The 144179-nt window shown below is 38.2% G+C and overlaps 1 protein-coding gene across 1 annotated transcript; it reads left to right on the top strand.

The window, feature by feature from the left end:
* The first annotated feature begins 52766 nt into the window (after positions 1-52766).
* On the top strand, positions 52767-138788 carry LGR5 (leucine rich repeat containing G protein-coupled receptor 5). Its single transcript, XM_065743302.1, has 18 exons — positions 52767-52981; positions 85526-85597; positions 99475-99546; positions 101155-101226; positions 110644-110859; positions 113620-113691; positions 115773-115841; positions 118596-118667; positions 119442-119513; positions 119614-119682; positions 119815-119886; positions 121734-121799; positions 122005-122076; positions 123499-123570; positions 125103-125228; positions 130675-130820; positions 131822-131905; positions 134371-138788. The coding sequence occupies exons 1-18, from the start codon at positions 52767-52769 to the stop codon at positions 135459-135461; spliced, it is 2730 nt and encodes a 909-aa protein (XP_065599374.1). The 3' UTR covers positions 135462-138788.
* Positions 138789-144179: the final 5391 nt, after the last annotated feature.

Genomic DNA, 144179 nt, shown 5'->3' with positions numbered 1-144179 from the left:
AGTGTAAAACAATTCACAAAGGAGAAAGTACCTTATTGTTTATTCATTGATTAATTCATTTGGAATCACTCCATTCATCTGGAGTGACAGTGAGTAGCAACATACAAAAATAATTCAATGCTCAGTAATGATCAAAAAGACTGTTATGCTAGAATGTTAGGAATTAATAGAAAGAACAAGTTCTTAAGAATAATATATATCAATATGTGTTTGAAGCAATATGTTGTTCTGGTTCCTGGAAGGTACCATATGAAATAGAGAAATTAGTGAGAAAGATATGATTAGATAGCAGAAGCTACCATGCATGGGCAGATTAGGAACAGTAGGGCATTCTTAATCCTTGACAAGAATCCCAAAGCTTCAGAGGAAAGTATTGTGGAGAGGTTTATTGAAGTACACTGAGTTACTGGCCCAGACAAAAGCACATAATTAATAGCTACAATAAGCAATGGTCCACGAAGAAATCTCTCACTCATGAAGACTGTAATCTACTGACTGTAAGAGGCTGGGAAAGTATAATAGGGAAAGAAAACAATACTTGCCTTGTTCTTGGATATTTCTGTAAGTATGTTGTCTCAGGCATCAGTTGTTGGTGATGGTCCGGGCTAATGTGGTACTTATCTATTCTTAGGATCTCCTAAGAAAATCTCTTCATCTCCCTTTGGATAAGGGTTTCTACAGTGCAGTAAACTATATCTGAAGTTGTCACCAGAGGCTTTCACTATGTAGAGAATTAGGCATTTTTACAACATGATTCACCCAAACTAGTTTAGACACCTACCTTGGAATGAGGTGAGTCATACTCCACAAATGTTTGTTTCTCTCAGTTGACTACAAAGGGAGTCAAGAGTGATTATTTTTATTGTAGATGTTTTTATTTAGTCAGAGGATTTCATCTACTATATTGATTTTTCTTTTCTATGAATGAAATAAAAATGGTCAGGAATGCAGCAGAACAGCAGCAAGCCCAATTAGTTCTGCAGACATACATTCACAATGAGTACCCAAAATATATTCTGTAGTATGATTTCCAAGGATTCGGAAGCAAAGCAGATGGGCTCCTGTGGTGAATCAAATCTGAATATGGAAAAATTCCAGAAGATAATCTGTAATTACTGCCTCTACTATGCAATAGAGAATTTTTTGCGGTTCTTCTGGTCAGAAGATCTGTACAATGAAACAGCTCCCAGCTATCACGGAAAACATGACAGCAATTCATTTTGGCAAAGGTCACCAGATAGCACCTATTATAAGTTTTACTGAGTTTTATTTGCATGTTAAGCCTAAAATGTAGTGATGTCGGAAGACTGTGTTGCTGTCAGTATATGCAGTGTCTCCCAGGATTTCTTTTTCCCACACTAACAAGAGGTAGCATTACCTGTAGGTATATTGACAACATACAAGCTGTTGCTAAATTTTACAGTGCAAGCAAGCAAAGCATCCCAAATGGAAGCCTGACCTCTGTTTTAACACAAACTTTCACCATAAAATCATTGGGGCTCTGCTTAAAACCAGAACAATAAGATCAGGTTCACAGAATTTCCACATTCATTAGTGGTGCATATTTCTCTCATGCCTGAGTTAAAGGGAAAAAGGGCATCACTCTCAGTTTAAAAGAGGGTAGGTTTAGATATTATGAAGAAATTCTTTACTACGGAGGTGGTAAGGCACTGGAACAGGCTGCCCAGAGTAGCTGTGAATGCCCCATCCCTGGAAGCATTCGAAGCCAGGCTGTATGGGACTCTGAGTAGCCTGGTCTTAGAGGGGTGTGTCCTTACTCACTGCAAGGTGATGGAACTAGATGATCTTTCAGATCCCTTCCAACTCAAGCCATTTTGTAATTACATGTTCTATTTCTTCTGGATAGTCTTAAAAATTGGAAAACTGAATAATTTTCATAGGCTCTTGCAAAGTTTTTGGCCTTCTGGAATCACACTCTGGAATTCTTTACTCTTTTGTTTGGGTAAGAGACCCAAGTGGAACTAGCTACCACAGGCTTTGGCATCCCTGAAGCTTTGGCAGTCTAGGCTAAATAGATCAACAGGGTGGAGATAGCCCTTACAGCTTCAAATTGTTCTTCAAAGTTAAAACATCACCAGCTATTTCTATCAGCACGTATCAACAAAATCTGATCTGCCAATGTCCAAAGAGGTCAGTGACACCGAAATGGAGAAAGATTGAGAAAGATTTTGTCTGTTGCTGCCCCAAAACAAACCTTAAAAGGAGGAATTAGCAATGATAAGAAGAGTGTTCTGGACTATTGTGTTGGCTGCTCCACCAGTTGCAGGGAGTCTGAGGCACATGCAGAAGAGGTGTGGCTGAGCCTTGTAGACATGTATGATGTGACTCCAATGTTTATGGAAAGAGTACTGCAGCCAGACATTTGGAATTTGGTGAGCATACTCAGCTGCAAATAGCAGTTCTTTCAACAGGAAAATAGGTTTCATACTAGACATTCTGGACCTTAACTTTCTCCTTAGGCTTCTCTGTGCTCTGTCTTTCTAATTCAGACTCTTCTTCCACCACTTTGTAAAACACATGCCACAAATGCTTTCAATATATGAAAACTAAGAAATTGCCAGATGCAGTAGGAAGCACACCAGATAACTTATTTCATTATCCATCCATAATATGGTTCTTGAGTTAATCTTATTAGAAAAACATATATTTATGCGCATTACAACTCCATTACTTACGCAGTACAAAGTAATGATAACTCACTTGAGGATAAATTGCATCAAAGTAGTTTTGGTCATCTATCCCAAATGCCTTCTCATATCTTTTCAAGTTTTAATAAATAGGATGAGGACTGTAAGTTCACTCTCCAAGTTTATTCTAACCCAATTGTGTCATATAAGTGATATCACAAGCATTCTTCACACATAAGCCCACAGTCTTTGTTCATCAGATATCAGATGTGGCTACATGTTCTGTTTTGTTAAGTTTCTTAATAACGACAACATTCATATATTCAAAGTAGCTAATACTTTTTACTAACAAGTCAGACAGATCACAGATACTCATCTAAATATACAGATTTTGTTTGAGAACACATATCAAAGTTTAAAGGAAGACTTACAGAAGGGTTAGTTTGTTTAAAAATGGGACAAGTTGGGATATTAATAGGGACTGTGGAAAGACCACGGTGACTGTGGAATAGAGAAACTGACATTCCTGCTACTTTTATATACTTTCAAGGCCATCCAACACAAACATTCCCATTTCTATTTTAAAGTCTCTGTCGAGTTCTGTCTAGAATCCTGCTGAGCTTATAGAATATGAGACTTTGTTCGTCCAAGTTGGTTCATTCATGATTTCAGCACTGAAACATAAAAAAAAAATATATAATAAAATATGTATTGGCTGCACATGTCTGTATAAATAGATTTACATTCTGAACCTAGCAGTAAGAGCTCACATACCCCTGAATTATGTAAGAAATCCTGTCACACAAATAGCTGTCTGAGTGTATTCATCTAAAAGACCCAAAGCAGTGTGCAGACTGGTTAACCTACCAATATGCAGGCACATACTAATTTTGCGTACCAATTTCTAAAAGTTATATTTTCCACTCTAGCAGGTCTATATTTGAGATAATGGAAAGACTGAAAAAAAAGACACCCTAACGCACCAACAAAACCAAACAATGAAACCATTGGTCTGACCTTCTTAATCCCAGGAAAGCAGTATTTAGAAACAGGTCTTTTTATTTTCCAACTGAATGAAGATGCTCAGCAAGCAGTGTCAGCCTGCTCCATTGACCCTTGCCCCACTCATTGTCCTCAAAGAAGTCTAGTTTCTTTCAAGAACAGAAATGTGACCAATGCACAAGGTACATCCCTCATTCATGATCTCTCAGGACGTATGCAGGTAATTAAACTGCTGCAAGAAAATCTGTTGGTCATTTTAAATTCACTGGTCATTCACATTCACAGGTAATGACTAGTTAAAGATTTAAGTTCTCTGCTTATTTTATATTTATTTTACTTCATATAGCAGTCAGAAGTATTTTACCCAAACCAGTTCCAGGTAAAGAATTCCATACATTTGAAAAAGTCAACCCGGATGTATATTCCAATACGAAGACCTCTCTCATCTTTCTTACAATTTTTTCAAGTCTTATAAAAATGCTAGTATATCTCTATTGTAATTCTGTATTTAAGGGCTTGGTCAACATTTCTATTTATAAATGTTGGTTTTCAGAGGTTTAAAGCTCAGCCAGAAAAATTCACCAAGTATGGCATAATTGTCTGGCATAACTGAATGTTAGGAGGAGAATAACTTACAAGTTGATAACATTTGCAAGTAATGAAACCATAATAAGATTTTTTAAATGGAGGTTGTATGAACTCAGACTCAATACAGACAGAAAGGGTTGGTTAATCCAAATGTGTACTACAATCATTGGCCACAACTCTTAAAAATGTCAGTTGGATATTTGCCTCATTGATGGCTGAAAGAACATTTCAAAAAGCAGAGCAAAGTCAGGTTAGACGTTATGAGGAGAGCCAGAGCCAGATGCTCAAGTGGCATAGACCACTCCAAAAGCTACGCTCATTTAAATTACCAGATGATCTGATATTTTGTCTACTAAAAAAATTCTTAAGCATAATCCAGTCAATCTTAGTACAATTTGTTGTGACTAGACTTTTTTAAAAAGTGCAGTCCAGGGGTGTGCCTGGCATTGGCAATTATATGAGCAGACATAGCTCTTGCTTTTAACCACACACAAGGCAGAGATGATAAGTCATGTTGCTCAGCAGGAGAGGTGCCTGCTGCCAGCCACAGGATTCAACGAAGGCTTTCAGATGGTGTGCCTGTTTCACAGTCTTCCACTACAACACTGGAAAAGAGTTCATTTCCTGAGTGGAAGAGAAAGGGAAAAACATTACCTTGATGAAAATGCAAGACAAATGAGTATTCAAAAGATAAGCAAACAAAGAGGCAAAGTCCTTTTGTTGGGAGCATCCAGACCAATCTTTATTAGGATATCAAGACCTGTATCAATACTATCATAGGTTCTTTAACCGTTTTAGAATTACACAACAGTTACACTTTTTCCTAGCTATAGGAAGGTGCACCTGAAAATCAGAAGAGAATTGTCAGGAGCAGCTGGAGTGGGCCTGCTCACTTTGGAACACGATAGACCAAGCAGTGGCTTTCTGTCAGGCACAGTTTTGCAGCTCCCAAGCAGGACCACAGTACTGACAGTGACAGACCTGCCAACCTCCTAGCCATCACCGGAGATAGAAAGAGAAGGCTGTAGGTTCTGTCCAGGCAGACCCATTTAACCCAGTGAACATGGGCTGGGCTCAGGGCTGACACTGACATAGCTGTCACGAGGCTTAGGGTACAGTCTGAGCTCGTGGACATGCGGGTAGGATGCAGTCCTGGCCAGGCTGCTTGGGAACACACACTGCTACTTGATCTGAACACATGGTGATCTGAACCATGACATTTCCTTTCAGTCTTCTTCTAGAGAATTAATTTTAAAATCTCTCACAACATTGTCTCTGATCCTGCATGAATCAAACTGTTCTCCTCTGTACCACTGCAACAAACATTTCCAAATACAGGTGAACACAGCTGTTCAGTGAGTGCCAAGGATGGCCTCCCTGTCTCAGAAATAATAGCTCACCTGACCCATCACATCATCACCCGTGTCTTCTTAAACTTTTGCAATATCACAGAATCACAGAATCGTAATATGTTTTTAGTTGGAAGGGATCCATAAGATCACCTAGTCTGAGCTCCCCTGCTATAGGCAGGGACACGTCCCTTTAGACCAGGTTGCTCAAAGCCCCATCCAGCCTGGCCTTGAATTCTTCCAGGAAGGAGGCATCCACAACCTTACTAGGCAACCTGTTCCAGTGTCTTACCACTCCCACAGTAAAATTTTCTTCCTAATATCTTGTTTAAACCTACCGTCTTCCAGTTTAAAGCTGTTTTCCCTTGTCCTAAAACTACATGCCATTCTAAAAAGCCCCTCCCCAGCTTTTCTGTAAACCTTCTTCAGGTAGCAGAAGTCTGCTATAAGGTCTCCTCAGAGCCTTCTCCTCTCCAGGCTGAAGAGCCCCAGATCTCTTGGCCTGTCCTTGTAGGGGAGGTGCTCCAGCCCTCTGATCATCTTCGTGGCCCTCCTCTGGACCTGTTCCAACAACTGCATGTTTATTCTTGTGTTGGGGGCTACAGAACTGGGCGCAGCACTCCGGGGGGGATCTTATGAGAGCAGAGTAGCGGGGCAGAATTACCTCCCTCAACCCAATGGTCACATTCTCTTGATGGAAACCAGGATACAGTTGTGTTATAGTTATGTGATGTTCCTGTGATCAGCCAGTCTTTCTGCATCTGCTTAGCCATAGGTAGGCACATATGCATCTTTCAATGACTCTGTTGTCTCCAGCCACTGAATTCCTAGTTTTTAAAATTCATCTATTTCCCTCTAGCAGTAATTCTCAAAGTAATCCTATACATCCTGACTCCAGTCCTGCTGGATATTGGCAATACCTTTCAATTGTATGGCACCATTTGTGATCAACTTCCAGATTTTTGTACCAGTTTCAAGTACTAAAAATCTGTCCCTAAGCATTGTTTTCAGCATTGTGGACTACTGAGGGCAGTCTGCCACATTTGTAAATGCCTTAGTCAATAACATTTGCTTAATCAATAACATTTGCTCTGTGAATGTATCAGGGTAATAAATCTCTCTAATCCATTGCCTAGTAAAATTATTTCAGCATCCTCAACGTCTTTCAACACTGAGGGATCACACTCATTGTGTAAATATGATCCTCAAGATCTTTTCGCAGAATAGCATCTCTATAATTTCTTCCCCAGCTTGAATATTTTTACTTAAATCTACTCTCTTCTAGTCATATTACTTTTTATTTTACATCATTTTTAATCTAAACACATTCATTTATCTTTTTTCCCCTTCAACATGTATTTCTCAGTGCATTTGGCTCCTTGATTATGCCTCTTTTTTCCCCTGTAATAAATAAAACCGTGTAATGCACCATTTGTTCATATTCCTTCATTGTCTTTTTGAGGTTCTTTATCTTATATATTTCGGTTTTTACCCATTTTGTTTCTTCCAGACTTCATCCAATTCCCAAGCAAGATTATGTGTAATATCCTTTTAACTTTTTAACTGAGTCCTCCACTTGACTGTGAGTCGATTCAATATTAATACTTTCTCTTTTTTTGTTGTTGTTTGTTTGTTTGTTTTACAATAACTTTCTACAATTTAACTTCAGTTTTGCTACTCTTTACCAAATTTCACTGTTGTGAAACTAAACCCAACACGAGATAACATGAGTGTCTCTCAATCTTCCCTCTGCATGTATTTGTTATTTGTCTCTTTGTTAATTTACAGTTTGGTTCCATAAACTGGAAGCTACAGACCTTCAGGGTAGCCTGGTATTTTACGTTATCTTAAACTGTCCTTATTTCACTAGAAAAGACACCAGTTCTACTGAGGTCCTCTGCTTTGCTTCTATAAGCTAAGATAGAAGTATAGCTGGGGTAGCAGCAACATAGCAATGCCTTTTTGGTTTTTCCCACCATCGAGTCTTTTTGTCAATTCATCTCTACTTCTCTCTGTCTCAGAACTTAAGAAACAGCATGTCTTCTAGTCCCCTTGGCCTGTTCTGGTACAAGTCTATGGATTCTTCTTAGTGAAGAATGCCAGTCACATAAAACAGTTTATTTTCCATGAAGGTGTTTCTTCATTTTTTTAATTTTTTTTTTTTGAAACCCTTTTTCTCTCCTCCATATTTCTTTTTCAAGTCACAACTATTGTCTACTATAGACAACTATTGTCTATTGTCTAACTCTGGCTCTAAATGCATCTATTCTTAATATCTATACCTTATTTTCTTGTACCATAACTGTCTTCCTCTCTTTCTCCTTCTTCTTCCTTCTATCTGTTTTCTTTTGGATTGCATCCCTCTTATGTTATCCTAATGTTCTTCTGATACGTGGTCCCTCTTGTTCTTGGATGTTATTCATCCTTTCCATCCAGCTCTGTCTTCCCCATCTGCATCAAAATTTGTTTGTAACTCCTCAGTTGTGTCATCTTTTTTTCCACCACATCCCAACATCTATCCATGATATTGGACTTGCCCTGTGTGGACCTGCCCAAAAAATCTCCATTTTTTGTTCTAGAAGTGTTAGCAACATCTCAGCCCAAAGAATCTTCAATTATAAATGCTCTAGAGGATAATACTCTTCCCATAAATTGTGTAGTCAGTAATTTTTGCCTCCTCCCTTCCTCAGGGCAATAATATCTGCAATTCCCAATCTGTAGCATTAACAAAAAATCTGGGCAAAACTCAAACTCTACACAAAACTTTTCTGTATCTTCCTCAAATCCTTTTATATATTGATCCATTCTATTAACTAGTAGAGAGAGGAAAAATAATGGTCTGTTTGCATAAGTGTATAAATAATGTTTTTCAAAAACTGTTCTCAATTTTCTTACCCTAGTGAAGTAAAAGTTGTAACTGTGATTTGTTAGCTTTTGTTGGCATCACATCCAAGCAGCACAACATTTTTTCTCACCTGCTCTGTAGAATAGCAAGCATCACAGAGTTAAAGAATTTTAAGAGTTGGAAGGGACCTCAGTCCAATGTCCTGCTAAAGCAGATTCCCTACAGTAGGTTACACAGGAATGTGTTTTGGTGGGTTTTGAGTACCTCCAGAGAAAGAAAACTATGCAAACTCCCTGGGCAGCCTGTCCCATTGCTCTGTCACATCCAAAGAAGTTTTTCCTCATGTTCATATGGAAATTCCTATGTTCCAGTTGATGTACATTGCCCCCTTATTCTGTCATCAGGCACCACTGAAAAGAGCCTGGCCTCATCCATTTGCCTGCTGACTTATATATTTGCAAGCATTGATAAGTTCGCCCTTCATTCTTCCTTTCTCCAGACTCTGCAGTCCTTCTCTTTCATTGTAAGAGAGATGTGCCAGGCCCCTAATCATCCCTATCATGCTCCAGTGGACTGTCTCTAGAATTTCCTGTCTTTCTTGAACTGAGGAGTCCAGAACTGGGCACAATACTACAGATGTACCCTCACCAGGGCAGAGTAGAGGGGGAGGATCACCTCCCTTGACCTGCTGGCCATGCTCTTTTTAATGCATCCCAAGATACCATTGGCCTTCTTGACCACAAGGGCACACTGCTGTTATGTACCAGGACAACTTAGGTCTTAATGATCTGCTAATTAATAATAATCTACTAAGAAATAGATACTAGAGATATTTAGAGTAGTCTGGGACACTCTTTACTGCCAATACTGAGGGATGAGCAGCTATGCAGAATGAAAAGAAATGAAGAAAGGTCTATATAAGTGTAAGAATCAATCTAATTTGTTTTTCCTCATCTTCAGCTCAGAGGAGTTATTAATTGATTCTTGACTTCTACTGTAAGCAGAATACTCCAATCTAAAGTTTATATTCTAGTGGAATGAGCCATAGACAAATAAAATAAAATTATTTTAGAAAATGGCAAAAAGTTAGTATAAAGTGTCTTCTTGTCTTTGCTTGCAAGCCTTTATGCCTTTTTCTGTTAATGCATCCAGAATCAATTCTTTTCAAATTTTGAGAAATTAGTAAACAATGCTACTTAACAAGGAAGGCATGAAGACTTTTTCTTCTCTCAGAAGTAGCTTGTTTTGAATATAGCACAGTAATATTAATGTGTCCATCAGCCTGCTGTGTAACTAGAATAACTGCACAATTATAACTCTTGTCACAGGAACTGACACAGGAAATGAGCAAATAGTTTACTAAAAAGAGTGTCAGAAAGAAACTGCCTTGTTCGTTAGGGAAATTGTTCCCATTTTAAATCCTTGTATTGAACATTTATTGAAAAACTGCGTTAGATGGTATTGATCAAGGAAAACCTTCATTGCAAAATTGAATATGCAAACCTCCTATTAAAAATAATCGAATTAATCATAACAAGGGGCCTGTGTAAATCAGAAACTGGTTGTTCACATATTAACACTCTCTTGCCATGTAAATATATAAACAGCTATATTAATTACTAGGATGTGGGGACTCAGACTCAGAATTTAAATAGGGGGACTGTGGGAGGATATGTGTAATCTGAAATGTCTTAATATTTTCTACCATTTAATAAATTCAGATAATTATGGAATCGGGGAAAGTATCAGTCTGTTTTGTATGAGAAAGAGAATTGCATCAAGAAGACACACTTGCAGTCCCGTGCTGAGTAATAAACCACCCATACAGTTTCCATTTTTGACTGCTTTGCTTTTGGGGGATGTGTGAAATAAGCTGCAGATGACAGTAAAACGCACAGACTTTGGTAGCTTCTTTCCAATGAATACATTTTCCTGGACACTTGCTGCTTTGAAATTTTACAGACTGAAAATAAAAAGAAACAGTTGTGCAGTTTAACTGAGGTTTCGTTTGAAAGAATTGCATGATGGATTCATTACAGAAATGGCAAGTACAGCTCAATCTAGTCAATATGGAATTTTCTTTTTCCATTCTCTAGATATAACAGGATACAACAGGCAGAGAAATAGGCACTTAGTCACTGGATTTTTACAAATCGTTTTAATTCTCTTATTGCCCAATCTTGCAGTTCTGAACTTGCCAAAATTTCTGTTGCCATAATTCCTGTAAGAGTAGGCCCTTACATGGGAAACAATGAAAATGACCTTTAGCTGCTTTCAACAGATTGCCATCCATGAAACTTGAAATCAAGAATAATATTAACAAAAATAATATGAAATTTGTTTAAAGACACTATCTAGTGGCTAACTACATGTGTTAATGATTGGTCTGACTCACAATACCATTGCGTCATTTTATTTTCCAAAACAGTTACCACAGCACAGAAATTGCCACTAACAGAATAGACTCTCCTATATATAACAATTGCCTTCAGGAACTACATTCTGAGTACTTTTCTGAATGGTTCTGTGTTCAAGTCTAAGCTCCCAACAAAACATAGAATGAGATATGCAGCAAAAGGCTTACCTCTGGATTTGGAGCCTTAGAGTTATCTTTTTAGCAACTGAAATTTTTTTCTATAGAGTCTGGTCCATGCACCTGTGCTCTAGGAGTATCTGCCTCATCTTTTCCCCACTGTGAAGGAATCCCATCATTTTCTCTATGGATTGTTTCTTTATGTTGCTCAATGAGACTTTCATGGATGCCCAGAATGTCCTCTAAACTTATACCTTTCCCCCAGGAGAGTTTCCATACCATTCCAGAATCATGCTCTTTTGTTCACATCCATCTTCAGTACCAAGACTACAGAGGTTTTTGTTTTACAAAAGCCTAATTTATGTGAACATATATTTGGATGAACTCCAAGTACTCTTATGCAATAATACACACTGATGATGAATAACAGGATGAACAAGAAATATAAGCACTTACAAAAAGAATGTAAAATGACTATTGAGAAACTTTCTATTGGTCATCTTGCACCCTTTTCAAATACAGCAGAAACAGGACCAAAGCCAACTATATAAAAATAAAGCTACTTTTCCCAAATAAAACAAACAGAATTTGACTGGTAACATTCAAAACTTGAGCAATATCAGTGCTGTTGTACATATTAAATAAAATCTTCACCCTTCCACAAAGACCCAGCTCTTGAAGTCACTGAGAAATATTACTGGTTGATCCACAGTGGAATATAATCACAAAAGCATCAGGCAATATATTTTTATTAGTGATGTCAGAGGTATAAAGTATCTCAAGATCCTGACTTTCTAATTAATCTTCCATTAAAAAAAAAATCAGTTTTGTTCCTTACCAAGGCTTTCCTCTTTGATCATTTGACTTCTAAAACCCCACAACTCCTCTGTAAATGATAGAATCATAGAATAGTTAAGGTTACAAAAGATCACTAAGATTATCAGGTCCCATCGTCAACCCAGCACCACCACACCCACTGAATCATGTTTCTCAGTACCACATCTACACATTTCCTGAACACCTCCAGGGACGATGACTCCACCACTCTTTGCACAGCCTGTTCCAACATCTCACCACTCTCTGAGAAGAAACTTTCCTAATATCCAACCTGAACCTCCCCTGGTGCAACATAAAGCCATTACCTCTTGTCCTATCACTGTTACCTGGGAAAAGAGATCAACACTCACCTCGACACAGCCTCTTTTCAGATCATTGTAGAGATCAATAAAGTTTCCCCTGAGCCTCCGGTTCTCCAAACTAAACAATCCTATTTCCCTCAGCCACTCCCTGTAAGATCTGTGCTCCAGTCACCTCACCTCACCAGCTTTGTTGCCCTTCTCTGAACATGCTCCAGACTCAGTATCTTTCTTGTAGTGGGGAGCCCAAAACTGAACAAAGTACTCAAGGCATCACCAGAGCCAAGTATAGAGGGATGATCACCTCCCTGTTCCTTCTGTCAACACTATTTCTGATACAACACAGGATGCCATTGTCCTTCTTGGCCACCTGAGCACACTGCTGGCTCGTATTTAGATGTCTGTCAACTTGCACCACCAGATCGCTTTTGCTGTGCATCTTTCCAGTCACTCTGCCCCAAGCCTGTAGCGTTAAATAGGATTGTTATGACCAAAGTTCAGGACACAGCACTTGGTTTCATTGAACATTGTATAGTTGTTCTCATCCTCTTCCTCCAGAAATAGGGAAAAGAATCATAGAGTCATAGGGGTTGGAAGGGACCTCAAGAGATCATCGAGTCCAACCCCCTGCCAAAGCAGGTTCATTACACCAGGTCGCACAGGTAGGCGTCCAGGCGGGTCTTGAATATCTCCAGAGAAGGAGACTCCACCACCTCTCTGTGCAGCTGTGCCACTGCTCCATCACCCTCACCATAAAGAAGTTCTTGCGCACATTTGTATGGAACCTCCTGTGCTGCAGCTTCTGGCCGTTCCCCCTTGTCCTGTCTCCACACACTGCTGAAAAGAGTCTGAAGAATCACATACAAAAACAACAACAACAACAACAACAACAAAAAACGATTGTCTCTGTCTCTGGTTCTCTTAGATTTCTTTGCTCAACTGGGAACTGTCCTCAGGAACTGTTAGTGCACTTCATAGAAAATTAAAATCTGTACATTAAAAACAGTACACTTTTTTCAGTATTCATTTCTCTCACATCAATGATAATGACCACTAAACCTTGAAAGCCTTGCAAGTCTTTCATCAGGCTTGCAGAAGTATTGATCCATTCTCTAAATCAAAACACTCTCTTCACCTTTTTCTATACTTTTGAGAGCATGAGCGTTATTTTTCCTAAAAGCAAGCTGTCATATGTTTGATTTTAAAGACCTGCAACCCACGCAAGGGGTTGGATGTGTTTTGCACACTCCAAATACATTCTGAAAAACTTGGCTGCTGCTTCTCCTTCTCAATCTCTTGCCTTCATACATTTTTTATTAGTGTTGTAATCTAAATATAAAATGAGTATACCATTCACCTAGGCTAATCAGATCTGACTACATCTAAATGATATTTGGGATTTTGCCCTGCATGAGGACATTGGCTGCCTCCCTGAGGACATAATTTTACTGTTGAGGTTTATGATCAGGAAGACTAATCAGTCCTGTGATGCACACTTCAGTATTTCATTATTATGAGATTATTTTTTTTTTCTAACTGCTGAAAGGAACTGGAAATACAGCCCAGTGTTTTATAAACATGTGATGGATAATTTCAAGTATTTCCCTTTCCTCATTTTACTTTAGGGACCAGGCCTGTATCCTATGCAAAGAAGAAAAATAAATGTTATTTTATGAAGTGTATAGAATGCTCCAGGCACTTTAATTGAATGTGCAACACCAATCAGGTGAGAGCACAAGCTCACAATATTTCATGATGGTAGCCTAGGAAAAATCTTTAGCAATACATGAAGTGTTATGGTCACCTGCCTCACTCCTTTCTCAGGTGATCTATACTGAGAAAAATCTATGGAATCAAATTGTTTTCAAGATCTCTGAAGTACAGAGAGTTCAACCACACAGCACTCTCAGTTTCTGAAAGAGTGAGAAAACTGTCTACACTTTTTATTCATGTTCTATAGACTCTAGAAAAAGAAAAGAGTTATACAGCGATTTGATCTTACTTTCCTTTGTTACCCAAAAGTCAACGTTGTTCTCATCCATCATGACCAATGAAAAATATACCTGCACAGAACATATTGCAAAAGATCTTTTGAGTAAAGGGCCTGAATCAACAGCACACGTTTACATTCTGGGATTTTTATATATTTTAAGAGCAGAAAGAACACAGGGCAGATAATCGTTAAGTTCATCCATAATTTTAACCAAAGATCTGTTATCACTGCTTAGCACAGTACATAACTATGCTCTGAAGCCTCATATTGGACTGGCTCCTAACAGTGATACGGTTTGAATGTTTGAAGTTGAGTCTGTTTATGTACTTCGCAGAATCTCAGTTACTTATCTTTTGGGAAAATAAATTATTATTTCAGTGCACCACCTGAAGCATCACTGGCAAAGAAAAATAAGAAATACAGCATATGTGAAAAGAGAAGTATTTACTGAGGGAACGATCTGTATAGAAAGGCTGAAAGACTATTATTAATTCACTCACATTTGCTTTGCAAGTCAGACTTCACCATGGGATATGGCTGTGGACAACAGAGCAGAAAGGTAGTCTCTCCTCCAAAAAACTTACTCCAAAGGAATGATAAAAAGTTAAAGATGGAAAAAGGCTAGATAGTATTTCAGAACTGATAAAAGTGAAACCTCTGCTCAGCAGTTACAGTCTCAGCAGACGAGCATCCATTTTTTGCAGACTTCCGCAAATGCAATTTGCGAAGAGAAAGTTGAAAGATTTTTGAAGTTTTACAAGGGAGCTCTTCCCAATTTGATGGGCCAACTTCACCTGACAAACATTCATTAAAAACATTAACAACTGTAAAAGTACTTTGCGGTCAAATAATGTTGGATGACCACCAAAGACTGTGGCTCCTCCTTTCCTTGGCTAATGTAAAATGTTGATAGCTAGTGCTATATAAGGCTTATATAAATCCTTTGCAATCATTTGGGAAACCATCAGAGAGGAAGACATCATTTATAATATCCACTTACTGAATAGATTTTCTTCTTCTCCAGTATATTTCAATAATTTCCTCAATATTTTCATCATTTGACTATTTTTATTTAAGTTTCTTTTATTCTGTAGTCTAGAGTGAAAAATCCAGTATTCTACTTTACTGCATAAGTAAAATAGCATACTTTTGCTTTCGGTATTTTTAAGTGTAAGTCAGGATCAGGTTTTTTGTATTAGAATTTGCAAAAGTTGTATATAAAACCTATGCTCTTCGCTATTCAAATAATTCAACTGGAAAAAGATTTTGCTGCTGGGCCTGCTCATACAGTTTGAAGTCAGTGGTGGAAACCAAACAGATAGAGTTGATTTCTTCAATATTTCAAATGAAATATTTTCAGTAAAAAAAATCGCACACTATTAGTTCCAGGAATAATAAGAACAGGGTTTTTTTTTCAGACACATTTGAAAAACTGGAATCTCACTCTTAAAAAACTTCACATATTTAAAAACTGCAGTCGTACTTCATTAAACGATCTCTGTGGTCATACTATTGACAGCTCAACAGGTATTCTTTGATACATACAATTTACAAACAGTGCCCATCAGCTCAGTGCTCCGTGGATTTGTTTTTATTTTATTTTATTTCTTTACAGTCTCGACTTTAAAAGTTGTGCCAGGAGAAGTGAGTTCTGCCAAAGCTCTTCACCATCTCAGGTCTTAGTGTAAAAATCACGTGAAGACAAAATTGCTTCACAGTTCTTTTAGCCTCCTTCCTTGCTTTTTTTTTTTTTTTTTTTTTTTTTGAGGCATTGAAAAATCACAAATATGTTGTTGTATAAAATTTTTTAATAGAAATTCAGTTCAGCATTTTTCCAGGTCTGACCCTCAGTCAGCCGTGAGCAGTTTGTGCTGTTGTGTCCAGCTGCTCTATTTGATACACTGTGATTTGTGTGTGTTTAAACATGAAGTCTGAAACTGCCAGAACTTATTCTGAAGTGCTCAGTTGTATTTGGCTTCAATTCGAAAAATGGTGGAAAAAAAAAATCAGGAATATCAAGAGCTGGCACAAGAAGAAGTGCATATGCAAAATTACAAGTATAATTTAAAAGACGGATTTAAGCTCTTTAGAGCAGCAAAGCGGTTTAATCTGTTAGTCTTGATCACATAATGGCAACTAACCCAAAATACTCTCACTCCTAAGGATTATAATAGAGGAAGTGATTCCTGGCCCAGGGATCTTAGAGTGGGTGAGATTTTATCATCATTAGTGCACATTATCCTCAGTAAGAACAGCAGAACCTAGCCAAATACAAAGAATCTACCCAGAAGAATTTACCCAATGTTTTTTGTTCTATTTTTTTAGCAAAATGTGGTATTTCTTAAAGAAAACAATAATAATAATAAACAAAAAGGAAGCTCTATATACCCAGGTGGTTTTGGTGATACTAATCCCCATTCCAACCTCAACTTTTAAAGTGCATGGAAAGATGGAACACAGCAGCTGAAAGAAAAGACTTACAAGCTCAAACAGGAAACTGAGAGAAGTGGTGCAAGAAAAGCAAGGCAATTTCCATTGACTTGATCACTGTAGTCTAATTAAAGCAACAGCATTGTGTCCACTTTCCTCACCCAGCAGCCGCTGAGCAGTAACTGACATAAAAGAAATCATCAAGAGAGTAGGAAAGCAATGTACAGTGGAAAGTTCTCAATGCAGATTTTTACAGGTTCTAAAATGCTCAGAAATGATCATTTCAAATGTATTTTGCCATAAGTACATCCCTCAGGAGATTTACATTAGACTCAATGATGTCTGTGTTGAATGACAGTAAAAAAAAGCTCAGAGATTTTATATACCATCATGGCAAATAATTTTCAAAGAATTTTTTGGGCAGCATTGTAGGTTTTGAAGTGCTGACTAATGCATAACCCTCACAGTGTATAATGTCAGTAAACCTGTTACTGTGGAGTAAAGTCTTTGTTGTGTTTTACTTTAATTGCTCAGAAAGTTTGTATTGTTTTTCCAGAATCATTGCTTGGAATCAAAGACTTTCCAGAGGAGGGACACAAAAATGACCCAAGGGATAGCCTCTTCTCCTCTGAGAAGAGGCTGAGAGAGCTGGGACTCTTAAGCCTGGAGAGGAGAAGGCTCCAGGGAGACCTGACAGTGGCCTTCCAATATCTAAGGGAGGCTGCTAGAAGGAAGGGGACACACTCTTTAGCAGGGTCTGCTGTGATAGAACAAGGCAAAATGTTTTCAAACTAACAGATGGGAGATTTAGACTGGATATAAGGAAGAAGCTTTTTATAATAAGGTTGGAGCACTGGCACAGGTTGCCCAGAGGTGATGGATGACCCATCTGTGGAGACATCCAAGGTCAGGCTGGAACAGAATCTGAGCAACCTGTTCGAGCTGTAGATGTACCTGTTCATTGCAGTGGAGTTGGACTAGATGAGCTTTAGAAGTCCCTTCCAAATCAAATGAATCTATGACTTGATTGAGTCTATGATTGAGTCCCTCAATCATTCATCACATTCCTGCAAGTGAAGTGACTAACCCATGCCTCATAGCCCCTGTTTGGTGCCCTTAGGGAAGCCATATTTTATTTATCTAACTATTTCACTGTTTTTCCATGATAATAGGAATTTACAGAGAAATACACTGATGCTAAACCACAAAGAATGCAGTGGCACTTGGCTGTCAGTAAGCTGGTGGATTAGTAACTCCGCTTTGTCCAGTGTGGAATATAAGCTCCCTTCTGATTTTTCATCGACAGTCTTCTTTTCATATGACCTTTTCCATATGACCTTGGTTATTCTCTCTATTTTTGTGTAAATCATCATGTTTTTCTTTCTTCGTTTGTTTGTTTGTTTTTCAGATAATACTACTTGCCTAGAAAAAGCATTGGTTTTATGCACAGATAAAGCAAACTGCTACTTTCCATCACTTGCAGGGAATGTTAGGATAGCCCCAACTTTATTGTTTATATTCTCTTTGTAAGGAGATGGGGTAGTGGCAAACATATGGGCAGAGAATATCTCTTTGTTTCTTCAATCAGCAAGGAGACCCATACACTATCCATTATTGAGTCTTATCACACATACTATTAGGCATCCACTAATAAGCAAGATCAAATTCTCTTATTTTTCATGCATTATTCTGGGATAACTATATGAAGATTTACACAGTTCAATACTGATTTTTTAAATGGGGATGCATAAAATATATGAGGACCTAGCCATATATGCCCTAGAGAGAGAGACACACACACGCATACAGAAGACATTTATAAATATAGATATATTTATTTTGATTGCTACATAAATAAACATTTTCTTATTTAATTGCTAGTTAAACAAACAAACAAAAAGAAAAACAACACAGCAAGCTCTGTAAAGAGGAATCATCACTTTGTTAATTTTAGGGTCATTTTCTAACAAAGACAAGAAAAACCTCTCTGCATCGAAGGTGGTATTTTATTTATCATATCTACTGTCAGATAGGTTTTTACTAATTAAGAGAATAACGTGGCAGTAAGCTCAAGTCCGCCTATACAGACTGATTGTTACTGCTTGGTAAATCATCAAGTCTTTTAACATGGCCAAACATGAGGCTAGAGATACTTAGGAATCATAGAATGGTTCAGGTTGGAAGTGATCCATAAGATCACCACGTTTGAGCTCCCCTGCTACTGGTAGGGACACCTCCCCCTACACTAGGTTGCTCAAAGCCCCATGCAGCCTGGCCTTGAATTCTTTCAGGGAGGGGGCATCCACAGCCTCATTTGGCAACCTGTTCCAGTGTCTTACCACCCTCACAGTAAAGAATTTCTTCCTAATATCTAGTCTAAACCTACCCTCTTCCAGTTGAAAGCCATTTACCCCTATCTTGTCCCTACATGCCCTTTTAAAAAGTCCCTCCCAACTTTTCTGTAAGCCTTCTTCAGGTACAGGAAGGCCACTATAACATCCCCTCGTAGCTTTCTCTATGCTGAAAAGCCCCAGCCCTCTCAGACCATCAAGACCATAAGCCAAATTGAGAAGGGGAATAGTATTCTACAACACAGTGTGACTGGAAAACTTTTGAAAATCATAATTATTAACTAACATCTGTTTCCAATATGGTACTAGCAGGAGAACATTATCCTTGAATAGAAGGATGTACAACAATGTTAGGAGTGGTAATTACTTAGTATTATGGTATTAATGAGATCATTGCTGAAACTCTCTGCTGTCTGCACTTCCAAAGGGGTATGGATAGCAGGAACTCAGAAAGAAGCCACAAAAATATTGTTCTGGAAATAATTATTTTGTAGTGAATGAGGGTGAAAATTCTATTCATTTAGTTAATAAATAGTGAATGGAACATATTCTACTAGTAGCCATGTGGGAAAAAAGATATTTTTGATAAAAAATTGATATTTAGCATAGCAGAGTAAGATATAATAAGACCCAAAAAGACATATTTAAAACAGCAAATTGAGTTTCTTGGTTCTCCTGTGTATTGATAGGCAGAAATCAGACCTTCTGTAATGTGTATTTCCAGCTAATGAGTTCTCAACTCATGACAAGAATTAACATTTCTCTATTACACCTTGTAGTAATATTCTGCAGTTCATGCTGCTGAATCTCATGTCTAATTCCCCAATCCTTGAAGTGATGTGGCTCTTTTAATTTGATATCCTGAGTTTTCTCTATTTTCTGTTTTCCAATATTATCAACAAATTCAAATTTAATTTCCTTTAATGCTATCAGTGATTTCTCCTAATACAGCTTCTTAAGAATTATCTCAAGTACCTTCCCTCCAGCTTAATCATTTCTTTTTCATTATTGCCCTAAATTCTTTACTTTGATCACCCTACAGTTGCACTTTAAACTCCACTTTCTCCAAGCAACTTATTTTCCTTTCAACAGCATAATGACTTCATTGTAGAAAGACAGATGCAATGTATCTCCTTCATTTCCTTTCTCTAGAACATGAAGTCATGCTTTTTAAAGAAAAAAGTCAGAATCAAGTCAGTTTGGCACATCCTGCTTTGGTAAACCAATCTTTCACTTCCCTTTTATCTGCAGCCTTAGTGGTCTTTCCCTTCAAAACCTGTTTTAAAGCTGCATGTACAACTGAGCCAGACTCACAATCCACAGTTGCCTAGACTGATTTCCTCTTCTAACATAAATATATGCAAGATGCTTGTGTTCAAATCTAATACAATCACTAACACAGTGGGTTTGATTTGAAATAGTTGCTTTTGGACCTATATTTTAGTGGTAATTCTAAAAGAGATTAGTCACTGTTGAGTCTGTTGCACCTTGGCAGAATCAGCTCTAATTTTGTTTTTACTTCTCTTATAGTTATTTTCCATTATCTTATTCTAATTTATGCTTCAGTTTTCTGCTAAATCTTCAACTGACCAGATAGCACAACAAACTATTATTTTCTTTTGTGCTAATAGCTACAGTTTGTTTAACCTCTTTACCATTCACCTTTCCATTTTACTTCTTCAGCCTCTGTCTTCATTCCTAGGTATCCCTTGTGTTTATTTCATCTACACAGTGATGAATTGCTGTAGAGGAATCATTATCTTAACCAGTAGTTTGTCAGCTGTTCCGCTGTGGCTGCCTGTGCTCATTCTGTGGTTCAATGCAAGGCAGCTGACTGCTTTCAGGGAGTTCTGAGCTAATGTGTTTTTTGATAATTTCTGCACCTCAGCTTCTAGCCAGTCACTGGTAAATCTGTTACTGTTTATCGAATGGTAAGTATCTATATGCCTAAACTAGTAATGTCCAGCCTTTAGAAATCCAAAATCCACTTACAGACCTATGCCTATACATCCTTCTGCTTAATTCTAATCGAACTTTCAATTGCCAAGTCCAAGGTTACTTTCTATACCTTCCTTAAATACAGTCTGTCCTAAATTCTTGTCAGCTAGCAGCCTTTCTAATGTCCTCAGAATTTCTATCAAATTGTTGGTGAAGAAATGAGTGACTTAATTCTATATTCAGAATTGTGTTTCCCGAAATAATTCTTAAAAAAAAAAATCATGACACGTTCACATCAGTATTTCTTTCTCTCATATAAGCAATGGACCAGATGACTTCAATAAGCAATTACATTTTATTTTCTGCAAGTAAGAAAAAGTTCCTTTCACTTTTATTTAAAAGTGTGGGAAATATGAAAATAATCTAGGTTGTTGGGGAGATGGACTTTCCTTCAGCTATTAATGCTTTTTTATTCCAGTGGCGTCCAGGAAATATCAAATTGCAGGAAATTAAGAGGTATGTGCCCTAACCCATGCCCCAGCTTAGAAGCTGCCTCCTGTCAGCAATCAGACTCTTTAGCTGCCTTTGCATGCTTATATGTGAGGTTATAGGTTTTATGGAACCTCACACTTACAGAATTCGGACAAAGATTCCTGTCTACAATGTGATCTCTCTTTTCCTTTCACTTAATGGAAGCAATTTCAGCCTAAGAATTGAATTTACTTTCTCCACTTCTGTTTGAGTGTGGAAGGTGAAACACGTTTGAGGCCATAATGACTAAGTGCAACCTTGATTCTGACTTCTAGGCACTTTTCATAGCTACAAGGGCTTTAAAATTTTTTAAAAAAGAATGAAAAATTTTTAACACTTGATTCTCAGTTATTAACTAATATTCTCCACAGGAATATGTTTTATTGTACTTTGACAGAACTACCTACCTGAGTGAAACCACAGTAGTTTTTTTTATCCTTTTCATAGTAGGTACATTGTCAATAACAGCAGCCACTCTCATTTAAGTACTTGTGGTGCATTTAACATAGAGTGGTGAGTATTAAACATTTAGAATGTATTTTTCTCTTTTATACTTCATAATACTCAAAAAAATTAACCAGAACGTGCATATTATATTAACAGAATATTTGTTTTGGCCATCATATTGTTTCTATAATGTGAATTTTTCTTGAGGATAAGTTATTTCTTTACACCATTGATAAAAGCACTCTTGATTAGCTAGGATAGAGACCCATAGTTACAAAAAATTCCTACTGGCTTGGCTTACCAAGATGATGGAATGTAAAAACATTTCCCAACATATTAAAGAGGTAGTAAGACAAAGAATATTCAAAATGACAGTTAAATGAAATTAAGAAGGGAAAAAATATGTGGTTTAGCACAAAAGTCCAGTTCTCTTTCCCTGGTCTTTTTTTTTAATAGAATCCTCTATTTAGTAACATCTATACATACTTTATGAAATAATACATTTATAATAATAATATGGCTATATTTTCATACATATAAGCTGAGTCACAGGAAACTGCCTCTTTCAGAAAATAATTGAACTTTTTACTAAGATAGCCTAAACCCTCTCTAAATTGGAGAAGACACAATGGAACACTCTGCAGATAAAGAATTGTATGGAAAGTCAAACTCAAAAAATTGTGATCAATGACATTCAGTTGTTGAATGGTCTTCCTCAGGAGTTGGTATGGGAACCAGCACCATTTCATATTTTTATTGGTGACACGGAGAGTGGGATTGAGCGTACTCTGTATTTGCAGATGACACCAAGCTCCATGGTGCGGTTGACATACTGGAGGGAAGGGTTGCGATTCTGAGGGACCTTGACAATCTTGAGAGGTGGGCCCATGAAAATTTCATTCAGTTCAGCAAGGCCAAGTGCAAGGTCCTGCACCTGGATCAGGGCAATCCCAAACACGGCTACAGGTCAGGCAGAGAATGGACTGAGAGTAGTCCTGAAGAGAAGGACTTAGTGATTTTGTTTGATTAAAAAAAAAAACAACTCAACATGACCCAGCAATGTATACTTGAAGCTCAGAAAGCCAGCCATATCCTGGACTCCCTCAAAAGAAGTATGGCCAGCAGGGTGAGGGAAGGGATTCTCCCCCTCTGCTCTCAAGAGACTCTACCTGAAGAACTGAGCTCAGTTCTGGGGTCCGCAAGGATCAGAAGGACATAGAGACCAGGGAAAGGCCATGAGGATGCTCGGAGGGCTGAAGCACATCTTCTGGGAAGATAGGCTGAGAGAGTTTGAATTGTTCAGTCTGGAGAAGAGAGAGCTCTGGAGAGGCCATATAGAGGCCTTCAAACACCTAAAGGAGGCCTACAGGAAAGCTGAAGAGGAATTTTTTAGCAGGGAGTGTGGGAATAGGACAAAGAGTAATGGCTTTACTCTGAAAGAGGGTAAGTTTAGATCAGACATAAAGAATAAATTCTTCACTATGTGAGGCACTGGGAGTTGCCCAGAGAAGCCATGGATGTCCTAGCCTTGGAAGTGTTCAAGGCTACGTTAGGTGGGGCTCTAGGCAACTTGAAAAGGTATAAATGTGTCCCTGCCCATAGCAGGGGTGTCAGAGCTGGACGTCTTTAAGGTCCCTTACAACCCACTCCATTCTATGATTCTATGAAAATTATCTGTTTTTCTACAGCAAACAAACAAAAATCACATATGGGATTTAAATGGATGTTTTCCATGAGTTGGCTGCTCATATATTCCTCCTCACTCTGCATACAGTTATACTGCACAATATGCAGAGAACTGTCATACATTACATTTGCTTTCATTTGGTAGACAACCCATGCCAAATCTCCTTGATTAAACACAATGCAACAGTCACACAAAATCCTATTACACAGAAAAGAAAAACAACTTTGCTATCAACACTTAAACTTACTAATATTATCTTCTGACTCAACTAATCTACATCCTCTCTGATTATTAGCCTTGTATCTACCGACTTTCTTGATAATTTGCTTAAACTTTATATGCCCAATAGAATCACTACTAAAAAAAGCGGCTATGACTAGATTTATTCCTATTTGTGCAAAACTGTTGAGTTGATTGCTAATTCTAATCAAAATTATTTTTCAACTCAACTGAAGAAAACACAGTTACACTGAAATCACCAAGAGCATCGCTTACCCTCCACAAACTTTTGTAACTGGTGGAAAAATGTAGTCTCGGTTTCATTAGTTGCTCTCAGGAGCAAAAAATGCAGCAGTTTATACAAGTATTTTCTCTATAAACTGAACTCTCTCATAGTTTTTGATTGTTGAGGCTCAGGTGAACCTTGTGATATCAGATTTATTCCCTTGTCAGATGAAAACTAAGCTTTAACTATTCTTGAAAATCTTTTCCCAATTCCATGGTTTGTGAAGCACAAACTGCCCCACCATGAAAGCTGCACTTTCCTGTACACCTGACCTACTACAGTTTCCTGCCCTGCCTTCACAGCTCGATGAGAATGACTAAAGATAAGTTCTGATACAGCCGAGTGGCTACAGAATACTGAAAGCAACATTAAATAAATGAACTATTGTTAGCTATCAGTCTGACTCTCTGCCAAGCAGCTAAATGAATCACTTTGAAAAATTAAACAAAAAGAGTTTAATTTGACATGACTGTTGTTTGACTTTCCACCTCTTTGTTTTAGTGTGGACCCAATGCTTATTCTATGCAATGCCAGCCAGAGAATAAAGCAGCACATATCTGTACTCTGCCAATGCATAACCAGTGCATTAAACCTTTTTATTCTTCACTTGCATTGTTTACTATTACAAATGCGTAGTGCAGACCCATAGGTCTACAATAAATCTCCTGATATTTCACAGATAAAACTTCTCTATCCTCTTAAAATCTGTAGCTGTTTTTCTTTGTTTGTTTGTTTGTTTTCTGGTCTTTATGTAGTAAATAAGCCTGGATGGATACTGAATACAGATAGCTAAACAATTTCAGTTTATTTAGCAGTTCATATGTGCCTTTCAATCTGTTAGAAAAGGCAAAGGGTTGGGTAGGCAGGGCCAGTGCAATAAAATATTTTATACAGTGAATTTGGCTTGGTTGTATAAAGCATTAATGTAGAAGAAAATCAGTTCGGCAAGTAAATTTAGCAAGAGTCTTGTCACCTGTCCATTTACAGTTTTGTGCTTCTCCTCTTCAATAGGTTTTGTTTCTTTATAACGTTGTTAGTAAACATTCTGGAACAATTTTTCCACCCTGTTACAGCATGCAACCACGTTGGCACTTACTTGGTGACACTAGTTTCACCAAGGCAAAAGAATTTGCCCTTCACATTTATAGGCCACCGCTCATCCAACGATATCAAAGGACAAGTTTGACCAAAATCAAGGTCCAAGATCTAAATGCTCCCAAACTTTGCAAAAGTACATAACTAGCCCTTGCATCTAGCTGCATTTCTGATCCACGTTAAAGGCACTTTTGCCTTGAATCAAGACATGCAAATTAGTAACAACACACCCTACCCTGAACATCAACCTAACAGGAACAATGAGAATGATTGCAAATTGTGGTTTGTTTCAAAATCAATTTCTAGTTTGGAGGTATAATTATGATTCTAGAGGGCATAAACCCAAATCTGTTCTGATTATTTTAGTTTTTGCTTAGAGGGAACCCGGTTGCATTGGTAGTTTTTCAGGACAGAAAAAAAATGATCAGCGCAGGAACTTGAAAACTGTGTTCAAGTACAGAAAGAGTTAAACAAAATAAAGAGCTACTGTCATACATTAACGTTTTGTATGTTCTAGTCACAACAGCAGAAATCCTACTCAGTTTCTTAAGTCAGACAATCAATTTAGTCAGTGTGGTATATATTCTGCAGCATCCATAAAGCAAAAATAAGAAATTGTTCATCACTACAGAAATGAGGAAAAAAATCACTGTTTGAAAAGAACTCATGGTATTGACCAGCTGCATTGAGGCCATGTGGCTTCCATTACAAGTCTCTTCAAAGCATACCCTTACTTGCTTATGGACCCCAGCTCTGTTAGATACTCTAGCTGGGCAGAGCTCCTGCAGTGGCACCACAGCCTGCTTCAGCTTGTGGTGATGGAAATAACATTCTGCTCTTCCAAACTCCTGATACAGGAAGTAAGGGGAGGCCAGTGAAGCTTCTTTTGACCTTGTTCATGAATAGACATGAAAAACATTGATCTTCAAGTTACTAGTAATAGTATTTATTTTTAAAAAGGAAAGTAGTAGAGATGAACACAGGCTTGGCAATGGCTTGGTAGAAGTGAATCTGGAACTGAATTTATTGCCTATACTTTAACTTTTTAATTTATTATGGTGGGGAGGGGGAGAAATAATGATTAAATAAAAAATACACAGCTGGGAATTGAAATACCCCAGCCTTGGCATCAAACATCACCCCCCCACACACATACACAGAGCTCAGCTGTGGGGCAGATTTAGATGTGAGCAAAACATTTCTTAAAGCTCTAAGTCTGCTTATGTTGTCCTAAAGTATGACCAGAATGCTAATGGAGCAAAGTCAGACTCTTGTTTCATGGACCTCCCACTGAGTTCATGCTTCACTCACTGCACAAAAAGAAATGTTTTGTACGTTAGGCTAAAATTAACTCTTCCTGTACTTCCCTCAAAGTGAAGAAAGGGGGCACTCTGCATGATGTTGCTGTGGGCCTAGGAGTCCAACTCCCTCAGCTCCTGCCAACACCAGTGGCCAGACTGTGAGGAACAGCACCATTCACCAGCAGCAGCTCTGCCATCAGCATCACCAGCCAAGCAGCTCTGCCAGTAGGACTGTCAGCCACAGAGGTTCCTTCTCTCTAGACTGCCATCCCATCCACAAGCTGTTGGAAAGCTGCATCAGAGCTGGCTTCTCTGGCACATGGTTTTATGGATTTTCATCTGAAGGATCCTTTTGAGAGACTGAGCTCCATACTGAAGTGAATTTTAACTTAGTGATAGAAATGAGTGGATGGTGAGCAGTGTAAACATCAGACATGCTCAAACTGAACCACTGAAAACAAGACACACTATCTCTTCTCTGACTCAGAGAGTTACTGCCTATCACTTCTATTTTAACGGTTGAAATAATTAATTGAAAATTTACCAACTTTCTGCATCTACTTTTTTGTTTTCTATGGCCAATCATTTTAGAAAATGTATATGAGCTATAAGCTCTTAAATACACTTTGTCTCCTTTCATGTTTTCTGAAGTGTTTAGCAACTGAGAGCAAGCAAAAAAGATAAATCATAGCCCTTTAATGCTTTAATGCACTTGACAGACTAACTGTATGTTCTCTGGTTTGCAAGAAGGGAGAGATTTATGAGATGTTTTAAAAGCAAGAATAGTATTTGCAAGCTACTGAATATAATACTTTTTTCATCTTAAAATATATGCATGTAATTTTCAATAGTACTAATATAATTGTTACTTGAAGCTTTCCCAGAGAAAATATAGAACAATTGTATTCACCTTTTAGAACATTTCTTCTAACAAAAGAAATATGTGTACTCAGCTTCTAGGTCAACATTATTAAGAAGAAAGTCCCTGTGTATTTTTATAACAACTGCCCTTTCTTTCCATTGCATTCCCACTTCCCCAAATCTCAGATTAGTATGTGCTAAGAAGTGGGCATTTTGTGGTGTTTAAGATTAGATTAATAAGCTTTGCATAAGCTAGTTAACATCCACATAATCAGACATTACAAGCTAACTTCTACTTTACCTTACAGCAGCAATAACAAGACCTCAACAAAATAATTTCAAAGAAACTCAAAACCCACAAACCCTTGGTATTCTCTGAGATATAAGAGCAGAGAAGAAAAAAATTACACTTGAGATCTCAATGGGCTGTAACGAACCTATGCTTTGTTTACTAAAAAGCATACCTAACACATACCTAAATACTGGATCTGAAGAAGACTAGAGAGAATCACCTTTTCCTCTGGGGATCCATGCAAAAGCACATTTGCATTCCTTAAAATTTTTGTGCTGCATCCAGAAAGTATCCATAAATTTTGACTTTATTTTGTGAATTTATTTTATTTTTCTGGATGGTGTCACAATTTCACTAGCATGGCCGAAGTATTATTTAAAGATATTGCTGCCCGTGGATACATGGGATTCCTAAATCTCAAAAAGTACCTCTGCCACATCACATCTCTATGTGGAACAACACCCTGCTCTGAACATTCACGGTCTGGTGTTCCAAAAGAATGAAAATGAAGTGCATAGCCCAAACTTGAAGCCTTCGTGTGCTATAGTCATGACTCTGATGTGACCTTCAGGAGATGAAGACTGTTAGGTTCACTTCAGAAACCATTTGCCTGTATCCAGATTTGCCCCACAGTCCAACAGCAATGGTTCCACCACCTCTTCAAAGACCTCAGATCATTAGTGCTCAGAGAAACAGATGGCTGTCACACTGTCAGAAAATGTGGAATAAAAGCGATACAATGAGCTTTGAGCTCTGCTTAATAAAAGCTGGAGGAATATCACGTTAAGGACACAGATCAGGTATTCTGAATAGAAGGACATAAGTTTTGAAACTGCAGGCTGAATTCACTACCTCAACAGGCAACTGAGGGTCCCACCATGACCCTTAGGCCATCTCCAGGAAGTTCCCTGTACAGGCTGCAATCAGATGATTTGATTCACCCTCTGTCTCAGTGCTCAGCACAAACAGCTATAGCACTTAGAGCTAAGGACATGGGGTCCAGTCTAGGGGCATGGTACCTAATTTTAAAATAGTTTTGTGGGGATTGCACTCAGGATCTGAGCTGAACACATTTCCCAACTCTGATGAAGGTGCAAGGGTTTTGTAATTTGCTGTGTTTAAAGACAGACTCTTTAAATAACAGTCTGGGAATAAATTCTATGCTTTTCTCTTCTAGGCTCAAACCTGGTAGTGTCTACAGTACTTTGTGAGGCTCCTGTTACAAAAAGCACTGTAAACATTGCTATTTCAGGTCAGTCAGAAACTAACATTGAAATGAAGGGATTAATATCCTCACAAAATGTAAACTGAAGGGTTTTTTTTGTTTGTTTTTTCCAAAATGTTAAGTTAAATGAATGCAACCTACCCATGCAAATCCCAGGGCATGTTGCCCTGCATTTATTCTGCATTTGCAGCCTCCTCCAAAGGGAGCACAAGGCATAAGTTCACAGGAGTGAGAACGCTGCATTCCATATAACTTTGAACCAACTTGCAAAAAAGCCAACCTGCATTGCTTACTATTGCTTACCATTTTGGCTATGAGGATAGAACAAACTGTTCCTTCAAATACTCTCATTTCTCCAGATTCTTATTCCACTGGAGCAATGTGCATGCTCAAGCTTGGTGCAATATTTGTATTTCACCTATAAAAATTTCTCATGGTACCAGCAGCAGATCTACCAGGAGATCCAGCACCAGTACATCCCTTATGATAAGCTCTAAGAGAAGATTGCTTGGTTTATTGCTCTCCCTAAGAAAATCTTTCCACTTAAAGCCAGAACATGCCAGAGAATACAAACAAACTTGACTATTTCTTATAGCTTCTGAATAACGAAGAGTAAGGTTACTGTATAAGGATAAATAAGGTAGATTTGGCAAAAGTTGCCTCTCCTCTTCTATGTGTCACTAGTTATTTGTGCTTGCATGAGCTGAAATCCAGTTTTTAAGAAAGATGAATGTTTAGGAATGAAAAGTTTGGTGGTTCTCTAACTAAAATGTAACTCATGTTTCATGTTTGGAATTGAAAGACTTTCATGAAACCTCTCCTCTGGCCTTGTATGATTCTGAGGTATTTTTGTTGGGCCTCAAACCCTATAAACTAGCCACCACTAACAGCTTGCTTTTGTGAAAGTCTGTTTAAAACTATAGCAAAACACAAAGATTAAGTCCAAAATAAATTTTTCTTGTAAAAATAAATAGATAAATAGCTCCCCTGTAATCACATAATTAGTGGTATAATGTGTTAACCGCTTTTGTAAAAGCAATTTAAATAAGAACCATTTGCAATGTCAAAAACATCACTGACCCAGTTACTTAAAAGCAATTGCTGCAATGAATGTTGGTGTTTATCATAGTACTAATGTTGGGGCAGATCTTGATATGCGCAGACAGAACCAGGCCCTTCATCAATGCACATCCCCCAGAACAATTTTTTTACTCTTTCCCGAGAAAATGAGATTGGGGCAGGATGGCAAGGATCCATTCTAGCCTAATCACTTGTTCACTAGCCAGACTTGCAACATTCTGAGCATCAATAGCCATTAAGAAAAATTGTATCTCAATGAATTCAAAACATTTGGCACCTAAAGCTTTAGAAATACACTCATACTTTGCAGAACAGAAATGCCCACCATTGAGTGATTCACTCATTTTCACATCAGAGAACTGAAGAAATTATGGAGCTAGACTCTCGTGTTTGCAAACCAAATAAGATGCAGGGTAACAAAAGGGGTTTTTAGGAAATTTTCCACCCTTCATTGGGAAACAGAGATCAAGATGATTAGATCTAAGGATGATTAGGTCTAATTTGATGTGGGAATTCAAACAATAGAAGCAAATACTTTCATTCTAATTTAATCCAAGATCATCACCATTACTGCAAATCTTCTGCAGCTTGAAAAATATTTTATCTTCATAAAAGATCTAGTCTTTATGTATGAAAAGAGATTTCCACTTGCCTGCTGTTGAGTTGCTAATTATAGAATAACATTTCTCAGTAAGTAGAACATTCCTTGGGATATATAAAGGAAGAAATATGAACTAATTTTAGTGGGTAACTCTCTTACAGAAGCTTAGCTTCCATTATCAAAAACTGAAACTATTAAGCTTGTGAAGGGTGCTTGCAAAAAATGGAGCAATTGATTCAGAAGGGTCTACCTGAAGGTATAAATCTGAGGTGTGCTCCAAATCTACTAGTAATGAGAGATGCTAATGTCAGTACTGCTCACTTTTTCGCTGGTGCATATATAAAAGAAAAAGTACTTTAGTAGGAATCTTTAACCCAAGGTTTTTGAGTCTAAGCAGTAAAAGCATCGTGTCGTAAGGATAAAATAGGTGTTTGACCTTAAAAGCTAACAGAAATACAATGGGCTTGATTGATTTCATTTTGAGAGTGAGTTCAGCTTTTAAAAGACTGGGAAGTACCATTACAGGAAGTTGTAATGATTTTACAATAACAGCAGATAACAGATGGCAACAAACACCTGCACCCAAAATATCTGACTTGCTAGTAAATAGCTCTGAAGCCCATGTCTATCATTCTACATTTTCATTTTCAGTTCCTTGCCTCTTCAGTTTAAAACAAGATTTTTTTAAGTCGCTTTGGTGGCAGGGCTCAGAGGAGAACGAACAGAACTTTCAGAAATAAATGTCTACTTTATAAGTATTTATATACTTTTTATTTATAAGTAATTATATACTTATATATTTTCAGTAAAAACACAGAGCTCTCATACTTGATCACACACATAGGTACAGGTTCAGGCAAGCAATAAACTAATCAAGACAATTTCTCTACAACCTGGACTAAGAAAAATGGGGAAAAAAAATACCTGCCTGTATTGTTATAGTTAATTCTCTTTTAAAATACTTATTAAGAATTTAGATACCTCTGTGATGGGCCAGTTCCTAGATGGACTGTACAAGTAATTGTGCAAAGAATCACATTCAGGGCAATAGCATCAGGGTTTGATGTCCACACAAAGCCATCTGGCATGCACAGCTCCTGTGATAGACTTGGAAGCAAGCAAACAAATTTTCAAGGAAATAGCAAGGAAAAGTTATTAAATAATAGACATTATGTTGAAGCCAGTCATTCAGTCTACACTGGTTCAAATGTCCTGCCATGGGCTGACAGGGCTTGGAACTTGCCCAAGACACACCGAAGAATGCCATTTAGGATGAGTGGTGAAAATCATGAGCTGTAAGGGCAAACGGAAGAATGTGATGTAGGATTGGGATTATCGTGTGTTGTCTTTTTGTGGAAAATTACCTATAGGGTGAGTCTGTCTATAAAGTCAACAATACATACTTTTACCAAAAAAAAAAAAAAAAAAGAGACATCAGATCAGCAACAACCAAGAAATCTGGAATTTCAATTCAAGGAATTCAGGTCTTAGAAGATTTTCATTCTTTTTGAACAATTGCTTCTGTTCAAAAAAGCCCACTCTATTAAAAAGAACAATAACTTCAAAAGACCATCACCTGATTGTTGTGTGTGTTTCCGCCAAAGAGCATCTAGTGCAAACACAGGAATTTATTTGCAGATTAGAAAAATGCAGCTTAGCACAGAGCTAGGAGTAAATACTAAAGGCAATATCTTGTTATGTGAAGCAGATAATATTTCTGCTCACTTGCTTTCCACTCTTTTTTCTCACTTTGATTGTGCAGTTCCTTTTAGAAAAGTAGAACCAGAACCTACTCAATGTTCATATTTTTTAATTGCTACAAAAAAAAAAAAAAAGCCAATAGTTAAATCCTTCCAGCTCACTACCACATAGAACAGAGTAGGATAAAAATTCAGTGTGTTGGGGGAGGCATAGGGTGAAGGGGAGGCAACAGACTCATTGTGTTGTACTGGACAGGCAGGAAGAAAGATAAGATGCAAGGGATGTGGTTTACTTTAGCTGCAGCTTTATTAACTCAACTCCCCTGGGAACTACTATCAATAACTTGTACAGTGCAGGTCGTCATTCTTTCCATAATTATTCCCACCTGCTGGAATGCTGCAGTCCTTTCTCCCATCACTTCTCCCCTCCCCACACACACCTCCACAGCTGGTCACCAGCCTGCTACTGACCACCAGATGCCATCAAAAAGGGTAAAACAGCTTGAAGAGGGAGTTAACTTCTTGCTGTTACAGCAGTTCCTACTCCCTCTCAGTTTCCCTTTCAGCTATACCCTTCTCTATGTCCTCCTGCAGTTTCAGTTTATCAGACATTAGAGTCTTCAGGGAAGAAAAACTTGTGCTACATCTGCCACTTGGAGGAGACAGCAATTAGCTTATCTGAGCTTCTCCACCCTTCTCCCTGTTTCCCATAGTTATCAATTCACATTTACAGTTATGCATAAAGCTCTGTATATACAGACTTGAGTAAAGTGCCTCAAATAGAAATAAATGACATTTAGCCAAAATGCTGATTATCTTGACATTTAAGATTGCTGTAACTTTTACTTGGATCAATATTTAAAATTACTATTTTATAATAGTAAAGGAATTTTTTTTTATTAGTCAGAGAAAGAAGGAAGTAAAGAGCATTCCAATTCCTGTAGTTGTTATATATACATAAGATGATCTGTTGACCTCACATTCTTGACTGTGCTCTTTACCAGCTCTAGGAATGAGTATGGTACCAGCAGGAAGAGAGAGCTGAGAGCTTGGCATCAGAGGAACTATATGTTTCACAAGATCCTGAAAGGAAGCCATGGCTCCTGCATCTTGTAGAACTAGAGGAAATGGCCTCTAGTTGTGCTAGGAGAGGTTCAGGCTGGATATCTGGAAACATTTCTCCAAAAGAGCAGTCAGGAGCTGGAACGGGCTGCCCAGGGAGGTGGTTGTATCACGGGCCATGAAGGTGTTCAATAAATGTTTAGATGTTGCACTGAGGGACATGGTTTACTGGGGAAATATTTGTGCTAGGTGAATGGTTGGACCAGATGATCTTGGAGATCTTTTCCAAACTTGGTGATTCTATGAGTCTATGTTTGTATCACACATATGAGAATCAGAAGCACCTACTCTCTGCATATAAGTCAGCCCCCTGGGTTACTTAAAATTTATGAGATGCATGTGTGCATGTATTCACTGGCAAGAACATGAGCTTGTGTGAGCAGACCATGTTGGGAGGGACAGAGGGTGGGCAACGGGAAAAGGCAAGAAAAATGCAGTCAAATTAAACTCCCATTAGGAGTTTCTCTTTTAAGAAAATATCAAATAATACAGTCAAAAATATCATTTATATAAAAGCCATTTATCAGGTAAAATGCACAAAATTATCTAAGGAAGATGCCATTTAATAACCAAAATGATATAAGTATTGCATCTTAAAAAAGTAAACCACCTATTTTTATGCTTCTGATCTGCTTTTTATTTATATTGGCAACATATTTACATTTCGTATGAATTATCAGTGAATGTAGGAAAGGCTTTCTAGAATCCTCAAGGCAACACATTTGATTGAAAAAGATATGTAATTTAAAGCCATTAAATCAAGCTTGTAGGCAGTAGTTATGCTATCACTGCCATGCCATTTTAGATAGATATCTCAATTCTGCAGATAACCATTAATGCAGATAGTAAACATCTGTCATGGTTTTATGATTTTTGGTACGGGTATTCCACATCCTAGCATCATGTAGTGCATTTGGAGTTAAAGAGTTAATGCTCTAGCTGCATGGATCATTGATAGTTCTGGGTATATCTGTCTCAGAAGAGAACTACATTCCCCAGAGGACTGTGCGATGCTTTGCGTTCTTACGTGTTTATGCTCAGAGGGAAAGATAAAAACTGTCTGTGGTCACGGGACACTCTCTTTCCTTTGGGATCAACTCAGCAGTGGGTGCTCGCTGCCGTCCGCCTTCAGCGTTAGCATAAGGCCTTTGGTTTATCGGACACTCTCTCTTGCTTGTTTTATTTATTAGCTTTAATTGCAATTATATTGTATTATATTGTGTTATTTTGCTTTCCGATATCTTATTTAGTAAATTAGCTTTCCTCCTCAGATCGTTGCCGCTGTTTTGTTCCTAGGCCCATCTCCCTTCTACCTTTTTCCCCTTACCCTTTCCTGGGGTGTGGGTCCGTGGGTCCCCCACACCAATCGTCACGGAACCGGGCCGAACCTGCCCGTAAACCGTTGACAACATCCCTCCCTCTTTCCAAAATGTCTCTGTTTTTTCCTCTCCTATCACAGTAGTAACTGAATTAAAATAATTAGAAATTATACTGGTTTTAAATTCAGCATGAGCCCAGAAATGAGTACATACACATTGACTTCAGAAAAAAAGGCTCATCTGATGCTGGCTCCAGGAATGCATAAGTAGAAAGATTTTGCTTTTTTGTTTTTTGTTTTTTTTTGTTATTTATTTATTTCTTCACACCCAATTAATATATTAAAATAGTTGGATAAAAGAAAAAAATGCATTTATCAAGATAGATCACATTTTCATCTGTTTTTTATATTTTCTGAATTAATTATCTTAAAAAAAGAAGCATTGAAACACAAATTGTGTATTTATTGCTTGTAAAAATATGTCATGGGCAAGATGTTGAATGTTGAACTGCTTAGAGAAATTTACTCCTTTCCATTTTTCACAAAAAGTTCCACTATGCGAACTGATGGACCTTTTCTGGAACTGAAGACTTTTGTCTCCATTCTTGAATGCAAAAGAATGGAAATATGGTATTCTATCATTTTTCTGTAGTTGGTCCAGGTCCACTTGATTTTTTTCCTAATGTTTTGGAAATATACAGACATGAAAACCAATGTCTGGCCCAGTAGGAGATAGTAAAATACTTCACAAACACCAGATGGGATTTTAACAATGCTTGTAAAAATATAAAATGCTCAAAGCGTTCTCTGTAAACCTAAACCCGAACATGTTCCGTCTCATTATAAGCCTTTTTTTCACCTAGTGAATTCCTTTAAATTTTCTGTTTGAAGACTGATGGTGAAATAGACCTCTGCTGCTTAAAAAGAAACCTCAAAATCATCCTCTTTGGAAACTAATTGATACATATGATAAAATTATTGTGTGATGTCACCAGTGTAAATCCTGTATAATCATAATAACATGATTTCACGGTCTCAAAAAAAAAAACCCAAAACACATAATGATACTTTCTGTTCCATTATTCTACTAACTGAGGCATAATATACATTATTATATTTATGTTTTAACAATCAGATAATATTTTAGAAGCAGACTACTTATCCATTGTCTCATCAAAAGAAATAACGAGTCCCTACTCCTCCAGGATTGGGAATGCAGCAGAATGGAAAAATTAAAGAAATCTCCTTTTTCCACAAGATATACAGTGAATTAAACTGACATTGTCTGGAGGGCAATGAGCCAGTTTAATCAAATTTCTCCCTTAGAAAAAATTAAGCATTTCAAAAGTATTGCTAAGAGTTACTCAGATGACTTTTCAGTCTATTTTCTGTTTGATGAATTTTATTTTCAAAGCTTTAATCTCTAAAATTAAGGCAGTTATAGTTGAAATAATACACATTAAAATGAAATGTTACAATTAGAAATTATCAAAAAAGAACCATTCATGTCAAAACAATAGTTAAGCTCACAGTCATCTCAAATTTCAACATTCTGCATTGACAAAGGATGAACAGAATCATCAAAATCTTGTTTTTTTCAGGAAGGGAAAATAAATTGTATGAAACAATGCAGTTAATCTAAAATGCAATACAGTATAATTCCTTAGAAAGAAATCCTTTCTATATAACAGCAGCCTTATAGCCTACTCTAAATTCACTAAAATCTGAAAAGTATTAGAACTACCTGGATATTTTTTACGTATAAATTGCATTACAGAAGTATTTTACTTTTCTAGCAAACATTTTTTTTTATAGAGTGGCTTCTCTTTCCCGAGCAACAGATGCGCGCCTCTCATACAATCTGATATTTTTCTGCCTTCATGAGACAAAGAAGTTCTTTCAAGGCAAGATTTGTAGCCAGCATTAGTAGGCATAAGTGCATGTTTTACTGATCCAGGAGCCCAAGACTCCCTTATTCACTGAGTTGCAAAGTCAAACTTTCTGTTTTCCTTTTGACAGTAGACCCTCGCAGTCAGGGTTTAACACAGGGACTCTCCTAATTGTGCTCTACACTGGGAGATAACTAAACACCAGGAGAAGGGAAATACAGTGCCTGAAGATAGCTGGGAGTGTCCGCTTCATAGGCTGCCAGGGTCATGCCCATGAATCTTTGGACCGTAACAGAAGAAAGAAATGCTGGAAATTAGCTTTTCTGGAAGCCCAGTGTAGACTAATTGAATTCAGTGTGAATGTTTCCATCAATTTAATTGGTATTTTTGTTTACAACAGCACTATATTTTTATTACGCAATTAAAGATTTCTGTAGACAGGTGCATAAAACAAGCAGTAGAAGCATGGAGTCAAAAACACCACGATCTCTGCTTTGGTGTGTGAGAATCCCACACTGAAGGTTGTCAAATGAATAATTTCAGCAAAGCCAGTGCTGATACAATCTTTCTTGTTAAGTATTTTGTAAAGTTGCTTGTTCTGTAACTTTAGCAGCAGATATCGGCCACAGATACTGAAATACTGTGCATTATTAATTGATGACATTTATTCTCTTCTCCTGTGGTATATTATTAGTTCCTGAGAGTTTGATGTGAAATGTAGTTCTGGGCTTTTTGGTTAAATATTTTTAAAGCCCTAATGTCATCAAGATATAGAAAAGGAAAAGCCATAATAGATTCTACTCATGAAAATTTTATTTTGGTTAAGTAATGTATGTGCATCAACTGCACATTTGACTGCATCTACTCGCAGACAAAATCTGCCTTCACTGAAATTTATGTGCAGAAACTGGAGGCAAACTTTAAAAGTTAGAGCACTTAAGTGAAGATCTTTTTACAAGGGTCCTACAATTAGAGTTCATCAGTTCCACACAGGGCACCTCCAGGAAACCCACACTAATATTGAGTGTACAGTCACAAAAGAATCAGGTGCTATATAAATCCCTTAGTGAGAAAAATATAAGCAGTCTGCGTCCTCAGGGAATTCACAGAATAAAAGCTATTTCGCTATTCAGTTGTATATTAAATCACATTTTTGTAAAATTGCGGGCTTTTCAGTATTTTTATTTCTCTGTAATCCCATATACTTTCAGTGTTAACTGCAAAATTAAGATACACACAGGGTTCTTTTTGTGAACATCAGCCTTTCACACCACACCTGAAATGCACAAGTCAAGATTGATTTTCTCAAGTTTATATTCATCAGCATCACCAGTAAAAGTTCTGCAGCTGGATCTCCATTATCAATACTGTTGTGCAAGACTGATAATAACTGAAATCATTCTGACTATATTTCTGGCTCTAGAGAATGAAGAAAGTAGCTAAAACATACTGGCAAGAGAAACGCCACCTTTGGAAGAGCTGTGAGAACCCTGTGTTCTAGCTTTTGTCTGCCTGCTGCCCACACACATAGATACAACAAAATTGCTGAAGGACAGGCTGCAGGGTGCCTGGTGCTGCATCACTTTGGATGTGGGCCTGCACTGCCTTCCCTTTGCTTGAATTTATGCTTCATGTTTCCTTAGCCTGTGCCTGAGAGACTTTGTCAGCACTGAAGGAGATGATAGCTCTGTAGGCCATGAGCTCTGTGGTTCTCTGAATTACACGAGAGCTGCTATCATCAGACTACACTCATCCTTACGAGTCAGCACAGCAAGCCGGCAAGACCCAATGCACAACTTGCAGTAATGGCCTTCAGAGTTGCGTGCTGAAGTACGGCCTCTGAATTTTATTATCTCCCTTTCCCTCTTTTGAATATGGCTATCTGTATGTTACTTAGGCTGCTGTAATAATTAAAAAAACAACAGTCATATTGAGAAAATATTTTTCTAATTTCTTTTTGGCCATGGAACATAACTGTCAGTAATTTCTGCTGCTGCGTCTATGTGTCCAGATGCCACTTTTCAAGTAACACATCCTACCCAAACTCTACATAATGGCTCCATCCACATCTAGAGCCTTTAACTGCTCTGGGTTCCCATTCATACCTCCTCTTTCTCATCCAAGAGAGTCTATGAGGCTGAATGAGTGCTGAATTATAATCCTTTTAATGGACCCAAATACTAACTGCCCTTTGTGTGTTTGAAAATTTACATCTGGAAACAATAATAAAGCCACTTTGCCTATAAGTAACTTTATCCATTCTACTTAGAATTTACAGAGCATTTTCTTTGTATTTCTACTTAAATAATTTGGCGAAGAGGTCTCTCAGATCCTGGCTGACTCTCCTTGTCTTGGCTAAAGGATGTAGTGTACCCTTTCAACCTCCAAATGTGATCTTTCAGTCTCTTCTGAAAAGAAAGTTTCTCTTTGAAGTGCTGAGGCAAACCAGTGATGCTGGTTCACCCTCCTGCTTCCAGAAAACATATTATTCACCTACTTTACTATAAAGGACCAAGCTATGGGCTTGGATACAGCACATTTCAGCAAACATTAGCCCTTGTTATTTCAGTAGACAAACATAATATGGAATAAATGATTTTAAAAGAATTTATTCTTGTATAATAGCAGATATCCTGAATATAAAAAGAGGTTAGGAAAAATAAAACAGATTTCATAGAATATACACTGTATTTTAATGATCAGTGCATGCTTCTCATAGGATTTTTTAGGCAGCATATGGAAGTTTTTATAATTTTTTTTTTTTCTTTTATGACAGAATCAAATAGGCTAAAATCCAGATAGCAGTGAGAGTAGGATAAGTATGCCTGTATTTTTAAGTTAAATTGCATTTACTCTAATTACATAATTGGTTCTCCAGTACACTGGAAATATGCTAGAAAAATTTAAAAAGCATGCATAAATCTAACACCTAAAGCAATACTCCTTATTTTTGTTTTGGAAAGCAGTTACTGTTTAGCAGTGGCCTTGATTCTTCAAGCATACCTGTGCTGTGCAGCATCAACTAATGCAATTCCTCAGACATTCACATGAATGGAGCTAAATCTGCTACCTGAGGCATGTGGCCTGAAACAGTTGTCAGTTCTGTTAAAGCAAGATCAGGTATACTGATATACAAACACACAGGCTGGTAAACAGCCCTGCACTGTGGCACAGTACATCCCTTCTGAGTCAAAATTTCCACTAACTTCAATAAAAATTAGTGAAACAAGTCTGTGAACTGAAAGATTTCAGCTCCTATGGCTCAGGAGTCAAGATAACTGTGGAGAAGAATGGGTCCCCGAAACCATACCACACTCAATGTGATCTGATCCCTCTACCATTCCTAACTACATCCTAGCTCAGTTAATGGCTTTTTATTTATTTATTTATTTATTTATTGTTGTCGTGGAAAAAACAAGTATTGAAACATCATCACGCAAATTCAAGTATCATGTACCTCAAAGCCAGGTATAAAGCAGAGAAAAGTTTCTAATTTGAGGATGATTTCAAAGCAAGTTGTTTTCCTAAAGTTCCTAAAGTAATGCCTCCTGCTTATTTCACAGAACTGTGGGGGTTGAAAGGGACCTCTAGAAATCATTGAGTCCTGAAAAGTAGGCTCCCTATAGCAGGCTGCACAGGTAGGTGTCCATGTGATGGAAATAGAAACCACAACAGACACAAAGAGTACAATAACACAACTTGACAGAACAAATTCTCAGCTACAATACACTATTTTTTGACATAGCTAGCACCATTAGCTATGATATTTTGCCAGCAATGAACAAGATCCTGTATGCCGTTCTTGTCAAAATCTGCACCAGAGGAGGTGACCCACAGTTTCACAGCTGCTACGACAGTCATTGCTAGTCATGATGCTCAGCACCAGTAATGATACAATTCAGGAAGCTGCCACCTTCAGCCTTGTATCTGTTCAATAGGTTCTAACAAACTTTCATACCATACAGTGTTCTTTCTGTTCCTGTGTGAGAGCATTCATGGGACTCACCTGGCATAAACTTTGTGATATTCAAATGTTACCGCCAATTCCAACACATTTAAGCCAATATTCAGCTCCATACACAGTTCCCTGGTTGCAAACTACTGATTCATGTGGATGAACTGATCAAGACTTTCTTCATTTCTAGATGTGACAGCTGTGCATGACCATCTGGAACAAGACTTGTATTTCACGTCACTGTCACCACTGCTGAAATACACCACCCACCACCTCATTGTGCTTCTATCTATCCACTCTTTGGTCTCCATAAACATTCAGTAAGCATCAGTGAATGTCAACGGGTGCCATTTTTTCTGCATGAAGGAATTCAATTACACATCTTTGCTTCATATGCACTTCCCTGTCAGACTCTGTTTTGTCAGACTGCCCCTCTGCTGCCAGCTGTTATACAGCAACAAAATATAACAGTGTTTGTGGGAAGGTTCAACCTCAACTGCCATGCTATCAACATCCGCCTCTTATGTCATGGGCCAATAGAATTAAATAGAAGGCATTACTTTCAAAGCAATCTTCATAATTTAGAGTTGTAAATGATGCCTACTGACAGTCTTAATGGGCTGAAATGCAAGTGAGTTGTGAATATCCAATCTAATACATGCTGTTGATACAGGGCACTTTTGAAGGAGTCATGATATCACAGTGAGTTCTAAAAATTCCCATTTCACGAGATCTGTATGTCATACAAAAGCCTTGACTATAGATGCATTCAGTTGCCTTTCACATACCTGAAGTAATATTGCTGTTTCTATGTATTTTTACCGTGCTTATGTATGTAACAAAAGGATAAAAAAGTTACAGATGTGTTAATATAGCTAAAATCATTTTAAATATATGTACATTCTGCTACAAAGTAAATTGAAGAAGGATTGAGTCTTCTTTGTGTATAACATCTGGTAGGTGTTACAACAGAATAGACTCAATTAGGGGCACATACTGGTACTATCATTAATCCCTTAGACTGTATTGTAGGTTCAGCATTTTCAGCAAGTACCACTGATACAAAACAACCTGTAAAACATAAAGAAACTTCAAAGCCAGCTTTGTCCATGACATATTCAGTGCCGATTCTTTCTGGTAAAACAGACAGGCAACTTATGAAGGATCACAAGGCTTTTCCAGGTTACCTTTGTACCTTCTGATAATGATATTTTTCCATTTCTTTAAAATTTGTCTAGTCAATCAAGTATTTTGACCAGTGAAGGCAAACAGAAGATACAGTCTCCTCATGAGGACTGTAAAAGTGCCAGGATGTTTTGGATTCCTTCATCATCCTATTATTTACATTATAGCTGGGTTCATCACTGCTAACATGGGATTGATTTGGTCACCCTGTTTCTTAAAGATTTCAAATTGTTCCTTTAGAATCGACCTTTAGTTGCTTAAAAAAAGCAAAAACAAAAACAAAAACCTCTTGAAATAAATTGCATAATAATTCTTACAGCATATTTATGAAGACAGCTTTCCTGTATTAGTAGAAAAAGTATAGTCCTTCTTTTGAGGGTTAGCTTTAACAAGACAGACTCAAACAAACTTTTCATCTCACACATGCGTGGCAGGATGATATGGAATATGTTGTGGCAAGCTGATCTCACTAGTTTTTCATATCTAATTCAAACTCATCAGATAAGAACCAGAATCCATTTCCATCCACAGCCTGAAGAACCAAGAAAATCACATTGGAGTCCTGAGTAAAGAAAAGGAAAGAAGTACTCACAAAAGCTAAGTTTAGTCTTCAAAGAACAGACTTTTGAGGCTACCTTTATTGTTGATAGGAGAATAACTGTAATAAGGGGAAAAAAATCAAGAACACCTAGAGCATGGCTTCTGCTGCCAATCATCTTCTAAATAAGCCTCTCTCTCTTCTGAGCACTGTATATGTTTCCCTGCTTCCTTCTAGCAATATAAGCTTTCATATAACCTGTGCACTGTTGTTCAGTACTTCGAGAAAGGATGGCGAGCTCACATTCATATATTCTCTCTCTTCTGCAGTGAATGCTTGTGGAAAGCAGCTCTGTGGTAATGGCTGGTCACAACACAGGGTGTTGATAGTATCCCTTTACTTTCATACAATCGGTGCATCTTTTCCTCATTGTACAGGCATGTTGGAGACCATGAGCTGAACCCTCAGTCTAAAACACAGAGTCTAGGATTCTTTTTCAAACAAGCTGCATGTAAATTTCCACAGCTTCATTAATAGCTATTAGTTATTGCAGAAGAGGGGAAAACATTTTCAGTAGCGACTGAGAAACTCACTAATCTGCATCCTTGTACTCTGTCACCTGTATTATACTTCTCCTCTCTCCTTGCTAAGGCCTGCTGTTAAGCAAAGAGTTGAAGTACAGAAAGTGGATGCAGGCCTCTCTCTTTACACAGGCAGAATGCCATTTTCTATCTTGGAATATAAAAGATGAACACTGTGTTAAAGGCTGTATTATATAAAATCTTTTTCATAACCTTAACCTCCCTCTCACGTTTAGTATAGAAATACGCAACACTGCATGTTGGATGGAGGGGAGGCTCACAGGAGATATCTGGTTCGATCTCCAGCTCATGGCAGGACCAGTTTCAGCTCAGGTTGCTTATGGTCTTATCTAGTTGAAGAAAAATCAAAGGATCCTGACATAAATTATGCTTGAGAGTACCTGAATGGATAAAAATAATTACAGATGAGATACTCGTTTTCTGCTGAGTTTTACCCAAGTTAGGGTTGGATATACTGCATACTGTCTTCTCCACTTTTCCCATCTCTTTCAGTACCCTAGAATTGAATTGTTTAAAACAAACCAAAACTCATTTATTCTCAGTTGCATTGGCTGAAGTTGTGCTCTGGAGAAAGGCTCATAGCACCACCAGCAGCCAGCAGAGGGGGCCCGCGTTTATAACTTGGTCTGATCTCATCGAAATCCCTAAAACGAAGAGCAGTGCAAAAGGTAACGCTGAGCATTCAGCTTCTGCACAAAAACTGGAGTGTTGGTTAGAGGTGGTAGCCAAGTTACTTCTAATTTGAGTAGAAATCACTCTTGTGTGTGTGCGTGCTTTTGGCAAAAGAACAAATAAAATTCCCACCTTCCTGTAATCAGTAGTAAGAAGTTATTTGTTATGAATATACAAATGTACGGGAATCTATTCAACTTCTTCACAGATCAACTTATAGATACGGTTGGAATCTTTTAATTAACCCTTGGCCTCATATGCCTTTTTGTCTGTCACTACTTTTGAAAAAGTCAAAATAACATCTTCATCTTAATCTTCTTCACCTACCACTTGAGGCTCCAGCCTTGCAAACATACCATCACTTGGTTCACACAAGCAATCCCAAAGAAGTTTTATAGCATACAAGAAGTATATGTATAACATTTACATGTAACTTTTCCAGAGAGTAGTTTGTCACTTCGGTGTCTTCTTGTAATCTGCTTTTTTTAATAGCTCTATTATAACTTGTGTTAATTACTCTCTGTGTGAAAGTATTAATAAAAGATACCATGTTTTACATGTTAGGTAATCTTTTATTTTATTTTTTTAGGATTTTCTCTGCAATCCACCTGAAGGTAGTTCCAAGCTTTACATTTTACTCTGGTGATGTGCTGAGGTAGAAATTGAAAGAATAGCCTTGCATAATAAATGCAAGGGAACTACCACAAAAGTGTCTATTATTTTGACAGACCCCAGTAAATAATAGGATGCATCTGGGAAATATCTATGCACCTGGTAAGACATTTTCTATCTATCAGCTCAATGAAACAGTAAGAGTCAAAATAATTTATTACCAGATTATTTCAAATTTTTACACCTCAGAATAAATTAATAGTGAAATTAACCGCATGCTTTCTTTCAGATATAAAATTCCCAAGGAAACAGAAAGGAATTCTTACTGTTTGGAAAAAAAAATTCTCTTAAAAATCCATTGGGAAAAGTTTTTCTGATAGACTACTGAAGAAAATTCTAACTACTACAGCACTGAATTTTATGACCACATGTAGTCTAACATCTCAATTAGTTTTTAAGTTGCTCTCAGTTAATAACTCAATCCTCCATGATTAAGACAGCAAAAAATACTAGAGCCTCCAAAATGAGCAGCTGCATTTTGAAAATATAAATAAATGGCAATACTTCATTCTGAAGATTTTTTGATATAAATCTGATTTGACTCAAATTAATCTGTGAGTGATATGTTCCTGACCTAAAAAAAAACCCGAATGCAATGTTGAAATATACATGCATATTTGTAACAAAGTGTATAATCTGATAATTTATCCCAAAACTCTAACACTGTATGGAAGATGTAGGCTCTGCTCTCTGTCACAAAGTAATGGGCCAGGCTGCAAGTTGTTGAGAAGATGTAAAATCTGAAGCAAAAGTGGGTGTCTGGATTCAGTATGGCCACCCACCAACAACACAGCACCCTTTATGAAGCCTTCCTCTCTTCCCAAATCATTTCAATTGTATTAAGTTTCCATGTTCAAAGAAACACTCCCTAAAATCATCAGCCAACAGACCTGGTACTTGTGACTTCTTTCCATAATAACATTTGCTAAAATTCAACATTAAACATTTTTGTTCTTAATATAAAATGCATTAAGCACATATTTGTTGTACAGATGAAGATGTGTTCCCTGAAAAAGAAAATCTATCATGGAAATGAAAAAGTGGAAATAAAATGTTTTTGACTCGGTGCTTTTGAAACACGTTCCAAGTGGCCAAACTTAAAGTAATTATTTTTAAGTACAATGCATTGCTTTCTCCTTTTGTCGTTTTGTTCCACTTAGTATATTTTAGATTCCATCTGTTTTTACCATAGTTTACAGAAATATTTCAGAGAAAAATTAAACTTGACCAAAGGCTGCTTCCTATTCCACTGCTCCTTCCGACAGATTCCAAGTTGCATTAGACCAAAATTATTAGTACTGATTTTCTTTCAACCTTCAATTTCACCTGTCTCAGGGGCCCATGCTTTGAGCCAAAGGCAGACAAAAAAATGCACGTAATCAGAATACTAAGCCTGAGTTTTCATATTAGCCTTTATTTGTCAAACTTTCCTTTCTCCTGAGTATAACTTCTCAGAGTTCTGCTCTACTCTAACATTAACTCTAATTACAATCAATGCAAGGTTGCTTTTTCTTGGCAGCCTTGGTTTAACTATCCACAAATACATAAAACAATTAATATAAGTGCTTTGAACTACCTTCTGGAAGAATCTATAGCTCTTAATCAGCTTCAGAGAGATGCCTAGGAGATTAAATTTGGGTGGTATGAACACTCGCTCCTCATCTACTATCTCCATTAATTACTAAAGAAAAGTAGCCAAATGCTTAGAGGCCTGACTTATTAACAGAAATAAATGCATTGGCTTCCATGAAACCATACTAACACTGTATTGCTTAGAATCTTGCCCTTTCAGTTACTACTACAAAATGAATTTTACTCAGGATTTACAAGAACTTAACTGAGGTCTGAATCAGGTCCATAGACTATAAATTCAAACTTCTTTCAAATGTTTTTTGTTGTTGTTTTTTTTTTCTAAAGGGTCCTGCAACAGCCATGCATTTGGACATTTCAGTGCTAAAGACGGTAGTTGGAGTAATATCCAGCACTGAAAACCTTGCTAGCCTTGTAAAAGGCTCTAAGGTTCCCTGCGTGATCAGCAGACAGTGATGGAGTTCTCTCAGTTTGAATCCAGAGCCAACAAGTGCCACACAGGAATCTCTTTGGTTTCAAAAGTGACAGAGGAAGTTCAGTGATATAATAGCCCGTTCTATGCTTTTGTAGAGATGTTGCATGTCACGGGTCCATGCTGACACTCCATTAAGCAGGGTTTATAAATAGAAAGATAGTTCAAGTAAACTAATTGCCTCAAAGGGAAACACAATTCAAAGCAGCCATGCCTACCCTACAGTTAGCTCATCAGCCTTGCCAAGGAGCGGAAGAGAAGCAACCTAAGGCATGTTAAAAACATATTGATGTTACATAAGGCTCTGATTCTAACATTCGATCCAGAAATATATCTCCATCTTTCAAAAACATTTAATGGAAGCATATGGCAATTAACAGACTATTAACACTATCAGGGGCACGGTTTGTAGAAGAAAGGCCAGAAAATTAATAGTTGTGCAACAACTGCAGGTTCCAAGCCTTTTCACCTCCTTCCCTCACAAGTCCTTTGTGAGCCACCTTCCCTGCTCTTCTCTGTAAAGACCTCCCCATGATTCCCCTGCTCCGAATCTCCTCTTAGCTCTGAATGTCCCAGTGCTCTTCTTTCAAATGCAAGGGCTCCTCCAACTCATCCACTCTTTTCTCACTATAAATACCTGTGCTTCAATCACTCCTCTTCCCTTTGCTCTATGTTTCTCTCCACAAGGCTCCTTCAGTCTTCAGCTGCGGGCACACAACTCCAGTTTTCCTTCTTGCTGACTGCATTGCTGCAGTTCAGGGCCAGTCCCCTTCCTCCAGCTGCAGCAGGGGCATTGCATAGGTGTCAGCCATAAAGAAGAAACAATGCTTCTTGCCCATCTATGTAAGCACTCCATATTTCCTGCACTGGCAAGCTCTGGTGGAGTCTTTGCATATCTGTTAGGAGAACAGACCTATGTTTTAACCTTTCCCTCTCTTTGTGTCATTCTGTGTTACTGTGAACGGGACATAAAACATAAAAGAGTCAAGAGGTGCGTAATGTATCCTGCCAGTTTGTCATAATGGTGATAAACTTATCAAAGTGAAGACGAAGCATAGGGGCCACACAAAGATGGACTCTTCAACATCCGCTCTGATTAACTACATACTAAAAAGCTTTGTTGCTTACTTTCACATTGGACAAGATGCCAACAGTTTTCAAAATCTTCTTAAGAATTGAAGTCCTGTAGAGTATTTCCTGTTTTATTGTTCCAAAGACCAGGGCAAGAATGGGAAAAGCTCTGCTATCACAGTGATATAGCATGTCTGAAATATTCTGGTCTCATTTGTGACCAAAAAATACTTGGCCTCCCTTTCTGCAAAGAAATCTTTTTCTGTGCTTACAGCTCAGGAGCCAAGTACTCAGACAAAAATAAGAAATGTATAACTCCTCCTTCTAGAGAGGAATTTACAGGAACACAAGGTGTTAGACCACATCTAAAGTCTCTTGTTAATTGGTCACAATTAAGTGCTTCTTAGATACCTTTCTTTCTTTTGTACAACAGCAGATCCCCAAATGACTAAAACTATTACGACTACCACAGAAAAGGGGACGAGGGGGGGAGGGGAGAAGGAAAAAACAAAAAAAAGGAAAAAAAAGAAGAAAAAAATCCATTATTGTGACCTCCTTCAAACGACTGCAAAACAATGTATCCTCTCTTTATGCAGTATCATGCAAATACACTTCAAAAACCACAGGAACCCCAGGGTGTTTGCCACACAGACGCTGTGAAAGAAGGAAGGATGAAAAGAATTGGACAGAATTTCTGTATGAGTTGCTAAATTAAGAAATGACTCTATGCATGCACATGGTATGTATCAACTCTCATCTTTACCCAAAGAAGAATGCAGATCTCCACAGCACGTACAGGACACAGAAATACATCATACATCTCCACACACCCACATATTCAAGGGTTTTATGTTTTAAAAATGTTAGGGAAAAAACTCTGCAATTCTTTAAGAACTGGAGTTAACTTCCTCACAGATGTGGATGTATTGACTTTCCATTGAAATATGGAACTTTTGTTGCATTACGCGAGCAACACTCTGCAGAGCTTCCTCCAAGTCCCACTGACAAACACCACTGATATAGCAATTTCTGGACTCACTCTTGTGCTATAATGCAAATGATTTAGTGTTTGGCTTCAATATTTGCTGTTAAACTGAATGACTGGCTACTGATTACTCTGGTGCAGCGATAGAGTCCAGAAACTGTGCAATGGAGAGAACAGGCTCAGCAATTCATCCATCAAAACGTATCTTTCCAATGTCATGTTTTTTCAGATTTGTTCAGTCTTTTTTTGAGCAAGATTTGATACCACTTGTTATTGTGGGTTCAAATCTATCATACGCTTTCCTACACGTGTGAAAACAGAGAAAAGCATGACAGATCATCTCACTCACAGACCTGATGGAATGACTTACCGACTATTGGAAAGCGTGGTTCAGAACACCACATAAATCTGGCTAAAGGAAGGACTCAGGCAATTTGTCTTGCCTTGGTGCCATACTCCTCATGCCTCACGATTCTTAAAAAACTGTATTGTGTCTGATGATGATTCTCTAGGGCTATAGTAAGACAAACTTTTAATGGACAGTTAGATACAGCTTAAAAAAATAAATAAATGATGAGCCAAAAAGTGAGCTGAGGTTTTCAAATATTAGGTGTACAAAAAAGAGACATTACTCCTCCTGTATTATCGTACCATTCATGTACATTTACACACAGCATGCATGTTCTCTTCTTGCAGCCTTACATGGGATACAGATATATAAAGGTACAGTAGCAGACCAATTACTGCTAGAGTTGAAAAGCATCAGTGCAAGTGTTATTTAAAGCACATCTTTCCAATTTTGGTGAAATAGCCACTTAATGCTTTTGCAGCCTGGCTTTAATTCCCTAAATGATGTCACATCCACCTCAACTTAAAGTAATAGCTTTTCTTTATATAGCTTATTTCCACATCTTCACTCTAACACATGGATTTTATTTCCTATACAGAGCATTACTGTAATAATCAGCTTTCGTTCTCCCCAAACAAATATTTAGTAAATCTACCTCCTAGGTATCTACATTTCTTCCTCATTTATTTTCCCAAATCACTGCCTATTAAAACGTACCTGGAAAAACATGACTTTTCCACTTTCTGTGTGTGCTTTGCTATCTTTTTTTTTTTCAGAGTGAAAATAATGTCAGCACATCACAGCTTGCTTCAAAATTATCCTGAGTCAACCGTCACAGTACAAATTGTAATAATAATACTGTTTTTCTATTTTTGTCCCTTCTTCCCATCAGCAATTTCTCTAAAGAGGAATATTTCAGGTGAATCTGAGTAAACTTCGCTTGTCAAATGTTTCATCTTGCTTCTAGCCTAACTTCAGAACTGTTAAGGGAAGACTGCAGCTAGGTGGCAGTGTGCCAAACAAAAGAAACAACATAAAAAGACGATTTCCAAAGATTCATGACAGAGCATGCCCTAAATCACATGAAAATCTGAACAAAAACAACTTAATGACACATAATCCATAATATCGCTGCAATTGACATGTTGTGGCCATGTGGTATAAATAGGGTGAGTGTAATTAAAGCTTTGCATTTCTTCTAGGCTCTAGGAGAGACTCTGCCCTAACCATCCTCCATTTACTGCGTAAAACAAAAATGGTGCCATATGCCTTGGTCTGAAGAACACCATAAATGCATGCTTTAGCTTAAGATTCTCACTGAAACAAGAAAAGTACGTGACACAAGTGTTACTGTATACTGACCAGTAAATACGAAATTGAACACAGTATACAGCCTTGTGCAGCATGCATAATAACACTGCATAGTGAAAGGCACATGCAGTCCCTCGGGGCTGGCCAGAACAAAACGGTAAGTCAGGTCTCCTGGTATGGGAAAAGTATCCTTCTGCACAGATAACTGGGCAGCTCCAGCACAGCTCTGCAGTAGCACAGCTTAAGGGCTAGTGGAGCTTCACGCTTGCCTAATGAACCGTTTCAAAGTAAGGACTGCAACATGCCCAATGAAGAATTTGTTCCCCTAGTGGGCAGAAAAAGAAATCCCACTCTGTACAACAGCTTCATTCTTTCCGTGGCCTAACTACGTGGTTGAACTGCTCTGTAGGTACTTAACTATGGACAAGAAAGGAAGAAACATGGTGTGTTCAACAGTAAACTATCTTGATCTTCCCAATTGTATTTGGTTTCTTTTTACTTTTACTATGCAGTGGACTTACCTTAATATCTAAGCACTGGCTGCTACCTTTGCTAGTGAAGAATCTGTTACCATTTCTGCTTTAAACTCCATTCTGGCTGGGACAGCCAGTCATTGCAGAATGAGGTATAAGTTTCCATTGTTAAATGCTTTAGCCACACTATTTTCTACTTTTTAATCAGTTCATCCAGTTTAAGCTTCCAAAGCAGAAATAGCAGTTAAAGTTTCTTTTTATAGTTCTGTACGTCAACTTTCTCATGAAATCTAAAGTCTGTCCTGATGTAATTAACATAAATTGCCCAAAAGACACGTTAAATATATCCATCTGCTGCGTGAATTGATGTGCTTTTTGTGTCCATATAATACATAACATGTTTTGTTTCCTAGTACACAAGCAATCCAGGAACATATCTTTTCTATTGATAAGCCTTAAGCTGGAGAGTCATCACATTATCACAATCAGAAGACAGATTCTTTGCTTGAGTTTCAGGAGGACAGGAAGAGATGCAAGATGTTTTGCTGAGAACCCTTTGAATTTTGTTTACTACCTTGATAAAACCCAAAGATGTCTGAAATCCATGCTAAATGGATTTCACTTGAAGTGATTAGGACAGTATGCCAAAATGTGAGAACCTGCAGGAAGTCTTAGAGTCCCTACAGCCTTTTAGAACAACAGCACCTCCCTAAAACATTACCAAACTGACAGCTGTTTTTCCTTTTCTCTTTATGGAGAATCAGAGACCAGTAAGAAACATGAAAAGAAAATAACTGTAAAGCCTAATTTAAATGCACAAAAGTAAGAACTATCCATATCCAATCCTATCACATCCTTCTTTTAGTACTCCAACTACTCTTCTTCCAAAAATTCTTTAAATTAAATAGAAGCACATTTAATGTTTCAAAGAAAGTCACTAGCAGAACAAATGTATTCATGAAAAATAAATAACACTAAAAAGACAATTTTTAAAGTTAAGCTTTTACTACAAATTAATTAGTCTGTTCACCTTCAGATATCTTGTGCAAGTGGACCAAATCCTCAACAGCAAAGGAACAAACAGCATACGCCTTGCTTTCTAGAACAAACAAAATATGTGTGTAATGGCCTCAGGTTATATAAATACTATTTCCCTACACTTAGGAGAAATATTTACTTCTTTGTTAACTAAAACTATGCTGATACCTTTGGCAGATAATGCTCATGATTCTAATGTCATGGAGTACAGATGCCTAAAAAAGATTATTTTGCCCTAGAATAAAGTAAAATATTCAGAATTTGTCAAACTATTAGCACATATCCATTCAGCACTACACAGAATCACAGAATGGTTTGGGTTGGGTCTTTAAGACCATCCATTTCTAACTTGTTGCCATGGGCAGAGTTGCCATGCTGTTCAGAAACAGAACTACTACTACTTTGCAGAGACAGGAACGACTGAGGAGATTTTGGGTGGAAAAGGTCACCTTACTGCACACTGATTCTTGCAGAATTTTTATACTTGGCTATTTCTTCCTGTAAATCTATGCTTTCAACGACCACTCTCTTTAACTTAGGATAAGGTGATACTTGGGGAAAGCTTCCCACCAGCCCATATGCCTAGACTGACAAAGCATTTAGCCTAACAAGGTAGACAGCAGATTCCTTCTTTATTAATTTAAATAGAATGCTTGAACTCCAGTGCAGGGTCCTTCTGTAGCTCAGGTTACATCCAATGGTGGTCCAGAGGTGGGAATAGGGATTAAGAACCTGAGTGGTATGTAAAAACCAGTATTTTGCCAGCATTTTCATTAGGCTCTCATTTCAGACTTAATTGTAGATTCAGAGACGACATAGCCAAAAACCTTCAACTAATGCTCTGTAGAGCATAGCAAGCATCTTGACCAACCATCCATTCCACCAAACAAGACTTGGGCTGGAATTTGGTTATGAAACCGGTTGCGAATCCTAACCCTGGAGCTTGTGGTGTGATTCGCAAGGGGGCAAAAAAGAACAAACCCCAACACCGACGTGGCACAACAGAAACCTCAACGTGTTGCCACCCTCACCTCTCCCTCAGTTTCGAGGGGGAAAGAGAAAGGGAGCGGGCCAACCGCCATTTCACGCGGCTTCCCTGAGGGAACTCCCGCCCCGAGCCGAGCCCCGAGCCGCCGCGCCCGCCCCGCCCCGGGTACCCCCGCCTCCCTCCTCTCCCCGCCCGCCCGCCCGCTCTCACGGCGAGGCGGGCAGGGCCGCCGCGCTACGGCGGGCAAGGCTGGGGCGGCGTCAGCGGGCGCGCGGTGCCGGCCGCAGGGCTTTAAAGCAGCGTGTAAGCTGAGATGCTACCACAGACAGCGGCGCGGCTGCGGCGGCCGCAGCAGCTCCCCGAGCCCAGCCGGCCGCGGGGCGTGCGAGCCGGGACCCATGGCGACGTCCCGCGCTGCCCGCGCCCTCCTCCTCCTCCTTCTCCTGCTCTGCCTGCCCGGGATACGGCGGGGGGTGCGGGGCGGCGGGCAGCGCCCGCGGGGCTGTCCCGCGCCGTGCCGCTGCGAGCAGGAGGGCATGCTGCTCCGCGCCGACTGCTCCGACCTGGGGCTGACGGCCGTGCCCGCCAACCTCAGCGCCTTCACCTCCTACCTGTAAGTGCGGGGCGGGAGGGGGCGACTTCCATAAGTGCCGGATGGCTTTTTGAGCGGCCGTGCGATGTGCCGTTCGGAGGGTATTTAAACAAGAGCAGAAAGTCGATTAGATCCGCGGGAACGTTATCTCCACCTCCGCTTCTCGGGACAGCGCTCTGAGCTGCGGCTGAGAGCGGCGGGCAGGTGGCCGGGCACTGCCGCACGGAACCTCGCGCTGTGTGCGGGGCACTGCCGGGGTAGAAAACATCGGCATTTATTCTGATAGTAATATTAGTATCCCCAGGAAACTCTCTTTGTTGCTGTTGAGAGGGTTTGTCGTTAAGGCTCTCAGTTTTGTGCGTTGTAAGCGCTGGTGCGGAATGTCTTAGTGCCCTTCGTGATGACTTCACGCATTTCTTTGTGACTGAGTGTCCGGTAGCTTGTTAGTGGGATGCTTCTCCGTATCCAGCACTTCTTGAGTCAGTCTTGCCCACCTGCGTGTGACTGCTGACATCCTTGCTACTATGGTTACCCTGAAGATGCTTTCCCAGGGCTGCGTGCCTGTGTGGTCCTGAAGTGAAAATTCTGAACTAAGTAGTCACTGCTGTGCTTCAGAAGACAGAACACACACTGCATCTGGGGAAGTAGATGGAACTCAACTAGAAATGACAAACGTGACAACATAGGCAAGGTAGAATTGAAATTCAACCAATAAAATGCAAGTTATAAGTGTTTGTTAGGAGAGAGCTTAGTTGAGAGAAAATAGCAGTGGTTTAGAAAGAGGATGTGCAGCTGAAAGCCTTTTCTAAATATTCTGCACATCAATACTATTCTGGAGTTTATCTTTGTAAGATCAATTGGAGCTGATTTTATCCTGAACATTTCATAGTCAAAGCTATTAGTAACTTTAAAAGCCAGGAGTCCGTGGTATTTAATGGATGTTTACAGCAGAGCAGAACTTTGGCTGTACACAACTGAACTGAAGTCTTTAAGATGCACACAGAAATTTTCATTGATTTCTCAAGCAGCAGATGAGGATTTGGGGCACACACGATCCTCAGTACTTTCTGGTGCTTTGGAAAGTCATTACCAGAAAGATAGATAATGAACGTGTAACAGCATACGTATTGAAGCTGTACATGTCCTGTGTCAAGAAGTAGGTGCCCTGAACTCAGTACTGCTTGAAGGAATGCTAAAAATGTGGAGAAAAACTTTTTGAGAGCCCACTCTTTGACTGTTTTATGAAAAAAAAGAGAAATGTACGTGATGATGTCAAAATGCCACTGCTGTGGGTGTCTGCTGTTCAAAAGCTGTGTCTCCAGCAACCTGCTTTATGATTTGCTCCACACTTCTGGTTTTTTTCAATCCTCTTGTCCTTTAGTGGGAGAATGTCTTTCTCCAGTCTGTTCTGTTCAGTAGCATGCACCCTGAAGTGTAAAAACTCCAATGTGGGACGGGCAGACTTCTAAATGTCCCAGGCTGTTTGCATGCAGTGTTGTAGTCAGGTGGGTAAAAGACTGGTGCATCCACACTTACAAGGCTGTTATTCTTGGATTGATTAATTATTGCCTCATTATGCAGAGCTGTAGCTCCTGCCCGCCTTCTGTACAGAACTGACAAGACTCATTTTCTGTAGATGGCTAAGCAGTGGTAAACTTTAAAACATGCCTGCTCATTATAGAGATGTTTCCCTCCTTAAGCTTTGTGGTGCCCAGCCAATTCCTTCTTGATTTAATTCTTCGCCTTTGGTTTTGTTTTCTGAACAAAACAGAAATGTCTTTTTTGCGCTGTGACAATTCTTGCTTTAGAACAAAGCACGAAGTTAAAACTCCATGTTCACATTAACTCTCTTTCCAGCAAAGAACATCTTGGGCAGATTCCCATATTATACAGTGTATGCATCTGGCCATAAACTGCCAGTGGTACTACCTTATGCTAAGGCTGTGCTTTTGTAGGGTTTTTTTTCCTGAATTTCTGCCATTAAGGCACTTGCATAGGCAAAAAAAAAAAAATAAAACCTTGTTGTTGTATGCCAGATACTTCATGAAAACTTGAAATATTGAGGCCACATTTGTTTTATGTTGGGACAAACATGTACAGATCACGATATGTCATGGTGGCTAAGCTCCACTTTTTGTATGAAGGTGCTCTCATAAAGCCAAATGTAGTCCGCAGCTGGACCTGTTATATGTTTCTGCATTCTGTATAAAGTTTCAATCCTTGCTTCCCTGTCAAAAATCATTTCATTTATAGTTTTGTATCTGCTGCCATAAACTGTTAGACTTTTTAAGAACAGACAAGGAGAATCCAGGAGTTTCTTGAAATTTCTTCATTTGCTTCTAGGCTAAATAATGTACTCACTGTATGTAATGCAATTCCTATTGACATTAATGTGAATTCCATGTGCTGGTGAAGGGCAGCACTGAGTCTCTGTTTCAAATTAAGAACATGTCACTTTCCTATCAGTACACAGTGAAAAGAAGAAACCAGGATCTACAAGTCTGTGGCACATGGGACCTCATTAATTCTCAAACCAAGCCTGTGAGTTAGTGAAGTATTATTGCCGTTTATTGTGATGTGGAACTGAGGCAAAGAAGGGGTTGCTCAAAGTTTATGACAAAGTCAGTAATTAAAGCCAGAATGCCTTATCCTAACTCCATTCTTCAACCACAGGCTCAGCCTACTTCTCCTAAGTAACTGATCATTAAAACTAGTGTAAAATTTGCCTACTTCCGTTCAAGAATATTTAATATGATAAGTATATTAAAAAAATTGTTTCCTATCTCTCATGATGACAATCCAGAATATAGTATTTAAAGATTGAGAGGGGCTTTGTTATGTGGTTGGGCAGCACATAAGGGAGAAGACTAATCATAAATGCCAGTGCTGTTTGAGTTTAGCTGCTGTGTTCTTCATGATCAGAAACTTTCCATGAGGCCTTTAACAAGAAACTCTTAAGTGGAATATTTTCATGATGTTACAATCTTGGATCGACATAGATGTGTGTGAATATATGTGCAACTATCACAGGATATGGTGCATTACCTTTTCCATCATGGTTTACTTAATACATTATTTTAGGATAAGTGTTAATCACATTTTAAAAATGCTAATTTTGAATACACTGTAAATATGCACAGTAACATGTAGAAAAATCTGGTTCACATAGTTGTTAATCCTTTATAGGAATTACTTGTTAAAAAGATACTCTTTTTTTTAAACTGTGTTAACACTGATAGTGTTACAGTAAAGCCTGTGAATATTGTTAAATTTTATAACATATTCCTCTGATAAACTTTGGCCTTCTGTTTCATTCATTTCCATAATGTTGTATGTAATGGTAATTATTCCTGTAAAGCACATTCAGAGCTTTTGAGGGTCTTTGAAAAGAAATAAGCAGGGAAAAAAAAGACAACTCTGGGAGAAAAGTTATCTATCTTCGAAGGTTTAAACAATACATTCACATATATTATCTGCACTTCTGAAATGAGGCGGGGGTTTCTATGTTGGGAATACACAAAAACATGAAGTCAGACTCTGTGGTGTAAGTTTACCCTCTTTTATTATCACATCAAACTCAAGTTCTGTATACCTCTTCTTCCAAGGTATCGTGAGAATGACTGCAGTGTTTCAGGGATATCAGACAGCGAGGTATCTTAAGCATAAGCAAGCTTTATGAAGTCTCTTACAACTTGCAGATCCCTTGACAAGGTTGAGGTGTTAAGTTGATAGTAAAATGCCTGCCTTTCCTTAGAAAGTATTTCTTTACATAGCTACAAACTTATAAACCATTTTTTCTCCTTTCTAGTTGAAATAAATTGAATGTTTGGCATGTGGTTTCGGATCATAATCTCAGTCTCGTCCTAGTGAGAGATGGAGGTAAATCCAGATTCTGTGTTTAGAATTGAGTGTTACACCCCCTTTTTGAAATGAAAACAGAGCTGTCTTCTCATGGCAATGGTCGATATACAGAGGTAAAATGCGTGCATAGGTAAATCAGAGGTGCATGAAAACCTAGGAAGTAACAGCCTATTTAATGTTCATGTTCATCAGCTTCCAAGGGACTTGCTTTACATTTCAAAACATAATGTGTCAACCCAAAGTTAGTTTCTTTGTGAAAAAAATTTAGATTGAGTTTGACAGTGTCGCTCTTCACAGGAGTATACAGTGCTCAAATTAACTCTTTACACCGCTCTCAGAAAAAAGGCTGAGCAGCCTTATGCTGTTCAGAGGGGGAAAAGGCACTCGCACTACCTCTCTCCTTTGTAGCATTTGCTGTGTGGAAATGCTGCATAAGTTGACAGGGAAAAGGAAGCTGTCTTTAATCTGGTAGAATGTAAGGAGCTGGCAGGGTGGGAGGCACCTTCAGTTCGGTTTGGTGTCTGAAGTGCACGGGACAATTGGCCGGGCAGAGGGGGCCCGACTCCAGCTGGGAACGCGTGCTCCAGGCTGACCTTCCCAGCCAGCATGCCAGCGGAGATTAGACTTCCCTCAAGTGCTCCCTTGTTAACCCAGTCTTTGCTCCGACATGATTTGTCTTCCAAATGTATAAAATTGCTACTAGTTTTGCTGTCTAGATTGCTTTCTTTTATTCTGTGTTTGCTGGCCAAAGATAATATTTCATCCACATGCACCGCTTTCCTAATTCTCTGTTGGTTATTTAAGTGGTCTCGATTAATGCAATTTATGGTATTTTCCTTCATTTACTTCCTTGAACTGTCCAGCAGACCTGACTCTTTTCCCAGTAAAAATCATGGTAAATAAGGTGTGGTTCCTTTGGCTCCGAGTAAACCGACTGAGGGCAGAACATGATGTGGTGTTTTTGACATACCAAAACAGCTTTAGACTTCAGCTCAAAGAAAATACCCTAACGTCTTTAAAAAAGAATGAGATGTGATCAAAGCATGCTTACTCCTCAGAGATTTAGCAATTCAAGTGGCAAATCCTTATGCTACATGCTCTGTGCTGTTTGCTGAGAAGGCCTAAGAAACGTCTGTGCACTTCTGCTGATCAGGTGCGGGAAGGTTAATGCCTGGAGAATTGTAAAAGAAAGAAGTGTAGTCGGGGAGGGGTAGGGCCTGAGGTGGTGTTGCTCACTGAAGGAGTACTGCCCTTTTTTCTCTCTTGGAATGGAGGTTTAGATGAAAATGCACAAAGTGAAGACACTGAGCACCTTATATTATATGACAGTAACTAATGGTACTCCTCTTTTTCATCCAAGAAACATGGTTTTGTGTTTTATTTTGTAAAAGCTTATGGGCAACAGCTTGGAATTTCTGAACTAGAGTCCTCGGAATGAGTATTAAAGAAGCAGCACCCACTCTGAATTCCATCCTGGAGCCTCTTTGCTTTTGAGCTGAGAAAGACAGAGCTCACAGAGAAGCAAGTGTTCAGGTTGGGAGAGCACGAACCCACTGGTACATGAAACAACCACAACTAGATACAACCACGACCTGCTACTCAGAACAGGAAAGGAATGGGATAGCAGTGCAGATCCCCAAGAACTAGTACAGGATGTCACCAGTTTTAAAAGGCCTCTGCAGAGACAGCACATTCTGTATCATTTCAAGATTTATGATTTTGCTATGTTTTATTATACTTTTTTAGCCATGAGCTTTAGGTTTTGGGGTCTGTGGCTGCATCACTGACATCCACCTTTAGGAAAAAGAAGTTGTATTTTCCTGTCTAGACACTGCTGCAAAAATAATTATTCTAAATTGTAGTGTTATCCAACAGTGATAATTGTAATAATCAACCACTCCATAATTAAGATTTTATTGGTAAAAAATGGACTCTTAGTTCGGGCCTGATTGTATAATTTGGCTTCAGTCCTGCAAATACTTATCCAGATACTTAACTGTAGTGTCAGGAGTGGTTCCACTGAAATCACATGTGCAAATGTTTGTAGGAGCAAGGCCTTGTGTAATTTACAAAAAAAAAAAAAATCTCACCTTCCCTGAATGAGTTCATTTGCATTGAGTTGTTTTATTACAGTGTTCTGCCACAGTCTCATTTTACAGCCTAAAGCATTACATATATCATAAATAACCTAAGTCTGCGTTTCCTTTTTTCTTTTTTTAAGCTTTATGTAAAATACGTACATAATTTAATGTGCAAGGCACTATCTTTCAACAATTATGTAATTGCAAGTAAGTAATTTTATGAATTTTTTTTTAATAAATATTGCTGAAATATGTGGTACGGTATTTCAAGAGAGGCAGGAATCACAATGACTGGGGGTAGGAGACTCTTGCATGTGGAGATGTGTGCAGGTACATAAGTGGGTGGGTAGATTTTTTGAACAGTATGCCCAAAGCATGTCAGCGCCTAGCAGTACAACTAATGCTGCTTCCATCACACGAAGTCTCTTGCACACACTTGAATAAGTGTTTCTTTTTTTATTGAGTGTAACCATGCTTACTAATGTCACTTCAGCATTAAGTGTTTAAGTAAGACAGAAGTATCTGTGGGATTGGGACTTAATCTGAATAATGATTACGTATAAATTCAACCCTTTTAGTCTTAAAAATTGTTGTTGTGCTTATAGATATGTGTCTTCCAATAATACCTGTACAATAGCTTCTTGATGCTGTTCATGAAGGGGATGTAAAGATGGTGCTCAGCACTTCTTGTTTAGTACTAATATTCTATTTTGTTTATGTTTTTTGCTTTTAGTTTGTTTACCAAACACTTTGATCCATTTTGCTTGAGGATTAAACAGTTACAGAACCCCTGTTAGACAGAAATAAAACTTCCCTAGCTCTTGTTTCTGTAGCAGTAAGCGTTTTATGATGCCAGTTACACCATGTCTTCTGGATCCTGCGATAATATAAATGCTAGTCTTAGTGAATGAGAGAGCAGATGTGAGATGATGTCAGCACTAAGAGAAGCGTAACTGCACTGATTTGGCATTCACTGAGTTTGTAAATGAGTCTCTGTGTACCCTGTGGGGAGAAGTAGGTCATAGCTGGCAATGGAAACAAGATAAGACAAAGCTTTCTCTCACCCATCTCTGAAATTTACCTGTTGTAAACCACCTTGATGAGTAACTTGCCTTTGGGTCTCTTAGCCCAATAAGCTTGTCTTTTCTTAAATGCCCTGCTTCAAAGAGGTTGCCATTTTGGAAGCATGAGAGAGAAGGGACTGCTCCTCCAGACAGGGAATGTGTTCGGATGGGTACAGCCAAGATCCAGATAGCAAGACCTTTAGGTTCTGCTGCTGAATATTGTCATAAATAATTTACAACTTCGAGCAAGTCATCCAGCAATTCTGTAATCTTACTTTATGGATGAGACAGCTATCTGCATCTGAATTTAACTAATTTGGTAGTGACTGATAAATGCTGGAGATTTATAGATTAAAAACACATTATGAAGTGCTAATTATGAGTATGACATGGTAAAATAAGGTGAAATCCCAGAGGATTTGTATGTGTGTATATGTGTATGTACATCTCCCTTTCAGTTTTGCTCGTGGTTGCTTACGTGGTCTCAAATCAGTGATATATACGATTCTTATTGAAAATCTAAGCAGGCATCTGAAAGCAATATTTGACCTGCTGACAAAAAAATACTGGATCCATATGTTTGGAAGTATTGCCTGCACTCATGCTGAAGTTGTACAAAGACAAGGATTTGGAAAAGGGCCAAAAGAAGTGCAGGTTCAACCCTGTGACCTGACAAAGGTCTCAGGGAGTAAATTGCAGTCCTGTGGTGTCCCTGTGTAAAGCCTCAGTATACTGAATTTAACCTGCAACAGGCACGCACTATTTCAGAGGGATTAGCAGAGGAATTAAACTGCATTGTGATGAGAGAAGTAGCAGGTAGCCTGGAAATCTGTCTGTATTGGACCTGTGGAGCAGTGAAATGTGGCTCTCATCAGGCAGCTCAACCAACTTTAAACCCCTGGGAGAAGTGACAGGAATAGAAATCACAGTTTTCATTTGTTCCAGTGTCAGCAATAAGATTTTGTAGGGTATAGTTACCTTGGTATAGGTACTACCTGAAAAGTTTGTGACTAACTAGACCTACAGGAGGTAACACATAGGTATGGTTGTGCTGGGGTAAAAAATATGAGTTTGCAGTGCTGCTGCTGTTTGAGTGTGGGGCACTGTGAAAATGCAATTGGGCACAAGATGAGGTGTTCACGTGGTGTTATTTAGGTGAGCACTGACAAAGGAGAGTGTGAAAGTTCACAATGCTGAGAATAGCATTGGAAAAGCTTTTTCACAGCATATAGTCAGTTCATCTGACCTGTTACCTGTACATATGTAGAGTAGTGTGAATTGCTGAGTGCCAGAACGTTATTTCTGGCTAAGACAGGAGATGTGAAAATAAAGGGCAAGCCAAGCATCATGGAACATCCTGTCTTCCTGAAGGCCAGAGGTGGTACGGAGGGTAGTGGAGTAGATTCTGGAAATCTTCAAGTAGATGCATTTTTAGTTTTAAATTCTAAATACTTGCTGAATTCCGATAAAGGGAAAAAACAATAATCTGGAATAGAAAAAAGAAAAAACATTGTGTAGAAACAGATATATGTAGAAGAATATCATATTGTCAGTATTTCTAGGGTTCTCTGGATGGAATATTAAAAAAGAGTCATTAGAGGGAATGGGGAAAAAAGACCTAGTGCCAGATTTATCTCTGCATGTGTAATTCAATATTTAGGCCAAGAAAGACCTTGGGTAGGTTTTGCTTTGCTTATACTGATGGAGCTAACTTGATTCTCTAGACTTAGGACTGATAAAGCAAATTCAGTTTGAAAAATACACGGACTTTAGGAAATACAGAATAGAAAATAAATTGAAGCATTCATTTCAATCTTAATGTGATAGCTCTTGAAGGAAAGGCTTCTGCTGTGTCATTACTGTGCAGGGTATCTGTCTTTATGAAACAAAAAGAAGTCAAAATTGTTTTAAGGAAACAAATAAACGTACAACCAAGTAATCATTTCTGTCTTGCTTGTGTCAGGATACGTACTCTGCCAGGAAATTTTCATTGTGTCACAGAGTTGTGATCAACTGTACAGATTTTCCAGCAGTTCGAGGAAGGTGTGATCTTTTATTTTTCAGCCTTTTCTGTTGCTGATAATAGCATTCACTGGAAAATGCAACTGATTTTTTTCTTTTTAGAGGATGCTTACATAGCACCACGATGCATTCATTATATTTATTATGCACAGTTGTCATCCCATTAGATAGAGTTATCAAAATCACATTTGTCCACATATTAGTGCCCCAGCCTTTAATAGCCATCTCCGGTCATCTGCAAAGAATCCTGCAAACTTGAAGCCAGATGTGGTCTGTTTTCTACATTTATCATCAATCATGAGTATAGCATCTTGCAGGCATGTAGCTCTGTGTTCCTGCCTGTCTGACCATAGGGCACTGCTGTAAGAGCATCAGATTTCATGAAGAATTTGCAATATCCAGATTCACTGGATGGTATTATTTTCAGTGTTGTATCTCTGTGTGGGAAGCATATAGGGAAATGCTGCACGCTGTCAACATGGCGCTAGTTTAATCTGTTCTGATAAGGGCTTGTGAAAACTAATTATGAACCACTTCATTTCCCAGTGAAACTAAAACTGCAGCTCCTTAGGATGATATGGATTGAGCTCCTGGAATGTCAGTTAGCTCTGCTGTAGTACGTTCTATTGGGTCACAGTGAGTCTAATCTTTATCCAGATATCACTGTGTGTTGAGTATGCAAACAGATTTGTTTTTCATATTTGGTGAATGAGTAACTGCCTGAGAACACAACGAGAGTAATTATATTCATTAGTGGTTTTGTTTATCACAACATTGAGGGCTTCCACTAAAAGTTTTCCCAGCTTTTATAAGATAGCATTAAGGTGGTTGTTCTGATCAAGATTAGACTGTAAGAAAATAAGCACTCTGTGTGTCCTCATGTGATAGTATGAATTCAGTAATGACTGGCTGTTCTGGCCACAGGAGAACAATAACAGGAAGACATAAAATAAAAACATACTTCTTAGCAACACAGCACTATGCCTCTATTCTTTAAGTCAGTTATACCTTTACTAACATTAAAGACAAACGAAATACATATCAAGCTGTAACAGTGTGAAACAAAATCAGAGGTGCACTAAGCCTTCTATTTGTTTTTTTTTGCTGTAAGCGACGTAGCATTCCTCAGAAGCGATTTAAGAATATAAAACAGTTGGTAATCTAACATTTTTCACCACATTTAGACACTAATCTGAGTGTTCCTTCATGCCATCATGTCCATCACAACAAAATGCCTCAGACCATTGCTCTCCAGTGTAACTGACAAACACCTGGTATGTTTGTAGGCTTTTTGACTCATGGAGCAGCTCCTGGCTTATTAGACATGCTGAGGTGTTCAGCAGTGTGACAGACAAACTCCTGCATTGGTCCCCTTGGGTGCAATTAGAGCAGGCCTGTTGCTACTGCAGTGACCTCGGGTGCACTTTGGGAACACGTGGCTCACCACTGTGTAAGCTGACCTGAAAGAAACAGCCCAGGGCTGCTCCAGGTGGGGAGGATGACACAGAACAAAGGGAACTCAAAATTTTTCTTTATGAACTATGGCAGAATTATTGATGTAATTGAAATTGATGGAGGTGGAATTTCTCAGTAGTTACAGTAAAAAATAGGCTTTGAAGTTGTGTACTATGATGATTCTACAGTGTTGTTTCAGAGTGTACCATTCTTTAGTATTTTAATGATGTAAAATATATATATGTTTTTCACTTCTAGTTAAAAGAGCTTTGAATAGTTTCTCATACATCAGGGCAAGTACAAAGAAATAATTGAGGCTGAGTGTTTTGTTGTTGTTTTGATTTTATTATAAAGGTAGTGAAGCACTGAAACGGGCTGTGCAGATAGGTGGTGGATGACCTATCTATCCCTGGTGACATTCAGGGTCAGGCTGGACAGGGTCCTGAGCAACCTGATCTAGCTGTGAGTGTCCCTGTTTATTGCAGGAAAGTTGGACTAGATGACCTTTAAAGGTCCTTTCCAACTCATAAGATTCTGATTCTATGATCTCAGTGCATGAGGACCTTAAGTGTGGAGAAAGGAATCCTTTCAACGTTTATGCATTGAAACTCAGTCCTTACTTCTACATCAAGGTGTATCTGAATAGATAACACATCTCATGTAAAAACATGAGCACTATTTCCCGATAATATTTTTATTTATTTAATATTCATTACAATCTTGTTGACAGTGTTGTCTCTGACCATCAGATTTAGTAAAATTACATAGTTAAATGTTCTAATAGGCAAGGTGATGGTTAGCTTTATTGCTGTTTTCTGCTGACATGGGATCATACGCTAATTCAAAATTTCTGTAAAGCACTCAGAGCACAAATTGCGTTAATATAATACATTAGAGTATTAACATACAACATACAATTGGTGGAAAAATAAATTTAACTAGAGAAATAACAAGATTGACCATGAAATACTGTTAATAAACTATGACCAAAAAAATTAAAAAACCCACAGATAAGCTTCACACTGTAAAAAACATTTGAGATGTCAGCATGTAAGTACATACTCAAGGCTGAGTGATATTCTGAAATGAATACAAGATTGATTTTAATACCGCTTCTGTACCTCATGCTGATCTTTCAATATTTCACAAAGTACAACATGCAGTTGATTTTGAAATATGCTATTAAGAATACTGATTAAGAACAGTTCTATAGGGGATACTGGAGTAGAGCTTATGCTGCTTCTAAAAGCCAGGTCTAGCAGGGACAGCTAGAGGTTTCCTTTGCATTTTTTACGTGTTTCCTATGCAATGTAGGTTACTTAGGACGGCAATAAAATTCACAAAGAAAACAGAAAATGCTTAAATGCTTAAGCTATAAGCTTATCCCATAGCTATCCAAGGAGGAGCTCCACTCTTCAGAACTGTCAAACAGGAGCATGAATTTGTTCCATCAGCTTCTGAAGAAGTTTCTCGTGTACCACTGCCAGCCCTGTCCTGAAAGGTACATTAGCTGCATTCACACTGATCCACAAATGGGAGAAGTCAGTGAAGCACGGTTCCCAAATTATGTCAAAAATGAACAATATCTGCATATCTGTTGATTTAGTTCCATAGTTGAAACAACTGACTTTCCTTGGATCTTAACAGACTGGAGTCTATGCTCTTAAACATATGTGGAAGACCCAGTAACTACAAGGTTTGTTAGTTCTAGACAGAAGTCTCTGTTAAAAATGATTGAATTTATTACACATAGTATTGTGTATTTTCTGGAGACAAACAAATGCAGGCCAGTGTAAATACTTCCATCATCTGGTTAATTACTTCAGCTGCAGTGCTTCTGTATGGTGCAGAAGCTCTGTACAGATGCTTATAAATTCTTATGCTCAATAGAATTGTAAGATACATAAAGATATAGAAACTGTTGTTATTTTTCTCAGTATCTGAATATTTCATTTTGTCAAAGGAAAAATACTTTGGTTGTTCTGATGTAGATTAGTTCTCTTAGATTAATTAGATACCAATGTATCCTGTATTCTAGTATGTTAGGCAATGATGTACTTTTTGACACAGATACAGACCTACCTATTTTGTGTTTGGAAGGAAGGACAGATCATGGTGTAAATGGTGTGACATTAAGTAATCCAAATATGGGAACTATTATTTCCATGTTATCTATTCAGTGCCTGATCCAGTCCCAGTAAGCCTGTCTTTGCCATCTGCATCTGTAAGTGCCAGTACTGCTTTTAAGATCTTTATCCTTTCAATCTTTAAACTATTAAAATAGGAAGGAGATGCCTCACAATGGAAAGCTAATAGTTTAGTCAAGCTTCTCAGCTTCGTATTCCAGATCTAGGAAGATATTTTTTTATAAGATGTTTCTAGTCATTCTGTCTGAATTTCATCTCACTTTATACAATGTTAGCAGATAAGACAAAGAATTGATACCAGAAGATCACCTTTGCAAGTTGCATTAGGTAGAGCATCAATATATTTGTGTACTTGTATGCAGATTGGGAAAGAAGTTCTGACAAATATTTGGGACCTAGAATATGTATTTTTTACATCAATTTTTATATTCTATATTGTTTAAATGTGGCTTTGAAGACCTGCTGATGTAGGCACACGTGCCAGCACCTTGGAATGTCCCTTTTCTTGGAGCACCTCTCCATCTTAATTGTTTTTCTTCATAGGAAACTTGTCTTTCTAGGAAATCCTAAATCTGTTACCCTACACAGCTTACAAATAAAGTCTGTTTTTGTTTCTTCTGGTTTTGTATGAGGAGATTCTGTGCTGATGGAACCAGAAGAGAGTGTGCATAGATATATCAGATAACAAAACATAAATCAAGCTTGTACCAAATATATTTTGTAATCACATTATCTATATCTATCTATCTGTCTATAGGAATTTGCATTTAAAGTCTAACAGGATAAGTGAAGCTGAATTGTAAAGCCTTGGTTCTCCTACGTAGTGTTTTAAGGCAAAGAAAACTGCTACATACTCCTTTGCAAAAAGTATTTCTTAAAATTGACTTTATTTGTTTTGCAGTTCAGAAGACTCTGCAGGTAGCCTTAAGAGTATGTACATTTCATTATTATTAAACCAACAAGCAGAACTTCTTTCTGCCATTCCCTGGCAGGATTAATGGCTTTTGGCACAATTTTGGCAAGAGTGAAAGCTCTTGCTGCGTAAGCTAGCAAGCTTGACTAATTCTCAGTTGTGCTAACTTCATAAACCTATTTTAAGGTTTTAACTTTGACTAAAGATTAAAGGTAATGACTTCATGCTGCTGCCTTTGAATATATGATACTCTAATACAATTACAGTTAGTAAGTGTAAATAAAATATAGAATATGTATATCTTATGGTACACATGAAAAAAAAATATGTAATGGATATTTTACAATTTCCAGCAAGCTCTCATTTTTAGAATTTAAGATGAGATTCCACAAAATAGTTGATACTTTAATATTAAACACATGCAGCTATTAAAATGCTTATAATATTGAATGATAGAACTAGTATGCTGTGTAATGGGAAACGTTCATCTGTGTTTCAAAACAATCTACACTTGAATCAAAAAAGTGAACAGTTTTGATTTGATTTGATCTGATTTAAGGCTGCTTTGCTTAGCAAAGCCATTTTAACCTGTGGAGAATTCCAGTGCCTATCGGGTTTTTCACCTTGCCAGACAACCTTAGAATCAGTATTCAGAAAAGCCTATAGAAAGGAGAAAAGAGAGGAAAAAATATTTTCAGCCTGTCTGACAAGACTACATAAAAAGCTCATGATCAAAGGGTCTTAAATACACGTTACTGGTGTGACAAACAACATTTTTGTCCCTTTATTAGATTTATTTTTCTTCTGAAAACTGCAGTGGCCAGTGCATAGTTTGTGAAAGAAAGCTGGCAGGGTTGTATTCTTTGATTCCTAATTAACACCTTCAGTCTCAAAAGAGAACTAACAGAAATACCATAAAATGTTGCAGCTGCATTGTTATTCCGCTTGGTTGGTTTGTTAAAAGTCGGCTGGGCATTGGCAGCTGCAATAAAGGAATAGCTCAATGGATGTTTTGTATTGTGCCCACTGAAGTGAAAGAAGGCAACCATTTTATTTTCAAATGGGCAGCTGCATAGTGATGTTTAAATGGAGCTAAATGTGAGATTTACTGTTAATTTATAGTAATTGGTTATAAATAAAGTAGCAGTATAGCTTGGCTTTCATCTGTTAAAGCCTTAGAACACAAATTGAAGGGATACTAGTTATGAAAGGCAAAAAGTGAATCATAAGATACTTGAATGGTAGAAAGTGATGCTTAAAGCAATTATATAGAAGTAACATCCAGTTTTGGAATGTAATGAGGTACTCACCTTGAAAGCATCCTGCCAAGCCATTCTTTGGATAGTGCTATGAGAAGTAAAGGTAGACAATGCTTTGTCCCACTGAAGTGAAAACCAAAATTGTAACGCTGGGATCAGAACCAAAAGCAACTCCGCCTGTAGTGCATAGATTTGTATTTTGGGTAGTAGAATAAAGGAGGCATTTAACTCTGGTCAGATAAATCTCACTCACATTCAAAAAATGCAATTAGGGAAATATGTAAATCTAAATGTTTCATCAAATGCTAGCTGAGGGGTTACCAGTTCTTTCCGCGCACAATGACTGAACTAAAGAACTTCAGTGTCTGTGTAAGAACCATTGTCCCAGCCTCAGAGCCTGTTGGAAACAGAGTCCAGACTGGCCGTGGGAAATACCTACATATTTGACACAGGCCCCGTTTCTGAGAGAAAAGGGGGTGGAATAGAAAGTATGGAGATTTTACTGTTGCATTCTAATCAGCCATGATCTGCCTAATTTGCTTTGATCAGGAAGATAAACTAATTTTCCTATAGGCTGGATAAAAGTAATTAGCAATCCAATGCTTTCATGTGTTTGAAAAGGGTGAAGAAAAGAAGAGCAGAAATTGTAATGGTGGGAGCAAAGTACATCTTTTCGGCTCATCTGAAAGCATTGTTACTTGAAAATAGGATGGTGCCATAAGAGAGAGGCCCTGATTTAAGGTGGCTTTGTGAGCCAGGATATCATTGTACACCATGATCTACAATGTTGTGCAGCTAATAGTTTCTGGAGATCAGTTTAACTTGAGTTTTGGAATATTTAGATTCTGTTCTCCTTTATGCAAAACAAATATCCCTCATAAATAGGGATAAGGATAAATAGGGTAAGGATGCTGTTTGACTTCTCAAGACATTTTGGTGTCTTTCTCCATAGTCATCCTAGAATAATTCAGTGGTTAATTAAAGGTTGGATCTGCTGCTGACATAAGACTTATAGATTAGGGTTTTTAATCCCACGCTGAAAGCAAAAAAGCCATAGCCTAAGCCAAATTGCTGGACATCCTGATTCCCAGTTCAGGTAGGTAGCAGCTTTGCTGGCCTAGCTGTGGCTCTCAGTACAGCGCATGCACGTGGTATTGCATAACTCAGCTAGGTTTTTTGGGAGGTGTTCCTCTTCTCCTTAGCTTCAAATATTCTATTTATGTATAAACTGATATGCTCTGAAAGAGATTAAGTTTCACTCTAAAACCATTGGCATGCAGTCAGCATGAAATGTCAGGGCATGGTCATGCAGTCTTACCCAGACAGTTTGCAATCATGCAATCTTACTGAAGTCCACAAGTTACAGATTATTCTACTTTTAATCCCTGTCTATAAAATTAAGAAATACCTACTAACCAGCCTAACTCGTATTAAACTAAGAAGCCTTCAAAGAGTATATGCTTCTGTCAGTTTGGAGGCTCACTGACATTCTGTCTGTAACATTTCTACTATAGTAAGCAGATCTCTAGGTTGTCCATCACACATGGTTTAGAAGAAATACTGAAATTACTGAACTGCTCTGTTCAGTGTTTAGCCATCTCACTTTCACGAATGTGTCTTACAAGGATATAGAAGGTATTTTGTGGAGGGCATTGGGGTTTAAAACACCCATTCCTTGCAGGGCCGTGACAAACCTTAGGGCCTCACATTTGCACATACCTTTGTGCTATGCAACAATAATGCAGAGAAAAATCATGTAACCTGAGGCTGTACTAAAGAAAGGTTAAGGATCACATCTTCCCCTTGGTTTCTCCATTTTTCTAAATCAAGTAGTTCAACAGGCAGCTACAGCCAGCCTGCTGAATAATTCCATCCACCTACATCTTTATATACTGAAAGTCATATTTGAAAGTCAGATAAGCATAAGGATTCTATTTGTCATTTGTGTTTCAGTTGTATTACAGTCCACAGCTAGCATGAGGATCGTGGATCCACTATGTCAGGTACAGTTAAAATACAGAGGTAGGCTCTATAAAAGATTTAGTAGGGAAAGTAAAAAACAAAACAAAACAAAAAAAAACCCAGCTATTTATGATGAATAAGAAACCATTTTATGGTGTGGATAGAAAAAAAAGGGCATATGTTCTGTCTCAAAGACGCTCCTATTAAAAAAAATAATATCCTTTTAAAGACTGAGTTTGGAAAATTAATTTCCCCTGCCAGCAAGATGCACTGAATAGCGATTGTGAGAGGACAAAATTAGGAAAGTCATTCTTAAACTGAAGTAGATAACAAATTTTTGGTTGACTTTTTATCTCCTACAAAATTTTGGCATTGTAAACATCTGCAGTATTTGTATCCCAACCCATGTGATGTCAGCTGCAAAAGCTAAGTTAGTTTGAATGTGAGAACATGGTCACAAAAATAAAAACTGATGGAAGAATTACAACGAAATGTAGATACATTCACTGAGGCACTACTGAGAGTTGCAGTTAACCAGAGAATATTTATTATTTATGCTTAAGGAGGCAGTGCCGCCTCATAGGTAAACCACTGGTCTGACAATCAGGAGACCTATATTTTTTTCTCAGTTTCACAATCTTGGTTGCCACAGCAAAATCAGTTTATCTCTCTTCTTACAATCTCTTCAAATTGTAAATAGTAGCTTACTCTTTCTCCAGGGAGTTTTTTGAGAAGTACTCCATAATTGAATATTACTGTACAAATAAAAAAAAATAATAGAGGAACTGGTAAGCATGTAATTACTTCAAGTCAGATAAAATGTTCCTGCACAGAAAATTCTCACCACCACTTGCCAGCGTAGATCGTTCATGGTTATTGCTGGCCAGAAGATGTTCTCCTGGCCCTTCCAGGAGGAAAGATAGCAATTTTGTCTCAGAACTTTAAATTATGTCACATTCTCTGTATGATGCAAGCTAGAGTGCAGATCCCTGCAGCTCTTTATCCACAAATCTGAAGAAAGGATGTGGTTGCTTTGGTTCCTTTTTCTGAGCTGTACAGAAATTAGCTTCCTAAGTCCTTGAGGTATTTTAGAATAAAAACTGTGAAGAAATAAAAGGTTCTATGACTCCTACAGGAGGAAAACACCGGTCCTTCTTCTGCAAGTCATCCTTCTTCCATTAAAAGGCCAAGGGTTTGGTTTTTTTTTAAATAACATTCTCATGGCAATCTGAAAATCCAACTCTCGAAGTGGTACAGGCAAAGTTTTACAAGGAAGACTTCACTCTAGGGACTAGAAAGGAATGATATTACTCCTTCCGAGTCCCAAAGGATTCAACACACATTTGGAATAGCATCTACACAGACTTTTTTAGAAAGAGGTGTGAACTCTGCCTATGTTCAAACCATCTGGAAACCATTGTCAAAACACTTTATCTGACCTTACCTGAGCATCAACTATGCCAACGAAGATGTTTTTTATCTAGAGACACCTAAGAACCTGTGTGGCAGAGAAACCTGGACCATCTCATTGAAACTGAAGGAATTCAACTACAAAATAGAAACTTGCTTCATAATATGCTGAGTTACATAGAAAAAGAATGATTTCAAAATCCTTAAAGTGTTGTTACAGCCTGGATGGCATTCAAAAGAATGGCAGTTTTACTCATTTTTATTAAATAACCCAATAAGTACTTTGTATTTCAATGAAAACCTGCCTATCTATATTTACAGTCAAGGCTGAACAATCTAGTCACAAGTCTTAACGTACTGACAGAAGTAACTTTTTACTTTCCTGCATAAAAACAAAACGACAAAAATAAATAAATAATAAAATAAAATAAAATAAAATAAAATAAAATAAAATAAAATAAAATAAAACAAGTTTCTTACATCAAAAGAAAAGATTTAATAAACACACTGTGAATCCCAGTCTCAGAATTCAATGCAATTGCCAAAGCGTAACTAGCTACTGCACTTGAATTGCCTTAGAGTATCCTTCCCAGTCTTGAACTGTGTTTTCAAAAGGCAGCGTGTCTTTAGATCATAAGGTTACATTTGCCAGGCTAAGGTGGATATCTCACATAGCTTAGACTATTTCAGATGGCTCTATGATTGATTCTTTGTTCTCTAATGCAGCATTTAGCTGTTCACACGTACTTATCTCATGCCAATTAAGGTACTTCATGTTGTCTGACATCCCCATGGGGTAAGCAGGAGATGATCTCTACAGGAAGCACATCTCCTGTAGATGGAAAGTATTTGCAAGACAGGCAGGATACCTTATGGCACCTCAATAAATGGCTCAGAGATAAAAATCTGACCTAGTTTACCTTTAATCGGCCAAGAGCAGTGGCACTGTTCCTCCAGAAATCTTTAAGATACATGATTGTGATACCTGGCACAGTAACTTGAGCTATGGAGTGAGGCCAGTTTTGATCTGGAAAAACCCCACTGCTTAGGTGGTGTGACACACTTCAGATTAGTTTTGCAGTGACTTGGGCTGAGCATGAGAGATCTGTTAGGCCGCATCCATGCTGCAGCTCATACTTAAACATATGAAGTCTCTTCAGTTGATAGCAAAAAAACTGGGGCCACTTGTCCACATAGGATGATAGTAAGGTAGGCAAAAGAAGAAGATGCAAGGACTGGCCTTCAGGCATAGTTCATGTAAATTTGCATATGTGAATATTTTATTACAATTTACCCTTTTGTCAGAGAAGGGTGATCTTTGGGTATCCTTGTGAAGGCTGTTCAGTGAATTTCAGTGATCCCTAGTTTGAGTATTCTTGTCACTCACAGTAAATGATCCAGTATGGCAGACAGGTCTATCTGTTCAGACACCGAGATCTGTCTGGACCAGGAGAAATTTGGCAGGGATGTGTTTTCTCTTTTGTTTTTAATTTTATATTAAACAATCTGCCCGGTGTTACTGGCATCTCTTCCAATTATGTTTCTGTTTTTCTAATTTTCTGTGAGGCAAAAAACATTTTATCTTGATTATTTTAATAATAATAATAATGAGATGCTCTGTACCCTTCAAAATGGTATCACTTGTTGCAAAATGCAAAAGAAAAAAAAAACAGGAGATAATCCCAACATTATTAGGTCATACAAGTTGTGTGTGTTATTAAACTTTGTGAATGCATAAAGATTTTATTAAATATAATAAAGTAAAAATGTTGAGCTACCATTATTACAGAGTTCGTATCTTTTAACATAAAACAAACAAACATATCTTCTGATTAAGGGAAATTTTAGACTGTTTCATTAGATGAAGCAATCAGGTTATGCTTTAATCTGTTTCACTGTTGAATTAGAGGAAACATACCTTCCACTCTTAAAATAGTAATGTAATTGTAAAGTTGTCAATCTGGGGTTACTATTTGAACTGATTACACTTGATAAAAATAACAAGCCATGACAAATAGAGGGGCTAGGTTTCAGTAATTCACTAAAGAATGTCTCTACCAAGTCTTTGTGGCAAAATGTCTTGTTTGCAGGACAAATGCAGAGTTGAAATAACAACCCATGAATACCACTGGTGAAATGGCTATGTACACAAGGTGAATGCTAAAGTTTTCCTTTTTGAATGGACCTTTTAATCCAGGCATTATCTAGGCTCTGAAAAAGTCTTCAGTGGCCTTACGTACAGATTAATGGGAAAAGCTGAGACTCGGAGTTGGGCTATTTGCAGAAACAGTTTTCAAGATTTACTGATGGTTGACAAATGCCATTTAAGCTTTCAAAGCCATCAATATGCTATTGAAAGGGATTTAGAGGGAAATCTTCCCACTATAGAAGATGAGGACTTTGAAGGATCTCAGTGGATGCCGTTGGTCTCCCCACCCCTCCAAACCTTTCACTGCCTTCCTTCAGCATATAGAGCCTGAAACGCGTGGCTATGGGAAAGGGGGGGAAGGTCCCTTTCAAGGGCGTTTGTATATAACCAAATGTGCCAATCTGCTTTTGTTCAGCCATGAGAACTGAATAGGAGTGTTTCTAGAAAAAGTCTCTTGTGCTCATGGTCAGCTTTTCAATAGACTTTCTGCTAATAGATTTTTAATATGTGAGCTGCAAATGGTGAAATACAAGTTTGAAAATTTTACTGAATTGAAAAATTGCCCAGAAAAGACACTCTGCCCTATAGCATTAGTTAATGATGCTACCATTTCCTTCTTTAACTCGGACTTCTAAATAAAAGTAACCTCATACATTATACATGTGACAAGACAAATCATCAAAGCTTTTGATTTTAATTACTTAAAATAATGCCCTTTCTTTTTTTTTCCACATACTTTTTAAAACACCCTTCTGTGTCCTTTCTTTTCTCTGATTATTTAAAAGCTCATTTACAAGCCACATGTCTTCATTAAAAAATGTTCATTATGGGACCAGGTTAGTAAAAAAAGAGACCTTGGACTGTCATGTTTTGGTTAAAGGGGTTTTAATTCAAGATCAGAATAGCTGGAAGGCTTGGTGTTTTGGGTCTTGTTTTGTTTTGTTTTTCATGTACTGTGCTGGATCCTCAGGAAGTGTATGATGAAAATTCTGCAGAAAATTAATAAAGTTACAAAAGAAAAAAAGAATTTGCCATAGCCTGTGGTTCACTTAATAGCAATGTTGTTAATGTGTGTAGAGCCACACAGTGCCATCTTCTTCCATCTGCTGCATCACTGTAGATGTGAAAGTGCTGCCATCCAAATGCCAAAACCGTGACTGAGGGGAAACCCTCACCTAGCGAGTCTTTGCACCATCCTGTGGGCTGGGGCAGTCCATTTTTGTATCAGGTCTGTGGTACACAGACCTGCCTGAACCAGTCTGAGTCCTGCCAACCCCAAACACCCATTGGAGGGAAGGCCAGGCTGACTGGGCTCAGGGGAATGTGGGCAATAGCACCTGTGTTTCAAGATCTGCTTCTGCTCTGCAAATGCTTTAACTTTACTGCTGTCCTACATTTCACTACCACCTGTGCCATTCTCAAGCTGGCATCCTTTTTCTCACCTTTTAGGCGATGTAGGAGGTATGCAGTGTTGTGATCACTTGTGCAATTTGATCATCACAAGGTAAATTAAGCCTTTAGAAGATCTCCCAGAGTGTCATAGAGTCTGAGCCTTTAGTTACAAAATGTTGACTCCTCTTCACCTATAGAAGAACTATCACAATGTAGATCGTTGTGATTGTACATTCTGTGTTTCTGGTGGAGCTGACAGGAAAGTTGACCTTTACATGAGACAAAAGTTAAGCAAAGGCTTAAGAGGGGGAATAAAGGAAAAACAGACAGAATGAACAAATTGCTTTGGAAATAGATGAGGAATTAAAATATAAGTACTCAAATAATTAAAGCAGCCATTACAAGGAGAAGAAATAAATAAAAGAGATAAAGACTTTAATAGTGAACAGTATGGAAATAAAAGGAATGGAGATAAACCACATTTTTACATTTTCTGAACCTTCTCACTTGAAAAAAAAATATAATACTGATTTTCAGTAGCTAATATTGCATCTTTCTCTCCTTACCATTCCATCTCTAACTCAGCAGATTTTAGAAATGATAAAACAAAGGGACTGGAAAGAAATAGTTAGCAATTTTCCCAGTGAACCCAGCCGTACTCCTATCACTACTTGAGGCAGAGATGTGCTGCTGCACAATTTCCATGACTGTGCAATACTACCTGTTGGGTAGAAGCTGGCGTGAGGCACTATAGATGATGTCCTGCTCCCATGAGCGTCAGTGAGAGCTTTGCTTCCAGCATCAGAGAAGCCAGGTGTTTGCCCCCAGGCTCTGCTGCAGTGCTGACATTGATTTGCTGTGCTGTAAGTTGTAAGTCATGTAAATAATAGGACGACTGATTCTTTCCAGCATTTTTATGGCATTTGGAATTGCTAGAGAAAAGAACCGAGATCTTGGAAAGTTCATTTCATTTGCAAAGAAATGAAGGACAGGTGCAGTATAGGGAGCACACTTATGTCATATACACACCTGTGTGCATATATATGGCTTTGCTGCCAGTTGTTGCTAGTAGGCTCTTGCTGGTTTACATTTGTTAAAGGTTTGTTTTGCCTACTCATGTCTTACAATATTTCTCTGTGTTATCTCCAGGAAGACCTTAAACTGATATCTGATACTTGAAAGTAAGACAGCAGTGGCTGTGGCTGAATGGTGCCCATTAATTGTGTATCCTGAAGAGATTTTCTGCAGATCATTGTAACAATCACAAGAAGTGGTGGGTCACTGGCCTTGAAATGAGTAGATTGTATAAACACTGTGAATAAAAGGAAGGAAACAGGAATCATTTAGTCTGGATCACAGTCTGCTAGCTCCACTCAAACTAAGTGTTAGTCCAGCTGATCTTGCTAGAAATAGTTGTGAAGTATTTTGCCTGCATCCATTTTGCATGGACAGTTCTGATTCCAGTTATTTCAGTTATGGTAGGGGAATTATCTAAAGAGGAGACATGTTCATAAAAAAGCAATACAGCACTTTTCCCTGATGATTGTGCTGGTATAACCCCATGTGAAAATACATGCTAGCTCTGTCCTGCACGAGTGAGGTCTCAACAGGAGGTTTCCCCTTGGCATAGTGAATTAGTGTGTGCTCAGCCCTATTCCGTGAACTGAATTCCTTACAACTACCTCAGGTATTTGCTGACCTGAAGTAGGGCTGTTCAGTTACAAGCAAACAACGTGTGTGGACCAGGTATACACGGTGTCTATATAATACTACGGATTTGATGCCTGTGTATGATGTTCAGAGTAGTTTATAGCAGCCCACGCAGAAGCATCTGATGATGAGAGAATTTTGAACATTTCAGGGAAAAAAAAAAAACATAAATTGATGGAGAAATGCAGTATAAGTGTGTTATCTTTGTAAGAAAAAAAAGTATAAGTAGTTCCTGGCACCTACTGTTGCAGAAGTTTTGGTGTTCAGTCTGCTAATGACAAATCTGACAGCTTTGTCGCTGCACAGAGCTCTGCGGAAGGTGTTGTAAGAAGTTGTCAGACAGTCAGGAGATGGCTTTCTTAGACAGAAAGGGAAATTGTGTGCATAAAAAAAATGGACTACCTTGTATATCTGAAGCATATTGAGAATATTTGCATCCAAGGCATAAGACCACCCTGAACTACCCTAAGCCAACATTGCCAAAGTAAAAAATGTTCTGCTTCACGTCCCTCATTTATTTCTCCTCTGCACTTTTTCTTGTGGTGGTACGAGCAGCAATGCAGTGAACCAGATCAGAGAATTGATTTGCATTAAAAGTGTTTTTTATTTCCCTTCTGGATTTGTTTTAATCTAGATCAGATGCAACTTTTATTCAAAAACATCCTTAAAAGGAAGGGGCAGTGGTGGGATTGGAGGAGATCAGGAGTGATTATTCTGGTAAGAAAGTTGACTGAAATAGTTTGTAGGTAATATGGCACCTGTTGGATTGTCAGTGCAAGAGAAGATTCTGTAAATAATTCAGCTAAGCAACAACATAGTCCAGTGAATAATTCAGACTAGTATTTGTGATAAATCATTTTCTCTGATGAAACTCGTAGATAACTCTTCAATAACATGACTTTCAACTCAAGTAAGGTAGAAGTAACATTGCAGAGGTAAAACAAATTCAGTCACGTAGCACCAATGGGAAGCTAGAGGATGGGACTAGTGAAGAAGCTAACCAAAATTTTACTGACAAATCCTGAGAATGAAAAGACTAGCTAGAATGAAAGAGGTGAACCCTTGGCATGGCTGAATGAAGTTTTTGCTATTTCTTTTACCAAGCTAAAACCAATTTAGGAATACCAACTTTATATCTAATATAGCTGCTATCTTACCTTACAGAAAATAGCATTGTGCAGGGCCCCTGCATTGTCAAATTAGTACATCCATAGCAGCATCCTGCTCTGTCAGGGATAATTAGCCTGTCTGAGAGCACCTACCATAATTAATGTAGCTTCCAGCTCTGGATCTAGCTTGCTCACCTTCATCTGGGGTTCTCAGCACTGTAGCAATGTAGCAAGTGTATTTTCTGCTCCAAATGCAACACAAATTCCTGGGTACTCAGGCTCTACCACAGCTAGAATGCATTTGTAGTAGGTGCTGTCAGAGCAGTTTAATGGTTAAATCTTCAGACCTCTGCTATAGAATAGAGTTGGGGCAAATTAAGACCAGCAGAAGTTATTTAGAGTGTATCTTGTTATGAGTGAAATTGGCTAACCCTTATTCATTTCTACCCTCAGCAGCCTCACTGAAGTTGTACTGGATGTTTCATGAAAATGAGTTTTAAAATTGACTTGTGTATTATGATCTATGCTGTGTGTTACACTTATTTTGGTATTAAGTCCAATTGGCCATGTGGTCTATGGTCTCTTTCATGGCTTTAGACCTGTATTTTGAGTCTGTCTATATTCAGGTGTCTTTTGAATTCCTTTCTGCTGTTGACAAGGTGTAGTGGGCCAGTAAGCAAAGTATTCTGTGCTTTGTAGACCCTCTCATAAGTTAGGAATAACTTCATTGAATTCTGAGGGATGAAATTACAAACCTATAATTAAAAGGAAATTGGGCCCACTTTTTCTGAAATGAATGAATGTGCTACTTTATATTCTCCTAAATTTTGGCATTGTTGTATCAAATAGTTGTAAAAATAAGCAAAATGTAGACTTGCAGAAAATGTTATGAAGCTAAGAGATAACCTTATACTTTTTCCTAGACTTCTAATACATAACTTTTCTGAAGTTAACTGTACTGTCCTTCATCAAAAACAAGATAAACAGTACCTGATAAACAAATAGGTAATGACAAAAAACAGGACAAACATTCTAGTAGACTTGTTCATAAATTGCAATAAAACCTGTTGTGTATTGTCTTCAGCATTTGAACAAGATAAATAGTGTCTGCAGAACTCATATAATCTATTTGAATTAGTGCAGCAGAAACAAGTAATAACTCACGAAGTAAAATCATGCTAATGCAATCTGTGGGCATGGGAGGAAGAGGAATGCTATTCAAGCCTCTTTTAATTGCTCCTGCTGGCTCCTGTGCTATAAAATATTCCTTCAGATATTTAAGCTGTAAATTATATGAGTTAAGTACAGTATATGATTGACATGTTGGAATGTTCTTGTAACTTATCCTGCTAATTATTACTTACCAAACTGAGTCTTCAACGCCAAGCAAAGAGCCATGAATCAGCTTTGAAAGTACATGGGTAATTTCACCTAGGGAGCGTTGTGAATTTGATACACAAGAAAAGCACAGCACCAGAATCGTTGTACCTAAAATAAAATGTCAGGTACTTGTCAGATTAATTCAGCACTGTGTTTGTTTGATCTGATCTTTGATCTTTACTTTCTTTTTGACCTTAATTGTTTGCTCTGCCCTGCTCCCTCTGCTGGAGTCTTGGATAAACTGAATGGCAAAATTGTTTCCTGAAAAGATTAATCATGCACGTACTGTTTGCTTTACAAATGTTCTGCAGTCTAGATTTAAGCAAGCCATTGATGGCTGTTTATATGACAGAATTGCCTACCACACTCAGGAATGATGCGTGCTGGTTAAAATGAGAGTGGTACAGAGCTGCTTCAGCGATAAACCACATTTTACTTTCCATGATATTAGAGGAATCCAGTGACAGGTGTCAGGAATTGTTGAATCCAGCCATGTCCTATCAACTTGGTTTGCCTGGATCCGTTACTCAGCATTCACCAGCAGCAGAGAGGTGCAGACAGAGCACTCCCAACCTTGCTTTTGAGACTTCTGTAAGTTCAAGCCATCTATGGGATCCTTCCCATAGATACCTGTTTAAAATTGCAGAGGTTCCATCTTCTTTAAGCGAAATGCACTGCTGGAAGTCACACCACTGATGTGCAGAAGGAAGAAAATCAAAGTGCTGAGGGTCAGAGGGAGAATTAGCCCCATACGCTAGCACAAAATCATGGAGAGGGGCCAACACACACACTGTCACTGCAAGCTCTGTTCCAATATGATCTGGAAGATTTTTCTGAGAAAAATGTTTAATGCTTCAAATGTGAACCAAGTGGTAGAAATTCTCATCTTAATCACAGTTTCACTATGGAGGCCTTCAAAGAACCACAAGTGCAGTCAGCAGCTCCTTGTGAGAAGAAACGCCATACTTTAATGGCCAGGGAGTGCTCAAAACATTTATGGCTCCTCTCTGTGCCCCTCTGCACAGATGTGTTAAACACAGAGACACATGCGTACCAGTTTGCAAGGTGATTTTAGAAGACAGTATAATCCAGAACCAACAGACTGAAAATATAGTCCTGATTTTGCGTAGCCATTTTCTGAAGCTGTTGACAGCTCATGCATCCCTATTTGGAAGATTACTATGTGAATGCTTCGGGACTCACTGGGGATCTAATGGACAAATTATCTTGGTGTTTGGTTCCTTGGTGGCATACAGCTGGGTTTGACTGAGAACACATTGCTTCACCATTAGGTGTCTTACTTTCCCTTCTGTAAAGTGATTATAATTATTTTTTCTGTTTATATATGGCTATCTTTGAATGAAGAAGTGCTATAGGAATATATTCTAAGAAATGGAAACGACTACTACAGTGTTTGCAAGATTTTTCTGCTTTTAGTACCTATAGCAGATGGAGTTATTTTTAATATACATAGAGAAGCAATTGTGGTAGCAGACAGACAGCGAGCACTTAATAGCTAGCATATTCCTCCATCAAACAGTGGAGCTGGTAAAGTGTTCTGCCAACAGAGAAAGTGAGCATGCTGCATTAAAAAGATAGGCATAGTGAGGGAAAAGAGGCAGTAATTCTCACTTCTTTTCAATATATTGCATCACTACATACAAGATAGTGTCCAATTTAGCTGTAAATGAATTAAGAAAATGGCCTTGCTTTAGGATCTGTTCTCAGCTGGTAGAAATTCAATGTATTCTTTCTATTGTCATTATTTTTATGTGAGTGCTTTCTCTTTCAAAGACTGACCTAAAATAATTATTAATATGTCTTGCTGGGGCAAGGCAGGCCTAGAGAAAGCATAACTAACAATCTTAATAGTAAAGCTTGATCATTTTTTGTTTTAAATGAGATTACAACTGTTAAAAAATTATAGACTACAAAATTCATTGTCTTTCATCCTGGATTATTGTATTAGCCCTGTGATGGGTAGAGAGGTTTGTGCTATTTAGTATAATAGAAGTATAACCTAGTAATATATTAATAGGTTGGTGGAAGCCAATAGAAGCCTTGCATATGTCTGAAGACAGATTTCTGTTCTCCTTTAAAGAGAATAAGAACAATGTGGAAAACTGATTCCAAGGTGAATAGTCCCTGAAACATCTCTTGTAATAATAGCTAATAACAGGTTAGTAACTTGGCCTCCAGAACCTACTGTTATATGTTAAGAACTAGTTCACTTAACTTGTTTTACTGGCTTTGGAGAGTTTATGGTGAAGTACTCACTTTAAGTTGATAACTGCGTATTTTTTCCAGCTTATGTATGCATGGACAACAGAACTGTGTGGGGGAAAGACCTGTGTATTTACTCTTCTGGACTGTCTTTTGCAAATGGTCATAATTTGTTCATAGCATCACCAAGAAAAAGAACGGAAAAAAAAAAGAAAAGAAAAAAAAGATAGATATAAGTTGCAGTTTGCAGTATTTTCAGTTCTTCAAAAAAAAAAAAATAATCTGCCACAGAAGCACCTGACAATTAAATGACAGGTAGGATTACTTTCTGAAGGCACAAGAGACACAGCTGGTGATTGATTGGCACAGAATATAATTAAGATATCATTACAATGAGCCATGTTGCCAGTGCAGTCGTTGAAGCAAATCTTTTTATCTTCTGAAAAGATGGAATTATCATTTGCTGCTGTGTTGCTTTTAGAATCAGCAGTTGGCAGTAGGCTGCTAGAATGCTAATGGGAGAAGAGATGATATGTTGACTTTACCATTCGAAATAACCTACTGCCTTTCTAGTGCAGCTCTTAAGCTCGTGCTTAGTTTTCATATATGTTGATATGACACTATTGATATACAAAAGGAGCATTTTAAAACTCAGCACGTACCTTAAGCAGTGCAGCTCATTACTGACATCAGTGAAGTTTTCAGGCAGTTTGACAGTAGAGTATAAGAAAGATTGTGTCTGTCAACACATTAAAGATTTTTTAATGTGCTAATAATTTTAAGTTTTTCATTACCATAGCTTGTAAGACTACTGAGTTGGATAAGAATTGATTGCAGTTCCTACTGTTTTGCTTCTGCTGAGTATATATGCACAAGCACACAAGGAAAACTGGGAAATGGATCTGACTCAGAAAGAGAATAGTTCCTCTGGGGATGGTAAAGAGACTTCATACTTTGATTTTAATGGTTTTTCGACATTACTGGGCAAATTCTGATGTACGAGCCACATTTAATCTCCTGTTTTCTAGTAAGAGCAAATTACTGACTTTGATGGGGTAACCCTGAAAGTTAAAATCAGAAGACCTGTCTGATGTGCTTTTTGGAAAGAAATCATTGCAGTTGCAGAGCACCTTGTATAATCATAATCTGTAAGCCTCCAATTTACTAGCTTGCTCTTTCTGGTTGTTAGCTGTGCTTGATCTATCTAGTGGTCATAAATCCCATCCTAGATAGGTCTTCTTGGCAATATGATCCAAAAGCTGGCAGGTTTGCTGAGAACCTCCTTTTTTTGTCTTTGGAACACTATGAAAAATTTCTGCTTGGCAGCCCAAACTTTACATTGTTCCTCACATGAGATGTGACTGATTGCATTGCATTAACTCTTTGTACTCATCTTACTTCACTTAACATGATTCCAGAAGTAGCTTTGGACTTCCCTCCTAAGTCCTAAAGTTCCTTCAGCAAACAAGATTGGATGAAATGCATCTATAGTGATTCTGACCCAAAACAGTACTCTGACTCTAGGAACTGTAAGTGCAGATGAATTACTGCAGTGCAAGTGCATGTGATGTAACATTTATACGGGTGAAATAGTATCATCTAATCAGCCAGTTGGTACAGTTGGGAAAAGCAGAGATTTTTGATTCTTGCGTTTGAAATTTATAAGTATTTCCAGCTGTATCAGCCTAATCTGAAGATATTATCTCTCCCTGCAGTATTCTTTCAGAGATTCCAAAACCGTTAAGACTACAACAATAACACATTAACAACACAGACTGAAGTAGTCAGTGTCTTAGCATTGTGTTAAAAGCAAGCTTGGATAGGTGTTATTGAACAAATCTGGAAATAATTTTTGTTTATGAAAAAAATGTTAAAAATATGCATACATATATACATACCTATACACACACACAAACACACACAAGAGCTACTCTGAAAGTAGTGCCTCCTATTCTCTTATGTAAGCCCATGACTTCAGAGGTGAACGTTGGTGGTATGATAGTAGAGGCTGAATCTTCCCACCAGTGTTCCATTACATGTTGTTGCCATGTGACAGATGGTAGCAGAGGGGCAGTCTGACACAATGGTGTCTGACATGAAGGGCACAGGAAGCAAAGGTTTGTCACTGAATTCCTTTATGCAGAAATTGCCTCCAATGATATTCATCAACGCTTAACAAAAAGTTTTGGACACCAAAGAGTAGATGTAAGTGGTGCTTTTTGTGAATCCACCTGTAGGGTCTAAAGATGCTTTTAAGTGTATATTGTTGATTGTGCATCAAAGCGTGTATTCAGAGTGGCCTTCTTTTGTTCTGATCCTCTTCTGATAATAGAGAGAGTCTTGTCTGCAGATCTCCTGTGAAAGGTGTTACCGAGTGTGGATTAGGAGCTGAGAGACATGGAGTCCTGGGGATACCAGACAATTCCTGCTTACTGCTGACAGAAATTAATGTAGTATAAAAATAGATTGCAGGTCTTCCTGGTCAGTCATCCAGAGCACTGATTAATGCTGTTTGTAGAGTACCCTGAATACTTGCCTGTTTGAAGAAGAATCACTCTCCCCTTCCATTATCTTTGGCTTTTTAGGTCTAAAATATGTTTTGGTATGTTTACAAAAACCCATTAGGCCAAATGTTAAAATTACATTATCAAAACAATGTTAAAATGTCATTTTTTGTTTTCATATTCAGTAGTATATGATTCACTGGGTGAGTTTTGCTTTTGCCAAATAAATCAATTTATTTGTTCCTCTGTCAGAATAAATCCTTTGAGCGTTTATCGACGTGAAAGGCTAATAACCTGCTATACTGTATGGAACAGGTGATAAAGTATTACATTAAAGCATGAGTTTAGTAAGTACATTTCTGAAATTGTACTTTGATTTTGAAGTGGGTGCAGAGACCTTCCCCAATAGTGATTTGATAATTGCTGTGAAGTATTAACATATTTCCTTTATTTCTCAATCTCTACTTGAAGTGTTATTAAGTTACACATTTTTAAATTCAGAAAAAGATCAAACATTAAAATTAATAATGCTGCTAAAAACATATATTCTGTAGTATGATACAGACTGTGACTAATAAAAAGTGGATGGAATGGCAATAGAAATGTAGGAATAGGAATCGAAATGGAATAGGAATAGGAATAGGAATAGGAATAGGAATAGGAATAGGAATAGGAATAGGAATAGGAATAGGAATAGGAAGTAGGAGTAGGAGTAGGAATAAGAGTAGGAGTAGAAGTAGGAGTAAGAGTAGGAGTAGGAGTAGGAGTAGGATGTCTACACCAAAGAACAGATAACTTATTTACCTTATGAGTTCTCAACAGCTGGAAGAAATAAAGTTATTCAAATGCTATCAAAAGCTGCTACAGCCTATAAGTGTTTCAAATATATATATTTATATTGTTTTATTAAAATGGTCACATAACATTGCATAAAATATACCATCCTCTGATATTTTTATTTAAACAGCATCTATAGCAATATTGACATTGTTGTGTTTTATTTTCCATGTAGAATTTTATTATGCAGTCTGTTTACAGTTTTTATTCCTAACGTAAGTCAATTGTAATGATAGAGTTGGGCATGGGGAAGAATGGAAAAAATGAAGAAACACCTTCAGAATAAGCAGTTATTGTATGAAATGTAGCCTGAACCATAGCCTGAATGAGCTCTGACAGAGCTGATATGGATGGTTGTTTCCTGTGCCAGGAACTACTGTGGAACCCCACCAGGAAGTGTGCTACAGAGAAGGATCACATTACACTCTTGTTTTATGGTTCATTTCACTTATTTAATGCAACTTGAGAACCTGCAAAAAAAAGAGCACTCCAGAAAGGGGATGTTTTGATTTTATTTATTTTTTAAATATGTCCTTTCCTTAACTCACATGAGTTGGGTTTTGGGGACACCTAATGTGGCACAAGGAAAATCAGTAGGCTCATACAGCAAGTTGTACAGCAAAAGCATTATTTTTCATGGTCATGAAATGTAAAGAATCATGCAAATAGTTTGCACCTGTGCAGTTTTGTTTGTCTGCATTAGTAAACCCACAGTATGCTACAGTGCAATGACAGTGAAATCAGAGTAGTTTTCCTTTAATACTCCAAATAAATTTTAATATAGTACAGCGGTTTATTAAAATTATGCAGAATAAAAGGGTTGTTTAGTATTCCAGCTGATTTATAGAGCGTGATAAAACATTCCAAAATTTGGGGGAATTAAGAACATGCAACAACCTGTATTGCTTTGACAAAACCATTTTCAAAAAAAAGTAGAATGTTTAAAGTGCTAACTAGATAATGATTCATCAGTTCTGGCAGAGGAACTAATTTTTGTTAATGTATGACTTAAAAATGTGTGGAATGAACAGCTGGATACCACAGTTGTGACATGCCATATTAAGTCTCTGTCTGTTTTCCCCTACAGTGATCTCAGTATGAACAACATTACTAAGCTGCCCTCGAACCCTGTGCACAATCTCCGCTTCCTGGAAGAGCTGTAAGTATCATTGTATCCTTGATGGGCATAGACAGCACTAGACACATTCCTGTGTTTGTCTCTTACACTTACTGTGGGAACCAGATAAAACAGTGCAGGAAGGCTGTCAGCCTGACACTTTTGGCACATGCGGAAACACTTAGTTGAAAAAGATAGATTGCTTGTGATTCTGGAAGTGAACTTATAAAGGAGTTACCGAGAGGCTACAACTTCTCTAGGCAGGGACAGAGCCAAACAAATTAAAATTTTCAAACAAGGACTGTTTAAAAGAGCTGGATTGCTTTTTGGAAATAGTTAAGCAGCAGGATATTAAAAGTTTGAATACTGGCTCATGTTTATTAAAATCGCAAGTAAAGCTATAATCAAAACCAAAACTTGCTGCTTCGTCTGCCTATGTCAAGGACAATTGAGTCCACATTGCATAGCATCAAGGCTTCTAGTCCCAATCACTTTTAATTACTGTTTCCTTACTCTTAAGTTTAGCATCCCTGAAGGCTGACTGTAAAATGCAGAATCCTACACAAAGCTTAGTTAGGCTATCTAGTACGTTCACTGAGGGGGAAAAGCAGGCTGCAAAAACCAGCTGACCAAACACTACATCAAAAGAGGAATGCTGGTTTGAAGTGATGATGACTAACCAAAACTGAAAAGTATTGTGCATTCTTGAGACCTGGATTTAGCAGTGACCTTAGTTACAATGACTCAAGCTTAAAAGAAAACGTAGGTTCCTGAGGAGCAACGGAGCCTCTGTAAATGATGCACTAGAGCTCTTGTGAGAAAAAGCTGGCACCTGCGTCTGCATCTGCATGAATACCTCTAAAAGTTGATTAAAAGAATTGTGTAGGCATCCAGCCTTCCTATGAATCGTGCTTTATAAGCTTTTAAAACGAAATCCCTTTTTTTTTTATAGTGAGTTTAGCTACTAATGCACCATAAAACCCACGTAAGATATGCAAAGTCATGACTGTGCCCTTCTTGCAAAGCCACAGTTTATTTTAAGCTGTGAAATGTGCACAGTCTTCTGCAATTTAAATCACCTTTGGTGATTTAACTTTGCATTGAACTGATGACTTCTGGTGTCCTTGCTAACACTCATTAGAATTTTGACACCTTGTATTTGCAGTTCACATCTATTAAGGAAAAAATAAGAAGATAACCATTTTGATGATTATACTTTTGAACAGTAATTTATTTTTTTCTGTTTACTTTTTACCTTATATATTTTTGTCTTATTTTTATTACTGGTAGCATTTGCGTTTACAAAGCACTATTTCTTTTAATTCTGTCTTCTACTTTACTTTCTTCCTCACTTTGGTCTTTATTGTTACTGGTGCAGGTTTCAACTGAAGCAGGTACATAACAAGGAGAGATATCAAATACCAAGTGTTACAATATCAAGTGCATATGAAGGGAATCATGCCACAAAGACTTTGTGGATTTTTTTTATGTCCACGTCTACTTGGTCAATCTCAAGAAGGAAATAACAAAAGTTTGGACTTTTCCTGGAATGAAGTTTTCGTGCATCGACCCAAGTTACCTTCCCTCTCAAAATTAGATGATCTAAATAGTGATACTTATATCTCTGCTTGAGAGACCATTCAGCAATCTACTTCATCACCTTGGTCAATAAATTTGGAAGTGTTATTCTTGTGCTGGACCCATATGTTCCACCTTAAAAATGAAAAATACTTCATTGCTACATCTTGCTTTCCATCCACACAGTCAGCTCCCCATTTGTTTCAGACAATCCAATCATGCTGATGTTGCTTTATAACAGCCTTCCAATTTATATTCACTTTCCAGGTAAGCATAGACAAGCGAGGCCTTTGAAGATGTGAGGTAATTGATCACCGTCTCTTAAGGCAAATTCAAACACATTGTGCTGGGAGCATCTTTGGTGTTCGGAGCCATGTATAATACAATTCAGTCTAGTATTACTTACAGAAAAGCATACACAATGGAAAGGGAACAATATCTTAAGTTCTGAATATTAAGTTTTGAGTAACAACCACTGTAGTTACCGTGCTGCTTTCATGAGATTAAAATGCATCTTAGAAATGCCTATCAACTCTTTGAAATACAACAAAGCAGGAGCTTGAAAATGCACTTTCTAGGTTTAACATTGAAAAATGTATTAGTAATCCCTTAATAGTAGGCCGAGTTTGAAAATCTGATAAAGGTTAAAGATTGATTGAGATTTAGCTTAAATGCTACATGCTTGATGTGTGGTTTGGCAATACTAACATCTCACTGCCCCCAAAGAACTGGTCAGGTCTGCTCTGCTAATTCTGACCTCATAGGCTGACTGATCCACTCCTCCAGCTGAGGTTCAACACCACTGCAAGCAGCATTCTTGAGATCCTGATGATTGTGCCTGGTATTTATATTTAACCAAAGCCTTTGATCATTGAAATGCAGCAACATATTGAAACTGTGCCATATTTTTGAGGTGCCCAAGTCTCCAAAAATTTTGGAAAATATTGTAGTACCTTGAAAACTGAATTGTTCTAGCTCCTAAAAAGTTTAGTTTTGAGCAAGATCTTTCGTTTTCAAAGAAAAAATTTTAACAGGCCTTTTAGACTCATCATCATTTTTTCTTAAAATGTAGATGATGGAACTCCCACCAAGAAAAAAAACTGTGCTTCATTATCAGCAAGTTGCTCTGCATGGGCTTGTACAACACCATTAAGTAGAGTTCTTCATTATAAATTCAGAATAACTGCAGATATTTATCAGTATTACTGAGCCCAAGTCTCAATCCTGTGTGGTGTTTTTCTAGATGTGTTTCATTCTGCAATATATTTAGCATGCTTGTATGAATAGAGCAGTGAGTTAGAGCAATGCATTAAAGAAAGCTTTTTAGAAAGTACAAAGAAGTACCTAGGCTAGAAATTTTTAAGACAACTACATCTGAACATAAGCATATCATTTTGAGATCACTAACACTTCAAAGCAGTGCCTGAAAGTGTTTTATTGTATAAATTGATATATCTGTGAAGAGTGAGGAAGAAAGCCAATAATCATTTAAAATGATATCATTCAGATCTAACTACAAATACCTCCAGCTAGTTAACTACACACATACATGGATACATATATATATGCATATAGATGAATAAATGCACATACACACATGCATGTGCATCTATGAGGCTTTTATTTTAATTTTAAACACAGGAACACTCCACAGAAGGGCAAATCTCCAAGTGATTCTTATAGCACTTTGCTGTTTTCCAGCAACTCAGAATAAATATTTTAGGAAAACAGTAACCCCAAAAAAAAAAAAAAAAAGAAAACCAGGGTTGTTTTATTATGTTTATTTGACCTACAGATTAAGACAGTTTCACAAAATCAGGGGACAAAGTCACCTTCAATTAACTAAAAGCTACACAACTGGTAAAGAAGTTTACAGAAACCACTGTCCACATTTTTTTACATCACCCACGGTATTGTTACACCAGTTATTCAGGCAGAAGTGACTTTAATCATGCATTCTAATACTATACTGCAGGCAAGATTACAGAAACAGTGTAAAACAGATGTGTTATGTGAATCTCTCCATCATGTGTGTGGAAATCCTTTTGCACTGCAGAAGTGGTTAAAAGATCTCTGTATACATGGAAACAAAGTTCTAAATAACCAAGCATAACCCATTACCATCTGTTCTTATTTTTTACTTCTCTTTCTATTTGCTCTGTCTTCCTACAAAGAAGTTCTCAAAGCTGTTAGTGGGAATCAAGTGTTAGTTTCCCTGCTGGATCTGAGTGGTGGGAATGAGTTCTTCAGTCATTTATGTCTTTGAAAACTGAAAGCATTGGCTCCTGGGGTTGTGTACCATCCTTATTTTTGTGCTGGTACAGGCACTTTGTGGCTAGAACTGGAAACTGGTTCTATACTTTTTATTACTATATAAAGTAGCAGTAAACATTACAGTGCTGCAGCTACAGTCCAAAACATTTGGGGGAAAAGTGGGGAAATCTCTTAATTGAACACACTTTGAACAGGATACTGAAAGTCATTCCCAAAGATGAATCTGTATAGTCTTAGAAACATCCACAGAATAAAAAGGAAGAATACCTACAACAGATGTGTACAGCAAAAGTAAAACTAGGTATCATCTAGTGTCTCAGACTGTCTACACGTGTCCCTGTAATGTCAGCTAAATAGCAGTTTTATGGATTTTGTGCAGCAGGTTTAACTGCTGCTGTTTCTGTTGGAAATTGGCTTGTGCCATCTCCAACAGCAAACATTTCAAGGACTTTCTCTGCTAAATAACTTCCCATCCTATGTTTAATTCCAGTGTTATGCACCAGTTGATACATGAGCTGGATATCCAGTATCTTTGCATAAACTCTGAATTAATTGTTTTCACCTCATAAGTGCACACGTTCAGAGATGTTGTGTTCAGGATATGCCCTGTGCTCAGTGCACAGTGTTTATCCGTGGCACCTGTCTGCCACTAGTCAGGTAGGCTGTGGCACATGTGCCTTTGGCACATCATAAATCCTACCGCTGTGGGACAGACTTTGTTGATAACTCGTGGCTGTGGCTCCATGGCTTTGCGGGGAAGCACTGGAAATCCTGACAGAGAGAAGGACACCACTCATTGCAAACTGACTGTGCACCAGTAAAAACAGTGAGATGATATTGATCAAGTTAATCAATTGGAAGCAATTGATTTTACCCCCCAGATTTTACACAGTTGCTTTGATTTACTAGGAAAAAAAAAATGAAGAAATTCCTAATGTATGAGATGACAGCCCTGGTGGTTCTGGAGCTGTCACTGCCTTTGTCTCTGTCCCTTTGATGCCACCAAGCCGAAGGACAACAAAGAACTTCCCTGTGTGGCTGGGTCAGCCTGGCACCCTCCAGACTGCCCCTCATGCTCTGTTATCAATGATGACAAGATGAGAAACAAAAAGAAAAGAAACAACAGGGCCAATGCCTCACTAAATTAGAGCAGCTTGCAATGCTTGTAGAATGGATTGTGCTGACAGACAATTATTCTTGAAATGTTAACACAAATTTCAGGGAGCAGCCCTGACACTGCTGCGCATCTGTGGTATGAAGGGGCAGTAGGGAAGAAGGTGAGGGGATCAAGATAAAGAGAAGTGAAAATACAGAGACATGTGCAAGTAAGAACAATGAAGGTTCGATGTTGATATCCAAGAAATCCTATCAGTGCTGCTGCATTGCTCTTACTCAATACAAGATAAAGTGAATTTTCAACTTGTAAGTGCTGCCTGGAACTTGTAATTTATTACCAGCAATATTCAGTAGGAACTGGTTTATGCTATCAAATAGTCACAGGAAGAGCTTTTTGTGTTTTGCGATCGATACAGATAGTGAAATTATACTTAATTAACTTAGATGAAGCTCTGCTTTAATAAGTGTGTTATATTTCTATAGATCCTGAGGCAGGGTTTTAATTTAAGTCTTACACATTCTGCATGTACTGCAATAGCAAGTATGCAGAAATTACTTTTTGTCAGCGGAAGTTCAGCTATTTGTTCACAGTTTCATTTCAGTGCAGTGCACAGTTCTGATACACGGTTCCATTTTTCACTTACTTAGGATTATTGGCACTGAATTCAGACTGTATTACATTTATGCCTCTTTAAGCTCACAAGCACAGTTCTTAACTTTGGGTTTGTTGGGTTTTTTTTGTTTTGTTTTTTATTTCCAAACAGGAGTAATTTCTCCTGTAGTTCTTTAGTATCACTTCAGCCAATTCCTATTATCTATGATGATAATTTATCCCAGTGACACTAACGCTACTGGTATAAAACCAAAGTCGGTATCAGAAATGTAGACAACACCTTAAAGGCTAAAACTAGGAAATGCAATGTATATAACTTACCATTTATTGTTCCATCCTGCTGCAACACTGAAACACAGAGGAATGAAATTTAACAAATTTAATATTACTCTGAAACCGGTGATTTGGTGACAGCATTCTTCAAATGTGGAAGTGAAATTCTCTCTTACTGCAGCTATCTTTGGAATCTGATCCTGTGAATCAACATAGGATTTCCTGGCTAATATTGGCATGCACCCTAAGAGTTCACTGTGCTGTAAGTCAGAGGGCAGGCACCTGGCCATGCAGCAAAAGGACACCACTGGAGCCCTCTGGCAGGACACTGGCCTCTGCCGTGATGAGAGCTAAGCAGCTCGTTCCCAGCTCTGGCCATGGGCAGCTGCATGAACGGAGCAGTCAGTTGTCCTTAGCAATTGTAGGGTCACAATATTGAATCATGCAAGGTGCAGACAGAGTCTCTCCCTTTTATAAATAAAGAAAGGAACAGTAAGTTTTAGACCACATCCTTAACTGACAGCAATCTAAGATCTCTTTTATGAAAGCCAGCTCAAGATCAAATACACACTGATTTCATTCCAACTGCTTGAGGTCAGTTGGAGTTATTCCAGTTTACACCCTCTGAGAATTTGGCACACGCATTTTAAAAGGCAATTAGGCCCTAAAGCAGGAGCAGACAGTGTTATATTTGAATTTCCAACAAAACTGTAAGTAGCAATAAATGTAATATACTGCACAATTACGACTTGCACACTCCCCTCCTCCTTTCTTAAGGAAAGGAAAGCATCTTCTTTGATCTCTCTGATCATGAGATTTTTTTAATATATCATTTGACCCACTTTTTATATGACTATGATTACAGTTTTAATTTACATGACAGATTGAAATATAAAAAGATAATTAAAATACACAATTACATTTAAATTCTTAGTCTAACAACGTAATGCCGCAAAAACATTTTGAAAAAAAAAAAACACACTGATATAATCCATTAATTAATAATTAAAACAGTAATTACCCACCAATTAATTCATTAATTTCTGTTGCATTGGCCCAAGAACAATCATTAATAAATATCAAACTCAATCTCAAATATCAAAATCTAAAAATCTCAGATTTTTAGTTGACTTTGTATAAGTTCTTGATGAGAATCCATGTTATCAGAACAGTGTAATATTTTAATGTAATAAGCAAGAACATTTTGTTTTATCTACTTACAGGTAGAAATATATATTGATGTGTACATTAAAATAAGCTAAAGGAGAATATAGTGTATGTGTTGTGTGTATGTCTATCTTCAGTTAGTTTGACAGGAAACAAAATTATAGCAAAACATTTAAGGTGAATAATTCTTCCTTGAACAGGAGCTACATTTTTTATATTCAGAACAAGCTTTTTTGGGAAAAAAAAAAAAGAAATATACATTTTCATGTTTTGCTTCCACATTGTTTCTCCAAAAACTACTCCTAGGAGAAATGAATCACTTGTCAGATATGATACTAAGACATGATACAGTTATGAGTCCAATTTCTGCTTATGTCAACACAAATTTTTTCACAGACATCAATGGAACTGAGATTTCACCACTTATCTTTATCAGTTACTCAGAACAATTATGGCAGTTGGAGAGGAGGATCAGGTTTTAAAGAAATAAGTTTTGAATTCAAAATTGAATTTCTTATCTGTACTGTATAAAAGAGACAGTCCAGAGTTTCATAAATGTTAAGGAAATTTTCTACTTTGCATACTGATGTTTTAGCACCAAACTCGGCAAGGTTGGTACCACGGAGTAGCAGAACAGGCCCAACTGTGGAGATTTTTCACCATCTCAGGTTTTCTATACTTAGGATTTTTATTTGCAAAAGCAAAGATTTCAATCGACAATTTCTAGGTTTGCCTGAATAATTCATTTTCAAATTTCTGTTTAGAGATTTTGTTAATTACAGAATGTAATGTAACAAATAAGAATTAAACATGCTTTCAGGGAAAACAGGCAAGCATAAAATTCATTGGGTTGTAACATTATTGATGGTAAGCTACCCATCTTTAAGCATGCATGTATGTGCAGATGTAGATATGACCAAATTCATAATGGCATGCTCTTAGTATATGCAGTCCTTGTTCTCATTTCCCAAATACAATCAGCAAAATAATGATCAGAAGTAAAATACAGAGTCAACAGGAGAAAAATGCACAATAGTAGGAAATCGTTCCTGAAGATATCTCTCGGTATATTTTCATGGTTGACAGATGTTTTTGAGTTGCTCACAGATACTGAATATTGCAAGACATGTCAGCAAATAGCATCATGGAGTGATTAAATATAATGCAGCACAAGTGATTTAGGGGGTCTTTATAATATATAACTCAATCTGTACTAAAGGACATACAATCTCCTTTAATATACTGTTCAATATGTCCTTTATATATCATCCAATATATTTAACATAAGTTTGAGTGTAATGGAGTTCTACATAACTGTGTTCATTCGGTATAAGAATTAGAACAGATTTCTCATTTCTTAATAGAAGAGCTTTATTTATCTTGTACTGCTTATTCCTGCTATTTGTTGAGCCATACTAAGGTCCATAGTAACATTTACTCTTCTACATTTCTGCATCTTGCAAGACTTGAACAGTAATTTGTTCAAGAAAATTCCATTGTGTTAATCCTCTTAGAGCACAGCATGACTGTTAATTAATATAAATGTATGCTGTTTCCCAATGAGACTATTATCTTCCTTTCATATCTTTCCTACAGCTTAGATACTACCAGATTTTGAAATGTACTCTACAGGTGCTTGTTCAGCATTTGTTGGACTAGATCTTAACTTGGAAAAGACAAAAAGTAGCCCCTGCCCCTGTCTTACTGTCACTATTTGCTGTAGACTGTGAGAGGTAACTTGGGTTAAGTTTGCAGCAGTTCCTAATGGCTAGTGAAAAGATGCTTTCTTTATTAAGTGTCACAGTTCATTAGCTATAGAGAAGATTTTTTGGTGTTTTGAGTTCACCTTCCTTCTCAGTAAATAATGAGAAGAGGCTTGGTGCCAGACAAGATTTCTTTCAATGCAGAAAACATAAAAGCACAAAGCAATTTTGAGTTGTGGAAATACTTGACTGTGTTCAGTCACAACTTCATGTTTATCTGCATCTTTCTGATAAATCAATCTGTTCTTTTTTTAGGCATGAACAACAGTAGAAGGAGAACAAAAATTTTCTGATCTTTTTTAGAACTTTCTGTTGATGTTTTATCAGTTGTGCTGTCTTCAGGATTGTTCTCTGAGTTGGGGATGACCATTTCTCAGGACTGTGACGCTGCAGGAGAGATCAGAATATACAAAAGGGATGCACAGGTGAACAGTGTTCGCAGGAGGCACCAGATATGACTTTTTTCTTAGATCTGAACAAGGCCATGAACCTGACCTGAAGCACTGCAGCAATTCCAACACCAAGTAGAGATTGCCAGCTGGGAAGAACTGCTTTGAAACATACTTCATAAATTGCTCCCATTTGAAAAGACAGAGGCAGTGTGCTTTTCTGTCAGCTCATTTATTTTGCATCTTTTAGAAAGAGATATGCAGTAGCGTAGAAATTCAGCCTTCGCCACTGCCAGAAGTATCCCAGTATCTTGTCTTCAAGAGTGTCAAGTAGTAGGTAGCAAGGGAAGCATACAGTGACACATCCCCATCCATTTTCCAGCTGCCATTAATTTGTGTCTTAGTTAGCTAAAGAAATGAAACAGCATAAGTAAAATCTAGTTATAAAATAGTATAGCTCTAGGAATGTGATCCAAAGTCAGCAGTACTGCATACTTTTGATTATCTTTTCATTAAAGATGTGATAACTTTGAGACTGAATTAATTTAATGGGATATTTCTAAAATAATAACTCTCCGAAATGCTGGAAAATAAATGAATTTACTTCTAAAACTTGAAATTTAGAGTTCTTCTAACAGTAGAAGCCAGTCGTCTGGTTATGTAAGTGTTATGAAAAAGCTGGTTTATTCCTCCTCTCAGAAATCATTAACTAAACGCTAAACTGTAGAAACAGATAGGATGTCCATCCATCCTCATCTATTCAGGGAAAGTGATATTTACCTATCCAGACTGAAATCACTACCCAAAGTCCATCCAAAGTTCAGTAAAAGTACTGGGCAGCTTCCCTGAAATAGCTTAGGGTAATGGAAAACAAAATCCCTGATACAGAGATGAGTAAACCCTGACAGATGCTTGATAGATACCTGTAGCGTCAACAAGGGGATTTATTTTCCCCTACGCCAAGACTGAGAATAGAAACAGCAATAGCAAGAAAAAAATCCAGAAGGAAGGCATTAAAATGGTTGGGAACAAATAAGCCAAACTTAATGAGCTTTGCAGTATGTCTTAAAGAACTGGTGTGCTAAATTCCATCCAAGAATATTGAAGGAATTAAACAATGAGCCCAGTGAATCATTATTGCTGATTTTTTCCAAACCCCACTAAGCTGGGGAATTCCAAAGGGCTGGGAAGATGCTGCTGTTGTGCCAGTGTTCAGAAGTGGTCTCATGGAGCATCTTGGGAATGGATAGGTGGTTTGCCTGTCTTGGGTTCCATGGAAAATCATGAGAAGGATATCATGTGAAAGAATTTACTTTGGTAACTGGAGGTGAGACATCATCATTACATAGAAAGTAAATGTTGCCAGATGTCTACCTTTTCTGATGTTTTCAGTTTGCTTGGTAATCTATTTTTACACTTGTGATATATTTAATTTAGTCCTCTGCTGAAATATGATGGGCTGTACATGATAAACATGTTCCTCTGCTACATAAGCAGAGGAGTATCATACAAAATGATAGTAATCATTGTCTACAAAATCAGTTAATGCTCTTTCCAAACTGAAAAATAATCAAAGCAGAGCTAAAAGAGTGACCTGGGGCTTGAAAAACTCATAAGGTGTAAACACAGTAGCTCTGTTTAATGAAATAGAAAATTAACATGTGGTTTCCTCCATCTAAAGTGGACTTTTAATGAATAAAAACCCATTTAATTGACAAGATATTTAGTAATTGAGAAATTGTGATCTAACAGGAAGAAACAATACAAAATGAGATTTGGAATCTGAAAAAAAGGCAAAAAAAAGGGGGGGGGAAGAGTTATACCTCACTTTAACTGCACAGTTAACTATCATTCAGATAGCTTGGGAACACCATCCTCTGCTTATAGTTGTTTGTCAGCTTCGGATATTCCTCTGAATAGTGGAACTGTGGCCATTCAAGTACATAATGCTCTCATGGTGGTTGTGGGTGGCTGGATAATCCAAATGGGCATTACAAGAAAAATGGCAACAATTTACTCTAGGAAATGTTCTCCAGAAGACAGATTTTTGTTCACAACTGACAAGAAAAGGAAAAATGGAAAATCAGCTACATGGAAAAATAAATATAACTTTCTACAGTAGTCTCATTAAAACTGTGCTGAATGCCCATGAGCCATGTAGCCATATGTATATTAATAACTCTGCGCACAGGTATTTCTTTCTGACTATATTACTTATATATTACAGGTACCAGAAAACCATTTTAAAAATTATGACTGTCCGTTTTCAAAAAAAAAAAAAAAGAAAGGCCAAACATTAAGGCTTACCACAGAAAGACTTCTTGTTAAGCTAGAGAGAGTCAGAGTCAGTATTACACATCGAAACAAAAAAAGCTGGTTAGTGGCCCAATTACATTACCACAGTGCTGCATTTAAAACAGGGAGGAGCATGCTTACCATACCAGAGTGCTCAAAAAGGTCTAATTTTCTTAGCTAACTTTTTAAATAAAGAATATTCCAGTTCTGAGAAGCAGTATGGACATGTAGTGTGTGTCTGGTAGTTTGCTTTGCAACAACTGTGAAAATCAGTGCAATACAGCTACTCTTAAGACAGGATGATGCCCTGACAGAGTGCCAGCTTGAGTCTTTGGAAATACGACTTTAGTTCTCTGCTTTTTATTGAGCCTTCTGTGATGCTCAAGGAGGCACTTTTAGTAAGGGGAAACCTCAACACCTGTACCTACTCTTCTTTTCAGTAAAGTTTCGCCTACTCTTCTCTTTCTGATTCATGTCCAAGACTAGAGGTCGGTCATGTCAGTAAAATAACAGTACAAAAGGCTGAAGGGATTAAACAATCTGTAGTCTTTCCAAAACTCCATGTAATAGATCAGCATTAGAGAGATCTCTAACTTCTGTTTGTCTATGATCTGCAGACAGCATTTGCTTTCAGGGAACCAGTGCCTTCTCTAGTACACACCTGATTCATTAACAACCCAGCAGTCATTGCCATTGCTTTCCACCAGCACTGATCACAGATCTGCTTGCAGGAGTGCAGGTGTGCATACCCACCTCTCAGATGCCTGGCCCTCAGGCCCCAGTGCATCTCATGTGAGTGATGAGCTCAGTGACTCTATCTTAGTGAGCTCTGCAAAATAGAGAAGAACTTCACTCACTAAGCAAGGTCACAACAGTCAGCAACTGCGTGTGCACAAGGGAGATGCTCTTCCACAAATTTAAAAGGGCTGAAAAGTCAGAGTTGGCATCTAGAGTCATGTTTTCTTCCACTGCAACCAATATTTTTCTGTATGGAAGAGAATTCTAAAGAGCAGGTGTGCCCAGGACCCTGTAATTATCCTGGGGCAAATAAGCTTCAAAGGCAGATGAATTTTAAGAACAGTCAGTGCTGGGTCTTCGGGATTACAGTTCAAGGCACCTGGCACTTTCTGCAAACAGGATTAGCAACTCTGGTGCCTACTTCAGTGCTCTAGGCTCCCCTCTGGCAGCTCAAGGCATTTGATGGAACTCATCCTCTGTTTTTTCCTAAAGTCAAATGCCAAGTCAAATGTTAGCTCTGTCACATCATCTGACTTGTGCTAACTGCAGTTTTGATGTACAATATCTTAGCAGATGAGAAATTTCAAGTAATTCCACTTGGCTTCACTTGCTGTGCAAATAGGGTGAACGTACCAACCCACAGTTGGCCATCTGAGAGCAGACAGCAGGTCTCTGCTGACACACAGTAACTTGACTGGGAATCTCATCCCAACCAGACAGTTTTCCAGTGTTGGAAGAGGTATCATGGCACATTACTATTGAACTACAATGTCAGGAGGATAAATGCAGCATGTCCTGAAGAACATACCAGTGGCATTTCACATCAAGAATACGAGGACTGCTCCTAAAAGCAGTGCCACGTGTTTTATTACGTTGGCCTACAACATCAGAGGTAGACACTGTAGCTGAGAATTTGCTCTATCAAATGGTGCTATTGTACTTTCTCTTGTACTTTCTGTGGAGGCATTACTTTCAGTGCAACCTATGAAGAATTTCTTCCATAGGAATGAATCTTACATAGTGTTTTCTTCTATTTTTTAACTGTTTGGGTTTTTTTGTTGTTTTTGTTTTTATCAGAGTACTATACTTTACAGAGATATTTGTTGTACTCACCTCAGTCTGTAAAGTATTCTGAGGCATTCTGAGAAGAGTACAACTGAAGTAGGGAAAAAAAACCTACAAATTCTAGCAAATACACTGTCATGCCACCAGCAGAGAAGTTTTGGGTATTGTTATTGTAAAATGAACTTTATTAATTACTATTTGGATATATTTTGATACTATATGGAAATGCACAGCTGAGTTAAGTGTGTAGACATTGTATACACACAGTTACAAAAGTGTATGCCTGTAAGTCTCTTGATGCTAATTATTGTTAGTGTGTATGTATTTTAGTTACTGAGATTGTTCTAATGCTTAAAAAGAGAATTACAAAGAATTAAATGCGCATTATAAACCATAAGCTTGATTTATAATGAACTTGCATTTTGTCCCTGCCGTCCAGCTGTCAGTAAATCAACTATACAGCTAAGGGCTCGTCTTGATATTTTGCTTTTAAAAGTATATTAATGACAAAACAAGGCTCTTTTACTACTACCTCTGGCATCAGTCTTTCAAACATAGCTGTGTTACACGTTTTAGCAACCAAATTAATTCCACATGAAGGGAAAAAGTATTCACTCCTTTTTTCTTTCCCTTTTTCAAACTTTGCAGACGTCTCGCAGGAAATGGCTTGACATACATTCCTAAGGGAGCATTTGCTGGCCTTTTCAGTCTTAAAGTGCTGTAAGTAAACTGTGTGTTGTTTGATATATTTCTGATTTCCTAAATGCTCCAGGGAACTAATTAACCAGTGAAGTTTTGATCAAGTAAATTACATATTTTGATCGGCTCATTTTGAACAATTCAGTTGAAGTGAAGATACATATGAACATCATTAAAGCTTTGTTTTTTCATATAGAAAATATCCTAAACACAAAGGTTGGAAAGCATTAATCGCATTCTAAAAACAACTTGCTCATCAAGTAGATGTCTCTGTACAATATCAAAGGTAAAAACTGGTTCAGTTCATAGTTTCTTTCATTGTCTCAAAAGGTCTGAGTTCAGGCCTAAAAACCTTTGGACTTTTCATGATCACACAATAGTGGGGGTATATTGCCTTTTCCTTGAGAGATGAGAGGGAAATCACTATTGTAGAGCACACTGCAATTTAAAATCTAATTCTTATTTTGTATCTTGTCTTTTGCAGTTTAATTACTCTAAGATAAGTTATTAAGAAAATTACTAAAATGAAGTAATAAGACAATACAGACAGTTGCTAAAATTATTAGCAGGCCAAAGGTCCCTGTATATCTGTAAAAGGGGATCTTTTCCTTCAGTTCAGAGGAATTCTTTTATTAGCAAGAATGCCAACCTCTTAGGCAGTGTCAAGCCAAGCCAGATGCTACTATAAAAGTATACTGAGCTTTACTGCAAAGATATTAGGTGGGAAAGAAGTACAAAGAGCTACCCATTCCATCCACTCTTAAGTTGAGCAGCTGTAGCTCTTGTTGGACTAAGGAGCTTCAAGCCTGCCAAAAAGGATTTCATTTACAATGTCCCATTGAGTATACCTCATTTTGAAGACGTACTATTTCAGTGTTACCAAGATAGAATCCTTTTATATATGTAGGAGTTGGTCTAAACAAGGATGTTAGGCAGTTTGAATGAAAATGTATTTTAAGGGAAGACAAGTTTCTACTGGAATTAAAAATTATTTTTCTGTCTTTGCAAGCTAAGTCATTCAACAGCTTCAGAAAATAAATTTGTCAGGTCATTGCTAACAAACATCCTTCCCAGAAAACTGTTTTCACTGGGAAATTTTCAGCAGTTCTTACAGAGACACATTTACACAAACCAAATAATAAACTGCTCCTACAATTAAAAATCATTTTGGCCATAGTAGCTTTCTATTAAGTGAGAGTTTCAAGAGTTGGTCCATCAGAACTTAATCAGAATAAGAAGCAGAAGTGCTGCAGAAGGAAAAAGAAATCAGTACATGAGGACGATTTCAGAATCACTGGAGGCAATTAGGAGCTCAAGCTCTATCAAAAGCAAGTAAGGTTTAATCTGTTAACTTCCTTACCTGCTTTGAAAATCCTGCTTAAAGCTGGTGTGTTAACAGAGCTAATGTACTGCATGTAATTGTTTGCTTTGAAGAGAATGAGCGTTTTGAAAGGAGCAAGGGGAATGGAGCATTTTGCAGACTGTTTCTGTGCTTGTAATCTTGAAGTAAAACCAGTACAAAGGAGGTAAGCTTAGCAGAAAATCTGCAGTAGGAAAAAATACTTTAACTGTGTTGATTCTGTTGTTTGTTGTTTTTTGGGGTTTTTTTTCATGCCACTCAAAATGTAGAATGCTGCAGAATAACCAACTACGCCAGGTTCCTACTGAAGCACTCCAGAACTTGCGCAGCCTGCAGTCTCTGTAAGTATCCTTGGTAAATTAACACGTGAGCTTCAATTAACAATAACATATGATATTATCTACTAATTACCTGTTATATCACTCAATAGTGTCTCAAACCAACTTTTTCTTTTGCCTCTCTTTGAAATGCTTTTCAAGAGAGTTGTACTCTCAATTAAAAATCGAAAGTGACTGATTTCATTCCAGTAATTTAATGACACTGGCAGCTTCTTTACAGTATATAAACTGGTTGACCACCCGAGAAGACATTCCTTGCTCTGCAGTGTGTTCTGTCTGTCAAGAAGAATATGGTCCCTGGAGCATCAGCCTTTCCCACGATTTCTTGTTAAGACTCTTCACAGGGGAAAAGAAAGAATCCCAAATGGCACCCTTGATTTTTTTTTCCATTTATTTTTTATTTTCAAGCAATATGGAAAATACTATTAGCTAATGAAACAAAGTATACTAGAGGACATTTAATTATATTCTGTGCTACAGGCAGGTCTCCATATTCATAGCTCTTGACTGGGTCATGCTGACTCAGTCTACAAGCTTCAGATTTAACAGAACTCCTGCCAGATTTCTTAAACTAGGAGTAAGGATTGGCTGCTTCATGGTATGAGTGAAATTATTTTGTTGTGTGTCTGCCTCATGACTTAACGATGGTTGTACCACATCATGCTAAAAGCTGATCTAGCCCTGGTAGACCTTCAACAGCAGATACTGAAGGAAAACTAAAAGGTCAGGTGAAGAATAAAATAATACTCCCTTGGTAAACTGTCCCAACTGCCAGAGTTTGGTGCTCAAGGACTTGCTGAGCGGCTTCTTTGAACTTGATAGCTCTTAAAGGATTTTCTTCTGTGTGCTAATGTAACACCCATTATTTTCCATAGCAGCATATCTGCTGATCAGCTAACTCTGTGATGAGGTACCTCTTTTTATTTGCTTGGAATTTACTAACACATTTGATGGTAATAGATGCTAATAGGTGCAGATTCAAGAAGGTATAAACAGCTGTTCCTTATTAAGGAACCCTAGATTTTATGTACCTCTGTCCTATCTCCAATGGTTACAACTGTTGAATTGTTTCTCACATGGAAGCTATTGCCTTCATGCAGTCATCCTTGTTATTCATTAGTGAACTTATTTCCAGTTATTCTATATTTTATTTGAGTTGAGTCAAGATGCAGTCAGACCTGCCTAGAATATTGAAAGTGTTGGCATAGCCTGGATTTACAGTGGAAAATATGGAGAGGGGTTTTTTTTGTTATTTGCTTTCCTGCTAACCCCCAAGCTTCATTTTGTTTAATTTTTTTAACAGCTACTGAACATTAAGCTATAGTTTTCACACAACACGACTTAAAGACATGCTTTTCTTAGCAGATTCAGGATTTTGTCTTGTCAAGTGGGAATTTCCTCCTCATGGGCCTAACTTTACATCTACGTATACTGAAATCCATTTTCCATATTGTTGTTCAGTCAACTGATTACCATTAGTTCCTTCTGATGCACTTGAAGTTCATATTTTGCAACTACATCATCTCTAGGTGATTGATAAAAGGCATGTTTTTTGGATATACAAAAACATTAGCCAACTCCGTGCTTTAGTTGATCACCATATTCCTTTACAGAATTATTTGGAAATAAGATTATTTTCAAGTTCCTAATGTGAAAATCCTCAGAGAGGTTCGAGTGACTATTGCAAAAAAATGTTGCTGCAGTGTGCAGTGATTACTGACATCACTGGTAAAAGTGTGATAGTGACAAGAGCAGTGTATATACTGATCTGGTAAGAGCTGAGGTATATTGCCTGGGAAGCATACTGTGCTAAACATGTTCTTATTTTTTTGCATGTAAGGAAGTTCGACCAGAAAGTTCACATCTTTTGCACGCATTCAGTTCAGACATAATCTGAAGGCCCAAATAATAGAATGAATCAATTTCCAGCAAACTTTTGTTGTCTGTATGTAACTTACCCATACACAGGCACACATTATACTATTTCAGCTCCCAGGTTCTTATGTCTGTCTTGAACAATACTTACCTCCTTAATACACAAAGCATTCGTTACGGTTTGTAAAGGTGAAAGAGCCTTAAGAATTAATTATCTTATAAATTGTTATTTGGTCTGTACCTTTTTTTCTTTATTGACCAGACAGCCTGAAATATCTTAGCCATATACTTTTGAGGTTACAGTTCTTTCCTTTGATCTTTTAAAAAAGTCATGAGAAAATGCTGGTCTACTGACTATATTAGATTTTCTTTCTGCTAAACAAACAAAAAAAAAATCTTGCTGAGATCACATCATTCTATACACATTCTGGACCAAAACATGATAAGCCAAGCAAACAAGGGTTCCTTTGTTGCTCTGAAAGAGACTGTTGAATTTCCAGCACACTTTCTAAACAAAATGACAGTCTCACTCATTCTTTTTTTGCAGATATTCTTTTCCGTAGGTGAAGAAGCTGAAGAAGTGAAGCAAACATAGTTGCAGTGTGTAGTCTGTGTAAGGGCTGATGTTTTGTGACAAAATTGAGGCAGACAGAGAATAGGAGTGATCAGCAGAAACTTTTAGACAGCTGCATAGCAGTCCCAAGATGGAACGATATGGGTTTGTACAGAAAAGCTACTATCAGCTGAAAGATGATCACTGGCAAAAGAGACCTCTTTGAGGAAAAGAAAACTATTATTCTTTTGTTTGCTTAAACCAGGTTGTGCTTGTCAGATAAAGGTGTGCAAAGATTCAATTTCTCGTTTCTTACAGTCTAGGAATTTTCTGCTCACAAGGTGGTTCTTGCATTGGTTTCTGATTTACAATAGGAAGTATTTCTTGAAACCTTTGAAATAGCAGTAGTCTTTTCAAGGGTGTAATTAAGAGGTTAAAAGCCTACACAAAGGCAAGTTCTATAAGATAACAACTTCTTGTATTTATTATGTTTAACTAGACAGGTGGCATGGTTTTCGAAAGCCTCATTAACCCTTTTCTTTAGGTTAGTATAGCTGCAAAAAAAAAAAACCCACCAAAAAACTGATGACAGGGCTTAGAACTGCCTTTGTATTTTCACCCAAGAAAGCCAGTCACGTAGAGGCAAGCCATCCTAACCACCTTGATACCTTAATGAATCTGGAGAGGATTATGTTAAAATCATTTTTATATAAATATGTATGTAATTGTGTGTGCATGCATCTCATGTGTATACAAGGGCTGCTCTGAAAGTAATGCCTCCTTCTTTACTTTGTTGGCCCATAGATGTGGTTATCTCCGTGTTCAGCATGTTATGTGGGCTGTAATTTCCTTTTGAAATTTGTCATGAATACAGATTATCTGGTTTACTAGCCCTAACAATTCAAATGACATTTGTTTCTGTTAAGCCAAGAAGAGGAAAATAAGTTCTCAAATTCCATGACTGAAAACAGCCAACACACAATGACTGGTGTCACAACTTAGATCTTGGCAGCAGGGTTTGAAGTGTCACTTGAATGCTGTCTCCTTGTGTAGAACTGACTGTAAGCAGACGGTCTCTGGATTTTACATTTCCCAAAGCTCCAATATCTCCACTTTGCTTTTAAATCAGGAAGGCTTTTAATAATTTGGAATATGCGTGTAATCCAAAAGCCTTTTATGTAGGTATACTGATTTATTTACTATTAATTTACTATTACTATTAATTATGACCTTGCTTTCTGACCATTTCAACTGAATTTAACTATTTGTTTAAATAGATTATTTTTTTTTTCTGTAGTGTAATTGTCTTATTATTTTTAGTGAGATCACTTATGTACCAGAATTGGCATTTCAGTATTGTTTAAACAAGAAAGGATTGATAAAGCAGGCAATGATGTACAAATTATTCTAAGATTTGTTCCCTGAGCATGTTAAAACATAACATTTTCTGTTATTAGCAACTGGTAAGTTGGAGATCTTTATTTGCAAATCTTAGTAAATAAAGGAGGGAAGTCTAATTGGCACTGCTGATGGAGAAGCGAAGCTTCTGCTGCTCTTTTATTGGGACTATTGTAATACATCACCCTGCAGTGAATGCCACAGATTAATTCAGTTTACTTTCTTATTTAGAAATCATTGTTAATAAGAAGCTTTTCTTATTGCACTGTCAGATAGAAATGATTATAATCAAGAATAGATCAAGTATTATCTCACTGTCCGTGCCAAACCAGAAATTACAGAAAAAAACAAGCAGTATTTGTAGTATGTCATACCACCTGCTTTCATTCCTGTAAAACTTAAAAGGACTTAAAAGTCCCTTGCCCAGAGAGGTTGTGGATGCCCCATCCCTGGAGGCATTCAAGGCAAGGCTGGATGTGAAAGATGAACTAGAAATCAACTTGGATGTTCTTAGCAATTTGCTTGGCTGGAACAGGTCAGAAAATGGATTTTTCATCTTTCTCCCTACTTCTCTAAACGTTTGACATTTCAAAAGAAATTCTTAATCTGAAAAAGGAGTTGAAGACTTTCATGGTACAGAGTTCTGAGATGCCTCCAGTTCAGTCTTGAAACTAAAAAGCCTTTTTTTCAGAAGTGTTAACGTTATAAACAGTTGGTTGTTTTTGTTTTTTTTTTTTCTACCATGATGCTTGTGTTAATAATCCTAATTTTTAGTTAAAAGACCAACCAACTTTGATGAAATCACATTCTCCCAGGAGAATTGTTTTCATGAAAAGACAGGAGCTTCAGTTGTGGTTTTTCATGTCACACCCCATGATAATGAAATCCACAGAAGGCTTTATCCTTCTTAGGAAACCCAGTACCTCAGCAGTTACCCTCAAACTCCCTGAGGAGGAATTTCCCACAGTTTAAATCAAGGTTGTGTGTACTCATGCATACAACTGTACACATAGACAAAGATGTCTCAAAACTCACAGTCTAGTTTTACTTCATGTTTTATCTGTGTGAGCTTCTAGAACCCTAGGGCACACTAGATAACAGAAGAGGGACTGAATTGTGGAGTACCAGGACAGAGCACTCTTCTCAGTCACACACTTTTCGAGCTTGATAAACAGCTAGGAGGAGGACAGACGTGCAAGGATCCCCAGACTGTTTGTGCTACCACTTAATATTTGAGTCCAGTTCCTACACGAACAGCTGTAGGGTCAGATTGCTTTCAAAGTAGAGTACAAATCTGAACTGAATCAGCAATTCCAGGCCACTGAGTGATGTTTTCTTGCATCCAGTAGAAGCTACTTGGTGTCTTAACTCCTTTCTGTCTGCTGAACAATCTCTCTAGGAATGCTGGGTTTTGTTTGTTTGTTTGTTTTTTATTCGTACCTGTAGAGATACATTTCTCAACCTCAGAACTGCTAATGAGAAATCTTTCTGCATGGCTGAAACCCACCAGGACGTACACTGCCTCTGGGAGGAGGATGAGAAGGCCAAGTGCTGAAATGATCAGACATAAGAGGTTCGAAAAAGATACAGGAGGATCTCATGGGCATCGTGTGGTGACATAGCGTAGCTGAAGCCAGTCTAGCAGGGCAAACAGGGCATAGGGGCACTCCAGATCACTGGTCACGACCATCTGCCCGGCTGCCCTGTCAGCGGGGTCCTTGGCACACTTCTGACTGCTGCCAGATGGGGTTTGGCTGAGCAGTTACCTGAGGCCACTTGGCAGCTCCTACAGGCCTGGGCCATCCTGTCAGCACCCTGCATGCAGCCACCTGCTTTGGGAAGCCAGCGGAGGTCACTGGCAACATTCCCAGACACACAAGACGTCTGGTCTTGGACCTCTGTTGTGCAGCCAGGTTCCTAGCATGACCCAACAACTCCTGCTGGCCCCACTCTTTCCCACTTTTAGGGCTTTGAGGCCAGTCTCAGTATGAAAATAGCTTTGGAACTGGATATTTGTGCTTTATATGACATGCTAGTATCGTGGCACACCAGGTGTATTCTAACCTGAGGAATGTGAAGAGAAATGCTAAGAATCAGAACTCTCAGAGCTGTTGAGACCTTCTCATGTTTTACGTGCAGACAGAGTTTAACTAAGCCACAGGGCAGAAACGAATGTTCTTAAACTATGACTTGTGACTTTTTTTCCTTCTATTTCAGTCTTGCTGTTGCTGCAAAGGGTTTCTTGTATCAGTCTTGTACAAGCCCATACAAGGGCTGAAATCTGTGGGAACTGCTGTGCTGGTGTGTTGTAATTAAGCTTTCACAATCCCAGCATTTTCCCCTGCAGATTGAAGGGGGTATCCTGCTTAAAGGGATATGTTGGAGAAACCATGCTTACAGTAACCAGCTCTGTTTTCATTAGATTCACTTTTCAAAGCTAGTTCTGATGTCATTCCTTACACATGGCTTTAGCTTAACTCCTATGAGCAAACCCTTGAGAGTGTCCATGTCACCACAATCTGATCCCCTTCTTTCTATGATGCCCACCCCAGACATGCCCTCTCCCCAGTTCTTGTTCATCATTGCTCCATGCCTTCCATGCCTGTCTTCTTCTATAGAGCCTGGGGAGGAAAAAAGTGGTAGGAGAGGGAGGAGCGTGACCTTCTGCCATCTGTGTACCTGCCATCAGTCCTCGTGTGCAGTCAGTTCCTTGCCTTCCCTGCCTGTTACATGAAGGATCTTATCATTTGGTTTTGTCAGAGTTGTATTCTTGATGTCTTTATCTATCATTGTAGCTTTCCTCTTGTCCCATCCCTTCATTATGTTCAGTCCCTCATCCCTTGCAAGAAAAGGCAATCCATGTAATAGATGTTTATCTCAGAGGGAAAAATGACCTGTGAGAAGTTTTCTTCCTGATCCCATACCTAGCATTCTACTGAACCTTGAATGAAGGAGAAAGGCTCACCAAAAAGACTTTAAGGACTTCCTAAACACAAGGTATATCATTAGGTTGTACCTGAGCTTGCTCTTGGGATAAGACTAGGAGAAAGGGAAAATATATGTATTCATGTGGAGACCTACCAGTGGCATAAAGCTAGGTGTCCATATTGAATTGATCCAAAAATATAATTCAAAACTAATCAGCCATACTTTCAATCCTACATGAATAATATCTTTTCATCATTTGTAATGCATATGGTCCTAGGATTCACAGAATGCCACAGGAAACACCAGTGTGATACAGTCTGCACAGCTTAAGCATTTTCTTTGAAAGGTTTGGACATTTTAAGTGAGCTTATAGTGAATTTCGTACTGTCTGTTTTATTTACATGATGTCTATGGGAAAAGATCAAGCTTTTCTGTTTCCCTAAACTGGCTCTCTCTGGAATATAATAGCAGCTTTCAAACTCACCTTGTTATCTATATATTTTCAATTATAAATAGGGTCATGTTTGTGAGTTAATGGGTTTAGTTTTGAAAGTGCCAAAACTTTGATCAGCGTATGTAAAACAATTGGCTGAAAACAATGATTTTGATCAGCGCTTTATACATCAGCGTACATTACCTACAGTATGACAGGAAACATAACCACTACTGAAATGTTTTATTATCTGCAAGAGGGGAAAATGGTACTTGGAAATTCTAAAAAGATTAGATAACAAAAGAGCACTCGAGGCAGTGCTCATGAGCACCACTAGGGTGTATAATCCAGTAATAGGACATGCAATGCAAATCATTGTAGTTTCAAATTTTCTTACAAAGTTTCTGTAAGGAATAAGTCAGCTACCTAGAATCTCATTTATATTACAGCAGTCCTATGTTGCCTGTTTTGCTTACATAGGAGTAGTGAGTTTATATTTGGAAACTTCATTAATAAACAAAATTGATTCCTTGATTTGCTGCTGAATGTTGGTAAGGTAGAAACCCGTACCTCGCTGAAGACAGCTGAAGTATTGCCTCTGCAGCCACAGGATCACACAAACAGCTGACTTCTGGCTTTGCCACGCAAGCAGGAGTTCTGTGACTAACTCCTCTGGAGTCCGTCCTCCTCTGGGAGGTCGGAGCTGCACAGTCAGCCTTGGCACTGAGCAAGAAGCTGACTGTCACAGTAACACATTTAGGTTGAATAAAGCCTCCATTCTTTAATCAGTGTAACTGTCAAATAAATGGAACTGTAAGTTCTTAGTTTACATACCAGCATCACACAGGGAAGAAATTTACTTCTGACCAAACACAAAGAAACCTCATCTACTCATTCAAATTATACCTTATTTGAAAACATAAGCATGGCACGGTTGTTGCCTGGGGAATGGGGGGAGGTACAGCATGACTATTTCTAAACATTTCCAGCCTCACCCATTTGTTGACCGACCCTTGAGTTATTTTGAAAGCTCTGTCTCTGCTGCCTGCCATGTCAGTTATTATATTGAAAATGTAATTGTACAGGGGCTTTGACACTGAACTTTATAAATTTGTTCCAACTGACCTTGTCTCAGTTATTTGCCAGCCTGGCACGAAGCCTTCGCATTCATTATTTGTTCTCATGCAGAAGGTAGAAGGAGCACAGAGCAGGAGATAGAATGGACCTGACGTTTTACGTGACTGAAAATGAGGAAGCAGCTTTAAATAAAGAGATGATCATGCCCATCACAAAGGGTATTACATTCCTCTCAGAACGAATTTAGGTTGTGCAGAATTACTTATTTGTTCCTTGGGTGTGTCTGTTTGTTTCGTAGTGTTTTCAAAACTCCTTATTAAATTTGTTTTTATTTCATCTCTGTACTCTTCTGTACAGACATCTTCAAGAAATGTTTTAGAGATTGACTTTCATGACATAGTATTTCTAGTGCCATATCTGCAAAAAGTGAAGTAGGGTTTTATCTTTACATACAAAAATGTGAAAGCAAAATATCACCTGCAGCTCTGGAGAGGTGTGACATGTAGTTGAGCTCCCTCTGTTGGCTCTGCAGCAGCTGAACTGCATCAAGTAACTTCTAAGGAAATCAACTGCATTAGGAACACTGATCTCTGTTTAAAACCATTTTGCTCAGCTATTGAGAAATGCTATGTTCGTTGCTCATTAGAATAATTGGACTGTGCAGCTTTTATGAAGGAGTAAGACATGAGCAGAAACCCAGAAATGATTTTTATTTTTAGCTTTAAAATTGATCGATAGCATCTGGAAACCCAGAGCAGCTTTCAGCACAGCAACTCAGTGATTTATAGATTCTGAGTGTCATGCTGAGTTTCTTATACTTTTTATCCCATACTTTCAAATAATTGGGAAAGTAAACAAATCTGTAACCGGTCCGTAGAGAGGCTTTGTTCAAAAGTGATTAGTCTATGCTCTCAGTGAACCAGAGACTCCAAAGGAGAGCTGTGAGCAGTGAGCCAGCTGCCTAGAAGACTTGTGAACACCATGTGAGGTCCAGAAATAATATTGCAAACAAGATGGAAATATAGAATCTCTGGCAAAAGAAGAATTGATGTGGCAAATGCTGCCTACCCTCATTGTGTTCTGGGTGATAGTTTCTTGTGAAAATCCACTGTTCTTTCCTCAGAATCAATTTTCTTTATTTCTTTTTTTTTCCTAGACGCCTGGATGCCAACCACATCAACTATGTGCCCCCCAACTGCTTCAATGGCTTGGTCTCCCTTAGACACCTGTGGCTAGATGATAATTCTTTGACAGAAATACCCATCCAAGCTTTTAGAAGTTTACCAGCACTTCAGGCAATGACATTGGCACTGAATAAAATTCATTACATTCCGGACTATGCTTTTGGAAACCTCTCTAGTTTGGTAGTTCTGTAAGTTTTATCAATTGCTTTTTAGCCAGAATCTTTGCTTCTTTGCTGGGCTCTGACCTCCTTGTGATAAATTACTTGAAGATACAGTGTTCAATTTAGGTGTTTCTTGAGATAACCTTTAATTAACATCCCCTAGTCTCTCCCAAGTTAGTAAATGAGAGATAAATAGCTGTGTATATGGGTTAACTAAGCCTCTGTTTTTTTCTTTCAGTGTTAATATTAAACTTATGCATCTTGGACTGTAAAGCTGTGGTTCCCTTCTACTTTTGCACTAGGCCTAATGATGATACTCTATGAGTTCAGTCCTACTTGTTATAGAAGATGTTATTTTTTAAAAACAAATTATTTTTTTAATTTGTTTAAGTATAAATGTTTTAAAATTATCTTAGAGAAACAGAGCTTCTACATCATCTTAAAGTCACATTTGCTAAAGTGTTTGGACCTTTAAAGTTTTGCCTCCAGTAAAAAATTATGTAAGGGAATTAAAAAAAATCATCATAGCTAGTCAGCAAAAGTAACAGGAATAGATGAGTTTTATGCTTTCTAAGGCAGTACTGAATGGACGAAGGTTAGGAACAGGAAATGAACTGAAAGCTTTCTGGGTGACTTAGAATGCTGTCCAGTAGAAACTACATATAGCTTCTTCAGAACTATGTGTAGTTCTGCTTTACTCAAAGGATATGTAGCTTTGTATTTTTATATATTTGCATACTGATATAACTAAGTGAATCAGATGCAAAATGCACAAAATCTGGAAGGAATACTCTGAAGCGTGGTTTCAGTTTTTTATCTTCTGGGAATGCACCAAGCAGAAAAAAATTCTAGACTGGCTGGAGAAACTGAGAAGTTATTTCAGGATACTTTGGAAAATGTTATATTATTAAAGAGAGAATGATATAGTCAAGGTTTACAAGCTGTCTGAAATTATAGCCTGTGAGAGACTTAGCAAATTTTAGCATATTCTAACCCCACTGTAAGCATTGAACCTGGCACACTTCAGGGTTCTTGGGTATTGTACCTACCATCCTTGCCTAGTGCTTAATGTATTGATGTAAATGTATGGGGCACCAAATATAAGTGTGCAATATCTGCCTTGTAGTACACAATCTTTGCCCTGAGTTTACATCATCAGTCACATTTCAGTTAAAGTGAATAGGGGAGTGGATAGGCTCCTCATCTAACCAAGCTCCTAGACATTTCAGTAATGCTGAGAAGATAGAGAATATCTTGAATGTCATTCTCTAGATCCCTACCATAAATGCAGAAATAGGAGGGCAGATAAGAAAGCCAGGAGAAAATGAGCACTTTATCCCCTGATTGCTTCTGCTCACTCAGGTTCCCATATTTTAGATCTGACCTGCTTCTTTCTGGTCTTCTGAGTAGCTGTGGTGTCCCTGTTCATTGCAGGACTAATTGTTGGACTAGATTTGGAGCTGGACTAGATGACCTTTATAGGTCCCTTCCAGCTCTAAAGTTTCTGCAATTCTATGATTCCATGATTTTTGGCTCATAAAAATATTACCGTGTGGTTCTGCTTTCTTTTGTTTGCTACTCTATTCAGTCTGGCAAATTCCCAGCTGTGTGTGAATATGCATGTTCAGCTGGAGCAGGTTTGAAGCTCCATCACTAGCAAGCCAAACTAAACTGGAATTCGTAGACATTCTTCATGCTATCTAAAACATTACAGCTCAGTGTAATCACTTAAAAAAATGATGAAGTTTTTCCTAGGAAGGGAGAAGCCTATAAAACATCTGTATTTCTACATCAGAAACCCCGCATGGACAGGGATACTCAATGTCTCTTGGTTCTGTGACCTTTAAAATTATCTTTGCAGTGCAGAATGAAGCATTAAAGGGTATGAAATTGGCAGCTCCTCAGTCACAACCCATCTTCTCTTTTAACGTGTTACTTTCATAGTTTTCCTCCACTATGAGACTGAAGTGTGAAGAATAAAATAAGTCTGCTGGGAAAAATGCATCTTCAGAAGCCAACTTAAGTAGCACTAAGTTGTACCTACTACCATTAATGAGCTTAACACAGATTGATTTTTTTCCATGTCAGTATAAAAATCTTAGAAGTAGGCAGCATTCTCCTTCACGTGGCAGGGTTTGACTGAAATGGAACATGCAGCAGTTAATCTCAGTAGCTGAATGTCTGAGAAGAAGGTGTTGACCTACAGGTGTATACAGTTTCAAAGGAGAGCAAATTAAAGCACTCTAAAAATTGATTAGTTTGCTCATCCCAGTGAAGCTGTGACTCCTTGTCCTATGACTTTGTGTCTTCTTTCATTCTTCAAGGGTAATGCCTGTTTCTGCCTTATTATCCTTCTGCTCACCTGCTCCTAGTCTGTGCCATCCCCTGTAAGAGCCTCTGAATATACATCTTCGAAGTAAAAACCTCCCACAGTTCTAAATGTTAATTAATAATGTGTGAGAATATGTATACAATTTCACAGCATTTAAAGAGCAAAAACCCACCCTAGAATTCCAGATTATGCCCTTTATAAGCCCTGTAGGTGGTTGTAAAACAAATCTCTTCTGTGGACCCAAATTGAATCCCACTTGGGTGGAGTGTTGTCAGGAGAAAGCAAGGGAAGGCAGTGAAAGTGCCTCCTCTACATGAACTTGCAAAATCATGACTTGCATATAATTGGTGCATGCCTGAAAACACGTTTATTTTGATTTAAGCATCAAAACGTTTTGCTTAAGTCCACTGTGCGCAATGTGCTTTCCTGACTGTGTGCTTAATGTTCCCCTGCAGACATCTCCATAACAATAGAATCTACTCCCTGGGAAAGAAATGCTTTGATGGGCTCCACAGCCTGGAGACTTTGTGAGTTGACCTCTTATTTGTTTCCTTTTTTTTTTTTTTCAGTGTTTTCATTAATATTCTGGAAGAATAAAAATAGCCTAAGAGCTAAATGTGTTTTTTGGCTTGCCTAATCGCTACAGGATCTAAGTGATGGTTTACAATGACTCTATTTTTGACTATAAAATTAGCTTGGCTTTTTAATAAGCATCATCAATTGATAAATTGTTGAAAGGACATTTGAGAACTGTCCTGAGCCTTGAAAAAGAAGTGGCTATTCATGAGCAGTTGTGTTTGACTAGTTTATTACTATTTACTTGTCTTGTTTAATCAATAAACCTAATGGCTAGATTGGGAAACTGTCACAAGGAAAAGATTTACCACAAAGAAACTGTCTCAGCATAGAAGAGTGTTATGAAATCAAATAATTTTTTTATTCCTGAAAATAGAGGAAGTGGCAAATACCCAAATTGTGTACGTTTTATAAGGAAAGAGATATCTCGGTTGTGTCCGAGATTTTGTCTTTAAAAGGCTTTGCTAAAGAATATCACTTATAAAGATTATGGTTGCCTGAATTTTTTGTCAAAGTTCTGTTCATATCTCTAGAGTAAGCAACAGAACCCCAAAATGCTGCAGGAACAGTAAAACCTTGCTTCTTCTGCTCTGCCACCTGTCACAATCTACTAAATCCTTCTCAGAGATATTAAGAGATTTCACCTAACTAGGGCAGAGGATAAAGGCCTGATTTGAGGAGCAAATAGACAAAATATCAAATCTGAATAATGCTAGTCTCAAGGTAACTACTTTCTTTCTCATCTACAGAAGTATGTACTGCTCATTTTCATGTTTCATGTTTCAGTAAGATCAGAAAGCAAGAAAACTTGGCTTTCGTTTTTTCTTTTCATTCCCTAGTTTCAGTTGCATTGATCCCTTTCAAATGGAATGCACTTCTACAGTTTTGACTTCTAGTCTGCTGTGAGTTGAGAGGAAGTCCCTTAGTGTAGCACCGGAAAGGGGGACAGGAAAGAGAGAAGGAAAATGTAATAGTTTGTTGTGTTTTTTTAAGTGAGATTCACATGGCACTTGGTCAAAAATGGGGAAAAAAAAGAACAATGGAATAAGTAATTGCAAACCCAGTTGCAGCCACCTGGTATGAAAGAGATGAAAACTCAGAAGACGGTCACGAGCCTGGGAATAAATGCAGGTGGAGTCCTTTCACTGCAGTAGGACAGTGTAGCACTTGCCTCAGACTCGCTACTTGCATACTGTATAGACCAGTTTCAAGGTAGTTTCAAGGTCATCTGAAGAGATCTCAGCATAAACGACAGATGTCAGCTTTAAGCTCATTTGTTTGCATTGATGCATAGGTCTGGAAACCACATATCACTGGAGGGCAAAGCAAAACTGTGCTTGCCTGTAATCTCTTTCTGTCAATAAGTGGGAGAGAGAGATTTACAAGCAGGAAGGAAAGCCTTGTTGAGTTCAGACAGCAGTTTCCTGCCTGAATTACTTCAGCCTGATACTGTTTCAATTTCCATCTATTGTAAGCTGTGATTTCTGTTTTGCCCATTCCATAAGGCTGTTCCTCAGTTTTTTCAGGCTGTATTCTTTGCATAGCAGTGCTCAGGGAGCACCACGCAGGCGCGTCTCAGTTTTAGTTTCAGGTGTCTTCTGACTACTAAAGGATGCACGTGTCTCGCTCAGGGCAGAAGCAGACTTATAGTTCATTCACTTTACCATAATGAAGTCTAATTGCCACTGCAGCATGAGCAGTTCTTAAAGCAAAGGTCACTACCCAAGCTGAACTACTGCTTTTACAATTTGCATGGTTAGAAACATTATCCACATGAGTACTGCCAAAGCTTAAATTTAACAATACAGTTAATGACAAAGTTTGAGTTTATTGTATGATTAAAAAAATAGGAATGGGAATGTGCCCTAAATAGAAGTTTTTGCAGAACATCCATGCACTTTAAAGATTTCCTGGATTTGTGTTATACATGTTCATTCAATGCATGAAAAGTGGTATTTCATTACGAATGCCAACAATTCTGTTATTCTTGATGCAACACAAAACCTAAATAACACAATCTATTTTCACACAGAGATTTAAATTACAACAGTCTGGACGAGTTCCCCACTGCTATCAGGACACTAACAAACCTAAAAGAACTGTGAGTACAGCATTTATATTAGGATGGAGGATGTTTTGTCTAGTGTGTGACTGATTATTTTCTTAATGCTGGTGATTTTGTCAGTAATCCCTAAAAACTGATATCCTAGGAAAAACTAATAAACATGCCAACGTGCATAAAAGATAATTTTCAACATGAAGTTTAGAGCATTCAAGTTCTGACAACTTTTGTACTGCATTGTGCAGCAGATCTTTTTTCAGGAACTTCATCCTTGGAACACAGTTATTCATTTTGTGTCCCAAACACAGCAATTGTTCTTTCCAAGCAGTCCAAAATATCACAGTCTGCTAGACTAAGGAAAAAACATGGCCCTCTTACTGGCTGATCAAGTTTAAATATTTTCTTCCAACCCTCCTCCCCCACTGAATTAAAGCATTCTCTTTTCAACCTAAATAGTCCTTTGTAGTGTTGTAAACTTCTGGATGCATAGACGTGGTTTCTCTAACATAATGTCAATACTGAAAAGAAACCAGCCAAGTTTATTGTAAGAAACAGCTGAGTTATAAAAGAATGAATGAAATATTCACACATTCTAAACACAGTGTGTACAACAGTGTGTATGGCCACTCTACATGTATTGTCAGCGTAGGCTTTACAAAAACTAGGTAATCATATGGCAGGTGGACACAGTTGTATTACTTTTGCATCACAAACTGACAGTAAAGCCACTTCATGTAGCTACCTGGGATTTTTGGAAGTGGGGAATCCCCAGGTAGTGTTGACTCCAGCCCAGTGCTTCCAGTGCTGCCCAAGAGTGTGGCTTTGTGGGTCTATGAGTTTCTTAGTCCAGCTACTCTCAGCTGCTGTTCTGTCTCCTGAGGCTTAAAATAATTGGCGTGAAATCCAATGGGACTGAAGAACTGCTTTTTTGCTGACCTCTGGAGTCAGTAGCCAAACGTATAACTTGAGTTTGCAGTAAATGCATCTTGTCCAGTCCACAAAACTCTCTGATGTTCTTGAGATTTCTGGACCCATAGGACCTCGTATCTAGTTACCAAACTGCTTGTGGCAGCTGATCTCTTCTGTGCAGGAAATCTTTGGAATGTGAAACTGCAACCTGAATTCCCAAATCCAGCACAGAACTTGTCTGTGTACATCAGTATTTTGCTTGGGCCCTGGAAACAGATCCTAAAAGCATGAGGGCACCATGGGGGTTCTTCTGTTCTTGCCAAGAGGGACCCAGAGCCACAAAGGTTCAGCTTATTTCAGGGCTACACATTACTAAAGTGTATCTGGGTCAGGTCTCTTTCTTCTCTCAGAGTTCATGCTTGGTCTGAAAACACAGAATATGGCTTTTTTTTTTCTCATCTTGGAGACAGCAAGCCATCAAGTCAGAGCTATACCAGCCCCAGATGCTCTGCCCTCGTCATTCTCAGCTGTAGGGGTAGTTCTGTCTGCAGAATGAGTATAGCTGTTAGGTTTTGAAGATGCCTGTGAAACATTTTTCCCAGTGTAGTCTTATTACAGTCCCCTTACCCAGGGGTGCAGATAGATTTAAGCCCTTTTGCTCAGTAGTAGGCAGTAACGTACCTTTGGTTCAGATGGAGTGTATCACTGAGGTGCAGTGCACAGGATGCAGGCTATAGCCATGTTCACTCTTTCTCCCAGTCAGCTCTGAAGTGCTATAGACTCTTATTATTCAGAAACTCATTGAAATTTACTTTTGGCTGATGATGGGGCTGCTCCCACATTCTGACCACGTCAGTGGCGATGAGGGGCCAGAGAATGCCTTGGGAAGCAGTTATGCCATTTCCTTTGCCTTTCTACTGTACAAGGAATCCCTTTCAATACGGCCACAAAACCAGTCTGTTCACTGGTTCTAGATGAAACGGGATCCTCATATTGCTCGGACTCTGCCTCTGCATGGATGCAGCTTTTATGGCATGCAGAAGAACAAGGGATTTAGAGCCTTGTTCTGTCTCATCAGCAGTAGCACGGTGACTAAACAAGTGAAACCAGTAATGTGGAACCTGTTGAAGTAATGACCAAATGTGCTTGCATCAGTGAACAATTTGAGGCTTTCTAAAAGTATAAGTTTAATCTGGGAAGCCTTTTTCATACCCGACTGAACTAACGGGAGTTTCCCACACAAATCATCATTGTTCTTTTGAAACCTTAGTTGTTTCTTTTGTTTTTCACAATGGAGAAGTACTCATATGAATAAAATCCAGTAATTAATGATGAGACCAAGTTTTGGCCCCCTATCCAGCAGGCACATTGGATAGCTTGTTCATGTCTACATTTAAAATGCTTCAACAACAATGTGGTTGTGGGAGAATCAACAATATAATGTACAAAATCATTTACCTTGTAAATTTGTGTAATCGCAGCAAATGGAATAGTTGCAAATTAACAAATATGGGGGGGATACATATATACATGTACATATGTAGTATTTAATGTCTGTATTTACGTTACATATATATCTGTACCTACATGACATACAGCTATGAAACACTGTTTCCTACTCTGAGTCCCAGGATTCTAAAATGCTGTTTTGCAGTTTACTTCACCTGCATGGCATTTCTCATGTGCCAAATTCTAGATGTTTCTTCATTTTTTCTTTTGCTCTTGCTTTTACCAGTTGTCTTACCCTAGAAAGCAAGAACATATCTTTATACACAGACACTTATTACAATAAAAAATCTGTTGTGCATTGTGAAAACAAATTGTGCCTTTTCATTCTTTTTCTTTACTGTGTAAATCGTTTTTTTGTTTGTTTGTTTTTTGTAGAGGATTTCATAGCAACAATATCAAGTCAATACCTGAGCGTGCGTTTGTGGGTAATCCATCACTGATTACAATGTAAGTGGTAACAGTTTATTCAGTGACACTTTGTGATAGAGAATATGGTATTAAGTACCATGTTCGTGGTTGTCTAATAGATCTTCTTGTGAATGTAATGTGTAGCACATAATCATGTAAGTGAACAAATTTATATCTTTCTCTACCCTTCTGAGAAGTGTGGCAATTTGCAGGCCCTGTTTAAAGAGAATGAGCACCACTACATCATTATTGACCTTTCAGTTGAACTTCTCCTTATAGCTCTCTTAGTATTGCTGGTAATGTAGAAGGTAGAAAATTACTCATGATGGATTCTAGTCTCAATTCCCATTATCTTGCATGAGAATGCATTTAATTGGCAAACGTAAGTAAGAAATTGTAAAATAAATTCAAGAAAAATAGCCACAAAATCAGTACTCCTGTGCTGTGGATTGACATCCAAATATGTGAAGTTCTGATTTCTTCATCTATCAAATTTGTCTTATGTCATAATGTTCTTCATTTTTGGATTTTAATATTTCTGGGAGAAAGAGGAAATGGCAGGCTTCTGGTTTTAAATCCAAGGAAAATGGCTACTTCAGTATTAAAATCATACTTGATGGACATAAGCTAGCAGGTGAGAACAGGACCACATGTGCACAAAATACCTGTGAGCATAAAGAGGTTACTCATTTGTATATAACGTAATCACACAATGTGTTCTGAATCTCTTAAAATATTTCATATAATATTTTATATATGTGTTATTTGTATAACACTGTGTATAAAATGTCTTTTTTTGCTCTCTCTTTGCAGACATTTTTACGATAACCCCATCCAGCTTGTTGGAAAATCTGCTTTTCAAAACTTACCAGAACTAAGAACTCTGTATGTGTTTAATTTCTTTAAACTGTCTTTAGTTTCAGTGTTAGAGGTGTCCTTCAAATTCCTCATTGCAATTATATTGAAATGATGTTTTAAATTCTAGGACTTTAAATGGTGCCTCACAAATAACTGAGTTTCCTGATCTGACCGGGACTACAAGTCTGGAGAGTTTGTAAGTACTAAAGAAGTATTTTTCTTTGGTTTATATTTTTTGATACTTTTTCTAAGGAATGACCCCAAAATAAGCGTATGTTTTGCAATCTTTAAAAATTAATTTATTTATTTTTATAAATTCTCTTGACAGGACACTCACAGGAGCACAGATCACCTCTCTCCCCAAATCAGCTTGTGACCAGTTGCCTAATCTCCAAGTGCTGTATGTTTCAGTATGATTAATAACTTTACATTAAAAAGATTAATGAACAAATGAAATCATTATGATTTCAAAATTACCCAATTGCTGCTATTTTTCTATATCACATTACTGCGTAGAAATCAGAGCAGGGAGCGAGTCCCGAGTGTTACTCAAAAATACCATCCTCCAACAGTTCATATTTCACATACCAGTTAAAATTTCCCACACACTGCCAAAAATGAACATAAACTTTCATGGTTTTTAGAAAGGCTAAAACATTTCTTGATTTTGTTTTTAAAAAACCATTGACTTTGTTTTCATTTCTTCTGTCTCTCATTTAGCACTTTTGTTTTCTTTTCTTTCTGAGGCAGATAGTGCAGTGAATGGAAAATGTATCTGTGTAAGGAGTTTAGCTTTGAGCACTTTTCATGCTTCTCTTTTAGATTCTTCTCCAGACAGACTTAAGTAGTTGACTGACATTTTGATAGACTATAACTTGGCATTGTTGGGGCATAGTTCTTATACTAAATATCCAATATTATTTTAGCTTGGAAATGTCCTTGGGGTTTGCTTAATCACTAACGAAAGTAATCACTGTGTCTGCTTCTTTGAGAATCAGCCAACACTTTCCTCTATGTATTACATCACTAGGAATGTATTTTGTATTGCTTCTCTGGCCAGCACTGAAATAGAACTAATTATAGCACATGATCTGAATACTAGTGTGGATATCATTAACATTTCCAGAAAAATTAAATTTTAGTTGATAGACTCAGTAGAATCCTACACTGTCATTACTTGTACCATTTTCACAAGTCAGATACAGAATCTACAAAATGCCCCTGTCAGAATAGCATAGTGAAGATAATTTTTTCCAAGAAAACAAATGGGAAGATACGATTCAGTTTTACAGAATTGGAAGCAGGAATGAAAGTAGATTACTCTTCTACTTGATAACGTTAAATTACTGTGGGAAAATGACATTTTTGTAATTATACATGTATGGCTTTTTTTCTGTATTCTTTCCACGAGCAGAATTCACATTCAGTTTTCCCCAAACAAGATGTATATGTATGTATATGATGAGGCTGTTGAGAGTGGGTAGGAGAGGGGTGTTTGGTTCTTCTCTTTCTTTTTTTTTTTTTTTCCCTCTAATTTCTGCAAATTGCCTGGGCTTGTTTTTGATTAGTTAGATTATACTATAAATCAGTCCAGATGTTTCAGTTATTCTGTAATTTGTTGAGTTTTGGCTCAGGTCTTTTTAAGAGCTTTTTTCCCTCGTATAGTGATTGATTTCAAAGTTTGTTCCCATATCTTTAACCACAGCACTCAGTTATAACAGTTCTAAGGATCAGAGGCAATGCTGCTCAATTAGAAATGTAGAACTGAAAGCTGGTTATAGTTCACTGTGATAGTTGCCATAAAAATATAGGATATTCTCAGACAAAATGTACATATATATTTAACATATTTGTAAATATATACTTATTAGTGTACTTTAAATGGTTTAAATATTTATCAGAAGTTTAATGTGATGAATATGAAGTCTGTGATGCAAAGCCAATGCTCCCTGTAAGCAGACTGCCAACACTGTTACTGTAAAACACCCAGCAGTCTGCACTTCAAGCAGGAAATTGTCAGACAATGCAAGGAATTTGCAAAACTAGGATATGGAGTTAATACGTTTCCTTTTTCCCTCAGTTAGAAATTAAAAGCTGACAGATGAGAGATAATAACTGAGTCTGCACTTTTCTATTCTCCTGTAAAATAAGTTGCTTTTAAATGAGCATGAAGAGAGACAGGAAAGCCAATCTTTTTCTTGTAGCATTACTTTGAATGTTAATCTTTTCTTTTCTTGTATATTACAGAGATCTGTCATATAATCTGCTGGAAGATTTACCCTGTTTTACTGCATGTAAAAAGCTGCAAAAAATGTAAGCTTCAAACAATCCTAAAATGTCTAATAAGAAGCATCTATATAGAATTTGCTTGAGCATCAATTCAGTTACTGGTGACCAATTTCCCATAACCAAATAGATACCCCTACAGTGTACTGAAGTGGATCATGAATGTTCTGAAATGCTTCTTAGTGTCTTCTGGGTACCTTTGAAAATGAGAGAATTTTTATTACTGTTTCAGTGACTTGCATCATAATGAAATAGATGAAATCAAAGCAGACACATTCCGGCAGCTGGCTTCTCTCCGTTCTCTGTGAGTACTAATGATGGTTCACCTGGCTGCTCAAACACCTTGGGTATACTTGCTATCTATTCAGTTTCTGTCCACTGTCTGCCACAAAACATCCTTATTTCTATTTGTCCTCACTTTGATCTTTCATCCATTAAGTTGTGATTTCGAAATCAGAATAAACATTAAGTTTAGTATCTGAACAATGAATTTGAAGATGTAAGTTTGCAGACATTAAAGCTCTTACTTCTGAACACTTATGATAGAGGTGGAGAAAGATGCTGTCCCAGAGCTAGTATCTGTTGGCAGAATCAGCTCTAAGGAGCACTAAATCTTTATAGAGGTAAGTGTTCTCTATAAAGAAGAGCAATAAGAAATACATAGGTCGTTCCAAAAGTAGTTCCTCCCGTGGAAACTACAACAGATACAAAGAGCACAGTAACATTATTTGATAGAGCAAATTCTCAGCTACAAAGCACAAGTTTTCATCATCATTAGCTGTTTAGCACGGATGAGCTGGTTAAGATGCTCTTCGTGTCATTGTGTGACAGCTGTGCATGGCTATCCAGAACGTGGCTTATCTTTCACATCACTGTTGCCACTGCTGAAGCGCACCACCCGCTGCCTCACTGCGTTCACATCCCCTTTTTGGTCTCCTTAAACATTCAGAAAGCGCCACTGTGTCTCATTTTTTCTGCATGGAGGAATTCAGTGATGCACCGTTGCTTCATACACACTTCCATGTCAGACACCATTTGATCAGACTGCCCCTCTGCTGCCATCTGTCACACAGCAGCAAAACGGAATGGAATGTTGGCAGGAAGGTTCAACCTCTACTGCCGTACCACCAACGTCCGCTTCTGATGTCATGGGCCAACATAATAAAATAGGAGGCATTAATTTCAGAGCAGCCATCATAAATTCCAAACTTATGGATGTTTATAGTGTTCACGCAGACACAGCAGAATAATTTTGTTGAGAAATTATTCAGGAGTTTTTGCAGGATCAAGCCAATATATATATAGTATATTATATAGCTACTTTTACTCATTTCACTTTTTCATGGGCAGTGAAGTTTGTGGCTAAGAAGTTTAAGTTTGTTGACAATGGATTTGCTGTTAGAAGTCATATCATGAGGACCTCTTAGTAGGCTGTGTACCCCAGTCCTCTTTCTGCTGCCTCGGGAAACTGAAGCTGACTGATAACAACTGAGTTAAACTGTAAAGGGCATGAAGAAGTTTTAGAGAATCTTGCAGTGCCATTAACTGTCTAACATAATTTTAAAAATCCCAAAAAGATTTTGCAGCATGAGATTTGCAGTGTATTAAAAATATTTGCATGCAATTATTATCTTTTTTTATATTCAGGCACCCTAATCAGGTGTATGAAAACTTCCATATTCACTCAGTGGGTATGTAATTTATTTTCCACTCACTTTTCTTGCAGGGATTTAGCTTGGAACAAAATTAAAATTATTCACCCCAATGCCTTCTCCTCTTTACCATCTCTGATCAAACTGTAAGTATTTGTATATCTTTTACATTTAGATTTTCACATTTTTCTTGAAAAAGCATACAAAAAACACTGTTCATTGCTCCACTCAGCAGAAACAGAGGCTGTCTCTTTTCTGATCTTCTGGTCTGTCACATCCGTATCTACTGCTTTCTTGTACTTCACCAGCTCCAATAGGTATCACAACAAAGTTGCATATACCAGAGTGCAGTCACAGTGTTTAGGGCTCCATGAAACATATCAGTGTATCTGCCCTTCTTCTTTCAGCTTCTTAGTAGTTTAGTGTCTTTGACAGTGGAGTGGATACCTTACTAGTTTTGTATCAAAACTAAGGAAATTGATTCAAAATTAAATTACAAACATTCTTTCTCATTGCTTGTAATAGTTTTTCTTCTTTAGTAACTTCGGTCAGAGTATTTAATGGTCAAAACACAAAACATCCAGTTTTGCAGGTCTTATTTATAAGCACTTCTGTCTGTACTTTTTCCTATAATTGCAGTACCTCTTTAAGGTGAATCCCTGGGTTGCATCCCTGGGGACAACATGAAAGAAAATTCCTCTGGAGTTATCCTGCACTGTGATTGTTCAGAAATTCACGTTGATGGGCATCTGACCACAGATAATCTGGTAGTTTGATTTGGGAGTTACAGGAAACAAAATTTTGAAAAGAGGTATTAATTTTTTTTGATGGACAGAGCCACCCCTCTGAATAGCACACTGAAAAATGGCCACGAGGAAAATGCTGCCTATGGATCCTTTTTGGGGGATCCTCCTTAGTACTTTCTTGCAGAAGAAAAACTACGGAAACATCATGCTACCAGCAATAAATTCCACCCTTGTTCAATAGCACAGAGCAGTCAGGAAAACCCCTTTGAACACACACACACACACAAACTATTGTACCAAGTGTTACCTGAAATGACACCGTGTAGCCTTCATCTGAATGAAGTAATGGTAGACTTCACCAATTCAATTGGATGAGAGTTTCACCTTTGGTATTTGACTGTATCGTGAACAATAGGACATATGCATGTACTAGTACAAGCACATTAAACCTGAAAAGGTAAAGGATCGGTACATCAACAAGTCTCTTATCTTAGACTAGCCCTTTAGATTTAGATAGTCCAAGGGACAAGAACTTTATAGTCCACCCATAAAAACATTCCAGCAGCATCCGACTGTCCTTTATTTTTCTTGAGCATTGACCATCTTAAGTATTGCAGTGTAGATTATCTCAGAGAGAACTGAGGCAGCTTACTGAAGAAATGGAAAGTGGAGTGAGTAATAGATAATCGAATGCATCTGAACTTCTGCCTTGGCTTACTTTACCATTTCCCCTTAATCACTGTTAGCTTTCTGCTAGAAATATAGGCATCTACTCCTGAGTGCTGTTGCAGTTTTGCTCTGTTGACTGAGAACTCTGTATAACACAGCCATTTTTTATCAATTTAGAAAACTGTTTCTCCAATGTGACACTTCTAATGCTGAATTCAAATAAAAGAGAACCTGTAAGCTGATATTTATTTGCTGTTATGCAGGGATGTGTCATCCAACCTTTTGTCCTCTTTTCCTGTGACGGGGCTACATGGTTTAACTCATTTAAAATTAACAGGAAATCATGCACTACAAAGTTTGATATCATCTGACAATTTTCCAGAACTCAAGTGAGTATATCATTAAATCTAATAAGCGACATTTGTGTTCATGTGCAGTGGAAGGTGTGTCAGTGTGTAACGCATGTTGTTTCATATTGTCAGTCTTTGATCTGTGCTATTAAAACCAAAGCAAATATGATAAAAATGATAGACTTATTTTATTATGCTCACTTTTAACTGAAGAAACTATGAAGTGTTTTGAAATATTAACCCCAGTACTTGCTTAATATGAGCCACATCTGCTTCCTGGTGATATATTGCAAAAGCTGTTAAAACAATATTGCTAGCACCTTAGTGATACGTCCTTCTACTGGTCTGTGCTTACAGAGTTTCCCTTACAGAAATTCCCTTAGAGGGAATTCAGTAAATATCAAAAATATGCTACTGGAGTTTCAAGATATTTGACCATTTTTGTTTCACATAGAAATGAATGTGGGTTTTCTTCTGTAATATTTTGTTTAAGATTCAGATAACACGGATTCATAGAATCACAGAATTGCAGGGGTTGGAAGGGACCTCAAGAGATTATTGAATCCAACCCCCAAAAAACTTTGTCATTATTAATAAAACATTTTGATGCTAATAATTTTTTGCTGGATGCTCTGTGATGCAAGAAGAAAGTGTTCTGTAGAGATTATTGGCAGCCCTGCCAGACACTGGATGACCATAGAGAAGTCACAGTAAATAATTTTGCCTCTGATTTCAGGATGCTGGGGAGTCTCCCTTAGCTTTCCCTTGATTTTCATGGGAGTTGCATGGGGGATGGGTGCAAACTGAAAAATTTTTCCTCCCTTTAATGTAAAATTTTTGATACCATAACATAGAGAAATGGAAAGGGACCTCTGGAGGTAATCTTGTCCAGCTTCCTGCTCAAGTAGAGCCACCTGGAACCAGTTGACCATGCTCATGTTCAGACAGATTTGAAAGTCTCCAAGACTCTGTCCTTATGTCCTCACTGGGTTTGCATTTTGCACTGGAAAAGTTCCATCAGTCGTTATATGCAGTCAACTCAAGGAGATGTGCTACTGATGGAAAGGACTGGAGTTTTTGTAGTTAGAAATAAAGGTGTCATGAGTAGAAATAGGGAGATGATTAAATGTTTGAATAAAGCGCTGGATAGAACCACACTGGAGTACTTACTTCTATGATGGTATGTTAATATAAACAGAGAGGAGAGCTGCAAAAATTATTAAAGGGCTATGTAACAATGCCTTAAAAGGCTTAATAAACCCAGTATTTGTAGTTTGTCACGGGGGAGACTGGGCAATGACTCAATCACAGTGTGTGAAACTACTTTATAAGATAAATGTTCAAAGTACTAGAGGCTTTATGTTAGTCTTCAGATGAGCCTCGGAGGTCAAGAAGCAAGTATCATAAAAGGCTGTGAATGTCTGAGCCTGAGCTTCTGCCTGTTTTTCTTCTCTTGCTGACCTTGCCAACATGTTGAGGCAGGTGATAATTCTGAAATGCCCAAAGCCTCTTAAAAAGAACATAAACACAAGAAAATTGATCACTCCAGAACAGAAAACATATAGTAATATATATATCATCTGTATACCTGCAGTGGTCCTTGAATAATCCTCTGTTTTACAGGATTGTGTACAACTAAGATTTTTGAATTATTATGTCAGTATTATACTTTGTTTGTTTGTTTCTTTGTTTGTTTGTTTGTTTGCTTGTTTGTTTGTTTCACCAGATAAATTACATATATTCCTAAAATGCAACTACAGCATATTTAGTTGGAATGAGTAATTTAAAAGGATTTGTCAGGCAATGGCTTACTTCTTTAAAAAGGTATAAAAAGTATGACGGATATATCTAGAGCTGATTAACATCTGTAAGAGCAACTATATCCATTCAGGAGAGAATGAAGTAAAATCCTATCCTGGAGCCTGTAGGACTTATACCACAAATTAAAATGAGGCCACGGCTTCACACAGGATCACTCAGACAGTGCATGAGGCACCAACTTGAACAGAGATCTGAAACAAAATGAAATTTCACCCTTTGTAATTGTTGGAACTAGACATTGGTTACAACATTACAGACAAATTCCTGTATAAAAGCTTCCTGCTCATCTAAATGGGTCATTGCTGTTCAATACACAAGCACATCAAAGAGCTGAGCATCCTCTGCCCCACCTTCAGCAATGGCACAAGAATGCTCAAAGAGCCGAGCCCAGCTTGCTATAGCAAGCTATGAGGAAGTAAATTCAGTCTGCCAACCACTCCTTCCCTCTTTATCTGATGCTTTGATTTAGTGCTGTAAAGAACTCGGTGACTAGACCATCCGTCATAACTGTGCATTCCCATTCACTGTCAACCAACCCTGCACCTTTGTGAGTTGGAAAACAACCTTGTGTTCCCTGCTGTTTGATCTAAAATCAGGAAAAGAGATATTCCTTGCAGCAGGAAAAAAATGTCGGGGGTACAGATAGCATCGGTAAGATAAGCAGTATATAAAAATAAATTCAGGCAGTGTTTCTATGGGACTATAATTTGACAAAGGCCAAATCTAATCACCAACATCACATAAGCACCAGGTAAAAAAAGGACTTTTTGGCACTATATGTCTGAGTTGCCTTTTTTTTCATGTTAAAAGTAGCTGTTATAAGAAAGGAACTCCTCTGTCACCAGAAGCTGGCACTTATTTATTTGAATTGCAAAGTATATCCGATCCATTGTGTTCTGGGTCACAGGATCACAGAGTTGTAGAGGTTAGAAGGGACCTCTAAGAGATCATCTAGTCCAGCTCCCCTGCCAAAGCAGGCTCCCTAGACCAGGTTGCTCAGTCAGTCTGTTCTTATATGCTTTGCCCAGAAATTCAGAAGTATTTGCAGGTTTTGGACCTGTATGTATGACCCAGTAACCAAAAATAAACAAATCAGCTGTTTGGGTTTAACGAGAAGTTCTTGAAAGACCTAAAGAGAGGGTAAGAAATTGGAGTTTTAGCCTTTAACCAAAAAAAAATTTTAAAGCAGCATTTTTTGTGTCCACTTTGTGGAAGCTGTGAAACAATACCATGTGAGGTCCACATTTCCACTCTGTGACAGGCCCATGGGTAAAAGCCCAACACGGTCAGGGAATCTGTTCTTGTTAGCCATGCATTAAACACAGCACGGCCAACTGGTCAAAAGAGGGGATTCTTCTGCTACATTTAGCATTGGTACAGCTCCTTCTTGTTGAGGATTGTTTGCAGCTCTGGGATCCACAATACAAAAGGACATTAAGTCCTTGCAAACATCCAGCAGAGGGCAACAAAGCAGGTACCAGGGCTGGAAGGCATGTCCTTTGAGGAGGGGTTGAGGGCACTGGGCTGCTGGGCATGGAGGAGAGGAGGCTGAGAGGTGACCTCACAGCTCTCTGCAGCTCCTGAGGAGGGGAAGCAGGGGGAGGTGCTGAGCTCAGCTCCTGGGAACCGATGGCAGAATGGGAATGGCACAGTGCTGCTGGGGGAGAGTCAGGCTGAGCAACAGGAAGCATTTCTGTGCTGTGAGGGTGGTCAGACCCTGGGACAGGCTTCCTACAGAGGTGCTAGATGCCTGTCAGTGCTCAAGAGGTATTTGGACACTGCCCTCAGTAATGCACTTTTAAGTTGTGGTCAGCCCTGAAGTGCTCACGCAGATGGACTAGGTGAAAGTTTCTTCCAACTGAATTATTTCATTCTAAAACACATTTGCTTTCACGTCTTGAACCTAAAATACCCACCAGCTATTGCTGCAGCTATATTAATGACTTCACAATGTTTAACACCACAAGTTGTAGTGACCACCTCACAGAAATTTCAGTGTTTCCTTTTTCAAAGTGTTGGTTTTTGTCTGATTTTGTTTTTGTCAGCTCAGGCGACTGTTGGTCAGTCTAGTAATGCGTGGATGTAGCACTAGTTTATTTAAGAGGAGCTTCTGGGAAAGTTTACAGAAATGTTTAATCAGGATAATCTTCATATTTTAAAACATCCCATGAAGAGAAATGATTTAGAAATGGAATATTTAAGTAAGTGTGCTGGCATGAAGTTGCATGATAGAACTTAGTTTTCTTGAACTTTTATTGGAGTACTGTGAAAAAGTAGCTTATGTAATTTTGTATTGGTTACAAGTGTGCGGATTATTGTTGCTAATTCCCAACAGAAATTGAAGTGTATAGAGTCTTAAGTAACCCCAAATGCACTAATATCAAATTCACTTTAGAGCTGAGGGCTCAGTTTGTCCCTCTCTTAACCAAGCCTTTGGCTGGCATGCAAGTTTAAGTCCTATTGGCATTGGGCCCAATTCACAAACTGATTCTCTTGTAGACTTTTCAGGGCTCAGAATGTTCATTAGGTTCATTTACATGACTAATTAGTTGAAAGTAATATGATACTAGGATACAATTCTGTTTTATTCTTTTTCATTTAAATTAGAATAACATTTAGTCACATCTTTATCTCTGAAGTTTTTGGTTTATTGGTCTGCTGAAATTAAGGTGAATTGTTAGGTTTCACTGTGTTATTACTGGTGAATAGCAAATTAAATGTCTCTACTTCCAGTGCATAGAGTGTATCAAAGAAATAGAAGTTGTCTGTTGAAGTTGCGTATGTGTATATAAATAGTTCTTCCGTTTTACACCAGAATTTGCACATCCGCAATGAAATGGAATTCAAAACATACAGGAAATCAGTGATTTTCTGGCAATAGAAAACCTCAAAATCTTTGAAACTTGCTCACCAGTAACTCAGTTTTGTGTTAGGAATACCAATTTTACCACAGGGGTTAGGAATGACCATCTAGTGTCTTTTAACATCTGTGCTTATTCCTGTTAGAATTAATAAAAATCCTTTACTTCAGTGACACATATTTTCAGATTCACTGCATTTGTGATTCATTCGTCTTTCAGTTTAGAACATTACTTTCTTGGTCTCCTTGTTGCCATTTTACTGTGAAAAGTGTTTGATGTGGAAAGAGATAGACGAAATTTGAATCAAAAAATATATATTATTTCCCAAAACTGGAGAAATTCAATTTGAGAAGTGATATTTTTGTTTTGCCTGTTAGGCAAGTTAGGCATGGTTGTAATCTTTCTGTTTTTTAAAAGAGACCATTAAGAATGTAACTTGTAGAAAATTCTGAGTTCCACTGTAAAACCATTAAAAGGCAAAATAGAAATGGAACTGTAAGAGTAATATTCACTCAACAACAACACTCAATGTCTTCTACTTCCATATCTCCCATGAAAATGTGTAGGAAAATTTCACTGGCCCTTTACTACAATTACCCTGGAGATCATCTGCATTTTTGGTGGGGAATTCTATCTGTGAATCCTCAGTTTGTATCATCACGATTTATTTTTACCCATAAATATTTTTACTTTCAGTTATGGCTATTTAACCAAGTTCATTTGTGCTAACATTAGAGAGCAGTATAATCAAGTAGCTGATGCTCTGTGCCAGTATCATGGTACATTTCAATGTTCTCATACAGGGTCATGGAAATGCCATATGCTTATCAGTGCTGTGCCTTTGGAGCTTGTGAGAGCCACTACAAAATCTCCAGCCAATGGAACAAAGACGAGAATAGCAGCACTGATGATTTTCACAGGAAGGATATTGGGTTGTTACAAATTCAAGGTAATTTTTACCTTTCATTTTTAAATCCCCCCTGAAGGTTGTGATTTTTCAAGTGAGCAGCCAGTGATGTTAATCTTATCCAATGCTCTTTCTCAATCACAGAGGGAGCCTCTCCCTCTCTTGCCTGGCAGTATATTATTCAAGCATTCCTATGCTTAGCAAACTCATTTTGTCAGGTCTGCTTTTCAGAAATCTTACTCGCTCATCTCTCTGTTGAAGTAATAATGTGTGAAGTGAAATCTTCCCTTTATCAGAGAGACAAGGAAGTGGTGCTAGTATGTAACTATATAAAATAGTCAAGCAGCAAGGACTTAGTTTCTTGCCAGCCTTGGAGCACTGCCTTCACCATTCTGCTGCATTCATGCTTCAGGATGTCACAGAGTTTGTGTGGTTACTTGTAGGTGTAGCTGCTGGGTTTTTTTCTTGACATTTCCTGGGTAATAAGAGTGTATCTGCTCTCCAGAGCAGAAGTTTTCTTTATTTTTCTCCCCCTTCAGCAGTTCAGTTGTTTGACCTGTTATATAAGTGCATACGTACACATTATACCAACCTGCTGCTTTCATTGCAATCTCCACTCCTGAAGACTAGCAGGTCTCAGAGTTTAGGGAAGGTTCCAGCAAGAACAGATCCAAGGAGACATGGTAGATCAGTGACACACAAAGAAACACAAAAAAGCCTGGGTTCATTCTTAATAGCAAGGCACAACAGTGGAATTCATACTTTAAACTCCTTCCTATGCAGTTATCATACTGCAAATAGGGTAATGGAGAAAACACCTTTTTGAAAGTGATTATTTGAAGAGAAGTGATGGTGCCAACTTTTTAAATAATCCTGAGTTCCATGATTTAAAACCAAGAAAGCATACATCTGCTTCTGCTTACAGTTTGGCAGGCAAAGAGATTAGAATAGGCCTTAAATACCCAGGACTTTTTTGCAGCTTGTACAAAAAGAAGTTTTCCTGAAAAATGCAGTATCAAATCTGAGTATTTTCTCCCCCACAGATGAGCGTGATTTTGAGGATTTTCTTCTCGACTTTGAAGAAGATTTGAAAGCTCATCATTCAGTGCAATGTTCGCCTTCTCCAGGTATAAAACTGCCAATAGAGGGGAATCTAAGAGCAATACTACTGGATATTTTAGGTGTAATAACAGATTGGGAAAGTAGGACAGGAACAATATATTTGCAGTAATACGTTGCACAATAATATAAAATTCTGCACTGAAGTCCAGAAAATTCTTTAGATACTGAATTTATCTGTGAAAGTACCAGAAATTTCACACAGTCCTCTGGCAGGTGCTCACTCCAGTTCCCTTTTGAGAGGAATCTATCCCTTTATCAAGGAGACAAGAAAGCAAAGGTTCTCTTCTGGCAAGAAGAAGATAATAGTAGAACAGAATCTTTGCTTGTTCTTTCCTTTGCAAAGCTGAAGTAGTTCTTCGTTAAGTTATTCTACACTTGAACTTCTTGAACAACACACAGTTAAATGTCTAGGATACATGAAACATTACAATATTGAAATACATACAGTCCATCACAAGGAACACCCAGCACTGTCATTTTCTTCAGAAAGTAGTATCTCCCTGGCTTTGCAGTGTGAAGGAAAAGTTTTAGGGTTTGGTTTAAAAAATAAAAAGTGATTAAACTGTAAAACTACAAGCCACCTGTTACACTTAAATATTACCTGAAGATGAGGAAAAAATTTGGAATATAACTTCTAGTTTTATCTTCCCATTCAACATTCTTCCTATCTGTTATTACATTGTAAAGCATGAACAAAAATCAACTAGTACTTCAAGACTCACTCCAAACAAATATTCCCATATTTTTCTCCTTTGTTGTTGAGTTCACAAAAATGTCATTGACTTCATAAGTTGTCACCAGAACCAAGGGAAAATTTAGCTTCCACCTTAATCTTCCACATGGTATCTTAGAAACACTGTGAAGTGACACAATGGATGCTTCTGCCTACTTGATGACAACAGCTGTAGTTGTATGGAGTACATCTCAGCAGCAGGGTTTGGGTCTTCAATGGGAAGGTGGAGGACTTGCTTTGAGGAAGCATAGTTGACTAGTACCAAGATAAATAATGTTTCTCATGCATTTGGCTCCAGTCATCCACTGGGCAACCTGGTCTTGTGAGTCACAGAAGGGATTGAAACTAGATGATCTTTAATGTCCCTTCCAACCTAAGGTATTCTCTGATTTATCTTCACATCTCAGGAATGTGTTATTCTGGAACTGCTGTGTCAAACAGTCTACCAAGCAATATTTTTCACTTTCTGCATTGTTCTTTCCTTGCCAGCAGTATAACTTGACAGTCAACTTACGCAGAGAAGTATATCTCAATTGTAACTAGGGATTCCACTCTGGGAATATTTCTCAAGTGGAACGGTCCCAGGAAATCTGTTTGCACCCTAACCAAAACATATCATATCTTCCATCATTAAAATCCTTCAAGAACCTTGATCTCCTCTAAAAGGACAGATTTATCATCAGAATCTAAATTGAATCCCCTCAGATCTCATTGGTTCTCAATACAAACTAGTAAGTGACAGTGCATTTGTCTTTCAAAGATGGGATATTTAGTATCCATTACTTCAGTGAGAATGCTAGAGATGATGACAGGCTTAAAGATGGCACCCACATTCTTCTGTCTCAACAACTTGGCTTCAAGGAACCATTCCAAATTCTTGACAAGAAGGATTACATTCTGAATTTATTCAGTTGTTCAAAAAGAGATCTCCTATTCTTTCCAATGCTTCACGTATTGAAGTTTTTTCCTCTCTCACTGGATGTCAAAAAGTAGGTCTGTCCTTTAGCTCTCAAAGGTCAAAGCCATTTGAGTCACCTCGTAGAATCAGCGAGGATGAGAAAATGAAGAGCAAAGCACTCCTCTGAAAAGACAGTGCAGAGGGTCTTGAACTGTGTAATGGCATGCTGTTAGGCAGCCGAAGTGTATCTGTCCATGTTCATTACATCAAACTTCACCAGGACTCATTAGCAACTTGTTCTGGTTTAGCAGGAGAGGTCTTTTTCAGCTTCACATCACAGCATTCCATTCATTAAGTAAGAAGTCTAGTCAGCAGTTTCAGAGGAAAGTTTGGCCTCCAGCTACTAGTTCAACAACAGTAAAATACGTATCCAGTTACTATTGCAAGAGGCAAGCCTTCTGGATTTTCTGGTCAGCTTCCCATTTCCCCACATGGTATTCTGTATATATATGAATCCATAGTTGATGCAAAAGGAAGGTACAATCATTGTTTTTTTTCTTGAGGAATTTGTCATGGCAATCACACTCCACTTGTACTAATAGATTAAAAACAAACATTAAAAAAAAGGAAAACAAACAGAATATTCAGGTTGAGGGACAGACTCATGCAAGATGCATATAAGCAGTGCAATATTCAGATCTCTAATTACTCAGAAGGAAGATAAAACATCCAGATCTTTTGGAGTGAAATTCACTGCTTGGTTGTGCTGAGAACAAAGTGAAAAATGAAATTTTACTTTACATGAGTTTTCCTCTCCATTTTTTTTCCTGTCTTTCCAGGTCCTTTCAAACCATGTGACCATCTGTTTGGTAGCTGGCTTATCAGAATTGGAGTATGGACCATCGTGGGTTTGACCTTCATTTGCAATGCACTGGTGACTGCTACAGTTTTCAGATCTCCGTTGTATATGTCCTCCATAAAGCTTATAATTGGTCTGATAGGTATTGTAAATGCCTTGATGGGTCTTTCCAGTGGAGTACTGGCTAGTGTGGATGCATCAACCTTTGGTAGCTTTGCGGAATACGGAGCACAGTGGGAAAGTGGAATTGGTTGCCAAATAACTGGGCTTCTCTCCATTTTTGCTTCAGAAGCTTCCATTTTCCTCCTTACCCTGGCTGCGCTTGAGCGTGCATTCTCTATAAAGCATGCTACAAAGTTTGAAACAAAATCCTCAATTGCTAGTGTAAAAATTGCCATTTTCTTTTGCTTTGTGTTGGCACTAGTCATTGCAGTGGTACCTCTCCTCACTGGGAGTGAGTATGGGGTCTCTCCACTTTGTTTGCCACTGCCATTTGGAGAACCCACTGCTATGGGCTACATGGTAGCGCTGGTATTGCTGAACTCACTTTGTTTCCTGGTAATGACTATCGCTTATACAAAGCTCTACTGCAGTTTAGAAAAGGGAGAACTAGACAATATTTGGGATTGCTCTATGGTCAAACATATAGCCTTGCTGCTTTTTACTAATTGCATTCTCTATTGCCCTGTGGCCTTCTTATCTTTTTCCTCCTTACTAAATCTTACCTTTGTCAGCCCTGAAGTGATTAAGTCCATACTCCTAGTGATTGTTCCACTGCCTGCATGTCTAAACCCACTCCTTTATATACTGTTCAACCCACACTTCAAGGAGGACTTAGGAAGTCTGCGAAAGCAAACTTTCTTATGGAGGAGATCGAAACATGCTAGTCTGATCTCTGTGAATTCAGAAGACATAGAAAAACAATCTTGTGACTCTACACAAGCGCTGGTAACCTTCACAAGTGCTAGCATATCATATGACATGCCTACCAGCAATCCACTCATACCATCATCCTATCAAATGACAGAAAGCTGCAATATTTCATCCGTAGCATTTGTTCCGTGTCGCTAGTATCAGTGGCAGTGCAGAAATATGTATGTTTACAAAAAAATTTTAAGCCCACAACTAAGTATGGGTGCATGATTTCAAGCTAGAGATTGCCTCTCAATTACTGTTACATGCATCACAAAACAGATGATGACAAAACTTACAGTAGGCTGAAAATCCAGTACTTCAGCCTTCTCAACCACTCACAGAGGTGCTGGAATGAAGAGAAAAACTGAAAGCTGCTGCAGTTTCTGTAGCTGTATTGGCAGTTCCCTTTTAAAGTAGCAATACTCAGAAAAGGCAGTCAGTCAAGAACAAAAATATTGTGCTGAATTGGTAAGCTTTTTCTTCAACACATCACCTGGCACAGTTTATTTCACAGGTTGGGTTATTTTTTTCCTGTTTACTATAGTTTGGTCTTAATAATAGATTTTCAGTGCCAAGTCTGTTTTTATAAGCATCTGCATATGGCCGTCATTCAGCAAGGTGTCTGAGTGGGCGAGTAGTACTGCTGGAAATCCTGAAGGTTTTTGCAGAGTATACTTCGTTGAAGCTCCATGTTCAACAGATAAAGTTCATTTAATAGTTTACCTGCTGCTGGGTTTGGTATTTCAGTTGTCTGAAATGACAAAGTATGTTAATTGCCAGCAAAATCTACAGAATTAATATATAGTATAAAAGCAGTTAATCAAAATCCTGCTAAGCACTTAAAATGGAATCATAAACAGCAAGCTATTGCTACATGAATATTGTTTTCCTAAGGCTCTGCACAGTCTGGTCATGAATTACCAGCATGCCAGTAGAATTACTGTTGATGAAGTTGATGGATGAAAGACTCACAGAATTTGAGGGTAAAAGATACTACGTAGAAGATCATGAATACAGGCAGACTGGTGTGCTGATTACAAAAATATGACACGAAAGGCACTCATGCAGAAACACTGATGTAAGGTCATTCATCTCGGAACAAAAATGTCAGTCCTGCTCCAGGCACAATCTCTGACCTGCAGAACAGAGTTTCTAGGAAGCCTCTCAAGGTCATTAGCTGAAGATGTAAAAGTCACTGCGTCTTTCTGGCTAATGATAGATAGGGCAATGCAAGAAGTGAAGAGGTTTTATGATCTGTGTTCTTAGCACTGGTGCAAGCACTACAGGAATATTTCAAGACAGTTCTTGTATTCACATACTGTAAAGAACGCTGGGAAATTAAAACATTTGAATGACATAAATATATATTTTTAAGAAAGCTTATCAAATAAGCAGCTTGACCACAGTTTATTATTAGCTGTTTCTGGGAAACAGAAGTTTGAGAGCAGAAGACTAAGTGAAGAGAAGAATCTGGTAGATCCCATGGAGGTTGATGCTAGGTATGTGTATACAGCATAAAAATAAAAGTGTGAATTGCTGACAGTAACAGTCACTACCACGTAAAACAATTTTCCATGGTTTGAAATGAACTGTCTGTCACCAAGTAAGTTTAAATTGGATGTATTGCCCAAAAAGGTATTGGAGCAGCTATTGGAATTCAGGGATGCCTGATGGCGTTAGTTTAAGAGTTGGTTAGATTAGATTATAACATAGAGTACCTCTCTTGATTGAAATCTGTTAATACTTTGCTGAATAATGGGGTGTACATTTACACATCATGCAATTAGGCGAGAAGACTTCAGATCTTTTTGAAGTGTAGCAAGCTCCCTTCCTTTCCCCAGAAGACAAGCAGTCTTTGACCTTGGCCAAGCCATCAGAGGACCTTCCAATCATCTTTTTCTTAGAGCTGGCACATTTTACTCAAGTGAGCTGATCATTTATGACAGAAGTGCACGGTTTTGTTAAAAATAGCTCCCTGTGGAGTAACCTTTAATAGCCCAGTAATCACTTCACAGTTAATGGCCACTCGACTTCCAGGTGAATGAGACTAATTTTTGAACATTACCACAGTTAGGCTAGTCCAGTAATTAAGGTAATCAGTTACAGACAGTCACTTTTGTTCATCTGTTACAGTATATGCAACTTTCTGGGACTCATAGGATGGATTTTCACAGTGCAGACTCTATTGCCAACAACGGATAAGCCTTGGCTTTCTTGTCCGCTCACAATGGCATATTTACAGTTTTGCAGTTACAGATGGCATCAGTTGACTTTGGCTGACATCTTCATCCTTCAGGAAAAAAAAAAATGAACCAATGCTGAAATTATGTACGATAAAGTCAGCTGAGTACTTATCTTAATCCTTTATCTCTTGTGGGTTTTGAAGCAGTGCAGCATACAGCTGGGGAATGATGCCTGAAACCACTTTGAGTTAAACAGAGGATCAGTCAAGCATTGCACAATACCTATTACCATGTTTACTTAGCTTTAATTTAACTGGGGTCCGTCTGTGCTGCACTGCTTAATGTCAGTGAAATTCCTTTCAGCTCGCTATATTTAAGAAGTTTGTAAAGTGATTTGAGAATCGAAATACTGTTATAAAAGACTAGTTAAAGAAAGCTTCTTTTATCAAAACTTTTTTAGCTTGCAGAAAGTCCTGAAGGCTCTGTGTCTTATTTTTATAAGCATGTTTGAAATATTTTGATCAAATATTTTAAACTTGAAATTGTTAAAATTCATTTAATAGATTTTAAAGTAAAATTTGTAAATATAGAGCTGTATTTATTATTACAGTGAAATGCAACTCCACTATAGGACATGCGATTAAGCCCTGTACAGTTTCGTATTGATATTTGCTATATTTTCTGCTCAAATATATTACTAAATTCATTATCTGTAAATAATATAATGTAAATGTGTAGTGATTGTAAATAGATGATGTGCTTTCTTTTCTACAGGTGTTCCAAACATATGTAAGTTGTAATAAAATGTGACTACACAGTAAAGAGCATTTAATCAGGGCTTAACACCTCACAACACTGTGTGCATCTTCAATTAATCCTTTCCAGGTTATTCTAATACTCACACTAGCATCTCCAGATGTCCAAAATTCTTGGCCAAGTATAACGTACAGGTTGTATGCTCTCACTGTGTGCCCTGGGGAGCAAAAAAGTATTGAAAAACAGTGTTTCATTTCAACGCAGGCTGAATCTTCCACACACACAAAAAAAAACAACCAGATTCTGCTCCCTGCAGATGTTGTCTGCATCCCAGGTGAGAACCTCTCATGACTGCCATGTGAGCTCAGACCGTGTGACACGGCCATGCACCAAGTCTCACAGTAAAGGTATACGGGTTGCCTGGCAGACTTCCGACCTCCGTGGGCCACACGGGACATGAGGAGCTGTGGCATTGGCTGCTGGTGTATGCAGGACAGCAAATTCTCTTATATACATCTTTGTTTTCTCTCTAATGCTATATGTGGCGGGCAGAGCTGGTAATTCACCTGGCAAAGCTCATCCAATACACAGCAGAGGGGCAGTAGCAGCATCACATACAGGAAGCACAGGGTGCAGATGCTTGGGGTAAGTGTGTTGGGGCATGAAATGTGAGACTCAGCAAGAGTGACGCGGCTCAGCTGCACCAGGGGCAGCAGCTCTGTTGGACTAAAGGCAGGGAGCAGCTGAATGCTCAAGTCATCCTTTAGGTATCAAGGAAAAGTGAGAGCAGATGTGTTCTTGCTGGGAGACATTGCAGCGCAGAGCAGTGCAATGTGCTTGGTTTTTTTTCATAGATTATGAGTGTGGGTCCTTTCTGGGAAGAACCTGAAAGAGATAGTGTACCAATGGAGTACAAATACTGGGAAAGCAAACAATCATTTAGGCATGAATTCAGCCCACATGGGAAGTAACAAACTACAAAGATAAAAAGAAAAAGTGAAAATAAAACTATCTCGGTTGCAAGTAGATTTTAGCAGAGAGTGTGCAGGTTCTCAGAACAAGTAAGAAAGAGTGTATGGGGTCATCCAGACAGGAAGAATAGTGAAAAGTACTTCTGATGGATAAGTACACAAATCAGGGGGGAAAGGGGTCATTAAGAGACAGGAAGCAAACAGGAGCAGAATATGATGGGATATTAAGAACAGTGGAGTTTTGTGATGGATGAAGAGCTCAGAATTAATATAAAAGATGGAAATGGTGTGATGGCTGAGGAGACTGAAAAAACAGGCAGTGAAGAGGTTTTCACATGCACTTACGTGCTCCAGACAGTATCAGAGCTGGGAGCCATGTGGGAGAAGAAGGAAGGTGTGCTATTTGAGGAATGAAATACTGCATCCTGATCACATTCTCTCCTGTGAGAGACAGAAACTACAGAGGAAGAATGGGATGGTTTGATAAAATCTCTGATGGAGTGTAGAAAAAGAGTTATTAAAGTATGTTCTGGAACACAGAGGATCAACTTCATTGACTTATTTGTCAAACAGTGAGCAGTAGGGCCTGTGGTCAGCTTCAGTTTTCCTGTAATCTGTAAGCTCACGTGAACACAGGTGACTTCTGCCTTCAAACAGTTGTGCCTCAGAAGTGTTACCACCAGTAAATGCTGAAGGAGAGCTTACCACAATCTCAGGTGACAAGTTATTTAGGGAGCAGAGAGAGCATGCCACCTGTTCCCTATGGCACTCTGAATCCAATACCAAGTGTTATTTAGGAACTTAGAAAGTCCTCAGGGAAGATACAAATTTTGCCAAAGAATAATTAGTCAAACGCACGAGTGAAAGCCATAAAATGGGATCATCTGCTGTAACAGTGTGTTCCCTCCTTCCCTTCTTTCTTTCTCTCAGCTTTCTTCTTTGGCCTGGTCTTGCACATGAGGCCTTGCACAGGAAGACCATGAGCAATGGTACTGGTATCACTAAGACACATTAATGACCACAGATCTGTCTCAAACTGAAAGAGCCAATACCTGGTTCAGCAGCCAAAGGCCAATTGAGAATGTACCTAAGAACAACCTATGATTAAGTCAATTGTTTTACACCATGAACAGAGAGCAGCCCAAGAGGCCCTTGAGTTCACCTGCATGAAAGGATCTACCCTCGAGTAGGGATGCCTCTCATTGTCATGTATGCACGCAGATCCCTTACATCTTGACATCAAGGCACCATGCCAATAAAGATCCTTTGTAAGTGACTGATCGTTTTAAGCTTTGTTAGCTCTGCTAACACTGGTGTGCACATTGATCGATTGTGCACATTATGATCGCTTAGACACAAACCGTTGACCAAGTCTGGGATTAGAAGCGGATCCAGCCACACCTGGGCTACTTACCTCTGTGGCTCAAGGAGTTTAGAAAGCAAGGAGGTCCACTCTGAACTTTGTGATTCAAGAGGAGGGGTTTCTCCATGTGTGTGTTTAACACTCCCCTCTATGCAGTACATAAACAAGTGTATCCAGCCATCTCGAATCTTGCTAAGTTGCTGTTAAATCACTACATTATATTACATCAATAAATATATTCCTGCTTGCATAGTGTAGATGTTTCCATTTCCAACACCTACAAGAAAAGCAGAAATTGTTAAAGGCCATGCTTTAGCAGACACCAGTGGAGGAGAAACCCATAGAACAGCCCTTGGGAACCTCATAGTCATTCTTTGTCTTGAATTGAGACCCACTCTTTATCCAGTCCTTGATGCTTCTGCTCCAGATTCACATTCTGGCCTAGCAACCTGCATATGCCAGCCAGCAAGAAAGCTGCTTCTGCACCAAGTCAAACTGTCTCCTGTCCATATCCTCTGTAATAGGAATTCCAGCTATACAGCACTGGGCACCAGTTATTTCCTCTGGCTGTTGAATGAAACACTGCAACAATAATCTCATAATCAGGCATTTATCATCTGTTTAGGTTACTGTATGAAAGTTAAAGACTTGCTGAAAACCTCATTAGTCAACCATTTAAGGAAAATCTTAAACTGTTCTGTGGCAAGATTAACATGCATCCTCCAGGAAAGCCCTGGAAGTCACAAAAGTGGAGATAAAGGAGTAAGAACATGAATACAGGAAATTCTAACAATGAAAGATCCAAACTAGGATCACAGCAGCAACAACTTTGTTAGAAATCTTTTGCAGATCTGTGAGGCGTGATAATTGCACAAAAGCTCAGGTGCTGCAGGAGAATACAGCCCTCCAAAAGAGCTGTATCCTTCCACCAGCAAAGGACAGACCAGCATTTCCACCAACCACAATAATCAACCTGTTCTCATTCAATAGCATGCCAACAATAACTCTGCAAGCGATGAATTTATCACTTTCCAACAATGTTTTTGTTAAAAGTAATGGGATGTTATTGTGTATTGCCTAAACTAAGCTCAGGAAATCGATTCAACACGTATCTGTCTTTGCTAGAACAGAATCCCAGCTCTAAGAGACTTGAAGTTTTGGAGAGGAATGCAGATTTACCCATGCTAATAAATAAATAAAGAGGAAGGAATTCCATCTCTCTATACTAACACAAACATGCTGGAAAGGAAAGGCAGTATCAACATTAAGAACATCTTGTGAACATAACGAGAATCACAGACTTCTGCTCCAGTGAGTCTAGAGACATAGGAAACATGAGTATATTCCTTCCATAAAACAGTTTGTTGTGGCATTGATAGAATTATCTAAGGATCCAATCTCAGCCACAGTTGAAAACAAGCATTAGGAATATTCCTCCTGAGAGCTGTCCCACAGCCAGGAACTCTATAAAACTCAGTCACAGACAAAGAGTCCACTCAGAATTCCAGTGTAATCTTTTCACAGGTGTCAACATTTTCCACAAGTCAAGCAAAAAAGAAATGCCTTCATTAGCAAGGGGAAAAAAAACTGTCCATCTGTGGGACTAAAGACTTCCACTAAGTGTTATGAATGCACATGTCAAGGGTCTTCAACTGGCTTTGAAAGTCTCAGGACTCCAAAACTAATACTGGAAGGAAGTTTCAAACATCTCCTTTTTCATCTGGAGTCATTCTTGATATGTAATCATTGTTTTGACAGGTGTCCACGGTTATTAATTTTGTTCCATGCATAATGAGAACTCAATCTCTTGATCTATAGATTTCACTGCAGTTATCATCAGCACTTCCAATTAATGAGCTTCTTCCTTGAGGAAGAAGCTCTCCCAGTCTTCTAAGAAAAAAAAGTAATTTGGGAGATTGCTCTACTAGAAACAGGTTTCATCTCCTGTAGGAAGAAACACAATCTATTGTGAAATCCTCCCGGACCTCTTTTCCTGGTTAGTTATGAATGTGAAATCCAGAAGGTTTCATGTAGTCAAGGAATGAATTCTGGGACCTGAAATTGATCTGAAGGTAACAAGTGCCTCAGCACTTCCCTTCCAGAACAGTCATCAATCAGCAGACAAAAGAGGAGCCAAAATCATTGCTCCAGGGCGCACGTGAGATTGATAAGTGGATGTCTAAACTATGGCATACCAACCAAGTGTAAGAGCCAGGCATCACATCTTAATTAATCAAGTGGGAAGACAATTATTTGATTTGATTAAGTGAATCATGGAGTCAGAGAAGCATTAAGGTTGGAAAAGACCCCTAAGATCATCTAGTCCAACCATCAACCCAGCCCCGCCACGCCCAATAACCATGTCCTTCAGTGCCTTCTCTTCGCTGACAGAAATGGAGCACCTACACAGAGGCACAAACATCCTGCCCCTGGCTGGCCTCCTTCCCCTCCCCTCACAGCTCTCCCAGGTCCTTGCAGCTCTCACGCCTGTGAGCAGAGAGCCCAGTGCCATTCTCTGGCCCTGCAGCTGTGACCACAGCTGGCTCTATTCCAAGGACGTGTCCTGCTAACAGCACCAGCCCTGAGACACTGAGAGGGAGCTCCTTGTGTCTGAGGGACAACGACATTTTCACTGGGGTGATATAAGGCAATAACGTGCATGAGGTGGAAGCACACCTAGGAACACCTGCGCAGAGCTGGTGTGTGCTCTTTATCAAGAAGACAAAGAGGCAGTATGCTCTGCTGGAGAAAAACACCATTTAACTGTAATAATTGGCCAGGAGGTGAAGTCAGAGCAGACTGGAAAATCTGTAATGTCACCAAAGGTCAGAAAGTTCATGTGATTACCTTAGGAAAATGGAGACCGCAAGTCAAGGAAGTGCTGTTTTGGAGCACACCAGAAAACACACTCTGGCTCTGCAGCCCCAGTGCTGCAGTTGGGGGCTGTTGTCTGAGCAGTGCATGGTGCTCAAACATCTGATCCTGACAGTGCTGTCCCTGGGCCAGGTGTGATCTTTCTGCTCCTGAATGAGCAGCTGTGCTGCTGGAAGTCACTGGCCCTCCTTTGCTGAAAGTACCACAAGCACTCTGGGGGGACCTCATTGAGGTCTTCCAGTCCTTGAAAGGAACTCATAAACAGGAGGGAGATCAGCTTTTTACATGGTCTGGCAGCGACAGAACAATGGAGAATGGTTTTAAACTAGAAGAGAGGAGATTTAGGTTAGTTGTTAGGAGGAAATTATTTACTGAGAGGGGTGAGGACCTGGCACAGGCTGCCCAGAGGAGCTGTGGGTGCCCCATCCCTGGAGGTGCTCAAGGCCAGGTTGGATGGACCCTGGACAGCCTGAGCTGGTGGGTGGCAACCAGCCCATGTCAGGGGAGTGGGAACTGGGTCCCTTCCAACCCAAACCATTCTGTAAGCATAATTGGACAAACTCTAAGAAAGCAAAGGCTGAGGTGTTATATAAAGGTTGGAAGGTGGCATTTGATTCTTGGAAGAAACACAAAAAAGACAACCCTTAAAGATGAACCAAAAGCAGTTAAAAATTTCATAGTTGCAAAGGACTTCATTCCCAAAAGCAGCAAAGAGAAAGGGAAATGG

Source organism: Cyrtonyx montezumae, unplaced genomic scaffold, assembly GCF_038088225.1.
Source record: "Cyrtonyx montezumae isolate F1298 unplaced genomic scaffold, pur_monq_1.0 scaffold_3, whole genome shotgun sequence".
In the NCBI taxonomy this organism is placed as follows: Eukaryota; Metazoa; Chordata; class Aves; order Galliformes; family Odontophoridae; genus Cyrtonyx; species Cyrtonyx montezumae.
Note: the sequence above shows the minus strand (reverse complement) of the source record. Positions and strands in the feature narration are given on the sequence as shown.

Bases quoted from the DNA above. Each gene is read 5' to 3' on its own strand.
- LGR5 (XM_065743302.1), top strand. From the start codon at position 52,767: ATGGCGACGTCCCGCGCTGCCCGCGCCCTCCTCCTCCTCCTTCTCCTG. The intron at 113,692-115,772 runs GTGAGTTGACCT...ATTTTCACACAG, and splicing joins CTCCACAGCCTGGAGACTTT to AGATTTAAATTACAACAGTC. The intron at 119,887-121,733 runs GTATGTTTCAGT...TGTATATTACAG, and splicing joins TTGCCTAATCTCCAAGTGCT to AGATCTGTCATATAATCTGC.